The sequence below is a fragment of the Eleginops maclovinus genome, chromosome 9, assembly GCF_036324505.1.
Source record: "Eleginops maclovinus isolate JMC-PN-2008 ecotype Puerto Natales chromosome 9, JC_Emac_rtc_rv5, whole genome shotgun sequence".
In the NCBI taxonomy this organism is placed as follows: domain Eukaryota; kingdom Metazoa; phylum Chordata; class Actinopteri; order Perciformes; family Eleginopidae; genus Eleginops; species Eleginops maclovinus.
In genome coordinates this window covers 5,141,542-5,285,720 of record NC_086357.1, presented here as the reverse complement: position 1 = coordinate 5,285,720, position 144,179 = coordinate 5,141,542, and the positions used below count along the sequence as shown (strand labels likewise).

Genomic DNA, 144,179 nt, shown 5'->3' with positions numbered 1-144,179 from the left:
GAAACAACAGCAAATGTAAATCATATTATTGAGCTATAAGATCATGATGGAAAGTTTTGACAAAAACTGAACTGTGAAGTATATCGTGTGTTAGATGTTCTGATATTCTATATTTGGGAGCAAGAATCATGAAGGCATGTAACCAGGTGTGTAAGTGCATGTTGCTTTACTTGCTCTATGAATGAGATTCTGATGATGATACTTTGCTTGTTTTATGGTACAAGGCATTTTTACATTGACATAAGAACATCTGTAAAATATATTTTTAAATATATATAAATATTCATAGATGCATAAATAAATGCATCAAAAAATGTATGTATGATTAAAATGTGATAGTAAATTAAAACAATAATAAGAATACTGAATGAAATAATAGAGTTCATTGAAATAAAGCTTCAATGGTAGTAAAACATAATCCAGGTATGAGTGCTTCTCGTGCAACTGTTTCGGAATTTGCCATGGAGCAGATTTGGTTGAAAGGAAAAACAACATCTGAGCTGAACACACACTGTTTAAATGACTTTCATCGTTTTGATTCTGCTAGAAACAGCAAAGGTTGCTATAGTGTTGCCAAGGAAACTCAGGATATGTCTGTTATTGGCTCAGCTGTATCCAGGCAGCCTGCATTAGCACAGACACACACATACAGAGACATTATGATGCCCTCCCTCTTACAAAACACTGTGCATAGGCTCTGGGGCTGCAGCAAAATCCACTCAATTTTACATCTTCAACTAGGCTCAATACATTTTACATAATGAAGAAGAAGACACACCTTGTTTTTTAATTGTCTAATTGCAGTGTTATATACGGATAATATTTAACATTTCCAAATTAAATCTTTTTGTTTTAATCTGAAGTTTTAACTGATTCTGATTGGTTTCTATATAACAAAACAAAAACAGCAATTTACAAAAAACAAATGTGGTTTGTGGCATTAAACTACTAACATAATTATATTTTAACATAATCATGATCTGAACTCAATTGTGCAATCGAATGAAATTCATGTTAAAAGCCTGATATGCACAAATGCGTGCTCTGTGGTTAAAAATAAAAAGCATGGGTGCCATTTATTGTACCCTGAGTCACATCTGTGGTAGTACAAGGAGTTGTGGAAGGGTTTCGTTTAAACAGGGATAAGGACACTAAATATTTAACCCATATAAATGGGTGGCCAAGAAAGTAAACCAGAATGGCTTGACATTAAACTTGAAATGAAAGCAATGACTTACAGGCCTACATTTGAATATAACAGGTTGAGCTCAAGAGATGCACCTAATATCTTCAAAAGAGATGAGTCAATGGCTGCCATCATCTGCTAAGTCGGCCCCTCGCAGTTTATTATCACAGTAGGAAAATGTATTGGAATTAATTAATTTTTACGTAAGCAGTTATTTTATTCAGAACCTCCAGTGTCCTCCTGTCCTTTGGAATACCTTTTACATTCGCTGTATACTGCTGTGGATGACATCATTTGTAGTAGCTAATAACACAAAACAAAACTGGCATAACTGGATGTTACTTTTTGAAGCCTTGAACACATATTTCCCTTTAGAAGCAAAATAGGAACGTTAATAATCCACTCCAGTGCATCCTGGTAGAGATGATGTTACCTGCGTCTTTCTGTCAAGAGCAAAGGCCAATCAAACTGAAAAAAAAACGGATGAAAGGAGCAGAATACATTTCCTGCCTTCCTTTCTCTATCTGCTTTTCTGCTATTAGCTGTTTTGTAGCGCTCATATCATAATTATTACAGGGTTTAGTTGAATACTAGATTCTGATTGGTCAATTTGGGCATTACAGAAGGGAATTAATACTCGCTAATCGTTGCTAAAGAAGATTAAAGGGACCATTTATAGTCATATAAATCAGAAAGAAGAAAGAAGTCTTGTCGATTTAACGTCAGCTGTGGACCTCAAAGCGTTGTCATCCAAGTTCAATACTAAATTAATTTCATCCTTGTAATAGAAAGGTTGACCTACATTTTGAAATGTAGAATACAAACATAAGCTTTTAAATATGATTAAGATAGGGACGTCTATGAATGAATATGTAATAAACATATTATTTGAAGATTGAGCTAGCATGTAACCCCATCAAAATCATACAGTATGTCTTCCTCCCCTTCTCATGATAACACCCCATGCCAACACTACTCTATTCATTCTAACAGTGGTCTGTCCCTGAACACATGATTATGTTAGAAAAAAAAAACAGATTTATTTGCAAACAGAGGAATCATTAACTCCCCTTCCTGGGCTCCAAGCATCACAGACACTCCCATTCCAGTGCCAAAGCCTAACTCTCTTTATTACTGGCTTCAGAGTCTGTGTCCTCATCTCCCCAGTTTAAGATGATCAGCTGTTATGTAAAAGAAGATGGAGCTCTCTGGAGATCCTGGGGTTGGCGTTGCAGGTTTTGTGCGGATAATCTCGCCCCCCTTGTATTAATGTTCCGATGCTGCAGAAGGGTGAGAGGCCTAGCAGGGAGACAAAGAGACAGAGGGAGAGAAATGAAAGAGGGCAGGGTGGATGGCATGGAGGAAAATGTTAATTTGGTAAAAGATAAAAATCAGGCATACAGGGCATGTCGGGCATCTTTGTCAGTCACACGTTTTCAACCTGCACACACACACACACACACACACACACACACACACACACACACACACACACACACACACACACACACACACACACACACACACACACACACACACACATACACACTACGAAAAGATGTCATTGCATACAAAGGCTTTCTATTGTCAAAGAGAAGGGAGTTGTTCAAACACCCGTCGAGATTTCTCCTAATTCGCCCTTACAGATTTCAAGTGTGTGTGTGTGTGTGTGTGTGTGTGTGTGTGTGTGTGTGTGTGTGTGTGTGTGTGTGTGTGTGTGTGTGTGTGTGTGTGTGTGTGTGTGTGTGTGTAAATACTTTGATCTCTCAGTTCCCTAGAGCTGAGCTCTTCTCTGCCTTTAATCAAACAGAGAGAGAGGAGCGGGTGGTTTGATAGCGATACAGTATAGAAAGGGCGGGGGAGGGGGGGGTTGGTTCGTCCTGCCAAACCAGATTTTACACTCGTGGTGACAGTGAGAGTGGGAATAAAAGTGGGGAAGGAAAATGAAGCATGGCAGGTCAGCCATAATGTCTAGATTAGGCAACAGTTCACTGTGTTTGAACTTCACCAAAGCTTCACCTGTATCACCCTCAGAGGTCTATTTATGACGTTCACATGCAAATTAAATCAGTTTGTGGTAGGTAATAAGGATCCATACTGTGCTGACCCAACTCTTTATCTATTGTTTCTGTCATGTTACACTAATCATTGGTCATTCTGTTCTTGAAAAAGTGCAAACTCTTACCTGTTTTCTTCATAGATAAAAAGAAATACAAATACACATAAGCTTTTAAGGATTACTTAAATCTAAATATAAATTTAATGTAGGTCATTTTAATGAGGACACAAAGCCCAACATACATCATGTTCATACACATGTCCAAAGACTACACATGGTACTACCCAACAGTAAAAAGTTAAACCCCCTCGACTAACTTAACCAGAAATATTCTAGAGTATTCTTCTATAAAGCTCTTCATTTTGTAGACATAAGCAACAACTACTCTTAGTGATTATCAAATAAGTGTTTAACAGGGAATAACTAAAAACACTGAAGATGGCTCCTTTTGTCCTCTATGAACTAAGGCCTTGAAACTGAAGCAGCTGAATTATATTCTGCCATCATTTTTTTTTTTACTCACGCATGTGCTTTTCCTACTGTATCCAACACTCATACAATCTGTTGTACTGTGCGATGTACTGAGCGAGGCGTTTGATGCTTTTAATTTACTGGATGTTTGTTATTCACTCACTTTTCAAGGTTCAGCTAACGCAATGCTTTTCCGAGGTATGCTTGGAGTTCTAACTCCCACATTTTTCAGAACCAAGCCTTTTGACTGAGAGTGTGTTTACAGCAAGCATGTTGGAGCAGTTTGGTTTCCCCAAGCAGGAACAATGCCAGATGAACTTATGCGGCACCATGGACTGCTAGATGGAGGATAATTCTATCTGTTCAATGGCAACATGGTTTGTCGAAAGTGTGAGGAGGAGTTTGGGTGAAATTAAACCAATTTATAAGAGCGTAGGGGTATCAGAAGACTGTTGTTGATGCCGTCTGAGTTAGGGTTGTGTTGTTCTTGGAAAGCCTGGCATAAAAAACAACTGAGGGCAGATCAGTTTGGAAATATGATGATTTTCAGCTGTTTTTATTATCTTCTTACCTTTTAATATAAGAGGGGAAATCCCAGCAAAACAACAGACAAGTCATTCAAAGTTCCAATGACTGGAGGCCAACCAAAACAACCTGGCAGGATAACAGGAAAAAACAATCTCTTAGTCCCTGTAATTTATGTTTACCAGGTCGTTCGGTTTGAATCTAATTGGAAAGTGTGAAGCCTACTGAAGTAAATTAGATTTTTCCACCCGCGCAAAAAAAAAAGGTGGGTGGGGCATGTTGTACTCTCAGATTGTCCCATTAAGCTAGAACTGGGACACGGCCTTCTTGAGGTGGACCCAAATAAACGTTCTGATGAGGGCCTTGGTTTTGAAAAAGCTCCAGAATACCATGTACTGTAAAAATGAGGCTCTACTCTCTTCCCAGTTTCCACCAATCAAAAACAGCCCTCACATTGTGTGCTGAAAGAAGGAAAGCAAGTTGAAAAGAAGAAAATCAATGTGCAGGAGCCCACAAGAACCACAAATCATAATGCCTGAAAAGAAGCAGCTGACATTTGTTTCCCCCAAATGAGCCACTTCTTTTCAAAGCCTGGCTTCTCTTGCAATTCCATCCAATCCTGATTAAGTACAAGGTGCTCGCTAAGGAGAACCATCTGTGGCAAAAGAATGTGAGGCTTGGCTAACAGGACGACTTTTTTTTTTTTTCCTTGAGAGGATTTTATGGCGGTTTGTGTTCTGCCAAACATTCCTTGCCTGCATGATTTCAACAAAAGCATTTCCCCCGGCCTGCATGCATTTAAAGTCACCTCTGTCTCTAAGTGTTTTGACTTTTTCATCGAAATCTTTAAATATCTTCAATGAGTTTGTGGGAATAATCAAAGGTACAGCAGACATTGCATGACAAAACTTGTGAATCATGTTGTAGGTAACCTTTCACACACCACACCCTTCCTTTATACCAAATTGGAGTCAAGGATGTCAAGCTCTACTGGAGAACAATGGATCAACAAAATGTAGTCACTCTTACCCCTATTTCTCAGAAAAGGTGTTGTGTTTCTATTTTTCGGTGATTGTGAAGTTTTCTTTTTCCACCAACTGTAGACCTTTAGGGTTAATGTTAGGGTTAGGGTTGGTTTTTCGAGATGTTTCAATATATAATATTAACTCTTTTCTTAAAGGTCTCCTATTATGCTATATTTGAACAATATATTGTAGGGCAATATCTATACAATGCATACATATGTGAAGTCTTTTGCTCAAAATACAAACAGATCTCCCATTGTAGCATGCCTCACCCCCTTCTATTTCAGCCCTGTTCCTGAAGTGCTGATTCTGTGACTGTTGCTTCACATTTGAGCTGAGCTGAAGCTGGCCGCGCCCCTTTGGAGCGTCATGCAGCTCTCTCTCTGAAGAGAGAAGTTTCTAAAGGAGAAACTCAGCTAAACGCTGCCGTGATTAAACGCCATATGATGTTACAAACCACATCCAGCATTATTTCTGAAACTTCTCAGTGTTTACCACTAGAACAGAGACATTATATGTATTATATACAACAACTCTAAGTCCCTCCTGCAGTAATCCTGCTGAACACACAGACACACAGAGGTGCTGCGGAGGGGATTCAGCTCGCGAATGTATATTGGGGACGATCGGTTGGGACGTGTCACGTTGGTGGGATGCTGCCAGGAGTTCAATGTAAAGCCAGCCCACATTTCGGTTATGTCGTCAGAACAGAAGCAAATCTGGATCAGCTCGTTTGTACCCCCGTTTTTAGAGATGTGGGTAAGGAGGAAAAGAGAGAGGGTTGTATTTTCTAACACTTTGTGAGTCTCCTTACACACCGGGGACACATTTATGTATAAAAGACAGCAAAAAGTGCATTTTGCATAATAGGGGACCTTTAATCTCGACATACCGTACCATGACATTTTTCAACATGCTATACTATTACTTGTTTATATTCTTTCAAGGTACCTTACTATCACTTTTTGCGACATACTGTACTAAACTAGGTGGTTTTTTTCAGATTTTTTGACTTACCATAATATGGCCTCGACATACCTTATAATAACACAACAACTGTGTGTGGTCACGTTCTAGACACTATGCGTTCTTGTTGCTACTGTTCTATAAATGTTCTATTATACACTACTGGTTTTTATGCCGAAGTCCAAAGAACATGATTCTGCGTTCTTGGTGCTGGCAAAAAGATAGTTGGTGCCAAAGTTGTCGGGGCCAGGAGCCACTGCCGAACCATCCCATAAACCACCTCAGTGTACAAGACGTGTGAGTGTACCAATGTAAAAGTCCCCAACAATTGTTCAACAATATCTGTTTACTTCTTCATTGTGTACAAACATGACAGCTTTTTTTGGGGGGGGAAATCTGAGTTAGCTGTAACAAGGTTATTTAACAAGGTGAACTTGATATGGGAGACTCTCAAGAAAACTTTTATTATTTTGTATTATTGGAAAAGTTTATATTGCCTTTTTACTACCGTGACTTTGAACTGCACCTTACATGTGTTTTTTATAATTACAAATATTTCCCAGTGAGTTTGTCACATTATTCATATTGCCCCGTCTCCACTGCATGGTAAGGCTCAAAGGGAATCAACTCACTTTTACTAGAAATTATTAATAAAATTATCCGATCCTGGAGGACGCATCTCAGAGGATATTTCAATAAACTGAGGGCTGATTATACAACCAAGGGGTTAAAGGGGGAAGTGGTAACATATTTGAGTTTGGTTGTCTCATAGCAAAGGGACACAAAAAATCTAATTATCATGCAATGAATGCAAATTAGGACTATTAGCTGATGATGTGTTTCAGAGAGTCATTGTAACTCTCCTTGTTACCTAACAATTCTAATTCATGCTGAATAGGCTATTAAAACAAAACATGACAGTTTTAAATATTCAGTTTAATTGTGTCATTCATTTGTCCTCCAGAAAAACACACACACACACACACACACACACACACACACACACACACACACACACACACACACACACACACACACACATCCTGTTTGTTGCTCACAGTTGGTCTTTCTGGGGCCATCTGGGCTTTCACTGCCCTGGCTGAGGAATCGGTTACTTGGCACATTTACTGTATACAGTATGTGTGTGTGTTTGTGTGTCTGAAAGATGCTACACTTTTAAATAGCTGTATTACTGTGACAGAATACGGTAGTACTTCATGCAGTTTGGTCTGGATGACTCTTATACTGTCGTCTAATATTGTCACAGATCATTATTTTCTCATTAAGGCTGCTTTATCACATTGTAATTAAGACCATATTCAGACGTGATCACTTCATAAAAAATGCCCTAACATGGAGGGCTCAGACAAAAAAATATCATGACTTGTGCAATATAGTCAAATCTGGCTAAACATGGGAAGCAACGTAGAGAGACTGATGGAGTACCATGACGCAATATTTTTGAGCATACATTCCTTATTGTTTGTTCTGAGCAGTGTGCTTCTTTTTTGACCTGCCATTTGTCAAGGTGGGGATTGTCAGCGTGACTTTTGGTAAACCTGTTTTGAGTGGTGAAGGAATTAATCCTAAAACCCGGAAATTAGTTAGCATTTTAGCACTTGGGGTTCCCTCATCTCGAAGTCTACGTTTTTTTAATAGGTTTGTGGTCAGATTTCCAAAATAAGGTCTGTGGTTAACATAATCTTAAGGTTTTTAAGTTTTGTTCTATGACGTAAAATACCTCAGTAGATACACAACAAGGGAATAATGCAGAATCTTCTATGTAAAAACGTGTCATAATGAGACCACTAAATGTCATCATGCCGAACATTAATCACCTTTAGCTTAGCAGTGGTGATGTGAAGCCATGTGACTGTGAAGTAGTTCATTTATACTCCTTATTTTCTTTTTAAGTAATGGTATGCATTTTACTTCTGGTGAGGGCAATTAAGCTTAAAAAATGGTGTTGTTGTTATGTGGAGATTATCCAGCTGAACAAAATGTGTAAGTATCATAAATGTGTTACTTATTTTCTGCAATATTCTGGGTCGGCATACAAGACCACGCAATCACTGCACCACTCTATTGACCCATTGCTAAGCTCCACCCCTCTCAGTTACAGTTGTTAGGCCTATCAGGCCTTTCCTACTGCTGGTGAACATGATCACATGTGTATACCTCGTCTCACACACCATGCAAACGGATCCTCAGCCAGAAAGTGTTTATATGTTCTCTTCATAGTGTGACAGTTGGAGAGATCTTCATTTCACAGCCTAGAGATAACAGCGAGGACTCTAAAACGTGAGACTTGTGTGTGAAACATGAGACTTGACAGGTGGAGGAGGTGAACATAGCCACAGTAAAAATGTGTGCTCTCACAAGGAGTTTGTTCAGGTTTGTGCTGATTAAAAGAGGCTGATCCTGGTTCTTGTTTTTATGATTATAATATCTTTCCTGTTAGTGTCCTCTGATTCTGGCAGGATTTTTATCTATTTGGATTGATTACACACTCTATTTGTTGCCGCATAAAAAACCTAAAACTAATGTGTCTTCAAATCAAATTCTGTATGCATTATCATTTTAATCAGCAGAGGTAAAAGTAGTATCACCATTAATCTTATTCAGAGGTTTTAGTGTCTTCTTGCTGACTAAAATGAATTCAGACATGCTTTTATTTGTAATTCAGCTGAATGACACTCAAACAGCCTTATTACAATACATCTAAAAATATTTTCCGGTATCCCAGAAATATCATTATTGGCCCTTTATATCTGCTATGCAAACTGCTTACTGTTTTCATGTTGTGGTTTCTGCAGCAGCCTCTGCCACTCACATCAACTGTAACATTTCACTGGCTGTACTGCAGCAGGAAAGCAAACAGCTACAAGTCAGCTTCACTTGGCTGGGAGATTACCTTGATTTTGTCCACTGTGCAGCCACAAAAAAACACACACACATACAGACACGTCATTAAGCTCAGAGCCCAAGGCTGAACACAAACACTTCCCTTTGTCAGTATCCAGGAGTGTTGATATGTAGACACATGACTTAATATGTGGGTTTGCAGTAATGAAATAGTTTAGTAGAATTGTGTCTGTGTGTATTACTAAAATCATGGCATGGGTTGTTCTTTACCTTTCATTGTAAACACTGCTCACTTAACAGCCACTGTTTCGGCTAGTGCGGTATTTCCCTGTGAGCAAACATCAGTGTAATGTAATGCAGAGGCAGCCCTGCATCATCTCACTATGAATGTTGGGAAACTTGTTTGCCATGTGAAGCATCTAAATTGACAAAAGTCATAAATAATTTGCATGATTAGAGCACTTACAAATGTTATCTATTAATTTCTAAGTCACTTGGGAATATATATTGCTGTGAGTTTAGACAATGCTTATTTGTCATCATTCAAATGGCAGTTAACTGATAAGTGTATGGTGTCGATCGCTAGTTTAAAGTATTATTAAATACAGTATGATACTTATTTTGAATGATTGTCCGGTTCACATACAATAGATGATAAAGCAGGCTTTGCTTCAGGGTGTAGCTACGCTGTGACTGATCAGTCGCTAGCACAACCTGTTGGTCACTACCTTAGCTGCCAAAGCGCACTTTGACACTGTAAAATGCTGACTATTTAAGTGCCTCAAAAACAAGCCTGTTATTTGCTAGCCTACATGAATATTACAGTAAATGCAAATCACTCAAAGAACAAGCTAGATAACTAGCACTAGCATTGGCTAGTAGAGTTTGTTATGCTAATACTACCCTGCTGGGCCTCACTTTGAGTTGACTGTGTTCACTTCTTTCATAAAGTCTATGGGTGAATTATTCTTCATTTTCCAGTCTACAAGATACCATGTTTGTGTGCTGTGGCCTAAATAAGTGTTGAACGATAATTAAAGTAATTTTTATAGAGGACAATTTTGGACCAGACAGAAGGTCACTCCTATTATATTCACAATAACAAACTAGGCTCCCACACAGTGAACACTTCCTCTACATTTATTTCAGGGGTTATGACTATACCAGCCACACCACCAGCCACCAAACATATCCCTAAGTAAATGTACAGACAGTGTTGACAGTTTGTGGGAGCTTAAGTTATTTTTTTCTTTCCTACATATTCTCTGATGCTTGTTGTTTTGTTTTCAAGGGGTTATGATCTGCTGCTTATTTTCTCCTGATATTACATCATCATACTTAAGGAGCTGAGGACCTTAGACTTTTTTTGATACTATTATAATGAACCAGTGTTGATCGTGTTTTCTAACGCAGATGTATAGCAAACCTGTGGCTACTGCCCCCTGTTGGTGAAGGTGTAACAAGCAGACTTTAGATTGCAGTTAGAGAACGGCAGAGGAGAGTGTTGCAGCCACAGATTAGCAGCGGAGCTCAGGGCAGCTGATCTGACAGAGAAAGCCTTTCACTGGGCGCCCCTGAAGCTTTTTACACACACACACACACACACACACACACACACACACACACACACACACACACACACACACACACACACACACACACACACACACACACACACACACACACACACACACACAATTTCCTGTGTGCAGTGGGACGAAAGCAACACCAGGCTGGAATGCTGAACCCGAGTGTGGAAAATTGATTGGAATGTTGTGTAGGCTGAGTGTGTGACTGTGTGTTCAACTAGGTCAGGGTGTGTGAGTGTGTGTGTGTGTGTGTGTGTGTGTGTGTGTGTGTGTGTGTGTGTGTGTGTGTGTGTGTGTGTGTGTGTGTGTGTGTGTGTGTGTGTGTGTGTGTGTGTGTGTGTGTGTGTGTGTGTCTAATGGGGGAAGGGAGTTATGGCTGAGAGACTGATTGTGTATGTGTCTGTGTCTGCGTTCAACATATTGGGAAATGGGCTCATTTGCTTCATTGCGAGAGTAAGAGGAGAAAATATATCAGTCTCAGTTCTATATTTAAAACATATGGATGTGGTAGGACTAGTTTACAATAAAAAACAAAAAGAAACAAACAGCTTACCTCTGTCTAAAGTCAATCTAAAGCTGCCTGCTGATTTTATTGTTCCTTTCATCTTTACATAAACACACTGTTTCCAGTCTTTATGCTGAAAGCTAATCAGTGTCAAGCTCAATACTTTCCAAGTTTTGTTGCTAACTAAAAAATAAGTTTGGTATTTTATACCAAATGTTGTTGTACCATCCTTGAGGGTCAACATGCTGAATGCATTGCCTTGCTCTATAAATATTTTTAGCAATTTTTTTTGCTTGCAATTTATCCTTCAACTACTTTTATTTACATTTCTTGGCACATAAGCACCAACCATAAATGAGTGGAATGGTGAGATTAAAACTGCAGGAATGTGTTTACCATTACAAACAAAGAGTATTTTTGGGCACAATGCTCACTTTCAGGGGGCTTGGGATATCCAGGCCAAGATTGTTCCTCTTCTGGGCACCCATTATTGATTACAGTCCAGTTCGCAACTTCAATGTTCAGACTACATTTTGGCGCATCTCCAAATCTGCATACTAACCTAGATGGACCATTTACCTGCATGCAACCAAAGCCATCCGTAACATGATTGGTCAACACTGCTCACACTAAAGTTTTAAAGAAAACCAAGTCCTCTCGTTCCGTACTTCACACAAAGACATGAGATTGAAACCAACCGTCCCATCTTACGATTTGAAAGAAAGTGAAAAATAACCATATTTCCAAAAATGTTTGAAAATGATGTGTCTGATTCAGATCTTGTATCATAACAGTGTGTATATCAGCATGTGTACATACTGGGGTGGTCCATGTATATGTGTGTGTGATATACATCTTGGATGGTGTCACTGATACAGCCAGACATGTAAACCAATGGTGCTGCTCTTCCCCTCCCCCACCCCACCTATCTCTCTCTCTCTCTCTCTCCCTATCCTCTGTCCACCTATCTCTCGCTCTGCTCTCTGACCTGCATCCTGTAACTCGGCCTCATCTGTGGCACGGAGGATGCTGCTCTCACTCTCTCTCTCTCTCTCTCTCTCTCGCTCTCATATGGCTGCTATAATAAAGGCAGCACTGTATCCTCCAAAACGAATGATGATGTCAGCTTGTTATTGACTCTCCCAGGTCTGAATGACTGAGCAGAGGATAGGGGGTGGGGTGGAATCTATCTATTGCAGTGAGTTGACCAGACAGGCAAAAATGAGCTCTAGTGTTTGTGTGTGTGTGTGTGTGTGTGTGTGTGTGTGTGTGTGTGTGTGTGTGTGTGTGTGTGTGTGTGTGTGTGTGTGTGTGTGTGTGTGTGTGGTGTGGGGGATGGGTGGGATCCTGCAGTCCTCGTTTCCGCAGACATAATCTGTCCCAGTTGCTGCACACCTCTTACAGTTTACAATAAGCTCTCCCTCTCCCTCTCTCTTCCCCTCCCCCACTCCCCCGTGCCTCTTGTGTGGAGATGGATGATTCCATTTGAGTAGCGAGGCAGAGAGATGGACATCTTGGGCATTAAGACAAGGGAAGAAAAACTGAAAGGGACAACAATAACTAGGCTAAGATAACACTTTCTGGTAAAATGGCCTCCAAGTCAACATCACACTGCTTACTATTTGTTTGACTTTTTCTACTTTGCTTTATCTTGATCTATTTCTAGATAAGCAGAAGGAAGTAGTATAAGGCACAGCAACCCACACTAAAAATAGAGGAGGATTAAACAGTTTAAAGGGCCATATCAGTAGCTTTGAATGCTTAGTAAATTGTAAACCATTGTGTACCATTGGTTAACATGTGGTTATGTAAAAACGTATAACATCTACCAGTGCACTATTTCAATAGTAATTTGTAACAGTATATATAAAGTTACACAGTTATTATACAGTATTTAAAAATAAATCATAATTGTGGGAAAAACACCAACCCACACATACACACATTTAAAGAGAGACAGAACACAATACCTCCAGCTAAAAACAACAGAGAGTTATGGGGTTAACCTGTTTATCTGAACATTTTAATTTTGTTTTAATCAACATGATCAACACTACTGTGTCCTTGTTTGTGTCTCTTGCCTGTAAGGGGAAAAAAAGGAAAAAATTAAGGGTTACAAAAACAAACCAACCGAGAAAAACACAAGCGCAATACAAGCAAGGAATTCATGCCAATTTGACCCAAAATGCGGAAAAACACAACATTCTTATCAAAAGCATTTAAAATGGTCCTGAAAGCATTGTACCCTGATGTTGCTGAATCAGAAATGGAGGTCACAATTGTTGAAGCGGTCTGTTTCCGACCTTTCATTAATAACAAACATCTTGGTGGCAGTGGCTCAGTCTGAAGGGACTCAGGCTTTAAACCGAAAGGGTCGCCTGTTCACGTCCTAATCGGGCCAAAAGAATAAGGAGTGTGGACTGGTAGCTGGAGAGTTGCCAGTTCCTCTCCTGGGCCCTGCCAAGGTGCCCTTGAGCAAGGCATCAAACCCCCAACTTTCTCCCTGGCGCCGGCGAGACGGGCAGCCTCTTAGCTCTGGCACCTCTCCAGATGCATGTGCATGTCTGTAAAACTGTAAAGTGTGTCAAACTGTGTGTACTAAAAATGCATGTGCATGTGTGCACCTAACTGTATGGATAATGAATGTATGCGTGTAGAAACAGAGTGAACATTCTTCTTTTTCTTCTTCTTGAACATGAATCTGAAAGGTCAGTTTATGATTTTAAAGTTGGCCTACTCAATAAGAGTAGAAATCTTTGAGTACAAAAAATACAGTTGCTGCCATATTTATGCCTGATGGAGATGAGGCTGCAACAATGTTAGCAATGATCAAGCCAAGTTCAAATGAGAATATAAACTTTTTACAGGTTTTTTCTTGCTGTAGTGACAAACCTGACACATAATAAATTCCGACTTTTTCCAAATCAGAATCCCAATATCCAATCACAACAATCTGTTTATTTTAGTTTTGTGGTTAACCAGGTTAATTTAGCCGAAAAGAATAAACACAGTTGATCCACAAATTAAAAAAAACAAAGATTGCACGTTGGATAGATGGTTAGAAATGTGGTGATGTAAATGTGTTGACAATTTTATATGTATATTCAGTAGCTGCCTTTAATATTTGGGATTATAAATATCATGTGAGCATTCTGGCTCTCTTACAGTCCTCAATTGAAAGTAAAAAAGCTATTACTTGGCTACCTACATAAACAGCATGGCTACATCTTCCATGTTTTCTGTGTGTTGGTTAGATGGCCTGAGATACACAGTATTTGATATTCAACACAAGCTTGTTGGTCATGTCTTCTCTGCCTGTGATTCTGTGTGCTCTCTGTTCTAAGGGCTTTTCACCTTTATGTGTTTCAGTGGAGATTCTGCCGTTACTCAAACAGCAACAACAGCTCTGTTTTGTTTTGGTCGGCCGTGAGCAAATATTTGCCTTGGGATGTGAGGACATAAAACTGAAATACAGCATGAAGACTATGACTACTTGTTTAAAATCAATGAAAGACCTTGTATTGAAAACAGTTTGTTAAGATAAAGATAAAGAATTCTTCCAGAGATGGTTCAATACTAGTTGATGGAATGAGACTGTAAGATTGAAACATAGGCACACACAATATCAAATTTTGTTTACTGTTCCAGGAAAAGGAGTAACCAAGGGGAGAAGATGTGACTCTTCAGTTAAACACAAGCAGCATCACATTCTCGTTAACTGAGAGTACAAATCCCAGCAAGCACCGAGATAATTGAAAATTGGCAAGTATAAGCATGCCTGAATGTTGAGCTTGAACTTGTTTCAACTGTTGTTTCAAATGGTTTTGTAGCTTTGACACCACAATGTTACATTCACTGTTGTTTTACATACTGCTCACAAATTCCATTGTATTTGTGGATCAAAATGATTCATCAACTAAATTCCTTAAAGGGGCCCTATTATGCTTTTTAGGGTTTTCCCTTTCCCGCCTGAAACGCCTCCATGGAACTCCTTTGTTTACTTCAGTACACACGTGCTTGTATTGGCTAGCACTCGACCATTGTACTTGATATTGTAAGATATTGTAAAGGTCAACCGATGACAGCAGAGCTGGCCAGCTAACCAATCAAAACAGACTGGGCTCTGGTTTGGAGGGTGAAAAGAGGTGCTGTAGCCCAGGCAGTCTGAGAAAAATAAAGAGCTTTTTGAATATTAAAGCATGGACACTTGTCACAGTAGATGCTCAAAATACAAATATGTACCTGGAAATGTTTAGTATAGCAGCAGGGCTAAATTGAATGTAATGGTATTACAATTATTGTTATAAGTTCCATCAAATGATATTACCACTCCATGATTGAAATGTTCATGTGCTGTTGGTTTGGTTGTTTCCTGCATTTAAAAAAACCCTCATATGGCACAAAAAGCATTGTAACCATTTAAAAAAGGAATTGTTTTACCTGACCAGGTATAGCTGGCAAGACACTGAGTAGATTGGATTTAAAAGGGTGAGGTTTATAGCTCATAAATGTAAAAAATCCATTAGTAAGAGGACACATTAATAATTTCTGAATTACACAGTCCCCCGTTAAGGATCTGAGGTCCGACTTACATTCATATGTCAGATTTATATGACATCAGTGTCAAGATGTAAAGGATTATTATCAATTTGTGACTGTCACGAGGGGCTGTTGACTATGATTGATCGAAACAATACAATCCTGCTTTAAGTAGCATTCAACATTATAAAAAGAAGGTTTTGTATTGTATATGTATTATCTTAGGTATATAAAAGAGCTGGGTATATATTTAAACTTTAATATGAAAACACTGACTGCAGGCTGCTCCTGCAGAGTTTTCATGAGGAGATACAGTGTGATGTTATATGAGCAGTCACACACAGCCTCTCACTCCATTTTGTCAAAGTGTTCTCTACAGAGCAGCCCTATTTATGGAAGTCAATCATAATCTGTCATATGTCATGACTTACACATCTCAGCTGCTGCCCGAAGCTTGTGCTGAAGATTATTAGACTATTTTAGGATACAGGAGACAGAAGTTTTGATCATTTTTTATTGTTTAAGTCATTTATTAAATAAGACTATATCGTCATGAATGAACATTTTTTAGACGGTTGGTTAAACAAAGCAAGCGATTTGGTGATGTCACCACTGGGAAATTGTGGGTAAGTAATTAGGAATATAAACGGCAAATTAATCAATTTGTCTGAGGTTGGGGTACTTCTTTCTGCATTAGATTCCAGAATTGGACATTTGTGTCAGGTCTCTTGATTTGAGCTCAATGTCATTATTTAGTGTGAGGATCTCATTCTCAATAGCACCGCTATCCAGGTGAAAAGTGATGCCACTTTGGACGTTATACAATCCACATCTTTATTTTCCCCAAATGAAAAACTGAGAAAACTGACAACAGGCTCAATGGATGCAAAGTCAGTAAAGCGCCTGTCAAATTCTGACAAGATGCTTTGCACTTGATCATCATATCATCATCGTGCACTCTCAAGCTCCGCACAGTCTTTGCCCTGACGCTTAAGTTCTGTGTCCATGTGTGGAAAGTTCCGCAGATCACACTGTTGCAACCTGCTTGATAGCAGCTGTAACTTGCTTTTAAAGGTGTTCAAGGAGCTGATCATGTTGATGATGTTTGTTCTTACCCTACAGCTCTAGATTCAAGTTATTGAGCTTGTCAGTCAGATCAGTAAGAAAGGCGAAATCCAAGAGCCACTGACTGTCTTCTAGCTGTGCATATTCAGCATGGTTTGAATGTTTCAGAAATTCTTTAATTGAAGAGACACACAACAGAAACTTGCTCTTACTAATGAATTCCATAAAAACCTGAAAAATATCTGTGCCTCTTGTGTGCCCTTTCAAAGGCAAAATGGTCAGCAGCTCTTCTTTCTTTTACACTCACATTGTCGAAAACCATTCTAATGAACACACATAGCTGAGCCACATCCACAGCATCAGTGGGATTCATCGAATTGCAGAGAAAAACACTCATGTGTCAATATCATTCCTCAATTGCTGTTCAACATCCTCCGCCATTCCCTCGCATCGCCGTGTAACAGAATTTCTTGATATCTGCACATCCTGAATAGCAGACACAATCTCCTTTCAGATTTTAAAATCGGCAAAAAGCGCATCTGTGGCTTCCATGAACGCTTCTTTCACAATCTCACCATCCTTGAAAGATTCCTTTCCTTTTGCAAGAACACGACAGACACGATAAGAAGCTATGGTTGCAGCCTTACTCGTGGTATTGGGCCTGGTAAAAATGGACTGTTGTGCTGCTAGCTGACTTTTCAATTCCTTGACTTTTCGGGCGCGCAGTGGTGATTTAGCTGGGAAGTTTGTATCGTAGCTCTTGTGGACCGTCTTGAAATGCCGCTCCAAATTCCCTTTCTTTGGTAAAGCCACATTTGCATTGCAGATAAGACAGATGGACTTGGCATTGGAATACACGAAAAAATAATCCTCCTCCCACTCTGAATGAAAATGATAAGTTTTAGATGTTTTAGCTTCTGCCACCATGGTAGTATCCACTCGCTCTAGTCAAGCTTCCGCGCCCTTCTGAGTCCTTAGTTAGAACCTAGCAACCATACCATGCGCGCGCAGATAGAAAGAAGCGCGTGAGATTTTTTCTGTGATTATGCCTGATCTACCTTACTATAGCTGTACAAATCTACACACTGCTTCACGCGATCAGCAGTTCATTGTGCCTATTTAAGATGTTTTAAGTTGGAAGTTTTAATGTAGGCCTATTTTACACAACAGTTGGAGGATAGCCTACTCACATTTTCTCACGATCGACTGGAACTCAGCCCGCGATCGACTGGTAGACCGCGATCGACTGGTTGGGCACCCCTGCTCTAAAGCAAAGGGCCTTAATTTACAAAATGACAACTTGCTGAATTGATGAAGACTTGAAACTAGCTATTTAGACCATAGGCTTGCTGGAAAAATGTTTTATAATAAATCAGGTGACAAGTATGATGATTTTCTTATAGTCTTCTATACAATCTGACTTCTTCATTCAACCAGTGGAGTTTCCGTCTGATGTCCTTTATAAAGAATGATGTGTTTAGGCTCTTCCGTGTTGGCCCTGCAGAGATAACAGATTTCTACAGCTTAGATCAGCATGGAACATTCCCACTCAAAATATACATACAACAGATAAGAAACTGTGTCAGAAAATGTGGTCATTTGGTAGACAGTCATTGTCCCCCACAGAGCTTTGCTGTTAGCATGGCTTGATTTTTTTTTTGCACACTTATATATTTATTCACCTCAGCCTGCAGGTAGCATATCCTCAAGGTTTTAGTATCTCCTTTATCTGTCATCGTGAATTATTGGCATTTGAAGTTTCTACTAAAGACGACTCCTCAGTTTAAGAAGCTGCAGTTCTAGGTAGATTTAATAACTGAGGTTTGTTTGCATGTTTATTATGGTTGTTTTCTTCTCCTTCTAAGATTACTCCTTCCTTTTCATCGTCCTATCCTACAGGAGAGTCTTTAACGGTCTGATATCCTAGTTGTAAATGTTAATGTGTAGCATGGAGAAATTTTATCGATGAGGTATATTAAACTAGCTTTCTTCTCTTCGTCTTATCAGCCTGATGAGGAACACACTGTGCCTCTTTACTATATCCTCACAAACACACACACACACACACACACACACACACACACACACACACACACACACACACACACACACACACACACACACACACACACACACACACACACACACACACACACACACACACACACACACACACACACACACACACACACACACTTCATCTCTTTCACTTTTTCATTCTCTCCTTACACACCCACATACAAACCCTCACACATCCATGCAATATCTGTTTGTCTCCGTCTGCATTGCTAAGTCATTTAATCACTTAACAGCGATCACCAACAATGCAGAGTAAATTATAGCTCCGTAGGTAGAGCTCAGCCATTACTGTAAGGCCTTATGAAGACGTATTATGGAGCCATGCTTTGCAGAGACCTTGTCATTGTCAGAGCACTAAATATGCCAGAGGTGGAGTGAAGTATGACGCTGTGTGCTCTAGAATGGATATAGTACAATGCTGGTATGAGTTTTTCTAAATGTTGGAAGTGCAATGACTAAAAAACATGGCCCAAAATAAGTGTCTGTGTTTGTAGATAGATTTGAGGGAAAGCATAAATAAAGGGTGAACAGTTCTTCCCTAAAAATGATACACGTTGGGAAAACAGCTTATATAGGATCAAAAATGATATGTATTGGTATGCAACAAATTTGAGTGGTTGTGGTAATTATGAAGTAAGCGCAGGAGGGTGTCATGATGAAATTCGAATATAATCAATGTCCAGGTGCGGGGGTGTTTCGGTCACACGTGAAAATAAAAGTCAACAAAATACACAGAGCAGACTGGGCTCTGGTTTCAGACAGAGGGTGAAAAGAGGTGCTGCAGCACAGGCAGTATGAGAGAAATAAAGAGCTTTTGAACATTAAAGCATGGAGACAGTAGAGACACTAAATACTGATACGAACCAGAAAATGAGTATAATATGTTCTCTTTAACTATTAAAGGGAGCTACTGATGTACCCACGTTATTTTACATAACATACTTAATTTACATCACATAATTAAATGTCAAACCTAAGCAAGCAGTTACTAAGCAGGTAACTGAGTAGGTTTGTGCAACTGTCCTGTTTGCATTTCTAGTATTATAAAGTAATTATAGGGCTCTCGGAACTTAAAGTCAGCTGACTTCATTTTACATGGCAGGTTTTATTACTTTGTCTTGCCTTATATGCAAATAAAGTTTCACATAACATGTGTCAATACCTTGCCAATAAAGAATTCCAGTGTTACAAGTTGTTACTCATACTGCTTCACTCCAGGTGGAACAGTATGAGTAACAACTTGTAACACTGGAATTCAACAAAAGTAAAGTAAAAAGGCAATATAATTTCCTTTTTTGCTGAACTGTCAAGTCCTACAACAGATACTTCCCGGCTCAATCAGGTAACAAATGTTTGTAAGTTTGGACGGATGAGACGATTGTTAAATGGCATGGTGTCATTCCTTTCTAACTCGTTTTGTCGCATTCCGTTCAGTCATTACAACAAAGATTGTGCGAAGAGATATACAGGGTAAGTACTCTGAATAAATATTGTCATGCATAATCGTGCCTGATGGTTCAGGATTACATCTCTTTTTATTATTACCTCCAAATCCCATTTTAATGTTTTGTATATGGATTTTATCCCCTACATTCTCAGATTCATATGCGAATATCTGTTTTATAGAGATTAAAAGATAGCGTGTTTTGCTTGTGGATTGTTGCTTTGAAACCCAGACATGTTTATAATGTGTGCAAATACAGCAATAATATTGTATGCTAGTATTGTTCCTTTTCGTACAGTTGCAGAAAAGCAATTACTTTACGATTTCGAAATTCATTCCTGTTTGAGTCCCAGGTCACAACATACTCTGTGAAAGTAAAACCTCATTAGCAGCACAACTGGAGGTGGTGTGTTTGCTGCATAGTGAACAGAGGAGAAGCAAACTCTAAGGCTGAGTGCTGCATATAGATGGTGTGTGGTGGTTTCCCAGAAAACTCATTACCCTGGCTTTGCTTTGAGGTGCTTCACTTTGCAATTTGCCACACTGGAGCTATTTCCACATCATTGTTTTTCTCTTCTTTCATTCAGCAGTGATGGGACAAGGAAACAAGTTACCTTATAGCTGCATTTCCTCCCAAAACAAAACAGGCGAAAAAGAGAGAACAATGTTAAACGACTGACACCGTCACCAGTGTAGGGCCTTACTGTACTACAAACCTCCCCAGGCACGTGGAAGTACTGGCTGGGGAAACACGCTGACCCCCCTCCTCCTCTCTCATTACCCATCCTCCACTCTCCTGTTACAGCCACGCTAAAGCTCACACTACACACCACCCTGGGGCTTTCTGTGTGTGTGTTTGTTTGTCTCAGCTGGGCCTTATCAGCGGCCTGTTTGTCTGAGTTGATGATCATATGCTTTCAGTTAATGCATACATGCATGCCTGAGCAGCTATCTATTTTTCATTGTTTATGTCTGCAGGATGTGCATCTGCATGACTTATGAATCAGTGTAGCAATGGTGTGGTTTAAACTGAAGATATGCACCACTTCCAACCGCTTTTCTTCCACAATACCACTCAGGTGTTTTTTTGTTTTACTACTCACAAGTTTTTTTTCAAAGAGGACAATAATGCTAATTTTCAGGTTCATATTTTCAGTTTTGAACCTGTACTGTGACATGTCTCCATACTTTAATGTTCAAAAAGCTCTTTATTTTTCTCATACTGCCTGTGCTGCAGCTCCTCTTTTCACCATCTGTCTGAAACCAGAGTCCAGTCTGCTCTGATTGGTTAGCTGGCCGGCTCTGTTGTGATTGATCAACTGCTAAGAGATGTCCTGCCCCTTAGCCACGAACAATGTGTACGCTAGCCAATAGAAGCGTGAGTGTTACATAGTGTTGTCATTATATTAAGGAAGAAAACAAAGGACTCAAAGGTTTTTCGGGTGGGGGGGGGGGGGGGGGGGGGGGGGGGGTTTGCGGGAGAGAAACTCCCTCTGGAGGTAACATAGGGATTTTAGCCTTTGCAGACCATTTACATACACCCAGATCTATATAATATACTACAGACTCCAAAATAAGGGTCTCTTTAATTATAAGTGAGAATTGAATACGGTGTTTTAAATCACATTTTTCAAACCAGAAAATCAGCTGTAATATATTTAAAGGTGCCATAGAATGGAAAACTGTATTTACCTTGGCATAGTTGAATAAGGAGAGTTCGGTACATTGAACTGTGTACCGTGAACCTCAAACACCATTGTTCCTCCTTCACGTGCAAATCATGAACATGCATATCACAGCGGTAAAACGGGCAAATTACAACAACCCCTGTGTGTTATGTCACACACGTAGTCAAGCCCCAACATCTGCATACACCAGCTGCTGGAAACACTAACACCAGCACTAAGCACTCCGTAAAGTTGGTCTCCAACCTCCGACCAACTGGCTGTTCTTCAAGTTCATCGGTTTCTTCCTCCGATAAAGGCTCAAACATGTACGGTTGGATGCCAATAGCCTCCATGGTTCATCTCTCACAGTTTCGCAAACTTCACTTACTTCTGTGGGCTCTGAGGCAGCACATGGATTGCTCCTTGTAAACCAGCCATCAGAGCAGAGCTCATCATAATTATTTAAATGAGCCCCAAATAAGTCCATTCAGCTTGTTTCATTCTAGGACCAAATCATAGCTTTGTAAATGGGTCTGTAAAACCACATCTGGACATTTTTTTGGACCAACCAAAGTTATATACCTTCTTTGTAGAGATCAGAGAACAATTTTTAATACCAGATAGATGCTTTCTATGGCACCTTTAAAATACTTAAGTCGATTTTGCACACAATTGTTGTCCTCATTGTATAAACAGCGGACTGTGAAAGCAGCTAATTATTACACTTTTGTTGTTAGACAGCGACATCTAGTGGTTGTATTATTATGACGGGTGCAAAGAAGGCAGTCAGCTAGAAATTAAAAAGAACAAAAAATGGCGCAATAGGAGGAGGTTGGGGAGGGCAGAGCAAACAAACACAGTAGGCTAGGCTACTTGTATCCGGTGTGAAACTAAGTCACCGGGACTTAAATGAATTTACATCAGAAAAATTATACTAGGTTAGTGAATAACAACATGATGTACTTTTTTACAAATGTAAAAAACGTACATAAAATGCGTGTGTATTTTAACCCAACTGATATTTTGCTCACCAAGTAGTTTTGCTGCATAAACATAATTAAATAGTTCCATTCACAACATTGAATAGATTGTTGTTTAACAGTCATGTGTTTAAAACTGCCACTGTGCTACAATTGTAATACTTCAAAGAGAACGGTCATATTTAGAGAGGTTGGGGGAGAAAATATTCTTTTTGTGGGGGAGGGGTGCTGCATTCCACAATACACTACCACTGAACATAAACCATTACATAAACTAATTTGGTGTAACACTTAAAACATTTAAATACAAATGTGGTTTACACTGTAGGTTTATTTTTATTTTTCTGTTACGTATAACAACATAACTAGCATGCATACAACAACACTCCAAAATAGCTTTCTCTTTATCACAACAATGGTCTTATACAAAAAAACACATCGGTCTAAAATGTTTTTGAATTTAGTGTGTATTTTGTAATTATAGATTTGCCGCCAATCTCACCCCTCCACACTACCCTTTTCCATACTGCGACACCCATTTTGATGTTTATGTGACTGGAGTGTGCTTCCTGCAGCGAGGAGCTCAGGCCTACCTCATTTTTGCCTGGCAGGTCAGCCGCTCTGTGTTTCAGTCTGAAGCCGTTGGCTGCTACTGAACCGTTTGGCTCTTTTCTCTACTAGCGAGCAACCTACAATCTAGACCCAACTGTCCTTTCAGCTCATTTTTAAGGGGATTTATCTTCATATATGCCCGTGTATCCAAAACACATCGGTCATTGGGGATTCCTAGCACCGGTTGGCCGGGTCTGAAGGCCGTTATAACGCTTTTTTGAGGTTTAATTAGAGCTAGAAAACAACGGTGGTGGAGGAGGAGATTCCATATTAGGAGCACAGAGGAAAAGGCACCCCCCTTGTGTGATTTGGAGCTTTCGGTGAGTGTTTATCTTCATTTTATGCTATTACTGCTGTTATAAGTTGTACTACCGTGTAGCAGGAGCACGTATGACTGTATATACGAGGTTTGGGCAGGTTATTGCGCTGTTTTGAACGTTTATTTTTATATTTTCTCTTGTGATGGGGGATGGGCAGCGTCAGTGCGTGAGTAGGCGCGCGCACCGTGCATGTATTCGTAGGGTAGCTCGTGGTTGGTTTGTGTTTGTGAGCGCGCGCTTCCTTCCTGCAACTACTGCTAGCTTTGAATTAAAACCACTTTAGTGTTTTAAAAAAAAAAATTAAATCTCAACCATAACGTTATCTTTATATCATGTGTGTTATTTTACAATATTTAACATTGGGAATAAATTATTTTTTGTTAATAATCTAACTTTTTACTTAACTAATTAATTTTAGTTAATACATTTTTCTGGAATGTATTAAAGGTGTTATTTCTTACTTACTTTAATTACACTTTAAATGCACTTTCTAACAGTTTATCATAACTCAAATATCAGTTAGTATTGTTAAAAACAACAACAACAACAGTTTTTGAATAGTAATGAATCAAAACTGAAACTGTAGTTTTACAGTGGCATATTGTCCCATAATTGTAGGCTACTTACCCTAAAGATAGTTTGGCTTTGCTTTGGTTATTACCACAGTTAAAGATAAGGTTGCTGTTTAACATTGATTGTCTGCAACCAACAGTAAATACATACACATGCCACAATACACAGTTTTTAATTCTACTATGTATTATTTTATTACCTTTTGTGTCATTTTTATTCAAAGCTTTCTACAGTTCTTTGCAGCTGGTTGTTCCAAAGCCATGGGTGGTGTGGGGGAGGGGTGGAGACACACACACACACACACACACACACACACACACACACACACACACACACACACACACACACACACACACACACACCCACACACCCACCCAGGAGGGCCACTTGCCAACCTTGTGAAGCTCAACTCAATGACACAATGTACCAGTCCCAGATAAGCCTTCAGTATCTGTGCTAGCAAGGAAAAGGCTGCTAATTCAGGTTCTGTGTAACCACACTCACAATTAACAGACTAATTAGGTTAATGTATTTTGGGCGGGAATTGAAATTTTAAATCAAAATTGGTTATTTAATACATTTTGATTGATACTGTTGCTCACTTGAGTTATTTTCAGAGTTTATATAACAAAAGCACAACATCCTAGTCAATGGTTGCCTTTAGTTATTGTAAGAATGTCGGACATCTTTTACTTCTGTTTGTCTTTGTTATTAGGTATCTAGCTGGTTGAACTTCTTGAATAATGTAATTTATTAGCATTTTTTTCTGATTTCATATGAAATAGTTAACCTTGACTCTTTTTAAAAAAAACAAGAACACTGACTACTGTGTAATTGTTTTCTCTCACATAAAGGCACAACATATGTGCCTATCGGCTGCCTGTCAGTCTTTGTCTTGTATTTACATGTTATGTATTACAGAGGCTGTGAGTCTACACATCCTCAATCTTATTGTGAGCTTGCTTTGAGGTGGGACACCTGCCAGTCTCACAGTTAGTTTCGTGGTCACTGATGTATGTGATGGGGAAATAAACACTTTGAATAAACTTATATTGCAGAATAGAAAGTAATAGAACTGAAGCTATGAACGTCTTTTTATTTTGTTAGTACATGAGCCTGGTGTGAATTTATCTGTGTATCCTGGTGTCATTAAGCTTGAAACTAAATCCAGTTCATTGAGACTGCTGGGGATAAGCATCCCTAGATATTTGCTCTGTTTTGTTTTTATGTTGTCAACATTACATTTTCACTTATTTTGTGGTTATCATGTACTAGGATTATTATTGGTTATGTACCAAGTTATATCTGTTGAGTTCACTAGTATTAATTGGTATGAGCAGATTCTGCAAATGCAGAATCTGTTGGAAACGGTAATTTGCAGTTGTTAATCGGAGTATGAACAATGACCTGTGCATATACTGTAAGAGTAAATATTGTCCCCAGATATCCAAGTAAGTTACTGGAACTTCAAAAAATTGCTTGTTGTCGCCAGAGACTACATTTTCATCAGACTGAAATCCAAGGGGTTCTGAGATTTCCGAGAACTGTTGGTAACCGTACAAGAAACAGACTCCAAACAATATGTTAGCTGAGCTAGAACTAGTGTAAAGAAGTTGTCCTATTTTCTTCATAGATGACCCACATTAAGACAAGGGTCACACCTGAACATGCAATGTATGTTTTTAGCTATTAATAAAATGGTTGGGGCAGTTAATTGGTTGAATATTTAGAGGAGATATTGGGCTTTTTCGTCTCATTGGCTTTGTTAATGTTGATTATAACAAACTATGTCTCTACTACTTTTTCCGTCATCCATTAGACAACTTCCAAACAGCAGATTTAAGCAAAAATATTTTCCAACCAAAAACACTTCTTTTTTTGGATATAGTCCTTCAATCTGCCTTACCTGGCTACAGCGATACATACAACAGTACCACGTATTGTTTATTATCATTGACACCATCTTATACATATTATTTATTTAGGAATTCATTTTGTGAAATCACCAATTTTCAACCCTACAAGATCGTCGCTTTATAGATTAGAAATGTGATTGTGATATTTGGTTTTGTCCATATTGCCTAGCCCTATTTCGAATGGCTTTATTAAAAACATGTACACTGATTGATAATTATCAGCTTAGCTCTGTTGCCACCTTTTACTTATTGACCATTATTCGTCAGTTTTGCACATTTTCCCTGACTGTACTTTAAGCTGTGTTTCAATGACCATGCTGTATCAGACACCAGAATGCGAAAAGGGGCAGTAAGAGTTATCTGCGGTTTCTTTTGCAGCCTCACTGGGCAATTCAGACAGGGAATAAAGCTATACATTTAAATATTCTGTGGCATAGCTAAGCCGTGACCACAAAGGTCTTTGAAATATAATGTGAACTGGATTTGCTTATTTATCCTCAACGTTGCTGTCCCACAGCAAATGTCGAGCACAGGACACAATAATACAAAGCAGGCAGCTGAGTCATGTTATCTACACAGGACACATTGATTAGTTGGCCTTATTAAATCACAGAGGGAGGACGAGTGGTGGAGTAGTACAGTTATGTAACCAGTGCTCGACAGTGTTGTGAATTGAACAGGGAAAGACAAAATGGACAAAGAAGAGCTGTGAAAATGTATCTGTTAGGTAATAGTGTGACATGAGATGGAGGGACGTACAAAAACAGAACAGCCCCGGATACTGTACATGTTCAGAGATAAGGATGATCAACTGAAAAATATTATAAAAACCAAGCTATGAAATCCACTGCAGTACGATAACGCTTCAGTACAACCTCAAAGATGATTACCGAGTAAAGTTACACCCTGCTTACACATTTCTGTAAAATACATGGTCAAACAAATCGCATGAAACCAGCTTTTCAGTTATATTTCAATGGGTAAAGAGCAGCTAGTAATATCAAGGGTGTCACGATTCTCCTGTAAGCCTTGCTCTGTTCAAGTTGAAATGCAAGCTCAAAGTGTGTGTGTGTGTGTGTGTGTGTGTGTGTGTGTGTGTGTGTGTGTGTGTGTGTGTGTGTGTGTGTGTGTGTGTGTGTGTGTGTGTGTGTGTGTGTGTGTGTGTGTGTGTGTGTGTGTGTGTGTGAGAATAGTTTTGTTTGTTTTTTACAGTAATGCAAAATGAGGTTATGCTAGAGAGGAAATGTATTGTGAGAATGGATGCTTGTTGTTTGGATTTCGAAGGCTACTTTGGAACGATTATCCCCAAGTTTATATGCTGCAGCTAACAGACTACAAGGATACCTTTTATGTTTGTATTTATTAAAACACACAAGCTACAGTACTTGTTATAACCTACGTAACAAACCATGAAATCGTACCACTTCTTAAGGGGTGAATGTTTTTATTTTGTATTGAGATATGAAAATGCAGCCCAGTACCGCAGTTCAACTTTTAACTTAACTGTTTAAAGATGAGATGAGATGTTTGGAGCTTCAACTTAATCCAGCAGCTTCAGTATGAGGCTGTCAGCTCTGTCAGATATTGATTCGTCCTTAGCTTCAACAATGTCTTTGTCAGTCACAACCATGGATGAACCTAAAAAATCCCCAGATCATTCACACCTGGGCCCATAGAGCATTATGCACTTGCAATTTCCTTAAGCCCCGCCTCCAATCCACTGGATCAACTTTTAGACCCTACATCTGCGCTCCTATGATTGGCGGTAAATCGGTTGTATTTCTATGGCGAGAGCGGTGCCGCCCTACTAGGCTGAAGTGAAACCGTTGGCACTGACCTTTTGATTGACAACCAATCAGATTTCAGCTGTGCAAAGTGTGGCAAGCTAGTAGGGGCTGTAACCATAGACGCGATACCTCTAGGGCTGTTTGAGCTCATCTTAGCGGTGAGCAAAGAGCCATTCACGTATCATTTGAAGGCAATTCAATAATTCAAAAAAAGGATGATTGGGGTGTACTTACTGCAAGGTTGGTTTATGTTTAAAAAAATGACGAGGTGACGCATAGTTGCCCCTTTCCCAACCATTTTAAAGCCACGCAGGTCTATGCAGTCATGCAGATGCTGACAGTAGAAATTAGACTTTAGAACCAGATGGTTGTTGGTTTTGCCTTTTTGTCAACCATTACAACCCAAACACTTTGTTCTTCTGTTCTGCAGAAGGTAGTTTGGAAATGAAATGGGTCATAATGGTATTTAAAGAGTAAATTAATTGAATATACATTTGTTTCTTAAATAAATAAGAAATAATATGCTTTATGAAACTCATATAGGATTGCCTCATATTTCTGTCTTTTTTAGTTTTCCAAGAAAAAGCATTAGAGCTCAATGATTAAAGGTTTAAGCGCTCCAACAGCTTTGGAGTAGCTGAAACTAGAAGCCCACACATCCGTGTACCGCACACACACTCAGGCGTGCTCACAAGCGCACACACACATCGTTGACAGCAGTCACATGGTGTGTGTGGCAACCCCAGGGGTCAAGTTCAACATTGTGAAGAATGCGTCTGTGCTCAGTGGCCCTCCCCCTCTTTACCCACAAGGCTTTGAAGTTTACAGGCCTGCAGCCCCTATGCTGCACAGAGACCCGGGTCGTTATGGGTACTCCAGCTTCTGTACCGACCTCTGGAAAATCACTCTTTGATTGGCTGTAAAAATGAAAGATGCTTGACCATCTGATATAAGATCTGAAATATCATTAAAAAAACACGCCTTCTCCATTTCCTATTATGTAGCTCTTGGTGTAAGTAGGTTAGCATATTTTATGAAGTTGATCATTTTTGCTCCCACATGAATAAATCCACTGAATGGAAGTCGCTATGGATAAGATTGGCTAAAAAAAGTGTACTCTATTAGAATACATCACATTTTGTATTGGTTCTGATTATGGCCAAAGATGAGAACTGAGTTACTGCTTGTGATTTATTACAATCTGTGATATTGTCTGCTTTTATTTGAATCATGAATGACCCGCTCTTTAACTGTAAAGTCGTTCTACAGTGACGAGAAGGAGTTTCATCTTGTCTTTTTATGGCTTGATTGAATTTTTGTGCTGCATGTACTAGCATCTAAAAAGCCCATTGTTAGCCTGCTAAAGTCATACAAATCAGTTTCACATTTAGGATGCATTCAGACCAACAACAGTGCCGTGTCAATTGAATTTTATTGCTTAAGTCCTTGATATTTTTCAGAAATGTTGGGTTCCCACTTGAGGTCAATTCAGTAGAGTTGTGTGATAAAAGATTCCACCCTTCTATAAAACAAGGTGGTCTAAATATAGCTGTTGGTGTAGAGTACCTTCGTTGGATGACTAACATGCAACCTGCCCGGTTTCCCTGCACCCTGTGTCCTGATCTCACATTGACTTAAGCTCCCTGACATGTCGACATATCAATCATTCTAGGTTTCTGCGATGTGAGACTCTTGGCCTGCGTCATTGAGCAGTTATGACAAACTTGCGATCATGTTTGTTTGGAGGCATAGGGAAGCCCTGCTCTGTGAAGCAGCAAATGACAAAAACTAAACAAAGCGGTATTGTTTTTCACATTCCTTAGATTAATGGCTGTTAAAAACAAAAGAAAAATTCAGATAAAATAAAAAATTATCCACATTTTGGCAATATCCAATGGTCCATTCCAGTATACATTTACAAAATTCTGTGTGGGATCAACAAGTCGAACCCTTTTTTAAATCTTCCGGTAAAAGACTGTTGGCCAGTCAGCTCCGGTTGCCTCTAATGGGGAGCAAAGTTAACATTACCAATAAATGAGATGCACTCTGTACTCATTTTCCCAACTTAAAATGAAAGCAAAAATAATGTTTCTATTTGAAATGCAACCATCCACCATGACCAGGCATAAATAAGACACAAGTTAAGTTGGTAAGTTAATGTGTTGGCACTATGGTTATTATTATTACTATTATTATTATTATTATTATTACTATTATTATTATTATTATTATTATTATTATTATTATTACTATTATTATTATTATTATTATTATTATTATTATTATTATTATTATTATTATTATTATTATTATTATTATTATTATTACTATTATTATTATTATTATTATTACTATTACTATTATTATTATTACTATTATTATTATTATTATTATTATTATTATTATTATTATTATTATTATTATTATTATTATTATTATGATGCAGTAATACAACAAATAATCTGACCTTTCACTGTTACTACACAGATGCTCTTATGCAGTCTGTGTTGGGGCAGCTCTCCAATCTCCTCATTATTTGCTTAATGGATAGAATTGTTCCTAAACCTAATGTTTAACGTTCAAAATTGTTTAATAATGAGGGTTTAGTTCTCCCAGCGGAATCCTTCTAACCACTCATTTCGTTCAGGACTCCCTTAAAGACCAGAGCCTTTTGAGCCTTATCTTTATCAGTAGTCATTTACTTAATAACCCCAGTTCCTCTGATTGCCCCACAGTAAACTTTAGAGTAACCTGGGATGGCATCATATTGCTCATTGGCTGGTGATGAAAACGCCCAAATCCAGCTGGTGTCCCTGTGCTGCCAGAACAGACAAAAGGGGGACAGTGGGCATTCAGCAGCTTCCAGTGCAGTTGACCCGCCAACACAGGGAGCTCTGTGGGTGCAGCAGATCTTATCTGAACTGCTGAACTGCCCGCCGACTGCTGACTCAATGCTGTTTTTGTCAAACATGTTCCATTTGTCCAGTCGATTGTCATTGTGGCTGTTGAGTGTGACTGAAACCTGAGAATGCTGCTGGACTGAGCCAACGGAAGTCTAGCGGACATTTAAAATGACAATTCAAAAAGCTTTATTAGCATGACCTTAACGACATACAGTATTGCCAAAGTTGTACATGTAAATAGATTTGAAATGTACTGTTTAAAATAAGTTCATCAATACAAATTCAAGAATATGTTTTCTTTACAAGGCCCACAATATACATTTTGAGCATAAACTAAAACAATTCATTTACATAATACAAATACAAAACATGCAAAAACCCATTATAGAAAAAGGTTATGGTAATTTCAATATGACACAGTGCTGTCTCTGATGTTGCAATTTAAAGCTGTTTTTCAATGTGGCAAATTACATTATCGTAAGTGAGTTTTAAGAATTAAGATCATTGATTTAAAGAGCAAAAAGTATTTTCTTACCCAAGAAAATAGTGGAAGAAATGGGCTGTAGTAAACATTAAATGGTTTAAAATGAAACCAGAATTTGCATTGGCGGCATAATAGAGTTAACTGTATTTGATTGTATGTCAAACGGTGTGTCTGTGGGATCAGTGGACTTTGAAGTTGCATTAACACTTTTCAGCCAGAACATTACCATTGTTCAGCGTCATGAGGGGCCACCACTCTTGCTCAAAATATAAACAATTTAGTTCTAGGGATGGAAATTCGTACAGATTCAAACACAAGCTTTGTCAGTGTTGACGCATAAAGCACCAGTAATGTGAAATTGGTAGCGTGTGCTTCTAAAAGCAACCTTGTGTTCCCATTAGTCTTCTGCCGGTACGGTGGGAGATGGTGCACGGATACCTGAAGATATGACAGCTGGCCTGCTGTTATCTGTGCAGCTCTGCTACCGCTCTTCCTGCTCAATTCTCCGTATGCTGATTTTTCTGCTTCATGAGTAACTTCAATTGATCATACTGCTAAGCACGTCAACCTTTCCGATCTTATGTGACACATAAGTAGTGATTGAGATTAGGCAAACGCAAAACTGATAACTGTTAATTACTTGCTTTACATTTCAAAATAATCAATCATTTTACATTTTGTATGTGAAGATATAGAGAGAAAGGTGGAGGATTTATTTTTCCATAGCTTTGACCTAACCAGGACATCTTTATTGCAATTCTGATGATGTTCATTTATTCTTTCTCATAAAGTACATAAAAAATAATAATATAAAAGCCAAATATCTAGGCTTTCATATAGCTAGCATGTTGCAGAAAAAAGGAAATGCTTTGACTTTAAAATACTAAATACTCAATAGAGGCTTTTATTGAACTCCTTTAGTGTATAGAACGATAGACTTTTATTATTTGTTTGCCTAATAAAGGAATAGTAGAAAAGTCTTATTGATGTTATTTTTATTGCATGAGGTGGTTTTTAGTTCCTTTTATCTTATGTAAGGTAATAATGAAATATCAATCAAACCTATTGACTTTATATGGCAAATCAGACATGTCAAAGAATTCAACACAAGAAAATTGGCTTCGTATTATTAGATTTATTCATCAGCTATAACTTCATTTTCGGGTGGATGACATTTTTTGCTGGTAGAAATTGTTCAAATTGTACTTCTGATTTCTAATAATGTAACGCAAATGTAAAAAGGTCTCCGGACTACATGGCTACATTAGTAATATCCATAAACACCTAGACTAAAGCCGAATACATGTGTTTTCTTGAAGCTCTCCTTTTATGCAAAAGCCTATTTTTCATGTCTTTATACGTTTATATGTGTCCCCTCTGTGTTAAGAGATTCGGAAGGATTCAGGAAAAATGACTTTTGTCTCTGTTTTTGTCCTGATCCATTTACTGTATATAGTAACCTGTCTGAAAATGAGCTGATCAGAATTAGGCCACTTTGTGACGTCCCAATGTTTTTAAAAGAGTTATGCAACCATTAGCCAATAACTCGCCTACCTCATCACCTGATATCCCTCTACAAGCACCTTTTATTTTCTGTGGAGGGGCGTGGACAACTTCATTTCCACAGGGGGGCTTTGGCGCAGAGGACTAGTGCGTTGTTAGTTAGATCAGGGGAGCACAGGTTCAATCCCCACTAGAGTCAGCATGTCAAATGTTTCAACAGAAATGAGTGTATGAAATTAACAATTAACAAGTAACGTAATAACAGAGTATTATTATCTGTTTGACATTTCAGGCCTGTACTATCTGAGACCTATACTATATGGTTGAAAGAGTATGATAAGGGACATTTACATTGTTGCAGAGTAGTTGTAGTTCCCTAATGGTGGTTTCAACATCATGTTAGCAGTAAACTCAAAAATAGTAGCATCTAGGGCCAGCCTCCACACAGTGGAATGTTTTTTTTATTATTATATAAAAAACTATTGCAAATAATATCTCCAAAAAATAATGTAGTTAACGCATAATGATTCTGTGGTTTTGTAAGAAGCAATAGGTTACTATTTAAAATAGAATCTAATTAGCCAGGCATGCTAACCTTTGTAGCTTACATTACATCATATAAACACACTCGCATGATCCATTCCTTACATTTTTCATTATGCGACTCAAACTTTATCCGGGAGCATGGGCTCCTACCAACCCATGTACCGCTGATGTAAAAAATATACCAATGAGCTAATTACGAAAACCACATCCGAAGGTTGCCAGCTTACATGCTTCAGCATTACTGCAAATGAAAGAGCTAAAGCCCATAATGTCCCAGAGGCTATCTCAGCCACTAACAGGCTCCCTGTGACTTTGATTTAGTATTTACTCGACAGGGCTTCTCCCTTTGATGAGGTGACACTGCAGCTTGTCTACGTCCTGAGACGGGGAGAGACAAGGTGTATTTAACTCAAGCTAAATGTCATGGGATCCTCGCAGTGCTGTGGCTTTTGTTGCATTATTATCAGGCAAAGCCGGGCCTGAGCACTGCTTCAAAGGATAAAGAAGATAAAGCTTGTATGAGAATAGGACTGAGCTCATCATAGATGTGGTGTTAACATGTACTCAGTTATATGACCAATGTTTATGATGTGGAATCTTTCGTTGAGTTAAAGGCCTGTGGTCCAAACGCTCTGCGTATACACAAGGAAGCAGAGGTTTGATGTCTTCTGGAAGGTGTCACGTTACAGTGGAGGCTGGTTGTTATGTCTGACATGGATTACACTGTCTGTTATATGAGACAGGAGAGATGTAAGGGGCTGCCAAATAACCTCTTTAATGCCAAGGGAGAGGGTGAAAAGGAATGGGTGGCAGAAGCTCGTCCCGCAGAACCTTGTTCAGTGGAATGGTTCCTAGAGAGGTGCCAGTTCGCCTCCAAGAACAGGAATTTAAGAGAAAACCAAAAGTGTTGTGTGATGCTGTATTTTGCACTTGTGGTTTTGTTTTTTTGTCGGCAACCCTGCTGTGTCCGGTTACTTTCCCATATGCACCAGTGCTAGAGAAGAGCTGATGGCCTTAATGTTAAGTGTTTTAGTCTTTTTAAATCAAGCTTTAAGTTTAGTGTGACGTTATACAACTATTTATTTACAAAGTTGACAACCATGCCTGTCTGTATTACATGTTGACAGTAATATTTTTGTGGAAGAAAATATCCTGGTAAAGTTTTTAAAAATATTTACAAGATATTCCTGAATGGTACCAATCAACAATTGTAAAAAGGCTTTCCCTTAAGAAACACACTCTAACACATTCATGTTGCACAGTTTACTCAGAGTTAATATGATTGCTTTGTCTGTGTCTCTTAGGTGTGTTTGTGTATTGGTGGGGGGCACTATACAATATCCGTTTAAGCCTTCACATTTTACAATGGACACGGAGGAAATTAAGTTTCAAAAATGGAAAAAGTCAGCAATAACTCATTCACACACATTTGTGCACTGATGGCAGAGGAGCCCTGCAACCGCTCATCAGGAGCGATACACATTCATACACACCATTGGGTATGCCTTGTGGAGCAACTTGGGGTTTAGTATCTCGCCTAAGGGCACTTCTACTTCTTCTACTTCTAGGGCCCGGGGATCGAACTAGAATATTGTGCTAAGCAACAGCTCAAAGAAACGTTTTAATCGCCTACAGGTGTTTTGTGATTGTGTATCTGACATTGGATTTATTCTTTCAAACCGCGTAAGATCCTACAATGCCTATGTGATCACTTGCTTCACAACACAGTACAGTTCCTCAGGGTTTACCCACTAGAGCTACAGCTCCACAGACTGCTGTTGTTGTTCTGCCACTGTTAGAACAGGAACACACAAAGCAATGTGCCACTGCTAATACTGAGAGCAGCTTTGGGTTGTGTTCACTGTGCACCATTACATTTACAATAGGTGTGGTAGTGACAGTTGTGTAAATAGTTGGCAGTGTAGTCACCATCAGTATGTTGTATAGTCCTGATATGCCATGGTGTGAAAAACACACGTTTCATCAAGATAATAATAAAAATAATATATAAATTACTTAGACAATACAATATTTATCAATATCCTCCAGCACGCTACAAGTTCGCAAAGGATATGAGACTATATGCCCATTTAACACATCAGTTATGAGCTCATGAAAAGTAACCAACTATAATCTGACTATTGCAACGTGCAATGCAAATTTCAAGACGTATCATAAGGTATGATTGTTTTCTCATTCCATCGTTGATTTTAAATTGTTGCATCCCTTACATGTGCGCAACCTTTCAGCATCAGAAGGAAACAACAGCATTTACAATATTTTACAGCTACATAAACTTGTTGATCAATATTTTGGGCGTATACTCAACATCTCTCTGCCGACCAGTATATCGGGTACATTACAAGTCCTCAAAATAATATTGGAGTTGACCTTCTGAATCTGAAATGATACCTCAATATTGACTTATACAGCCAAGATAAATATAGACTGATCTCTAGTGTCAGTGTGTGAGCTTATCAATATATTTTAAATGGATCTGTATTGACTCGGGCAAAGGATACAGCTGAGGTCATTTCTGAACCTTTTCTGATTATAAAACATTGTGCTCTGGGTATCGCACAATTGAGAATTGTTCTTGTTAAAACTATTCCAATGTCGATACATACATGAGCCGTGCTTGGTTAAAATGAATCTGGCTGGTGTTCCTGTCCTCTAATCTCTAAATCAAAGGATTTCATTTACTTCTGGAGCCTCTTCATAGAGTGGTGCAGGATTAAGTCCTACAACCACAGCACTTCCAATCCCCTCGTCTCAATTTCAACAACTTTTTGAACATTTAGAAGTGTAAAATAAGTTGTGGTTTTAACAAGTTAAAGACATTCCACGTTTTGTTCTACGACATATAATACTTCACTTGTGAATGTCAGAAGCTAACTAACTAAATCAGGCTCTTAAACGTCATCACGCCAAACATTAGCCGCCTTTAGCTTAGCGATCTTGATGCGCAGCCATTAAACTGTGATGTAGTTTGTAGCCTAACCTTAGCCAAATTAGCTAGATTGTTAAGTGATTTTGAAATGTAATGAAATTTGCCATTGCTATTTGTCGTGGGGCCTCTGCGACTCTTAACTCCCTGGCCAGCCTATAACATTTCGTCACCACAGGACCACTTTATCTACCTAGTTAGTTATTCTGTGCGTTCCTAAAGAGCTGCAGTGCATCAATGTTTCACGTTGAGCTTTCTATGTAGCAGAAGCAGTTGGGCATAGGTTGCACATTAGCCTATATTTAATAACCTCATTGCATGTAATGAATAAATACTTGTGTGGCATGCCCACTCTCAGCTCCCCCCCTGAGTGGTGCTGTATATAATATTATATCAGATATTTCCCTGTTAAAGTAGTTACTTATGAAGGCAGATAAACGAAACGCGTGTTTCATATTTCATGTCCGATTTAGGATAACTACCTGCTTACAAGCCTCATTCCTGTCATGCCACTGACGTGTTCTCCAGCAAGCCCTCGGCAACCCTAAACACTCGAGCACTTCTCTGGCCACACCCAACTACTCCTGCTCTCTTTGTGGGAACATTATCTGTGCACTAAGGCTGCTAGAGAGGAAAAAAGCAGCCGAAAGGACGAGTAAAAGGAATCAAAGTCAGGAAATAGCTCTTCTCAGCGTTATGCAATCACCACTGTAACGCCGCCTCAGTCTGCAGCCTTAATAATCACCACATAATTGATCACCAAAAATAGGACATTGTAGGCTTCACAAAGTGTTGATTGCAAGGTTTTTGCAGCGTATTGCTCTACATTACACAAGGACATCTGCTGTGAATGTCCACAGTGATCATGGTTTAATAGTTTGCTGTGGTCTCCCTCTGTCCTCACACTGAAGAGGTGAACCATTGTTCACGTTTCTCAATGAGTGTCAGTCACATGGTTAGACCATTCAGTCCCCATGTGCTGCTGGCTGGCGCTGCATGGGGATTACGTTACATTTTGATGATTTTGATAAGCCCTTAAGTCACCTAAGCAAGTGACAAATGCATTAAAATCAGCCTGTTTCGCGTGTCTCACAATAAAGCATCTTTCTTCCTCTTTTCCAAAGCTTATTTTAAGACAACCATCATTGTTTCCGTCTGATTCCACTATCAGAGCCCTATTCTTCCATGCCTTTAGCTGCAATATTGTTACCTCTTATTAACACATTATCATCAAAAACTCTGAATGAATGAAATGGTATGAGAGGGTCAATAGGGATCTGCCACGCTTTGTATATGTTTTATTCATACAAATATTTTCTCAATTGATTAACTTTCTTGCAAAGGTGTACGGTGATGCTCCATAGCACCCACTTACATTTGGAGATCAGGAGAAAGCTTTACGTTTTTAAGTTTTGAATATTCTTTTAATTTACTCCTCTTGTACAGTCACATTGCTCAGAAACCTGGAAAATGTGTTTTAGATTAGATTTGGGTACATGATAGTTGTTTTTGAAACATGACCTCGGATATTATGCAGGAGATTTCCCACAAGTTTATCAAAAATAGTTGATAAATCCTCTAACCGTCCACTCTGTTGTTGCTGCAGGTTCTGAGCCCATGGTACAAGGCCCTGACTGAACATACTGGTGGGGCATACAGACCTGCTACTGTGGTGAGTGATCCCTCTGTCACATACTTTCACCTGCCTATTCACACCAGAGGTTTATTTTCTAAGCCCTGACAACACAAATGACGTTCATTTCCAAATGATGTCTGTAGTTTTTAACTGATATGATTTGATCTTTGTATTTCTAAAGTTGTTGTTTGCTCTTGGTAAAATTAACATCTCCCTTTTACGAAACAATTCTGATACTTGAATCTATATAGATCACATTAACATTTGAAATAGCTTTTATGTTATTTGTGAGGTGCTTCATTGTCCCTTTGTCACACCTTACTTATAAAGTTGCAGAATCTTTAGAAACATGTTGCTTTTGTTTCATATGCATGTTGTTCTGTGGAAAGAAGAAAGAAGTCTTTGTTCTAAAATGATTCAGCCCACAGTATTGATTCACTTCAGCTTGTACGCTGCTCCTCTTCCAGATTGTGCCCCCATTCGGAAAACACATCACAAATATTTTAGACATTTCTCTAGTGTGTACAAAAGAAAGTGTAACATTTGTCCCTGCTTAACCCTGATGCTCAGAGCATCTTTAGTCCCTCCGAGCTGAAGAATCAGAGGAATGAATATGCAGAAAGTGAGCTATTTAAATAGAGAAAAGAAATGAGTGACAAAGCCTGAGTTTACATTTTCTACGGCTGTGTTTTCAATTGTCCACACTTCTATCAGAGATACAGATAAATCTATCTCTATCCATTTAGTTTTCAGTTGAGTTTTGAATCGCTTTTGTCATGTTATTTGTGAGGTGCTTCTTTGAGGTACTGGGCAGTTAATGGCTTATACATACTAGGTTTCCTTTTGGCTTAAACCCTGTATAAAGCAATTAAAACCCTATACAATACATATTTAGCATTTGAGACATGATGTCATGTTGGATATTCAACAAAAATGCACAGGATCTCAGGATGTTGAACATCTCCACATATAATGCATTTCAGTACCGATGTTTTACCAACAACAGAAGACGGAAAGAAACACGTTGTTGTCTAAAGGCTTTCAAACCTGTGGTTGATTTGGTCTGATCCCTACTGATGGTTGAGTTGGTAAAGTTGTTGTTTCAGCGTTGGTGTGGTTTGTTTTAAGAGATACATGTACAATCAGGTTAAATATTGCAATGCTGGCATTATTTGCGATAACTGAGCAGGTATTAAAATATACCTAGCTCTGCTTTTTCTGTTGCTGGCAGGATTTTGCCATGTTGTTCCTCAAACAAGTTGACATTGTGATTGCAATGAAAATGAATGTGTTGTGCATGTTATGTGTGTTATACACAAGAAAGTAAACAGTGACATGGTTTGCCACTGCTACTCTAGTCAGACACATTCATTCCCTGTTAGCTGCTAGCAACGGTTGGTCCCAGTACGTAGGCTGCACCTGGCTAATTGATAGAATGCACTGTGTAGTCGGGTCAGATCAAGGTTAAAGTCTCTATCACACAAAGTGTCATTGTTGGGGCCATTCGGACCAAATTTCCCATTAACCCTGTTGCTTCCTGTAACCCTGTATTTCTTTTTTGCTTTTGTACCCGTCCGTGATTGCGAGAAAGTTTGAAAGCCTCAGTTTGATTCTCATTAGAAGAGCAGCGCACACTTCCTGTTTTCAACTGTTAAAGGATCCAACAGACTTCCTGTGAACTCTGCACAGCAGTTCACAATGTACAATGCAGGAAAGCCCCCACAGAAGCTACCAGTCTCCATGGTGATGCTCATGTTTATTTACACTTGGACAACCAAGGTCTTTCTGCCTGACTTCTGGTGACATTGTTCACTTGCTTCTCTGGTTGAAGCAAGATGTTTTTCTGTGACACAGACACTGTCCCCCCCCCCTCCCATTTTGGCAACACGCTGTGTTAATGTCAGCCGTATGGAAGGCTTTGTTCTCCTCGCTCTACGGCTTCAGCTCTGCTTGTTTAATTCATTCATAAGTCAGCCCTGTTCTCACTCACCCAGTGTGTACTTCACATAAATAGCCTATACGCACTAGTCTCACTTTCATAACAGAAAAGAAACCAAGAATGGAGTCATTTTTGCATAAAGCGCAGGAAATTAATACTGAAGAATTACTTCAGTTTCTAATTGCAGTTATATTTCTGATAATGTGATACGATCCACAATATTGGATGGATAGACCATTTAAGCATCTTTTATTCTCATTGTCACTGAAAAATATTTCTATAAACTATCATGATGAAATGTTTTTGTATCAAAGACTTTTTGTATGGTAATACAGTACACAAAAGTGAGTACACCCCTCACATTTTTGTAAATATGTTATTATATCTTTTCATGGGACAACACTGAAGATATGACACTTTGATACAATGTTAAGTAGTCAGTGTACAGCTTGTATAACTGTGTACATTTGCTGTGCCCTCAACACACAGCCATTAATGTCTAAACTGCTGGCAACAAAAGTGAGTACACCCCTAAGTGAAAATGGCCAAATTGTGCCCAATTAGCACTTTTCCCTCCCCGGTGTCATGTGACTTGTTAGTGTTACAAGGTCTCAGGTGTGAATGGGGAGCAGGTGTGTTACATTTGGTGTTATCGCTCTCATACTGGTCACTGGAAGTTCAACATGGCACCTCATGGCAAAGAACTCTCTGAGGATCTAAAAGAACTGTTGCTCTACATAAAGATGACCTAGGCTATAAGAAGATTGCCAACACCCTGAAACTGAGCTGCAGCACGGTGGCCAAGACCATACAGCGGTTTAACACGACAGGTTCCACTCAGAACAGGCCTCGTCATGGTCCACCAAAGAAGTTGAGTGCACGTACTCAGCGTCATATCCAGAGGTTGTCTCTTGAACATAGACGTATGACTGCTGCCAGCATTGCTGCAGAGGATAATGGGGTGGGGGGTCAGTCTGTCAGTGCTGAGACCATACGCCGCACACTGTATCAAATTGGTCTGCATGGCTGCTGTCCCAGAAAGAAGAATCTTCTAAAGAAAGCCCGCAACCAGTTTGCTGAAGACAAGCACACTAAGGACATGGATTACTGGAACCATGTCCTGTGGTCTGATGAGACCAAGGTAAACTGATTTGGTTCAGATGGTGTCAAGCGTGTGTGGCGGCGACCAGGTGAGGAGTACAAAGACAATAGTGTCTTGCCTACAGTCAAGCATGCTGGTGGGGGTGTCATGGTTTGGGGCTGCATGAGTGCTACTGGTTGTGGGGAGCTACAGTTCATTGAGGGAACCATGAGTGCCAGCATGTACTGTGACATACTGAAGCAGAGCATGATCCCCTCCTTCCAAGATGACCACTGCCTTGCTAAAGAAACTGAGGATAAAGGTGATGGACTGGCCAAGCATGCCTCCAGACCTAAACCCTATTGAGCATCTGTGGGGCATCCTCAAACGGAAGGTGGAGGGGCGCAAGGTCTCTAACATCCACCAGCTCCGTGATCTCGTCATGGAGGAGTGGAAGAGGATTCCAGTGGCAACCTGTGAAGATCTAGTGAACTCTATGCCCAGGAGAGTTAAGGCAGTTAAAATAATGGTGGCCACACAAAATATTGACACTTTGGGCACAATTTGGCCATTTTCTCTTAGGGGTGTACTCACTTTTGTTGCCAGCAGTTTAGACATTAATGGCTGTGTGTTGAATTATTTTTAGGGCACAGCAAATGTACACTGCTGTACAAGCTGTACACTGACTACTCTACATTGTATCAAAGTGTCATATCTTCAGTGTTGTCCCATGAAAAGATATAATAACATATTTACAAAAATGTGAGGGGTGTACTCACTTTTGTGAGTATGTGGAATCAGGATTTGAAGGCTTGATTGCAGTCACAATACATTATTCAGTATGGTATTTTGAATAATTCATTGTACAATCCTGATACAATTCCAAAGAATTCTGGTCTTACAGGAATAAATTATCTTCTGTGATAATAATCTTTAACACACAGATAAACAAAAATGAACACGTGATGTCACAGGAGCATTTTGGTCTGTTGCCGTGTGATTTTATCCTAAATGTTTTGTGCTTGCTTTTTTTTATTGCAGTATCTTCAAACGGAATTTAAATCAGTGATCTTTAGGGTAGGAGTTAAAGATAAACAACACACCGGTTTGTTTGTGCCCTGCAGAAACCTTTCTCCCCCAAAACAACTCACACTGACTCATTCTATTATCTTGCACATGTAAAATGATTTTCATGACCTTGGGAGCGAGACAGAATGACACAAATGACTACACTTTCTTGCTGGTTTTACAAAAGAGTGTGCAGGGATCACATTTATGTTGAAATGCATCTTTAGAAACATATTGCTTGATTTTAGGATATCTTTTTGTGTTTTATTCCTGTTGATGTGTGAAAAATAGAGAAGAAAGAAGTTCTAAAATGATTCAGCCCACAGTTTTGATTCACTTCAGCTTGTACGCTGCTCCTCTTCCAGATAGTGCCCCCATTCAGAAAACACACCAGAAATATTTTAGACATTTCTCTAGTGTGTCCAAAAGAACCGTAATATTTGTCCCTGCTTAACCCTGATGCTCGGAGCGTGTTTAGTCCCTCAGAGCTGAAAAATCAGAGGAATGAAATGAAGCTATTTAAATACAGAGCACACATGGGTGACACAGCGTGAGTTTACATTTGCTATCGTTCCATTTTCATTTATCTGCATTTCTATTAAAGATGCATCATTTTGCACATTGGAAAGTTATCAGTGCCCTGCACTCAATCTCCTACCATCTGAAATATGGCAAACACTTTTTGTCAGACTTTTAAATGCATTTCTTGAATTAACTGCGTAATAAATCGTCAGTATCAGGTTATGAAGGCTGTGTGTGAGAAACAGCCTTGTGAGTTCATAAAATGACATTACTTTATTGTAATGCAGCTTTTAAAACCGGGTAAAGTAACCAATATGACATATTACAATTATGATTGCCCAGCCCAAAAACAGGGTAAATGGCACAGATAAGATTGAGATATATAAAGACTAACTAAGGCTAGCGTTTTTCTAGTACACTATGAAATTAACAGTTAACTCGCCAGCTACCTTGATAACCCTGTGAATAGTCCCCATCCCCCGTTCTAGACAACTTTATAAAGTTGTGTGGATCACCATAGCTTAATACTAAGACGTAAAACTTGTCTTCTTAATGTGGTCGTCTTTTTGTTGGATATTATTGTTCATCAGGAAGAGCTGATCATGGGACTGCAGCTTCAGTTTCTCTTTCTGTACACCCCCCACATGCACCAACGGAGCTCTGTTTTATCAAGCAGTCATTTGACAGTTCTTGTACATGACTTTGTTTTTATACAAACACTGATTTAAGTAAGCAATGTGTCTTCTCCTCTTTCTGGAAGTCGTGTGCTGTACAGGTGATGGAGTAAACCGCATCCTATTCTAACCCCAGTCTCCAGCCTCGCTCATGAAGTCACCTAATACGTCCAGCTGTCAATAAATCGGCTCAACCTGTCTGTGGCCCTCCCTGTGCTTACACCGTCTGTTACTGGAAATAGAAACTCATCGGGTTCTTAGAGGCTATGTGGATTACAAGCTTACTACAATAAAACCACTCTCAATAACTGAAAACAAGAACTAATCTGGGACGTCATCAAAGAGTAAAGACTTTCTGCGGAATCAATTCATTAGCTTCTGTTTGGTGATGTGAGATGTTGCTCTTGTATATCAGTCAAAGACTACCTGAAACATGTCAAGTCGGACATATTAGGATAAGTGTCATGAAGGATAATGACCTTGTTGTCTGTCAACTGATTCTTAGGCTGCTAATGTCATTACGTCCATGCTGAAGCTAACTGTTTTGTCCGCAGAGGCTCCCTTTTCAATAAATATGTTGATGGCATGAGTTAACCTCGCTGTAGTTTCCATTTGAGAGAACCATTTATATGTTTTAGAATCAATCAGCGATTTAAACCGTTCATTATTATAATTGCTAGTTTCGTGATTACATTACAGGCAATGCGCTCAAACCTGATTGGTCTAACAGAAACCAGACCACCTGCAATACCAACATGTTACCCCATTGCCTACCATTTTGCAATAATATACCTAAAGCTCACAGACGCCGTATAGGGAAATGTCAGGTAGAATCTAATTGCAGTGAGGCAGTTCTTTTGGGTCTTTTTGACAGCATTGAATCTGCCTTTCGACCATGGAAACACGATCCAGTTATCAAACATCTTGATGTCACCAAGTGTTCCCCCTGTACCATAATGATTTAACCTGGTAAAACAGCTCCACCTGGATCTGCTGGGCTGTATTCAGAGTCATATCCAGCCCCACTATGTGAATTACAAAGCAACCAGTAACCATGTCTTGTTCCTGATCATGCACCAGACTTCACCTTGTAAAGAGATTCTTTAAGTGATTGGACTTCTGATTGGGGGGATGTCTGCTCGCAGTGAGATAACCACTGCTGATGGAGCGTCCCTCACTGACCTGCTGTCTTCAGATGCACACGCGCTGCCTACAGCAGGTTTAGCTGCTCGTCAAGCGGAGCTAGCTGGCTCTGCCTACATGCTACCATCTGTCACTGACAGACAGCTAGCCTCACTGACCCAACACAGGCCATGTGAGGCAGAGCTACGCCTGCCAATGCAATCTCTCTAAGAGAGCAGTAACCATGGAGAGGGGGAGGGGAGACACAATTCCCTTGTCACTGCACCTCACACAACTTCACTGTGGAATAAAATAAAATGTAATGGGGTTTACAGTTCAGCAACAAAGCTTAATACGTAATTCAATACAGATATCTGTTTATGAATGCAGAATATGTTGGAAAGGATTTAGGCATCAGAAAGGTTTTGGTTACTGTTTCTGGTCTGAGTATTATCACCAGTCATGTTTGTGCATGTGTTTGTGGAATGCTGGTACAGACATTAATCCTTGTGGAGGGCAAAAGAGGCAAAACACATAGGCCAAAATGCAATCATGATACATAAAACAATCTGTCTCATACGTCCTCTCTAATCTCTGTTCCAGTCTTGTGTTACAGACAGAAAACAATGACTGGTGCACAACAGCAAAAGTCTTGCTATGTTCCAAGATTGTTAAACTTAAACAACTTAATATTAATGTATGTATGTACGAGTAAGAAGCAAAACATTTCCTCACTTTGAAAGTAACAAAAGAAGTGCTAGCTAACAACCAGATTGCTAATGCTCCTTTTCCACCAAACCGGATCCGGTTCAAGATCCAATCTTTTGCTGTTCTGGCGCTTTTCTGGTTCTGTCCTGTAGCACCCCTTGTGTTTCCACCGCTCAGAGGCCGATTGGAGCTCAAGTGGAGCTGCGTCATTGCCTCATCGTTTGCGTCATGACGTAACCGTTTACGTGCCTCTTATGACTGATTCATATTCACTGTCTGACTGTCGCACGAGCAGCTGATGCATACCCCCCTTCCCCATAAGTGAATGCGTTTCCGTCTGAAGTGACGCTGTTTGGCATCACAACGCTGTTATGAAAGTGTCTCTGGCATTGGACAGGTGATGTTAGCATAGCAAGCGAGGCTACTCTGACTATCTTGACTACTCTGCTATCCTGTTGTTGCATAAGCTGTTTTCTACAAGCATATTTTACCGGCGTAGTTTTCGTTAGGATTGTTTTTCTGATGGCAACCTGTGTAGCCCATGTATTGATTCCATCCGATAGCTGTAATAATACAAAACAACAGGAGAACGTCTGCCTGCTGTTCCCAATGATCAATAACAGTGAACGGATGGTGATTACAGTAAGGTTTAATAAACAGCATCACACTGAGCCTGGTTAGTGCTGCCTGACTTTATAAAGTGTGTTTTTTATAAGTGTGCGGTCGCTAAAAAGAAAACAGATCTTTATCGGCTCCAGCTCCGGCTCCAGGTTGGTGGAAAAGCGGCATAAGAGTTAAACTGCTTTTATCAAATGGTCTTCTGCCACACCAACAAAAGTACACAATCAGAAATGTAACAAAGACTTATCAAGCCTGACTCGAGTGGCACCTCTTGAGGACATTTCTCAGACTGCACACAGCTCCCTTTAGAGACACTAAAGGCTTTATAGTAAGTATAGTATAGCAAGGAGACTACGGGAGCCCCCCTGTGACATCAACATCAAACACACCACCTTCTTTAAGGAGTGATGGGCTGTCACCACATGTATATTTTCATAGTACAAGTTTTGCACATTTGCAGTACTTTTTTTAAATGTATACCCACAGCTCTGGGTTGCTGCGATCTTACAGTTAACCATATCTATTTTCTATTCACATTTTTGTCGTATTTTGCCAGGTACAGCAACAGTTTCTATGTGTGACTTAATCCAGGACTGTTGGATGTGTTTTAATGTAAGAGACTGCGAAAAATATTGCCTTAAATCATCCCACCCCCCTATGCCTGAATTTCTTTTCTGAGAACATGCTCACCATCCGGTCTCAGACGGATTCTTTAAATAGGAATGAGCCCCATTTCTCCACCTGCGAAGTAGAATGAGAGCAGCAGCAGCCACAGCTTGGGTCTTCCTTATGTATTGATGCAGCACAAGCTTCAAAGAACATGAAACCAACACGGAGGATATTTTTATCACAGAGAGGGGACACACACACACACACAAGAACACACACACACACACAACACACACACACACACACACACACACACACACACACACACACACACACGCACACACACACAGAACACACATGGTGCAGTGAGACGCAGCACTGTGTGGCAGTTTCCTCTTCAGGGTTTATTATAGGGTTTTATTTTCCCGGTTGCCATTTAACACATATGTCTGTAACATTACAACAATGAAGTGTTCTTCAACAATGAAGTGTTCTTCAGTGTTGTGCATACATATATTATATTCATTTTAAAAAATGGCCATACACATAATACCATAAATATAAACAATTAGTGTCATAAAATACAATAACTTATAGCTCACATGATAGTGTCCCCGGGCACTGCACGATAGCTGCATGCTCCTAGTACTAGGATGGGTTAAATGCAGAGGACCAATTTCACTGTGTGTGCTCTGCTGTGTGCATGTATGTGACTAATAAAGAGGGTTTCATCCTCCGACTCTTCTAGTGTCATAAGCATTGTATTGCAGAATTGTGTCCATGAGAAGGCTAAGCAGATAAATACAGTATGATATTTTGTATTCTGTGTTCCTAATAAACCTACATTTGGTGTACATAAGGCATGTACAGGCAGTTAAATCAAGCGCTCCTTGTCCCCTCCCTTAATGTGTTCATATCAGTGGTGCATGTCATTAATGAGTTGCTAAGAGGAACCCTTGATTGATACAAAGTGGAATGTGTTGCGACAGCAGGTAGCGCATTGCCGCATATTGATGAGGTGTAATATTTTCCTCACACCTCTTTGAGTGAGATGAAGCCTTTGATTGGACGTTTCATTAGCCGGTGTTTGGGTTAATGAATTATGTAGGCCAGCTGATTACCCAGCAAAGATGATCTACTTAGTGATATTGATTTCGTATTGTGAGGGATAGCACCCCCCTCTCTCATTAGGAATTCAATGGTCACAATAATACAGGATATTTTAAGCATATGTTTAGTTTTTGTATGCCTCTGTCTCCTTTTCTTTCTGGTTGAGCTGATTTTTAGATTTACTGTAAAGGCCAGTTTGCCACCGGCAGCAGTCACAAGGGGAGAGAAAGAGAGGGAAGAAATGCAGACAGAGATTCCCTTCTCCTCTCCCATCCCCCCTCTGTAAACACAGAGGCTCTCGCTGCAGATGGTGGCTCCACAGCGCCACTGCAGTGGGATGGTGGAGGAGGGAACTGCAGCTCACTGTTTACACAGCGCTGGTCCTCCAGGGCACTGCTGCTGTCAGATGGGATCCAAGTAGAGGGGCTCTGATCTATGACTCAACAGTCTGCAGGTTTCAGGCAAACACAACAGCAGGATTTTACTCAGACTCCCGTCTTAGTTTAACTTGGTCGATTATATAATTTCTTCAATTCTCTAAAGCCTATATGTAGTCTGAACACATAAACAAATCAATACAATTTATTATAGGACATTTCCTTCACCAATGTGTTAGATTCAGCCTTTATTAGTATTTTTCTAAATACAAGAACATTTTCTTATTTTTTTGCAAGGCAATGTCACGTGTAATCTTATCACTGTTTTTTAGTTTAGAGTTTCTCTCACACACTCTCTCTCTCCCCCTCCACCTGAAACGCCTCCAATTGAGTCCTTTTAAAAAAAAACTTCTGTAACATATATTGTCTAGCGCCACAACACATCGTACGTGTTATACTAAGGGGTGGGACATTTCCCACACATCTCTAAGCAGTTGACCGATCACAACAGAGCCGACCAGCTAACCAATCAGAGCAGACCGTGCTCTGGTTTCAGACAGAGGGTGAAAAGAGGTGCTGCAGCACAGGCAGGTTGAGAGAAATAAAGAGCTTTTTGAACATTAAAGCATGGAGACATGTCACATTAGAAGCACAAAATACAAATATGAACCTGAAAATAAGTACAATGTGTCCTCTTTAACATCCATACTAGGGCTGAACGATTAATTGCATTTGGGATAATATCGCGATATGACAAAACGAGATTTTCCAACCGCAAAGGCTGCGATTTGACTTGCGAGCGAGCCGAGCAAAGCAGAGCAGGCAGGGAAAGAAGTCAACGCTGCGCTTGAACCTGTTGCACAATGGCCTCAGGCTCGTCAGAAGAGTGCACGGCTGGAAGTTTGGTACCAAAGAGGGGCGGCTCGTCAGTTGTGTGGAATTATTTTGGCTTTAAAAAGGAAGATGCTGCAACGTCAGGTATTGTGCAGAACGTGCCTCGCTACTGTTGCTACCTCACGAGGTTCACGATTGTAATCACTATTGATTTATTGCTTGTGTTTGTTGAAAAATACATGAGAAGAGGACCTTGATAAAATAATCGCATATTAAATTGTAATATTGAGGAAAAAAATCGCAATTAGATTATTTTACAAAATCGTTCAGCCCTACTCCATACGGATATGTGTGTCAAAAAGTTGTTTTACGTAAGTTACTTCATTTACATCACATACTTAAATGCCAGACCTTACACACCAAACATACTTAATTTGACAGCAAAATATGGCTTATACATAAATAAATACATTCATGTATCTTATGAACCTGAAACAAGATATAAAACCCCGTAGTACTCAGAAGAAAGCATGTTGGTAGTTTACAATGCACGCTGTTTCACTCACTACTGTGCATCCGGCAGCTGTGGCTGTAAATCAATGAGCCTAAAAGTTGCATGTCAGTGTAGTGTGTCTTCATTTGCTTAGAATAACAATACATTTATGGGTTGATTTATGCCCGTAATAAGCTACAGGCACGTTGTACTGCCGCGTATTGATCTTGTCTTCCTTAGAGCCGGTTATCTGACACCCCTGTTAGGTAGATACATACCTAGAGGTCGGCGGTCTGTGGGAGAATGTGAGCTTGCACCTTGTTTTGTCTTCTTAGGATTTTCTTTTTTGTTAAAAATGTATTGACAAAGCAATCCTTCCATTAGCCAACAATGACTTTTTGGCCAGTTTTTTCCTTAAACAGTGATAGTAAACTATACAGTTTAGATCAGGTTATTGTGGTTAATAAGGTCTCTCCCTCCAGCTGCTGCAATAATAGTAGTTTTGTAATTTTCAGTGGCGAGTATCTGCATCCGGAACAAATTCTGAGACAGTTAATTTTACATCCTGCGGAGGTATTTTCATTGGTGCTTGTCATAAACACGGTTACTAAATCGAGGCACGTCTTTAAAGTGAACAGTGTTTGTCGTAAGGAACAGTTAAACTGAAATTGAAAGCAGCCGGACAGCTGTTTATGATTTAATAACCGGTCCAATATAAAGCACAGTAAGTCTGCTATGCCTGTGGTTCATTTCATCATCAACAAATGTAGCCCACTGAGCTTCCTTTTGAGTGGTGTTTCCTAATTTGATTAAGTTACTCCTGAGCTGAAATCGTCCTCTGCAGTTGTTTGTATATTGTTGTCCGCTTGCTGTGTACATGAGAGCAACTAATCAGGGTACTTTCCCTCCCTCTGGCACGGCCACGCCCCTTTTTGGATGAAAACCTTCACGGTCATTAACTGGCAGTAAATACAGATTCTGATATTTTTGCCAACCCGATCCAAAAAGTTACTGTGTATTTTTTATCTGCAAGAAGCCCAATTACGATAGCCAGTCAGGCAAACAATTACATAATGACATCAGTGATCGATTAGAGCCGTCGGTTTAATAAAATGAAATAAGGGATCGATGTCCTGTCAGTCTGTTGGTGGATGAGAAGCAGACACAGGCAAAATGTACACAGGGATTTTCTTGGCTTGTCAGTGTTTTTATATTTTAATAAAGAATCTACATCTCATACTTCGACTTTTAAAACTACTGGTTTAATTTTTACATTATGCTCATTGTACAGACGTACACGTTGGTTATGATTATCTTCCTCTCTGTGGAGGCTGAAGCCCCACATCCTTTCTTTCACTGCTTTTTTCCATGAAAAAGTAAATTAAATCTTCAGTTTGGATCTTTTTTGTTGTTTTATGTGCAAAGCATGACATAGCAGCTTAAGGCATGATAAAACTATATTTTTCGCCTCTTCCCGATTTGAATTTTACTGGAAAGGGGGTGGGACCGTTATTTCACCAGGCAGTGACTTGGCCAGGCACTGATAAGTGTCGCTGAACCAACATGGCGGAGAACAACATGAGCTCTCCTCCTGCGGTCTCCTGGGTCAGGGAAATGTCCCCAAAGAGCTATGCCGGGGCTCCATTATTCTCTGTGGAGCTGATGTAAGCGGCTCCAGCTCTAGCGTGGAGTTGTTGTTGTTGTAGCTCGACTAGATTATAGTGCCTACGATGATAGCATCACCGTGTCACAGTCTGTTGAACAGGAAATGCTTGTTACCAGTTTGACATTGAATACGCCCCCACCCCCTGCCCTCCTGGGTTAGACATTCTGGCAAAGGCCAGAGTTCACAAGGTCATGCTAAGTGTTTTGCTTGGCCAGACCAAGAAAATCTAACATCCTGGGAAATAAATTTTAAGCTATAGTTCCCCGTACCCATGAAAGCCCTTCATCCACTTAAATGCCATTAAATGCTCCGAAAGTCTCTATCTACAGATTCAGAGCTCAAGGCATGATGTTCTCATGGGAGAATAATCAGCTGGTCCTTATTTGGGATCAGCTCTCTTGCTCTCAGTAAGGCTTTAAAGTTGTAGTTCATGAAAACACAGCCAAAGCAAAGTCATAGCACAGGAAGTGTTACCTTTCTGCTGATTTATCACCCGTTTCATTTGTTTAGTTGATGGATTGCTACTTTAATTAGTTAATTATCTGATTTATTATAATATCTGTATTTAATTGTCAAAACAATTCCTTTCTATCTGACTTTTCAGCAGAATACACATACTGTACTACATTTATATATTTTCAGAAGAACAACCTAACTGAAATAAACCTTAACTAGACATAACTGGGATATTTTTGTAGTGAAATTAAATTGTAATTATCAGAAATGATGTATATGTTTTCAAAAGGCCTTATTCTAGGTGCTGCTCCGAGATCCACATGCATTTTAACTGTCTTATTGGCAGTCTCATGTATTGTGTGTGTTACGTGAATAGAGCAGAGTGTAAATGACTGACTGAATCTCTCTCTGTGTTCCAGGCTGTGTGTGCGTGCTGACCTCATGGTGTAACAGGAGTAAAGATGAGCATTAGCAGTGATGAGGTCAACTTCCTGGTCTACAGATACCTACAGGAGTCAGGTACTTATCATAATCAGTCCTCAAATGTCATTACATGTTGCTGATTAATTATGAAACAACTTTCATTAGTGGTTAGCTTTCTTTCTAATCAGATGTTACATCCGATGTCAATCTGATCTTCATTATTTCTAAATGTAGTGTTTGCTTTGATACCTTGTCACACATAATGGAATGATTAAATGTCAAAATAATCAGCACGCATTAGCGTGATTAGCCCGGAAACTTCTGTTCCCAATTCCAAGCTGGTCTACTACGCCTGCCATCATTTTCACACAGTTACGCATCTCTGTGTTCTTCACTGTGTTTGTGGAAAAGGGCTCTGTGCTGGTTTGAGGTTCTGTGCATGTACGGTGGTTCTGAATGGTCAACAACTCTGTTAAAGGCTTTTTATTTGAATGATTATGAGGTCCTAATTGTTTGTAAAGAACAATATGAACTTGGTTTGACCTTTGGTAATCTAACATTTGTTTCACCGAAGTGATGAGAAGCAATTCCTGACTTTTAGTAAAAAACAACCAAACCGTAAAGATAATATGCTGGGAACATGACTTTAGATTGTTCATTAAACCAGACTAAATATTTTTCTAGTAGTGCTATTCCACATATTTTATTAAAACAAAAGTTTATTTGTATTTGTATTGTACCACACATTATTTCATCAAGCTGCATGTTGATTATTAGGCAACTTGGTGGCACAACACAGTGTGTGCGGGTCAGCTTGGTGTATGAAAGGATCATGTAGAGTGAAGAGAGAACAGCGCTACACACACCACTGTCTGTCTGCAGTGTGTGTACAGTGGGATATAGTGAGGGGGTTATCCACTACTTACTTAATCATAAATGCATAGACTGCATTTACACTAAGAGCTGTGGTAAAGACAGTAATGAGAAACACTGACCTTGGTGACCTGATGGGGCTTTTCTGACAGATGGAAAAACTTGAGTCTGTTAAATGTGTCACTGGTCACTAATAAATCCCGACTTCCTGCCCTTTGTGACTCTGACCCTTTATCAACTGAGCTGAGCTCTGTAACTCTGTATCATTGCAGAGGAGCTGCCACTCTCACGTGTGTCGATGAAAGTTTACTGTGTGAAACTTAACGTCCCTTGCCTCGTATCATTTATTACATCATACAGTTTTGGCATAGACGACTTGCATAAATCAAAAACACCCTGTCACGTTTACATTCTTGTTTCATCTTTTATTGTAACACAGAAGTGGTGTGTAAAATAATCACAGGCCTTTTCATTTAACACAAAGATCCTGTTTGTTTATTATAAATATTTGAATAGTCGCATCAATAATGAACACGATTACTATATGTTGGTGAACTTCTGGAATGTGTTTTTACATGAACAAATACTTCGGCTGTCATGAGTAATAATACAGCAGACTTTTTTCATTTGTACAGCACAAAGAGCCAAAGACAGCTTAATATTACACCCAAGTTCCAAAAAAAAAAAAAAACAATCACACAATTTACAAAATATATTGTAGGGCCATATCTGTACAGAATATGTGTGTGAAGTGTTTTGCTCAAAATACAAACAGATCTCCCGTTGCAGCATGCCTCATCCCCCTCTATTTCAGCCCTGTTCCTGAAGTGCTGAATCTGTGACTGTAGCTTTAAATTTGAGCTTAGCTGAATGTGGCCATGCCCCTTTGGAGCGTCATGCAGCTCTCTCTCCTCTGTGAAGGTTTATTTGTTTCTCAAACCCTTCTCAGTGTTTACAACTAGAACAGTGACATTATATATATTATATAAACAACAACTCTTAAGTCCCTCCTGCAGCTCGCGACTGTATATGGGGGACGATAGGTTGGGACGTTTCACGTGGGCGGGACGTTGCTAGGAGTTCAATGTAAAGCCAGCCCACATTTCGGTTATGACATCATAACCGCAGCAAATCCGTATCAGCTTGTTTGCACCCCCGTTTTTATAGTGGTGGGTAGTGTAGTCTATACCAGGGGGGAAATATAAACCTCTGACATGTACAAGGAGAGTATGAATAGAAAAAAAAGGTTGGTAGGGTTGGTGTGCAAGGATCAAGATGGCAGTGGATAAAACTTAAAGTATAGTCCCTAAATAACTCATGAGGGAAATGCTATTTACTGTTTGGTACAGTATGAGATGAAATACCTCCTCTCCTCTCCAGGGTTCTCCCACTCGGCGTTCACTTTTGGTATAGAGAGTCACATCAGCCAGTCCAACATCAATGGAGCTCTGGTTCCCCCTGCTGCCCTCATCAGCATCATCCAGAAGGGCCTGCAGTACGTGGAGGCTGAAGTCAGCATCAATGAGGTGAGACAGCACCACGGGAACACTCCGCTTCCTTCTCCTCTACACTCCCTATCCCCTCTCCGTGTCTCCTCTTATCCCTTCCCATCCTTTCCCATTCATCCTTTCTCCTCCCTTCTCGTCTCCTTGAATTTATCCCTCCTATCTCGTCTCCTCTTCTCCTAATATCCTCTCCCCTCCTTGCTCTTCCGTACTTGTCTCTTATACTGTCCTTTTCTCCTCTTCTCTTGTCCACTTTCCTTGCCACTTTTCCTCTCCCATATGTTCTCTTCCTCCTCCTCCTCTCCTTGTCTCGTTCCCTATATTTTCAACTCTTCACCGTCTCTCCTCTTCTCACTTTATTACATTATTGTCACCTTTTCTCTCCTTATCTCCTTTCACCTCCCCTTTCTTCTCTTCTTCTCCCTCCTTCATTCCTTGTGTCCTCGTCTTCTCTCCTTGTGTCCTTTCTCTTCCTTGTTTCTGATACTGTCTCCCTTTTCATCTCCTTGTCTTTTATCCCTTGCCATCCCCTATCCTACCCTCCCATATTTTCCCATTCCTCCTTTTCTATCCTTTCCTTTCCGTCTTTCTTTTCTTTCTTTCTGTCTCCTTTCCCCTCTGCTCTCTCTTCTACTTGTCACCTCTCCTCCTTAACTTTTTATTCCCCCTCTCTGTAGGACGGCACATTATTTGACGGGCGGCCCATAGAGTCTCTGTCTCTGATTGACGCCGTGATGCCGGACGTTGTTCAGACGCGGCAGCAGGCCTACAGGGATAAGATGGCGCAGCAGCAGGCAGCCGCTTCAGCCCCGACCTCGGCCACCGGAGGCAGCATCGCCGGCAACGCCAAGAACGGAGAGAATACTGCCAACGGGGAGGAGAACGGAGCCCATGCCTTAGCTAGTGAGTGCAATGTTTACAAAGAGATGAAGGATGTGGCGAGTGATGTCATCTTGGTTTGATGTGTATTCTCTAAACATTCATGTGTCTCTGTGCTTAGATAACCATGCAGACCTGATGGAGGTGGACGGAGATGTGGAGATCCCTCAGAACAAGGCCATGGTCTTGAGGGGCCACGAGTCAGAGGTCTTCATCTGTGCCTGGAACCCCGTCAGCGACCTGCTGGCCTCAGGGTGAGTCACCTCCTCTCAATGACACTCACTCTGTATCAACATCAACAGGTCCTTTCCCTCCCTTCATTATACAGCACAGGACGTGATGTTACAACGGCTCTAGAGTTTATTTGCTGTTAACTAACCAGATTTCAGAGAATCTTGGTATGATAATATCATCTTTTAGAGTCTTTTGCAGTTGTCTTAATGTATGATTTTGAAGTAATTGTTATTCAAAGCTAATAAAAGGAGCTACTTCTGTACACATTTGAAGTTTGCTAAAGTAATGCATTAAAGTTGAACACAGTTAACTTTGAGAGACATCTGTTAGATTGTTCTGTAAATCATGATGAAATATGTGTAATCGACATTGTGAGGATGATTTCCGCCTGTGCCCAGCTTCCGTGTGATATCTCAATTTTCTGTGTGTGTGTGTGTGTGTGTGTGTGCCAGGTCTGGGGACTCGACGGCTCGCATCTGGAACCTGAGTGAGAACAGTACGAGCAGCTCCACACAGCTGGTGCTGAGACACTGCATACGAGAGGGGGGGCAGGACGTCCCCAGCAACAAAGACGTCACCTCGCTAGACTGGAATGTAAGCGTGCTGACACACACAGTGTAACATGTGGGTCACCATGCGGGGGTGCAGTTGCAATCATGGCAGAAGTGTTTTTTTAAATGCGATTTCCTATGTTGTCATGCTGCTCCAAAGCCATTATGCAAGTTTCTATTTGCTTAATTTCTACTTGTGTTAAACATTTGAACACTTAGGAAATATAAAGACAAACACTGCCTTAATGTTAGGGCATGTACAGTCCTGTCAGCAGCAGACAGGCAAATTTAACCCAGAGCCTCCTCCCATAGGGACTCCCTGAGCTCCTTTACTGTTGATGAGCTCTAACAGCGGGAGATGATCAGAGAGGAATTTTCCTTCAGTTCTGCCAGTGGATTGTAAAAGTGAGCCAAGGGCAGAGACAAATATTTCCTGGAAAGCGTCCAGCTGATGGAAAACACAGACCTCCCCTTAAATTCTTCAGACAGCCTGAAAAAAATTAAGGAGAGGAGCTGTTTCTGCAACTGTAAAACACAGTTCAGACAGCTGTATGAAACAAACTTAGACACACACAGTCACACACACACACACACACACACACACACACACACACACACACACACACACACACACACACACACACACACACACACACACACACACATACACACATACACACACATACACACACACTCACTCTGACACACACTTTAACTTAGCTTTCTCTCTCTGCAGAGCGAGGGCACGCTGTTAGCAACAGGCTCCTATGACGGTTTTGCCAGAATATGGACGAAGGATGGTGAGATGACTTTCCTTTATTCACTATTATCTCAGAAAAAGAGCAAAAGCAGATGTTTGGGCCAAAATGTAATCAAGAGTTTAAGTGTGTGATGCAGCCCGAGTGCTCCATGGCTCTGTTTATTGAACAATGCTGCCACCTAGAGGCAGGTTTGCATATTGCCAATAATTTAGACTTAACCCTTGGGACATTTTTGCCTTTTCAGTTAGTTTGATCATTTTGGATGTGCATATTGAATACATTATGGTGGGGCTGTTTGTTTTTATTTTGGAAAATTCAATTTCAGCTCCAAAAAATAGGGGTTTAATAACCTATGTAGCCAAAAAACAGACAACCAGGGCCTCAAAGACATTCTGCATTGTTGTATTACACATACAGTTCCCCTACTGATAGACCTCTGTCACTGGATGAGCATTTTCAAAGTGCCAACAGTTTTCAGAATGTCACTGTAATAATATTCATAATCACAGCTCTCTACCTCGCGCCCTTCGGCATATGGGAAGGGACTCTTTTCTCTCTTCATAATGGAGCACCGCCTCAAATACTGTCTGATCACATATCCACCAGAGCGGTGCTGTTATGTTTGCACTATGGGCCATTTACAGGCATTTTCCCCCTGGTTTCCTGCACAAAAAATAAACATGCATGAAATGCAATGTTGTTGCTTATCATTAAAACATCCAGTGCTGTGAACAATAGTATTCATCAAAACAACCTGGCATTTAATGGATAGCAATTCTGAAAATGTATGTTGATGTGGTGGTGAAGATTAGGACTACAGTTGCTTAAAAGAGTAAACAGCAAAGCTTATAGAATAATAATGGTATATATTTTTCTAGCTGATTTTTTGGCGCAGACAATTTTGTCACAGCTTGTCTTAAATGAGGCTTTTGGATTAAATGTCTTGTTGTTCCACACGTGATACTAACTGTTTCCTCCCCTCCTGTGTTGCTCCACAGGGAACCTGGCCAGCACACTGGGCCAGCACAAAGGTCCCATCTTTGCCCTAAAGTGGAATAAAAAAGGCAATTTTATCCTGAGTGCAGGAGTAGACAAGGTAAAGCAGGACGTGTTGAGTAAATATTTAACTTGCAGCCTTATTTCTCATGTGTGTGTGTGCTGTGTAGTCCCTGTTAGCTCTAACTGAACATGTGCATGTGTCCTGCCAGACAACAATCATATGGGATGCCCACACAGGAGAAGCCAAACAACAGTTTCCCTTCCATTCAGGTACAGCAGCCTCACTTCCTGTCACTCACAATGTTCCCGCTGTGTTTGGACCTCGCTAACGTCCGTCCTCTAACTCTCACAGCTCCGGCACTAGACGTGGACTGGCAGAGCAACAACACGTTCGCCTCCTGCAGCACAGACATGTGCATCCACGTGTGTAAACTGGGACAGGACAGGCCCATCAAAACATTCCAGGGACACACAGTGAGTGCTGTGTGTGTGTGTGTGTGCGCGCGTGCATCCTATGAAAGGTCTTTGTTCACTTAACTATAAAAACTGAAACGTTGACTTAGATTAAATGTATTATGTCAAGAGATTCCACATAATTGTAATACTATAGGTTAGTTAAAAGTAATAATATTAAGTTTAAATATAAAATACCACAACTAACTTAATGAAAGGATGTGGAACATTGACTTAATGCATTTAAGTCAACGCTTGGTTTGTTTTTTCCAGTGTGGAGTACTCGGTCTCTGCTGTCTTGATCATATTCTTCAGCATTAAATAGCATCTTAAGTTAACATAAATCACTTGTTTTGTATAAACAGTTACGTGTTCATTTCTGATGGTGTCCCTGGAGACACAAACACACCACACACACATCTCAAACCCACTCTCTTCTCTCTGCAGAATGAAGTAAATGCAATCAAGTGGGATCCCACAGGTAACCTGCTGGCCTCCTGCTCAGACGACATGACGTTGAAGGTGAGCGCTGAAGCCATGGTGAAATATTGAACTTCTGGTGTGATCAAAATCACTCTCTGCCTCTGACCTGAAAGTGCTGAGTCATAAAGAAAGTAATGATGTGTTCATGATGACTGGGGATTCTGGGAAGGGCATCCGTCTCGCCTGCTGTTTAACATGTCGTTCCTAAATGTCTGTTCAGATGTGAGTGACAGGTTTCACAATGAGCTATAAATCAATGTAATTTCAGTGAATATGAAAGTGAATTTGAATTCTTTGCGGAGTTTAACCACACCATGCACAGCTTGTTGAGAAATGTCTTTCATACCACAGATTTCTTTCTTCTCTGCATACATTTATAATTATGTTGTATACGTCTTTCTAACGTTCAGCTGGAGTAACCAAGAACCTAGCCTCTCCATGTAATATGATATACCATTTCATTACACAACAACACAAATGTATTTTGACAAGTATCTGTAAGTTCTTTTTAAAGTAATTTCCCTGGCCCCACTTTTTGATAAATGAATAGTGTCATTTAATGATCAATTCAAGTGAATGATATATTTATTAATGTGTTTTTCCTCTCTTCCAGATCTGGAGTATGAAGCAGGACTCGTGTGTCCATGACCTGCAGGCCCACAGTAAAGAGATCTACACCATCAAGTGGAGTCCAACCGGGCCTGGAACCAACAACCCCAGCGCTAACCTCATGCTAGCCAGGTGAGAGTCACAGCGTCAGGATGCCAAGCTGGTTAGTTAGCCACTCAGCAGAGGTGTAACTGTAGTTATTCATGCCCCTGTCTGCTTTACTGAAAGTAAGGAGTATAAGAAACGTCTACATTTAAATCGAGTTATTATTTTCCAATATTTTATTAACGTTTAATAAAATATTGGAAAAAGAAAGAACAAAAAAAGGATGCATTCAGTGGTCAGTGTTCTTGTTGAATTGTATATTAATATGTTTATCTCTTATTTCTTTTTTGAAGCCAGGTACATACTATGTAAACAAACATCCAATAAAAAGGCATTTCAAATAGCAATATTAATGTTCTGGTTCAAACATTGCAGATAATCAAAAGGTCTCAGTGAAACCCAGTGACCTAAAACATGTTTGAAAGCGTGTCCTGAGCTCTCCCCCCCCCCCCCTTATGTCCACAGTGCATCGTTTGACTCCACGGTCCGTCTTTGGGACGTGGAGAGAGGCATCTGCATTCACACGCTGACTAAGCACCAGGAGCCCGTCTACAGCGTGGCCTTCAGCCCTGACGGGCGCCATCTGGCCAGCGGCTCCTTCGACAAATGCGTGCACATCTGGAATACACAGGTACAGAGGAGGAGGGCCCAGCTGTGCAGCTTCAACAGCAATAATGCACTTCCATTGAAAGTCATGGGGAACGTTACCTATAGGTCTGCCTGCAGCTGCTGATGGAAGGTGTTTCTATAGTGACATCCCACTGTACGGGCAAACATGGCACACTTTTAACTGAAAACCCTTAAACAGGTTCGGCTTTATAAGATGCACTCAACACTTCTATAGATGGACATTCAGTCATTAAAGAGCCAGCAGTATACTATTACTGTTTGGGTTGTGGAAACAAAAACGAGTTATTCACTGTCCCCTCTCTTTTGATTCAATTTAAATTGTCTTTATTTATGAATTTGGCCAAATATGCAGCTTTACGTAGAGGAACCCAAATATATAAACACTAATTAAAAGTAAATGAAAATGAAATTCAATTTTTTATTATTCAAACTAAAATAAATGCCATAGATAAAATGCAAAAAATCAAATCCAGTGGCTACATCATGTTTTTATATCCACTAGATACAAATATATACTTAAAAGCTGCACCTATGAAATCCTTTTTCTTTTTTTACAACAATGGCTTGAATGTGTAACTCATTGAGAGGTTGTGGAGTTCCCTCAGCTCTGTTCAGCTTTTCACCATCAACTGTTGACATTGCTGCTGGGACTCAGCTGTCATCCATCCTGAATCCATCAATCCATAGTCAGCATTTTCTTAATTACACATTTCTGAGTGAGTGTTGGCTTTCAGTTACACATACGATTGCTGCCCCCTAGTGGGCGAACACCTGAATTCTGCAGTCCTAAGCCTCCAGCTGCGTTTGTTATTCTTGTCTTTAAAAGATTCAGAGTCCAGGTTTTATTCGGTCGTTATGGCAATGAAAAACTGTCCCAGGCTCCTCCAACAATGCAACATAAATGTATATATATATATATAAATATATAAAACAGTAAAAATATTGCCAATAGAAACAGCATATAAATAAAATAGTGCAAGAATATGTGTAACTATATATATGTAATATAGAATAACATGAGCTAAAAACAGAATGCAATTAAATCCTGCACAGGATGATAAATACAAATGCAAACGGATGAATGCTTAACATCTTCATTAAAACAACACACTGATTTTTTTCCGTACAGTATTTCATTTGACATTCTCTGAAATGGAATACTGTACATCATTGTGTTCAAAATACAACAATAAGAGTAAAATAAAAAGGCAGTTCTATTAAATCATGTCTGTTTGTCTGTTTGTGCAGACGGGCGCTTTAGTCCACAGCTACAGAGGGACGGGGGGGATCTTTGAGGTTTGCTGGAACGCAGCGGGAGACAAAGTGGGAGCCAGCGCATCAGACGGATCTGTGAGTATACTCCCTCCAGCATTTAATCTGAAAGTTCTGATCTGTCCCGCGCTCTGACCCCTGTCCTCCTGTCTCCCAGGTGTGTGTACTAGACCTTCGGAAATAGCGCCGCTGTTTGTTGGAAGCCATGGACCGACCATGAATGTGTACATAGCCAAATGACTGTCCCTGCCCTCGCCCTGTCAACTGCTCTCGCTTACGGCCCCGCCCACCGACAGACAGGAAGCAGGAAACGGGAACAGGAAGCAGCCCCACACAGCAGGTCCAGACAGGGATGAGCAGACGGACAGACAGACGGAGGGACACGGGCGGACAGACAGACGGGCCCCCTCTCTTATCTGTGCGGACTCTCACAGAGATGCAGAAGGGACGCAGTGAAAAAAGAAAAAAAACTGATAGACAAAAAAAAGTTACAGATCCGTATATGTACCAAAATTTGGAAGCTATTTTGCTTTTTTTGATCTTAAACCATCGCTCATCGTCATCAAAATGAAAAACAATGAAAAAAGTGTTGATCTTTGTTACTCGTTGGATCTCATCGTGCAGACATATCAAACTCCTCCACCATAAAATAGGATGGCACTTAGTTTTTTTAAATTTCAGATCTCTTGTTTCAATGTTTTTATATTTTTTATCTTCGGGGTGGGGGTGGGGGGGGACAGGCTGGTCAGCTCAGAGGTTCCTGAATTGGAGAAGGACACGCACACACCAAACAGTTTACTTTTACACACACACACACACACACACACGGGTCATACGGTTGAATCAGAATGCAGTAGCTCATGTGTTCCTCCCTCTAGAAGCTTTAAGAACAGCTCCTCTGTGCACGCTCTGATCTAGATGCTTCTCTCTGGACTCACACGTTTGAATTGGAAGCTCACCTCCACTCATCTCAATGTTTTTGCAACCGTATGTCACCTACCGTCCTCAGCCAGTAGGATTCCAGCTGATCTTTTTACCTAATTGGATTCAGGCCTCAAATCATGTTTACCCTGATGTTTGCTGGGAAGGGAGGATGTTTTTGCAGATTCTCAAACCACAGAGGGTAGAGCCAAAGAATAGTGAGTAAAAGAAGCTGGACTCAAGCTCAGCTCTTTATCCGATTGGCAGCGTTCACACACTTTGTATCGTAGTGTGAAAACAAAGGCTCCCAAATGGTTCATAGTTTCTACTTTAATTATCTGATGCCTTACACCTCAAGTTAACGTTGAAATTAACTTTGGATTGGCAGAAAGGGCGAGTTTTCGCGATTATTTTTGGTGACAAGTTTGACGGTTTTCTGACAGTTTTTAGTGGTGGTCATCATTATTTCAGATATGAATTACAAGCAAGGGGGATACATCAACCGTGTTATACCGTTGGCTGGTAAATATCGGTCAAATCACTCTGAACATCTCTGTGTGAACGCAGCAAAAATACTCAAGATACTATGACAGACGTTGCAGCAGCAGTGTCTCAGAAATGTTTATTATCCAATCAAATGTGACTTATTGTGTGGGTTTTCAGCTCTGAAGAGAATACTATCTAGACGTGGCTATGAACTCTGGGAAAAGTGTTCCTTGGCTCTGCCCTGTTGAAGGTTTTAGTGGAACAGCTCTGCCTCCAAGACTTGTATAACTACATTAAACTGTTTTATTAACACAACCACGCACACCCATGGAGGGGAGGGGGGCTTCAGTGTGACTGAGCTGCCTTCACACTCAAACATTCAAAATGACTTCCTGAGATTCGCACCGGCACGAGGTTGCTTTCCACAATCAAGCTCAGAAGCAGATCCCAGCAATATTTGGACATTATATTTTTCGATATACAGCTACTTGTTAAACTGTGGGGGAATAACGGCACTGCATTCACGTTGGAGGACATTAAAGATGTAAACAAATTCAAACCAGACCATGTGGAGCGGTGCATTCAATGTATATGCCTCACTCTGCCCTCACACTCTCGGCTCTGCTCACGGTTCTCTCCGAGGTTCCTTACTGACAACACATTTTATACTCTTTTAAAGACAAATTTAAAGTTACATTTTTGTAATTTCTTTGTAGATTTGAAAACAAAATGTGAACTGATGATTTATTGGCGGTGTTAATTTTCATGTTCTATACGTTTTTTTGGTTTTGTTTACTTTGATGCTATTTCAAATAGTAAACCCTGAGCGGTCCCTCTGAAGGCACCTTGCTGCGGAACACGTGTCCCGGGAGCAGATTACCACTAAATGTGTCTATGTTTAATAAAGAAATGTTTTACTTTTCTTTTTTGCTTGGACATTTTTCTGAAGAAGCTCTGTCCCAGAAAACGACGGCCTACAGAGAAGACAATTCAGAAAAAAAGTTACTCTTTAAATTGAATAAAATTGTAATTTTTCAATCAAGCAAAGACTCTAGGGACATTTTCTGGTTCCCCTTTTATTTTCGCTACTGTCACTGAGAGGGTCGCTCTGGAAGCAGATGTAATTCCATTGGTTGAATATGGACTTTCGTATGTGTCTTATTTGATCAAGTAAACTTTTATGTTGAAACTATTTTTCTGTGCAATTTTAAAGGGAAATTTCTAATTGGCTTTTTGTCTCCAGATCCGATTATTAGAAATATATTTTTCCTGTACTAAAATGTCCTAAACCTCTGGCAGAGCCGAACAATATTTATTCTCTGGTGATATTTCACCGAAAAAACCATCTCAAATCCTCCAGAATCATCATGAAATGTTGAAGTAATCTTACATTTGAATCGGATTTGAACCTACAATGTAATTCAATTTGAGCTTTAGTGACAGAAGTTTTAATTACACCTAACACATACAATTCTGCCACTAGGATGTGCTTCTGAAACTCATTTGGACAACAATTCAAGTCATTTTAAATTGGACATTTCTCGTAATGTGTTCATACTCAGAGTCCTGTACTACATCGTTTGTCCTCCCCTTAGAGCACTTGAGCCAACAGTTCTGAAAATATCTCCTCCGGTCTGTGCCACAGTTAAGTCGGGTGGCCAAAGTTGCTGTGTCAGCCTTTATCATAGCCGCGTCAGCAGAACATCAGTGGCCAGCGTCTCCCCCATGTTTCCATCACATCCATCTGTTATCATTTTAACTCAGATCAGTGGAACAAAAGTCCAGAATAAAGTATATTTTGATAAGAGTTGTGTGTTTTTATTGTGTGTGTACAAATGCTGAACCAACAACGTGTAGTCAGTGTTTTATTCATGTAAAAACACAAAGAATATGACCAATAAAACATTGAATGACAGCTTGAACGTCCCTCATGCTAGTGACACAATGAAACTAAAGAGGCATGCTTTATTCTCAATGAGTTCCTAAAACTCCAGGAATATTGTTGCTCTTCATTTTGTAATGCAAACGGAAGTTGCAACAATCTGGGCTTTCTCTCCTAACTGAAACATCCCTGTGTGTACTGTAAGCAGAGTGGACTGCAGACCGTAATCTAATATGTTTGATTATTAATTAGAATGATAAATGATTTATTATTATCAATTCACTTTATGTAACCCTGCTTCATCACCCACCTCAGGTTCAAACACTTAGATCTTAGTTGTTCCGGTGGGTCCTAATGTAAGCTCTCCTAATTCAAATTAGAATGATTATTTAACACCCTATGGACTTTCAGCGCAGACCTGTCTACCGTTCAGGCTGTGAGAGTAATTCTATGACGTATAAATAGTTATTTTCTCTGAACAACTGTTATAACTGAATACAAGTTCATTCAAAAGCTTGAAAAAAGGTTATTGGGCAAGTAAAGGAAGAGCTGGTGACGCTATGCAACGTAATAGCAATTACACTTTACCCGGAAATACTGGCTATGTGTAATCGCTCTAGAGCTGAGAAGCATAAAGTGAAGAGGCTGCAGATGAAAACCAAAATGAAACTGGACTTTATGTTGCTGGATGACCATTCCACAGAATACACTGTACGCTGTATTACGTTAGTTCAAAGCAACAATATTAAGTTTGAATAAAAACATTATTTTTTAATTTACAAAATTATTGCTTTGAACTAAACTAATACAATAAGGTGTATATAAATAATGTATTTAATTACAGTTAACGTTTCAGTTTTGTCAGTGCAGTTACCCAGAGCACAGGTTCCCAAACCCTATTGGCTCACAACCGTTATTGGCCTGGGAACATTTGCTATAGCCGGAATAAAAAAACCTCCTTTTGCAGTAAAAAATAATTATGTCACTTTTATAGATCACCTGGTTTTCTTACTTGATATCAAGGCGTGTTGAGGGGTGAGAGGGGAGGATAAATAGAGAGAAATAATAACTTTATTCCTCAGTGTAACTCATGTGGAGTGTAGAACAATCGCAGTGACTGCCAGTATAAAAATGGTGCATTGTGCAGGAAAGTTTAGGAATACTGTCGCTAAAACTTTTTTTGTGACGAATGCCACTTTCCCACTACATACGGCTCCAATCCACAAACGTTAGTGGTTTTCCTACACTGAGGCGGTATTATCTGCAGTGCAAAATTCTGCAATGCATGTCGATTCAAGCCGTACCATGTGGTTTAAGCATAAAAGATGAGCGTGATTCAAAACGCTAAATATCTAATATATATATATATATATATATAGTGGTTGAATTGAATAGTTTCATATGAATAAATAAACTAAGCATTGTAACATTCATTTGCGTTTAAATAAATGCTTTTTTATTCTCTCTTCTGCCAATGATTCAACCTACAGTGTAATATAACTTCATTAAAACACATGTCATATTTACAAATGTGTAAAACTCACTCTGCTTTGTCATCATATATAAAGCATGTTTGAAAAGTTACTATGGGATAGTGCAAAAACACAAAATATGGCCCCAAAGACGCCGTCAAAAACAAGAAATTGTATATCATATCATATCATATAAAAGCACTTGTTGCGAAGCTTCAGATTTTTTGGCACTTCACCATCTCCTCCATCATCTCTTCCATCATCTCCTCCTCCTCAGAGCAGGATGGAGGCGTTGGCTGCTGTCAGCCCCCCCGTCACATTGTGTGGGGGGGTGTCCTGACTGTGGCTGTACACAGCGATGTAGTGAGCAACGTCCGCCACCGTCTGCAGGACGTCGTAGGTTACCGCAAACAGGAAGTAGGTGGGTAGCAGCCAGCTGAGGCTGAACACACACTCACCCACTGGCAGGGGGACTGCCAGGTGTCTGAGGGGGGAGAAGGGGGTGGGAGAGAGAGCTAAGCATCATATGAAATCATTGTTTTGATTTATTTTAAGTATAAGGTTTTATTATAGAAAGTCTTACAGCTGCATTATTTCTTGGTATCCTGAAAAAAATATGACTCCATTTCTTTTATATTGACTTATTTGGAAGCTCCATTTAGATGAAATGTATTCAGCTTTGATTGCTGCTAACTTTTTGTTTGCTTTCTACAGTTTAACTTTACTGGAATTAATTTATTGGAAGGGACATATAAACACTTCTCTATTTTCCCTAACATGATTTTATTTCCTTACAATTAATACCAAAACATTTTAGCAATACATTGAGCTGTCAAAGGAAGTTTACCTACTTAAAGAGATATATAAGCCTTCAGTGAAACGTTAAAGTTATGAAGAATAAAGAGTTGTTTTTAAGGAATAGCAGCAAAGTATATTTGAAAAGAAGAACACATAACGTCTCAATAAAACTCCAGCAAAACACAGCAACACAATAATGAAACCTAAATGGATGTGTGCATGTTTGTCTTCCCTCAGCAGGAGCTGTTGATGTACATTGTTAAAATGATGTTTTATATACTATACTATATATAAGTATGTAATGAAGCAGAATATTTGTTTGTAAAAAACACCTTTTGGAAATGATTACATCTACCTTTTTTATTTTTATAAATATTGAATTTTACAACCCTCTGCATTTATGAAAATGTTTGGGTCACACAAGCCTGAACGTGCGATCTAATTCTACAGAGCATAGTAAGTAAAGATAACAGCGTACAGGAGCTACATTTTGTATCTGAAGCTGTGCACCAATACACAATAAATTAGAAAGCTGCGTGGCAGTGTTGAAGAAGAATTGAAATGCTAACATTAAAACAAGCTTCACACTATTTGCTACAGTTTCAAAAATAATAAAATAAAATAAATATGTGTGTGTGTTTTCTGCAACAATAAATAAATATGTGTGTGTGTGTTTTCTGCAACAATAAATAAATATATGTGTGTGTGTTTTCTGCAACAATAAATAAACAGCTACACCAAAAGCTAAACTATACGAATATCAGCTATCATTCATCTCTCACATGACATGAGATGCTTATTTTCAGGTTCATAGCAGTATGTTGTGCCTCTACTGTGACATGTCTCCATGCTTTAATGTTCAAACAGCTCTTTATTTTTCTCATACTGTCTGTGCTGCAGCACCTCTTTTCACCCTCTGTCTGAAACCAGAGCCCAGTCTGCTCTGATTGGTTAGCTGGCTCTGTCAAGATTGGTTAATTGCTTAGAGATGTCTCGCCCCTTAGCCTATCACATGCAATATAAAGGAGCGCTAGCCAATAGAAGCGCTAGTGTTAGATATGTGAGGTCACTATGTTACGGAAGTAAATAAAGGAGACAATGGAGGCGTTTCAGGGAAGGGGGGAGAAACTCCCTCTGGGGGAACACAGGGATTTCAGCCTTTGCAGACAATAACTACAGAAATGTATAACCCCAAAAAGCATAATAGGGCCTTTTTAAAAGACTGAGTCCCTCACTTGAACTTGTCCTCTCTGGACTCTCTGAGCATGATGAAGATGAACAGTCCCACCTCAGTGTTCAGGGAGAATGAGACCACTTTGTCCAACATGACGACAAAACCCTGAAGAGAGGAGGAAGGAACACAGTGAGCACTTCATCTTCATCTCCAATCACTTCTGTCTGTGTGTGTGCATCATTTACCTGGGGGTCACACACTGACACGATGAAGATGGCCAGGAATGCGAGCAGTGACAAGAATCCTTTAGCCATGCTGGAGGATAAACAGAGGAGGAATCATTTTAATTAGTCAAAGAAAGGATGTGAAAAAGTCAGAAAAAAAATCGCTGCATCTTCCACTCTGTGAAGGGAGACGGGAAATACAGTGCAGGTGGAAAAATACTGATGAATTTTAGAAATGATGAACCGCTGAAGCTGTGCGGGACAGCCGCTCCACAACTTCAAAAATAAATGTCCTCTTTTAGATATTTATTTGTGTCTCTGTAGCTTTAATACAATAAAGATGCCCAAAGTCTTTCCGTTTTGAGTCACAAGATTTTGTGGAGGTAAGTGAACACACCTCTTTGCTGAGCACAGGGTCTGTTTGTTGGCCAGGCTTCTCTCCCAGGACTTAGACAGCTCCTCCATCCTGTTGCTCCACAGCGAGCTCACCACTCCGTCAACTGAAACACAAACACAATGTCCGTACAAAACATGATCTCTTGAGCAAAACTTCCACATTTAGAAAAATACAGAACAGCTCCCATAGATCAATCATTCACTCAAACGTTATTCCCACCACTCACACATCTTGTGGGTAAAAGCAGTAAAATGTTAAAAATAGAACAGAATTAAACAATTCATAATGATCAACAGTAAAGTGTAACACATAGAAAATATATGAGTATAAAAAATAAATCCATAGAATTATAAAACATAAAGGCCAGATTAATAAAATGGCTTTTAGTCAAAGTCAACTTTATGTCAATTCTCTGTGTGTGAGATACAGACAGGAAATGCTGTTTCTCACAATCCTGACAAAAACATACAGTGGGGCAAAAAAGTATTTAGTCAGCCACCAATTGTGCAAGTTCTCCCATTTAAAAAGATGAGAGAGGCCTGTAATTTTTATCATAGGTATACCTCAACTATGAGAGACAGAATGAGAAAAAAAAATCCAGAAAATCACATTGTAGGATTTTTAATGAATTAATTGGTAAATTCCTCGGTAAAATAAGTATTTGGTCAATAACAAAAGTTCATCTCAATACTTTGTTATATACCCTTTGTTGGCAATGACAGAGGTCAAACGTTTTCTGTAAGTCTTCACAAGGTTTTCACACACTGTTGCTGGTATTTTGGCCCATTCCTCCATGCAGATCTCCTCTAAAGCAGTGATGTTTTGGGGCTGTCGCTGGGCAACACGGACTTTCAACTCCCTCCAAAGATTTTCTATGGGGTTGAGATCTGGAGACTGGCTAGGCCACTCCAGGACCTTGAAATGCTTCTTACGAAGCCACTCCTTCGTTGCCCTGGCGGTGTGTTTGGGATCACTGTCATGCTGAAAGACCCAGCCACGCTTCATCTTCAGTGCCCTTGCTGATGGAAGGAGGTTTTCACTCAAAATCTCACGATACATGGCCCCATTCATTCTTTCCTTTACACGGATCAGTCGTCCTGGTCCCTTTGCAGAAAAACAGCCCCAAAGCATGATGTTTCCACCCCCATGCTTCACAGTAGGTATGGTGTTCTTTGGATGCAACTCTGCATTCTTTCTCCTCCAAACACGACGAGTTGAGTTTTTACCAAAAAGTTCTATTTTGGTTTCATCTGACCATATGACATTCTCCCAATCCTCTTCTGGATCATCCAAATGCCCTCTAGCAAACTTCAGACGGGCCTGGACATGTACTGGCTTAAGCAGGGGGACACGTCTGGAACTGCAGGATTTAAGTCCCTGGCGGCGTAGTGTGTTACTGATGGTAGCCTCTGTTACTTTGGTCCCAGCTCTCTGCAGGTCATTCACTAGGTCCCCCCGTGTGGTTCTGGGATTTTTGCTCACCGTTCTTGTGATCATTTTGACCCCACGGGGTGAGATCTTGCGTGGAGCCCCAGATGGAGGGAGATTAGCAGTGGTCTTGTATGTCTTCCATTTTCTAATAATTGCTCCCACAGTTGATTTCTTCACACCAAGCTGCTTACCTATTGCAGATTCAGTTTTCCCAGCCTGGTGCAGGTCTACAATTTTGTCTCTGGTCTCCTTTGACAGCTCTTTGGTCTTGGCCATAGTGGAGTTTGGAGTATGACTGTTTGAGGTTGTGGACAGGTGTCTTTTATACTGATAACGAGTTCAAAAAGGTGCCATTAATACAGGTAACGAGTGGAGGACAGAGGAGCCTCTTAAAGAAGAAGTTACAGGTCTGTGAGAGCCAGAAATCTTGCTTGTTTGTAGGTGACCAAATACTTATTTTACCGAGGAATTTACCAATTAATTCATTAAAAATCCTACAATGTGATTTCCTGGATTTTTTTCCCCCCTTTCTGTCTCTCATAGTTGAAGTGTACCTATGATAAAAATTACAGGCCTCTCTCATCTTTTTAAATGGGAGAACTTGCACAATTGGTGGCTGACTAAATACTTTTTTGCCCCACTGTATACAGTATGTACACACACACACACACACACACACACACACACACACACACACACACACACACACACACACACACACACACACACACACACACACACACACACACACACACACACACACACACACACACACACACACACACACACACACACACACTCCTGTACACCATACAAATACCCACATTAAGTAAGTAGCTAAATAAAACTTACTGGTGTGTTTCATGGCCGACCCCATGACCAGGAAGGACACAGTGACACTGATGGCTATAAACACCTGGATGAGATCAGCCACCCAGGAGTACGTCTTGTAACGCTCATTGATGATCTACACGGGGGTGGGGGTGGGGGGGTGATGATGGGAGTTGAACATGAAGACACAACAAGTAGGGAAAAAGCGAGGCATCTGTTTGTAGTTTAGAACATCTTCCATTTAGCTCTGAAATATACCGTGCTTTTAACTAGGACACCAGTACCACATGTTCTTATTTTTCAGGTGACTTTAAGGCATTACAGTCAATCACATAACTGGTTAACAAGAAATAAAGTACACAGATCTTTCCAATCAGAGCAAAGCTGTTTCTTTTTAAAAAACTTCAAACGATTATCCTGCCAAAACCTTTCCACAGAGAAAATATTTACATAAGACCTAAACCAGTTTGCTTATCAAGGATTCTGTGTTTTTGAATGTGGGAATACGTTTTATGTTTAGGGATGTGTTGAGCACCTGCTGTCACCACTCTCTGAGTCCTCACCAATTGGCTTGATGTAAGCCTGCTCCTCCATTTTGATAAAGTTTCATGTAATGAGGGATACAGTAAACCTGGGTTTCATTATAATTCGTAGCAGTGAGTCAGTGCGTCCTGACTCCTCTCTGTTAGCCTGACAAGATCTTTACCTGGTACATTTCATTCTTTGAGTTATATTCTCTTTAATGGCTCTGTGTCCCTCCTCTGACGACCAATTAGTTTGTCAGCTGGCCTGTGCAGCTAATTGCTGCGTGCTTCCATTAGCGGCATGCTATCTCTGCTTGTGTGTGTGAGAGCATGTAAAGGCCTTTAGCACACATATGAAAGACACTGCGTCATGGCTTCAATGAGTACTTGCATTGTTACAGAAAACTAAGACCAGCAAAGAAAGCGTCAACAAAGACACACAAGATTACCAATGCCATCAGCTACTGTTGGTGTTTAATGGGTAATTATATTATTCAGTTTGAAGTTTTTGAGAAGTGAGTGTAAATCAGAAAGTGGGGCCTGTGCTACTCTGCCAGACTATGCCCATCATTTTCTATAAATAATACCATTGTGCTGTAAAATAATAAATGCATATCTACAGAGGGGGATCATGTATGCTCATATAAAACTCTTGTTTTCATTGTGTCAATTTCCTCCATCCACGTTAGCTTTGGGCTAATAGACACTGACGTATTGGTCACATCACTAAGGGAAAAATAGCTAGCTAGGAAGGAGAGCATGATTTTTGAAAATTTCAGACCTCCTTTATCATCAAGTGATGCTAAACCCAAACTAGCTTAATTCAGACAATATAAAGAAGGTTATTCAGCCAACTCGGAACATTAGGAACACAAGACAAAGTTGATTTAAACTAAACTAAAATGGGCTTCTTTTTATGACCATGGAGCAGGATTGTATTTAGGTTGAAACGTTTGGGCATACAACAAGTTCCAATGCTCAAGTGTACAAATGGTCTTGAAGATATGCTGAATCAAAACCCTAGATCCCAACAGCAGTTATATGTTTGATGACACTATGTGACATTAACTTATCAAGACAATCCTACTTAAAGGCTTCAGTAGATTTAACTAGCAGAATTTCTGCAAAACCAACTCAACAAATTTCAGATCAGACATCAGCACTGTGTGAGTGGTTCATCTTCTGAGAGGTTAATAACACTAGGTGGTCGGTACCAGGATCATCTCTAAACATATATCGATAAGCATCAATATTGGAAGTATTGGACCATTGGTGCTCTGGTTTGTATTTGTAATTTGATTAGAATTAACCAATCACGTTGAGCAGGTTTTGGTTGCAGGAAGGTAAACAGTTTGTTCGGAGGTCAAAAAGGCAAGACACATTGTCCACAGTGCAATCTAACAACCCATTGGCTGTAGAAATACAACAATTAAACATTCTATTAGTTTCAACTGAATACTTCTATAACTATCTGGCCGTCAACAATGTATCTCCATTCCAACTCCGTTATCATGTCCCAATTTGCACATCATGCAAGGAACTCCTGACCCTGATACCTGCTGGCCTTACTGCAACCATGGATGTAATGTACTGCTTTCAAGTAGGCTGCATGAGAAGTTCAGGAAGTGAACAGCAGTTACAGAAGCGGCTGTGGACGGAAGAAGGTATATCAATTGATGTCTCCCACCCTCCACGGGGTTGGTATATGGACTTGGTGAAAGTAATAATTATATTGTTAACAGAACATATACACAGTGTGATTTAAATGTCTCCCTCCCTGATGAGGCACATCTCTCAGATTCCGTGCTGATTGGGACATTTGAAAACAGAAACACTGAGATTGCCTCTAACAAGACACAAATATGACATAAATTACGAGTTGACAGACATCATGTAAATCACTCCCCGACACAAACACAAAGAGTGTGCAGTCTTACCTTAGTCAGGGGGATGGTGGCTATCTCTCCCGCTCTCTCCGACCTGAGGGGACAATAACAAGTAGAGTCAGATTATCCGTAAAATGCTCAGGTTTATTTAAATGTTTTATCCACCATTATCAACGTGTGCTGATGTGTCTTTGAGCAACACACATCTCTTACATACATTTAAAAAACTAAAAATCGGTCCAAATATGTTTTCATAAGGTCTCATTACTTTAAATTTGATTCACGTCACTTCATTTTTTGAACTGCTGACACTACATTTCTTTGGCCATGGTTGCGTACTTATTTGTCTTATTTTTTTAAAATCTGAATACTGATGTGTGCTTTTGTTTTTTGTCATTGTGTGCCTTTTCTATAGGCTATGCCACTTTTTCAGTAAATCTCCCACTGTGGGACAAATACATGTTAATGATTCTGATTATGCACTTTCAAAAGGAACCTGATGTCCACCAGTTCATGGCTCACATTTGTAATGTCATATTTTTACTTTACTTGTTTATTTCTATTTTATGCAAATCTTTTTCTTTGTTTTTTAATTTGTAATAAGAGTACTTAAAATACTTTTTAGTTTTTGCTTTTTTTTCTCTACAGTTTATTCCTAATTGGGATTGAATACATTTCTGATTCTGACCTGCTCATGGTCTTGAGAGTCAATTAAAACAAGAAATGTAAAACAACAATACAACCATTGATGGTTTCCAGCATGTTTGTAAATTCATGATGTTTGTCATTTAATATGATTCATTTAAAGGCCATTGTAAGTTACAAGTGTAAATTGTACAGTGTGAGTACATTCTATATATTTCTAGAATGCTTTACATTTTTATATTAGGAATTTTCTGGGCTTTTACTAATCAATTCATCTCCTTAACACCCACATATATTGTCCAGAAAAGAATTAGTTTTTTTTCTACTACTGTTATGCAGTTATTAGAAGTTGTTTTTTGGAGATACTACAGAGTATGATGATATTTTATATGAATGAACCTCAAGCTATTGAACAAACCACCCACTAAGCACTCAACATGACTGCCACTGAGTCACTTCCTGACTCTAAATGCATTTTGTGTGCGTACTGTGGCTGACTATACTGTATATTGTGCTGTGTATGGTGAGTGTTGCTTTATTTGCCAGTGTATTGGTTAGCGCTCCTACACATTGTACGTGATATGCTAACAGGAGGGAGCGATTGACCAATAAAAACAGAGCCAGCCAGCTAATCAATCAGAGCAGACTGGGCTCTGGTTTCAGACAGAGGGTGAAAAGAGGTGCTGCAGCACAGGCAGTATGAGAAAAGTAAAGAGCTTTTGAACATTAAAGCATGGTCCAGTAGAGGCACAAAATACAATCATGAACCTGAAATGAGCAGAATATTTCTTCTTTAATGGACAATAAAGTAAACAGGACCTGATAAGCAGTAACTGGGGCCAATTTGTCAATCAGAAAATTGTAGAAAATGGGAAGGAAATGAGAAGTATAGTGATACATTGAGCATTTTTTAACCTATAGAAGATACCAAAGGTAAATGCTTTTAAACTTATGTCACTTACATCTGTTGTTCATTGATGAAGTCACTCCTGGTATATGTATATGAGGGTATAGTGTGTTGTTTGTCAATCACTTTTCGATGTAAATGTCCATAATGCTATAGGTTGGAGGATATACGAGAGAATAGTGTTGCAACTGTAAAGTCCACTAATATAACATTTGTGATATTGGGCTATGCAAAATAACTTTGATTGATTGAATGATTGATGTGTGACTTTGTCGAGTTCCTTCAACAGTTAAGAAACTCTCCAAAATCACACAAAACCAACCTTAGCTTACAAACTTGAAACATGCCATGACTTTGTACTGACACTTCCTGTGTGCTCAGACGCATCCCAAAGCTGACGTTAAGAGTTATACTAAACTGTTCAGTTTGTACCTTTACTCTAATAATAGTAGTCATAACTCATAAAGGGCTGCCCTCTGTATGAATTCATCTTCATTAGGACTCATCTAAACAGAGCCTGGCTCTCTGTATCTGGCCAGCGCCCGCTCTGTTCTCCTGGGGAGAATATTATTGTCCTAAATATGAAATGAGTCACAAATGGTTGTAAAACATGTGGTGGGCCAGGGTTAAAGCTATGAATCAGTGTTTCCATTTTAAACTCTAATTTTGGCCATTTGTCTCCTGCTGCGGTAACGTGCTGTAGCTTTCTTTCCCTTTGCTTTCAGTTGCAGCCTAACTAACAGAAGCGGAAACTCTGAGGACTAGTTGTAACAATACAATCATTTGAAAAAAGATGAATTTATGGAGCAAATAGCACAGGTCCTAGTAAACAGTACTTCATAACAGTATAATATTCATTTTAAGTGTTTGCAAAGATTAGTAAGTGCTGTATAAATGCAGTCCATTGAATACCAATGCCTAATAGAAGAGCTCACATTCAATACGAGATCTAGCTATACACCTGCCAAGAGTGAAGTCAATTGGATAAACAGCACTCGATAAAGTGGAAGGACAGACTCCTTTTAGTTAGATATGCATGGAAACGGGCCGGGAAGTGTCCCACCTGTTGCTGTGCGGGATGGCAGCTGGCTGTCCTGGGGCAAGGTGCTTGTTTGACTTCTGAGAAGAACTGTTGTGCCTCATGCCAAGCTGGCACACCCAACACCTGTACTCTGAATGCTCTGAATAAAAGGCATGCTGCACTGCTGCTCATCCATCCCAATGAAGCAGGATAAAGTTACAGCTCTCACAGGAGTGGTGTGTTTTCACGGTGTAACCTTGGTGCTGATGGTATAATGCATAGCTCACATGTATATTAAGATTGGATGTTCTCCAGGTTATACAGCTTATACACAGACTGAGTGATGTGCCCAAAGACACTTCCCGGAAAGCCTTTTTTGTGGTTCTAAATTGTGTAAATCATAATATGAAACTTTCTCGGGGTTTGTACATTTAAATTGATAATAGTGCTCTGGGAGCACATGCCCCCCCCCCTCCTGTGTGTAGGTAAGTGAAGTATTTCCTTTCATCTGCCGCAGCCTTGATCAACTGATCATACTACATTCAATGACGTCTCTTGCCGCAAATTAAATGATATGACTTTGTCTTCATTTTTGTAAAGATTTTTCCTGTGTTAAATATTAAAAGATAGGAAAGATATACAGGGAAGAGGGAGGGGACAACATGCAACAAAGGGACACAAATCTGATCTGAAGCACTGGCTGCGGCGATAAGAAAGGTCATGTTATTATGTTTCTAAATAATGAACAAATCATGAATATTCCAATTGTTTGTTGAAATGTACGCATTCTTTTCGTTCATGATTCATTGTATTTTCCTTTATTAAGGGTTATCACAGCTTTTTCATACAAACTACTTGAAGAGTGAATTACCAAGAGTGATTCAAATGTCCCTGAACAGTTCCCACAGTAGTTTCAAAATGTAAAGAGGCCCTACTAGGGAGTTTTCCCTTTCCTGTAGTGTGAGATATAGCTTTTTTTGTATGTATGTAAACGGTCTGCAAAAGCTAAAGATCCCAAAGTCCCCTCCTGAGGGAGTTTCTCTCCCACACTCTCCCCCACTGCCTGAAACGCCTCCATTGGACTCCTTTATTAACTTCGATAACATAGTGACATCACTGTGCTTCTTTTGGCTAGTGCTCCAACACATTGTACATGATAGGCCTAGGGGCAGGAAATCTCAGGGCCCGTTTGAAGGACAATTAAGTAATTTGAATCTGATTTTGATAAGGACTAGGTCGTGCCGATTTGCCAGTCGAAGAAATGTATAAATTGTTTATTAGCAGCCATCTTATCTCTGAATCACTCTCCCTACCAAGGTCAGTTTTTTATTTAACGCCCAAAGTACCTGTTGCACCTGTCCCTCCGTCATGCTCCTTCACACTGTATGACATCAGAACGATCAGGTCCTACCTGACCCAGTAAAGCCTCTGTAACAGTCTGAAATGCAGCAGCAAGCCTGATCTTCAGCCAGCCAGACGCAGCTCATGCCAATCAACTTTTCATTACCGCCCATGAGCTCCCTGTTGCTGCTCACATTGATGTCGAGGCACAAATGCTCGCTGAGTGGCTACAAGCACAGCGGCGAGGTACCTGAACTCCCTCGTTCAGCCTTCTGATTCACTACCATCTGCAAATGAACAACCACTGCGAGGCCAGAAATCTCCTTCAAAACTCTACTGCACTCGAGTCATGTGGAACGTGGAAGTGAGTAATGAGGGAGTTATATCAAAGGCTTCTGCTTGATCCACTGCGGAAGGGATTGTGATTCATCCCTACATGCTTTTGAACAAAAGTGTCTGCCAAAGGAACCATTACAGAAACACACTCAACTCTACTGTCAATGTAGGGAAAATAGATCTTCAACTATGGTACCCTTCTTTTATTGTGGAATTCTTTTTTCCTTTGAAATAACACCATTACAGAGAAGTGCAGTGGTGATGCATTTTTGTTGTCCGACCTGGAAGTAATCATAACAAAGGCTCCCTCTAAAAAAAAAAGCAATGGGATTTTTTTCATTGAATTTCTGAAAATAACATTTCAAAACACACATTTTGATACTTACACGTTTTGTTCAGCAGGATTATCTCCACATATGAACACAACTTTAAGGTTTTGGACGCATAAATGCAATCTCCAGAACTGAACAGTAACATTAGCCTATAAACAAATGACATCATTGTCACTTGAATGGTTGTCACCACCGCTAAGCTAAAGGTGGCTAATATTCGACATGCTGAAGCTCAGTTGTTTAAACAGTCACTTGTTAGCAAGCAGTGTTTTAATGACACATAGAAGCTTTGAACATTTGTGATTCCAGATGTTTTTTTATGTCATATAAAAAATAGTAGAACCTTTAAACGTGTGTTAACCAAAGATCCTATTTCAGGCTTCTAACTAGAAACACATTCAGAAACGTGGACTTCCAGACAAAGGAACAGGAAGTGGTAAAATGCTAACTCATTTCTGGGTTTTAGGACTCATCCCTGCACCACTGCATTGCCTCTTTTCTGGAGTGCTGCATCACAGGGCACCATATGAATGATCCAGAATAATCTAATAATGACATTTATTTATCTGTCTCCATCTTTTCATTAACTTCTTTAACTACCAAATAACCTCTCCAACGTTTGAAAAAAATCTTTTGATCACTTTCATTGAATAATTTAACTTGTATTACTCATAGTAAAATGGGCAGTGGAGTTGAAGTTAATTGTATGGATGCTTAAAGATCATTATCATTGTAACAAAGAGTATACTATTATATTTAAGTCCTGTTTGATTCATTTAACTAAGAAAAGGGAAATGTTGTGTACATTGAAACGTTGTCATTGTCCCCTTAATTGTTACTTTGCATGTAAATCACAGTGCTGCTTTAAAAGCTGCATCAGATGAGCACTCTGAGCTGCTTTTAAAGAATGATACAGAACCACTGGGGGGCACTGTGGTTCTGTCAGGGAGCAGAGCACCTGTCGCTGAGATTGTCTCAGCCATGTGGGTCACAGGAGCTCTGCTTTTTAAAGAGACGAACGATGAAAAGTGATGGGTATGGGCGGGAAGAATAACACAGAAATAAAAATTCATACCGAGCAATCACAATGAAATACGGTTGTTCTGCAAATCAGTGGAATGAAGAAGGATTTAATGGAAAGGGACGGCCTGAGCCAGGGAGCTATTACCACTCAAAGATGCTTTGAATTAATTACACATTCAGTACAAGAGCTGCTAATTGTGCACATTCACACATTCTCTGCTGATATATCATCACTGTCACCTTTTCCACGGCAACGGAATGGCAGACTGTACAATTCTGATGACAAAAAGCAAAGTCATTATCAGAAATCTGGCACTGTTCTGTTATCTCCGAATGGGAGAGGACAATGAAACGATACAAAAAGAGCTCCATACCTGCCAAATTATTTAAGGGATGAGCTCATGTCTATGGATGGTGTTTTTCAATATGTCTTTCTATCTCAGATAATAGACGACTTTTTGGGTTCCATTTTTTTAATAGCACTATCTATTTGTCCAGTTTCCGTGTTTTTGAATCTGCAATGTTTGTGGCAGCTGCTGTTTCCAAGGTCAAGAATAAAATGTCAAACATCAACCTGAAGGAAACCATTAAATTACCAAATCTACAACAACTGAGCAAACTACATCACTGTAAAATGTAAAATAACCCACTTAAAGAGGCCCTTTTAGGCTCATTTCCAGGTCCATATTTGTATTTTGTGTCTCTCCTGTGACATGTCTCCATGCTTTAATGTTCAAAAAGCTCTTTATTTTTCTCATACTGTCTTCTCATACCTCTTTTCACCCTCTGTCTTAAACCAGAGCCTAGTCCGCTCTGATTAATTAGCTTCCCGGCTCTGTTGCGATTGGTCAACAGTTTTCGGAGGTCCTGTTTTTTATTAACTTAGGACACCATTGAAAATGAGAGAGAGTTTATCCATAGAAGTTTATCCCAACCTTTGTGTAACCCCTAACCTCTGTGTCAGTCAGACTTTTTCCCATTGACTCACATTGAAAAGCAGATGTCTAATAAATAAATAAACATAAATGATCATTTATTTTGAGCTAAATAAACTACCGAGAATGAACCCTCCCCTGAAGACATGTTGTTTGAATCAGTAGAATCCAGATCTCTTTATACACTTTTGGTTTATCCTAGCAAATAAACTTCTATCCACCTCTGCTCATGTATAATATGCTAAATGGACTTTAAGGTCAGAATGTCTGTCTGCATTTGTTTTACAAGGACAAGAATAAACTTTGAATGAGTTTCAAAGGTAGATTTTCACTGAGGTCAGCCTGGAACTTTGTGAAAGAAAATACCAACAATTGTAATGCTGAAGACCGAAAGAAGCTTAATACTTTTACAGTTGAGAAAAAACCCTCATTCCTTTACAGCTGCACTACCTAATATCAATGCCTTGGCTTGGTCCCAACATCATGTAAGGGCTTGTTCCCATCAGCCACAGAGTGACCTCTGCAGCATTTACTGCTTTATTTTGGTACATTTGATCAGGTAATAGCAATGCCCTCTACTGCACTGCGACATTTACTGTAAAATCTTGGCCTTCAATCAGTACTGTGCCAGGGCTCATTACAGTAAGTAAAAATGTCATCCGGGCTACCCCAAAAAACTACTATGCAGAGATGGAGATGGATAAAGCAGTTCATTGCCTGAAGAAAATAATCGAGACGAATGCTCATATAAATTTCCTAATATGTATTCTGACAAGAACATTTAGCAATTTCCCTTTGGATTTGACCAATCTTTCTATTATATCAAAGCTCACAGACAGGGCTGCCTTGCTCTAGTTAAATCATTTTTTTTTTAGACTCAAACAAGTTCAGACAAGCCACTTAGAAGTGATAAACCCTGGTTCATCTAAGGTCTGCAGAAACATAATTGAATCAACTGTAAAAAATGTCTTCCCTGACCCTAATGACGGATAATATGTTTAGCAGCAATAGCTAACAGGCTACAGAAGTAGGTCTGTGGCTTAATGACGGTTGGATCTAATGAAAGGCACAAAACAGGAGAAGAGATCACTGAGACTCACTCTTCCAGAGAGATGTTGGAGTACAGCAGAGGGGTGATGGAGGAGGGTGGAGCCCCCCCGGCTGCTAGCTGCCTCTCTGGTATCGACGTCTGAGGCACGATTTCCAGCACTGCCCAGCACCTGAACAAACACAGGCAGATATACATTAGTAATACAATTAATAACAACATTAATTTGAGCACAAATACATTTATTCATGTCACGCCATTGTCAATATGCAAGAAAATCCAGCACACCAATTGTTACAAATCAGCATATTTTCCATACAACAGAAAAAAACATAATGTTGAATAAATTCTCAGCACTTTAAAAAGAAAAAACATTTTTGGGGGGTTTTTGCCGTTAATTGGATAGGACAGTGGAGAGTGACAGGAAAGTGGGAGAGAGAGTCGGGGTGGGATCCGGAAAGGACCACGGGTCGGGAATCGAACCCGGGTCGCCGGCGTACGGTGCAGGTGCCCCAGCCAGTTGCGCCACAGCCGGGGCCAACACTTTTTAACAATTTGCCTCACATTTTCAAAGCAGATACCACAACTTGTAACTACCACAACAAACCAATATGGTGTTCCTAAACAAATATGGTCTTTGGATATGTATAGTTTACTAGAAAGATGAGCATATAGAAGGTCTTTAGAGGCTATTGGTTACTTTTGGGGTTAAAAGGAAAGTACAACACGGAATATTTAGTTTTCTGGTTTTCTATTAAACAAATGATTTGTTAAGAGCATGTTTTAAAATGACAGTGTGATGTCCAATCCCATTACAAAGGGCGGTTATGACTGTTCTGTGAAAATAACGCGAACCAATGGAGCTAATGCAACAACATGTCATCCCATAAAATGTACAAGATGTGCTGATGGATGATGATGTTATTTTGAAAAAACCTTATTGATATGAAAAAGTAAGATCAAATAATGTTTACAGAGCACAGAGACAAGAATACAATCACATGACGGGTGATTTCTGATCTATGCAAATGGAGAGGTGTCTTGTAGTTGTCCTGTCCTGAACAAGGACACACCAGCTTCACCTAAGACCTAGGCTGGGCCTCAAAACCAGTTATCAAACTGCAAAATTACAAATTCAGCAACCTTCATATGATCCCATAATGGTCCAAAAATATCTGTTCCCATAGATTGACAATGGGAAAGACTATTCTGCAAATCAACGCATAACTTTTTCTTAGGTAAATCAACTTCTAGGTGCGGACACTTAACTAAACCTTATTTGATTCATTATTTCCCAAAAGGTAGAAAATGCAATAAAAGCCAAATCTAGATTTACTCGACCTTATGATTTCTGCATGCAGGCGTTGTGGTAGGAGTTTTATACCAGGCAGTAATATAGGGCCCTGCTTCCAACACTATATCAAGTTCTCTTTATACATCCATCTTCCAAATACACCACACACAAGCAGGTGTTTTCAGTTGGAAAGCTTCATAAAGTCTGAGTGCATACACAGCATCGGACAAACAAAGTTAGAGGCTATCAACAAAGTGGAGCATTTAACGGCTAAAGAGACAGATATATTTGAGTTAGGAGGAGACCAAAAACAGAGCTAAAAGAACAGAGTGAATATTTGACTTTGTACCTTATTTGTACAGATGCAAAATCAAAATTATTGCTTATGTTGCTCTGTGTCTGCTGGATGTGTAAACAAGCAACTATGTGCTAATACGTTAGCAATATCAAGAGCAGTTTAACATTAGCTGACATTAAAGCGACTGCGTTGTTTGGTAGGCTGAACTAAAACAAATGTTTTCTAATAATTATTGACAATAATGTCAAGATGTTGTGTATAAAATGTGACATGACATTGTTTCAAATGATTTCCTCTCCTTTGCCTCACCTGATAATCTCCTTGTTTCAACCGAATAAACTGTAAAACCAGACTGAGCTAATTTGGGCTCTTTTTATGGAGGTGTGCCGGTGGAACGTACCAAGAGTGGGAGAGGTGGAGGGGGGTCATCTTGGAAAAATGCTCCAAAGACAGTAGTTAGTCAATTTGAGTATTCTTTGTTGAAGTTGCTTAATTTAACATAGGGAACGGTATCTAATCAGAAACATAAAGAAACTGTGCAAGGAACCTGATTTATGTATTCATGATGAGAGGAGTTTGGTGATCATAAGGCAATTTCCATTTGACCAAGAATCATTATTTAATTCTGAGAGTTTCCAAGAAACTTCATATCATTGAGGCATAGCAACAGAGCAATCTCCAAGCCTGGTTTCACTAATTCCCCTTTTGGAAATTGATAGAAAGCCTGGCATGGAAACAGAGACTTAGTACTTCTAAAGCCTCACAAGGACACCATGTATTAATTATAAATGTATCAGCAACAATGAGCCATACTTAGCTGAATGAAGCATGACCTTGGTTCTTCTCCATCAGGAAAATTAGACAATTTTTAGAAACTGACAACACTCTTTCTGTATAACATTGGCATCTATTCCAATGAGTGTAATATGAATTGGATCACTTGTTTTTGCTGCGTTGTATACTGTACAAGGTGTATTGTTCTTCCTGCTGACTGTTCAACTGATATAATCTAAAGGAACTAGTTCAAGACCCATTCATTTAGCTTTAACCATTTATAAACATTTTCTTAACCTCAATTTACAATGTGGGAAGGTGCGTGTGGTTCCCAGGTTCATTTCCACATATGTGACTGTAGGGTCTAATGGATCTAAACATATCTGAACAGCCAAATTTGAGCACTATATGTTTTCTTCTAAAGGAAATTCATGGCTGACCAGCAGTCCTTAATAAGCCTCCAACATGGATTCCCATTTGGATTTTAGTACAGTTGAAATCAGCCTGATAATCCTTTGGGTCGCAGAGAGTTTTTGAAGGTATTCTAAAAACAAAAACCGGCCGATCCGGGAACCAGAGGATGAATCACAACTTCTTTGTTTGAAAGCAAAGGCCATAAAGTTAGGCTGCCGGGAGAAAGAGAAAGAGAAAGCAAGTCATGGACAAGTACGCTTTCTGGTCTCTCTGCGGCACCGGCTGTTGGTCTCTTTGAATCGGCGGTACAGCTCTGAGAGATTTATCCATTCATTTGTTGTGGCTACGCTCGAATGCACCCAACAACACACCATTTCTATTTTATTCTACTAGTCTTTCACTCTGCCAGGCGGCTCAACAGAATTATGTCCCCGGCGATAATTATCAATCAAAATTATGGTTTAAAAAATGGAGGCAGAGGAAATTGCTTACCAGGACATCAAGAAGGAGCAGGACCCCAAAAAGAAAAGGTAGTGTGATAAGAGAGGGAGAGGATGAGAGAAAGTAAGGCTGGAGAGAGGATATGTGTCTGTGCAGTCTTAGCCGCAGTGATGCGCTAATAGATTATATACAAAGTTCTAGACTCCTGGTAGTCTCTAGAAATCAAGCTATGATGGAAGGATGTGTGAGAGAAAGACAGCAATAGGTTTTATTCATAAAGAACAGAATGCTTTTCACTTTTTATTATCAATTTCTAGACTTATACTCGTGCAAATACCTTCCTCAAAGTGTGAGGTTGCAATCTACCCATTTGTCATTAATGTTTATGAAATGAAGGGAAAATACAAAGGTGAAACAGAAAAGCAGGTGCGTCATGAGCAATAAGTGGGGATATGTTCAGACACAGCATGATAAATAAATAGACAACAAGCATAACACATCCAATTCAAACTGTGTTAACGCTCTGATAGCTCTCCAGGCCTTTGCAGACAGGTGGAAGGATTTAATTACAACCATGTCTGTAAGTGAAATGAACGACTGAGAAACATGTCTGCTGTGTAGAAGCGATGCTAATGTGCCCCATTGTAGAGTTTAAGTACTGTCAGACATTGTTCAACACTTATCCAACCAACTGTTGCAACATCACTGACTACATTCAATATGACACAATGGGCAAAGCCACTTATCAGTACTATTCGAATTAAACGATTTCAAGAGGTCTACATTTTTATTGTTATAAAGATGTTTGGGCAAAGTAAGGACTAACAGACTAAAATCTCAAGTCCTCATCATAAGATGATCTGGCTGAGAGCAGTAGAAGCATACTTAGTAAAAGGTTGATGTACACTGGCTGACTTTCCACCATTTAGTTAACACCACGATCCACCCACATGGATGAAAAGTCAGACTTATTAGGGAGTGAAATCCATCTAAAACAGAGCACTTAGGTGAAGGATCATGTAACCATGCATTGATTGAACTAAAAGTAAAAGTGTAATTTTTTTTTTTTGCTGTGCATGTGTTGACCTAAGGGCTTAGTATACGCAGTGAGAGAAAATAAAGGCTGTTTACCGGGCACTGAAATAACTCTGAATTGTTATCATGAATCGATAAATGGGGCTCCCATGTGAAAAACCCTGCCATTATGGAGCATTGCCTCGCCACGGAACACTGCTTTCAGAATCCGGAGTGTAGGTTGGACACAAAAGGGAAAAAAAGCGCAGCCTGAAGCTCATAAATCTCGGAGAAGTATCCCAGAGGAGAGAGACTTATTGTGTGGAACTGCTGTAAGTTGTTTTGCCAGAAGCTGATCAGTAAAGTACAGCAAAGGTCAGATACAGACAATTGTTGGGTCTAGCTCAGTGAAATTTGTCATCGTTGTGTATCTGGTGCAGCGCTGCAATGATATATTCCTTCTCCTGCTTGCCATTTTGTATTTTAGGACTTTTTAAGATGATTTATTGGCCTATTAGCCTTTATAAGACAGACAGAAAGGGTGAGAGAAATGCAGCAAAGGGGCTTGGGTACGAAAGGCACTGGACTGTTAGGACTGCAGGGTACAACCTTTTAAAAATAAGCTTAGGAAGGTTCCTAATGGAGCAAAATGACCCGGAAGTACCTCAGTGTCAGCCATGATAAGAGCTGTTTGAATTCTCTAGATGATAGGAAAGGAGCTCTGAAACTTCCTTTATAACCTCCTTTAGCTTAGGAACACTGGAAACATATACCGTAACTTGCTCAAGTGCTTTGTTTTGAACGTGCAGCTCTATATTATTGAAAAGGAGAAATATGAACGTTACTTTATAACTGAAATGATAAAATATAGTCCACATTTCAGTGTTTACTGAGCTGTGTGGGGTTTCTGAAACGTTTCAAAACATGTTTGAATTGTGATATTCAAAGTGATAGGTTAAGGCATAGTTTATTATAAACACATTTGTATTTATTTTAAAATATTTCATATAATCGTACATATTGGGATTCATTTGGATTAATACGTGTGGACCGGAGGGTGAGGGTGACAAGCATAAGTTTCACTTTCCTTTTTTATTTCAATTCCGACCTTTGTAATGAAGAATAACTGTCTCTCTGTTGTCCTCGGTCATAAAGCATAAAACAACACCATCAGAGAGCACGGTGCCGACTCTCCAGATGCGCATACAGTAGTTTGCTTTGTAGAAAACTGTAGTTCCCCCACAGCAGATGCACATTAATAACATTCGCTGGCGCATCATAAATACGTGGGATACTGTAAGTGCAGTCGGATTCTCAAAGCACAGCAGTCTCTTTTCCTAAGTCCTTCTGAATTTTTTTTAATCATTCTCCAAAAATAATGTTTCCTTCATGTACCATAACACAACTACACATCATCATCACTACACATGAGGTGACTTTTAAACTCCACGCGTAAAGTCAGTAATGTAGGCTCTATTTACACTTTAAATCCCAAGCCAGGGAGATGTTACCTGAGTTACTCTTTCAGACATCTCAAAACAACATAGGACACAACAAATCTCAACTCTTAATCGTTAGTAAATCAACTGTCATTTCTTTATCTCTCCCATGAAACTCGCTGCTTGCTCTCTGATACTTCAGAAACAAACAAATCCACAAAGGAAGCTAAAAGTTATCTTGCAGAGTTGGATAACATTTCTTGTTGTGTATGATTCATTTATCAGCATTAAAAGAAATATGCAGACAGTTTATGGAATGTAAATGAAAACTCCAGGAAGATTCAAACACATTCTGCATAGCCCAAAAAACTTTTTGGCAGCCCACACTATCGACACATTTGTTATGTTAATATGGCTGCTGTTTAGGATTGCTTAGCGTATTTACTGAAGAGAAACATTTGAATACCACTGTAAAGAAATGCAGTCTGATTGAAAAACTCCATGCCCCCGAGGCTTGTTTTCTATGTCAACAGCAAGAAATACTTTTAACTGTTCACCTGAAATGCTTCAGTTATATGCTCTTCATCTGTAAAAAAAAGAAAAACAGCTTTCAAGAGATTCTAGATGTCTGTTTGGCACGCTGCATATGGGCTCTTCGGTTGATGGTTGTTATGCCAGTTGGGTGATGTTACCCGCTCTCCTCAAACCTCAGCTGAGGGTTTCAGAGGGTCCCGACTCTTTATTTAGTTTCAAAGGTTTCAGTTACTCATATGGTCCTGTAGTGATCAATCATGGTCCATCACTTATAAAAGCAGTTAACTGATTTTGTTGTTGTTGTTGGAATTGTACTTTTAAAACCCAAACAACCTTTTTTGTCAGCTTTCAGCCTTGAATTCCACCAAGCAGTTTTGAATCAGCTAATCCAGTGAATGCACTAGTAGCGTTACAGCAGCGTATACAGCAGCAATACAATTGTTTTATACCACATCTATCCTCTGTTAGTGGCTGACAGGATGACAAATTAAAAAGACTATTTTTGGTAACTTTCTTATCTTTTTGTGAAGATGGCATGCTATGAAGAACTACGAAAAGTACCGAAGCACACCGATCTACCGTACTCAACAATAAAGCACATGTCCACAATTAGTAATAACTCTCACTGCCAGAAGGTTACAGTACAGTGTTAAAAAGTATAAAAACAAGTTAACCAACAGGCTTATATTAATTATCCTGTCAGTGTGCTGGTTATATAGCAGATGTCTAGCCATATTACAAACAAGCTAGCAGACATTAGCTGTCTACTGCACTAGCTAGCTAACATTCACTATCTGTATAGCTTACTATTAGCTTGCGAACGTTGGCTAGCTTGGCCTGTTAAGTTCATAGTTCACTATCTACCAAGATGGCCATTGCCAAATTGGTGGCTCTCATAATTTAAATTATAGTTTTTATATATTTACCTATGGTTAAACTTACTGTGCAGACAGGTGAACCCTTCCAGTAGTGAAATAAATTATAAAAACATAATCGACATGCCTATTGTACGTCGATCCCCCCTTTACACAGCCAGCAGCTCCTCACAGCTCCAAAAATCTGAGTAAATGACCAAATATGCGTTATTTGGGTGAACTTCATCCCATATTAATTATATAAATGGTTACTTTCTCGCCTGAAAGAACAATGAATGTTGATGAAGCCGGCTATGCTAACACTTGCACGTGAGAATAATGTGAATAAGATTGTACGATCTCATTGCACAAGATTGTTATTGCTTACAGACTCAATAAATGAAACCCACCAATTACCAAAAGTGTGATCTTTTTTCTTTGCAACACATTAAAACCTCCCTGTGATGTCTGAAACATATCATTAATGATTACTGTTCCTAAAACAAAGCAACTCTTAATTTCCTGCCTCCATAATCCATAACCCTCTGCAGTTATTTACAGAAATAGCCCAGTGTCCTGTGGTGCTCCTCCTGGGAGACAATGCACCAGACGCTGTCCTGGGGAGAAAGTCTGTGCCATTGCACAAGTAGAGTCAGAGGGGAGCTTTTTTTCAGCTGCAATTTCCATAGAACTGGGCGGATTTTTTGGGATAGAAATAAAGGATAACGACATGTGAAAATGCGTATAAGCCCATAACCATGCATTGTCTGGGGGTAAATTATTATTAAGGTGCTAAGGAGCAAGGCTGTAAGAATATATTGTGCTTACCAGAGGATGTTGAGCACGGTGCAAGTTGTCAGACCAGCTAGCACTGCTCTCCGAAACCACATGATCTGAACGAAAAGAAAATACAGTAACCAACGTCAAGCAGAATTGTGTGTAACAGATGTGCTCTTATTCATCTGAAGAGAACTCTTAAAGGCATGTCAGGGATGGTGACACACTGTGGGATTGTCCCCTTGTGTATAGATGTTATGCCAAATTTACATCTCTAAAGACAAACATACAACTCATGTTGGGAATTGTTAGGCGCCAACTTGCAATTTTTGCAGCTTTCTTTCTGAGTTCAGTTTATGCATTTTCACATGGTGTGGCTGGCCACACCATGTTCTTTTTGGCCAGTCCTCCAGACATTTAAGTGACTGTTCTTTGAAAGTTTTCAATAAAATCATGTGGTTGTTGTAAACTCTATCGAGGTTTCACGTTTTGAATATATGATGGGGTCACAACGTGAGCCACAAATGTTGTAATCCTGTGGCCATATTGTGTTTATCAGCACTTGGCAATGGCTTTTTTTTTCTTTTAAATGCATATTGTAGAACAACAATATCAACATTTCATGTCATTTCTGTCTTAGTTGCAAATAATTGTTATTCACGATGTTTTCATGACAATCATCAAAAATATTGCTTCAATTCTTTTCCCTTAATCATACTGAATTTATTTATCTTACACAAAAAAACCTGGAATTTGAAATGCATCAGCTGCAGCTCATTTGTCGACAACATATATATATATATATATATATATATATGCTGTTTTATAACGATTATTGGATAAAAATATATACTGTATGTATGAATAAATGTATGCTCTTACATGCATTATTCAGACATTAAGTCTGTCAAATAAGAACTGGAGTATGTGAATAAGAGAGAGCAGAGCCCTGACCAGCACCATTTCTGACCCGAACCAAACACTAAGCAGCAGGCGGGTGAGACGGAGCCACCACAACCAGCATGCTGACCAAATGTGCTGCTCAGACCTCGTGTTTAAATGATATAGCAAGCACTAAATTCAAAGTATGTATTTAGCACACAGAGGAGAATTAGATTTACCTGAGTTCTGCTGTGAGAGATTCTTGAGTAGAGCAGCGGCATCACGTTTACAATCCCTCCTGTTGGGACAAAAACACAACTGCAGGTCAATGTGATACTTAAAACAGAAGACAGGTTGAATGCAGCACAATAAGCATTTAATTTCAGAAATCTTAGTTCTCGTAATCGTTCAGCCTGCATTGTAGTTGAGAATAAAGTCTGATTTATCACCAAAAGAGAATACAAAATGAACTAATGTAATCAAGAAAATTGTTAATTTGGCATTTTATATCAAATAAGACAAACTATAGGAGTACAGATTGTAAGTTTTCCCACAACAATGGGTATCTAGATACAGCTTTACTATAGTTTAGAGAAGATTGGTATGTGATGATTTACATTATATATGTATAAAGCTTATGTGGGATACACTAATACATATCACCCAATCGATGTTAACTACATCTCATCACATTTAACTCCCCAGCTTCAGAGAAGGAACATTGCATCAGACTGGGTTTCAATCAACCCCACCGCCTTTAAATCCTGAAGAAAACAACATTTTTATATAAAAACAATCCTCTTTTTTAAATTTTAAAACAGTTAATTGAATGTGTTCTATTTACTTTCCTCACAACTAGCCATGGCAAACAGTACAGCAGCTGTCAGCATGTTCAAAAGCACCATATGCTGCCACTGCACATGTAATGCAGTGACTTCCAGAAGTGGTGGTGTTAATGAAGATCTTTGAAGTAGATGACACACACAAACACCACACAGCCGACCTGTTGATTGGTAAAATAGTGAGAGAACTGCGTAGTGCGTCAGCCTCGTGCATTTGCACCCCCCTGCAGGAGATCCACACATAGACAACATCACAAAAGAGGTCAAAAACTCCACAAGGACCATTTCAATCGACACAATAAGTACACATTTGCCACAAAAAACCCTCTATAGGGTTAGGGTTGAATAGATAAACCAAGAAAATTGTCACAGCTATATAGCAAGGTGACATGTCGAGTGGTTAAAGCTCATTCCTAAACAAGAATCTTGGGTTGGCTTTCACCCACTGGCAACCACTCCTAAACTTCCTTAAAACGGGGAGGAGGGGAACACTTTGCCCCTAATGCTGTTTGAGCAGGCAGACCCTGTAGTGTATGTGAACTTCTGTTTGAATCCATTTTTGAATATTTCACCTCTTCTTTAATGTTTTTATGCAAAGAGATAATAACATATCATGTAGGGATCATTCATAATGTGCATTTCTAATACAAGAATTGTAAAGGGCCTTGTTGACTTGCGAACGTTTAGCATTACAAAGGAAATAGGAAACAGAGTAATATTCCACAGACATCTGAATTCCAGCCACTGTCCCTCTCTACCAGTGTCTGTCCAGCAGTGGAGAAAGCATTGAATCATTTCTAATGGGATTTGAATAAATGCATATTCTGCATTATCTCATCTCTGCTGGGAAGGAGCTGCGACAGGTGGCTTGATATTTCTGATATCAATATTTACAATTCATATATTTTCAAGAAGAGAAATGCTATTCGATCCAAAACATTGTTTTGATTTGAACAATATTAAGGATATTATGTATTTATTTTGGTTTGTCCTGATGTTTCTTAGCTATCTACCTGACTATGTGTCCTACACACAATAATACCTGGTGCCTTAAAATAGAGGAAAAAAAGGTTTGATCATCAGCTTTATATTTGTTATGCACGCAACGTTTTAGAGGGCTTGATTCCAGATTACTGAAGTTAAATGATTTTGATAGGAAATCATTTCAATTGTTTTTTTTTCTTATATAAATTAGACCTAAATATGGGAATTGTATATGTTGTTTATTTTCTCTGAACTTCCTAGCAGAGAGAAAGTACTGCAGAAAGAAGGAGCATTTACTGGAAAAAGAAAATCAAAGGTCAGAAAGCTGAAAAGATGAAGACAGAAACAAACAATGAAAGAGAGTAATATTTATTTTAGAAAGTGGATCCTCACCCAGAGCCACCGTGCCCATTAGGAAAGGTTTTCCCATCTGACTGAAGTCACTGCTGCTCTGCAGGCCCACCTCTGACCCCACTGCGAAGGTCACCGCCACCTGAGACACACACACACACACACACACACACACACACACACACACACACACACACACACACACACACACACACACACACACACACACACACACACACACACACACACACACACACACATAGTACAAAGATGTTCTCTCAAAATTGAGATAAAACTTGATACACATCACAGTATTTTTCACAAAGGGTGGAAATTAAATCCTCTAAAGCATCAGAAGCAACAACAACATCAAACAAAATGTTTTGTTGTTTGCAGACAGGGACAGTGTTGATGATTTATTGAACGATGTGGGCACACATTTGTTTTAAATGTAAATCCATAAAACAATCTAAATTGGATCATTCATGTTAGAGGGAGAAATGCACTAATATTGATGCACAGAAAGTAAAAGTATGGCTTAATTATAGTAAGTTTAGTGTCTGTCTTATAATTCACACAGTGTAAGCCTTTTATAAAGTCATACTAAACCTCTGGAGAGTACATTTCAAATATTTAAATATGTGTAGTTCTCCTCTTATACCGTTGCAAAAGTTTGAATCAATATGACTTAATAAAAATTAAAAGTACAAATTAAATAAATAAATGTAAGTGAATTATTCTTCTTGGAGGGAGAAATGCACAAATACTGATATTCAGTACAGAAAATAAAGATGGTGCCTGCAGACAGTCATAATCCACACACAGTGTTAGACATTTATAAAATAAAAAGCCCCTATTCTTCTTTTTCAGGTTTTCTCTTTCCTGTAATGTGTTCTATATGTTTCTGTGTATGCAAATGGTGAAAAGACTCCCTGGATTTTCGTCCTTTTTTTTCAGTTATCTTTCTAATATTAGGAATACTGCACAACTTGAATCCCTCTTCCACTGCCAACTAATGGTACTGGAACTATTAAATATCTGCTCCTTTAGTTCATGCCTTTGACTCCTGCAGCACATCAATTTACCCTGTGTCCTGATTCTCCTCCACAGTATCTTTGAGTTGCGTATCTTCTCCACATACGAGAGTTGTTTATTTCATTGCTATTGTACCCTGTGTAGTTTTTGGTCCAGTCATGGAAGTCCCTTGTGCAGATCAGAGCCATGGGGATATTTGTTTTTGGGGTCTGTGTTGTTATTTGTGTTTGTTGTGTATGTGCAGTATCCACATTGATGATGGAGATTCCTTTCCTTTATCCTCCACCTTGCTGAATTGCACTTTGGATTCTTTTTTCTTCTGTTCTTGATTGACCACCGTTATTAATGAGTACTGAATTCTTAGCCACAGCAGCACACGCAAAAAACCAACAAAGGAAAGAAATGAGGTTCTGCATAAAGCTGCCTACTTTCCTCATGCAACCAAACGTCTTTGTTTGCCAGAAAAGTAGAACCTGCTTATTCTCCCACACTCATCTCCCCGAGCCAAAAACCATAAAGGTTTTTCATGCCTTCGAGCGAATATGATGAGGATACCAAAGCACACGTTTGCTGCTCCCAAAGTTGATTGCAAGCTGCCACAAGCTAGGACCGAAGTTAGGCGACGTAATTCCTGAACCTCAGAATACGGGATGGTTTCATCCAACCTACCTCTTAGCCCACGCGATCTGAGGAAACACTCTCAGGGCAGCCCAAATGCATACCCTTAACGGAAGAAACTCGTCTGCCGCCTTACCATCCAAGAAACAGGCTGTGAATTAAGCGGCATCACATAAAACCTGTATCATAGTGAGCAAAAAACATAGGGCCTGAAAGAGTGAGTAGGTGACTAAGATGGACAAAGTCTGTTGCCGCTTGAGAAGACACAGAATGTAGATTACTCCTCAGACTAATGTCCATCTTGGCATCAAGCTGCTCTTCAACCCCTCCACCACTCCCGCCCCTTCCCCTGTCCCGCCTGCACAATAGTGCCCGCTCCACAGATGCTACAGAGGCCATCACTGTGTTCTCGCTGTATGATGTATGTGACCTAAGAGATCCTGATGAAACGCTTAGGTGCACACAAAGTCGCAATTCTCCCGGGCCGTCTCTACTTCAGCTGCCAGTTATCTTGTGGAAGCCATCCCGAAGTTCCCATGACCAAAGGGAGATACAACAAGTCCCAAACAAGGCGGCCTGGTCAGAGAGAGGAGAAAACGAGAATGCAGGAGAACGCGCAGATGAGAGAACAAAGCTATAGCATAAAGGCAAGGAACATGTAAGGAGAGCACAAAATATGAAGGAAATAGAATATGTGTATGCACAGTCATCTTACACTCTGACCGGTCAACTGCGTAAAAGGTGAAATCTGATGAGAGACAATAATGAGGCTCTGTATATCACATTCTACACTGGGGATGAGGATGAGTACACAAACTAAACACGACGCAGCTTTTGTTCTTAAGTGACCCAACCAACTTTCTCCTTTTCCCTATCCAGAGTGTGAAAGCAGAATGAATGCGAATCTTTTCCGACAGCAGCAAAGGGACCCCTGAGGTTCTAGATACAACATCGTGCCTATCAGAAAGTCCAGTGAGTGAACAATCTCTTTCGTACCACCACTTACCTCAGCTGTGAGTCTACCTGTAGATGCTGTGAGTCAAGCAGCAACTTCTGATCCTACTGCTGAGAGTCACACATTACTTCAGACTTCCAGTCCCGAGCATGCGGCTCCATCACCTCCTTTGTTTCACCACATAGCGCTGACCGCACCTCGTCCGGCCAGGAGTCAGAGGCCTTCAGATCCGGTTCGTGAGAAACCTGCACCTCTTTCCTTGCCTAACCCCATTGAGAGGGTATCAGAGGGCGCTAGTATACTGGAGCTTTTAGTAGCGACTGCCTTTGGCATCCCGAAGCCAAGATTGCCTTATTTTGAGAGCGGAAAGGAAAGTGACTTTGTTCTGCTTACCATGGCGTTGGAGAATCTCTTAGATATCCACGCTCACCTTTCTGAACAGTACAAGTTTCAGGTCCTTATGGATCACTTGAGGCTGCCAAGTGCATACAAACTGGCAAAGTCCTATATGCACGCCTCAACTCCCTACACTTCCGCTCTTGCTGCCCTTAAGGCAAAGTATGGCCAGCCACGGCAGTTGGTCCAAAGTGAAATAGCTAGCATCCTCAATTCACCACCTGTCAGACTTGGTGACAGCAACGCTTTCCAGGACTTCGCTCTTTCTGTACATTCATTGATTGGCATGCTGAGGTCAGTGGAAGGTGCAGACGGAAGTGAGTTACGGTGTGGCTCTCACGTAGACAGGCTTCTTGCCAAGCTCCCCATTCAAAACCGAGACAGTTTCATTGAGCACTGTTTGCTTCGTGGCATCTTGAAAGAGGGTTCAGAACAATCATACACCTTGGAAGATTTTTCAGCATGGCTCAAGGTTAAAGCCCGGGCCAAGAGTATTGCCCAACAAGTCTCGGGACCTGCGTCAGTGGAGCGACGAGAGCCAGTCCAGAAGAACCTGGGGAGAAGGGCGACGCCGACCACGATGTACCTGAGCAACACCGCCACTGTGGAGAGCCAGCCTGATGTTCAACCAAGCCATGGAAGGGGGATGACAATCCATGGGAAACCCAAGTTCCAACCTTTTTGTCCATACTGTAACAACAAGGAACACTTCCTGGGAACTTGCCCGAAAGTTAAAGAATTTAGCCCGTCACAACTGAGAACCTGGATAGAGAGGAATGATCGTTGCTACAGATGTGCCCGCTGTCATAAGCCAGATAATTGCACCCTCAAAAAGCCTTGCAATGTCTGCAAAGAGTTGCATCTCACCATCCTGCATAACATCATACCTCAACCGTCAACATCTAAAGGCCCCCATGGCTCAGAGAAATCAGCAACGGGAAACACCCTCAATCTGCTCGTCCGTGCACCTTGTTCTGCAGACACTCTGTACATGGATCAGCCAAACAGATCTCCCCGTGTGATGTTGAAGGTAGTCCCAATTTTCTTGATCAATGGCCGGCAGAGGCTGAAGACATATGCCATACTTGACGATGGTTCAGAAAGAACGATCATCCTAACCTCTGCAGTGTCCCAGCTGCAACTAAAAGGACCAGAAGAGGTCCTGAATCTCAGAACTGTGCGTCATGAGGTGATTCCCATAAGTGGTGAGACAATCTCCTGTTCAATCTCCCCAGTGAGCCAGAAGAAAATCAAATTCCTTATAGCCAATGCCTTTACTGCTCCTGTCCTCAACTTGGCTGAGCATTCCTGTCCCGCCTCTGACCTGCAGAGGGAGTATTCCCACTTACGAGGCCTACCCTTACCGGACTTTGTCCAAGCCCGGCCGCTGATCCTGATAGGCTCAGATCATTCCCACTTGTTGGTGCCCAAAGAGCCTGTCCACATGGGACCTTATGGGGGACCCATCGCCGTCCATACTGCCTTGGGTTGGGCTGTTCAGGGCCCAGCCAATGCCTTACCTCGACTTCAGACTTCTGATGTACAAGCCTTGTTCACACTCTGCAACACTGTATCCTGCCCAGCTACTGCTGAGTTGATGGAGAATGTGGAGAGACTGTGGAGACTCGATTCCTTTCCACACCGTAAGGAGAAGGAAGTAACCCGCTCTAAGCAGGATCATTATTGCCTGGAGCTGCTCGAGACGAAAACTGCAGTGAAAGAAGCAGGTGGAGTGTCTCGATATGCTACCCCATTGCTCAGAGCACCGAACAGTCCACGGCTAACCTCTTCAACCCATAACTTGTTGCCATGGCTGCGAGGAACTGAACGCAGGTTGAAGAAGGACCCTGAGCTCATTGAGATCTGCAACCAGGAGATCCTGAAACTGGTCGAGATGGAGTATGTGAAGGAGGTGGATCCCAAAGATGATCAGCCAGGTTCAGAATCTTGGTATGTTCCACATCACATCATCAGACAAGCGAGTGGAAAACACCGGCTGGTGTTCAACTGCTCTTTCCAGCTTCATGGCCTGAATCTGAATCGCAGCCTTCTTCCTGGTCCAACTCTGGGTCCCTCTCTTCTTGGCGTGCTCCTCCGTTTCCGTGAGCACAGCGTGGCCATCAGTGGTGACATAAAATCTATGTTCCACCAAGTTCATCTACTCCCTGCTGACAGGCCACTGCTAAGATTCCTCTGGCGAGCTATGGCTCAAGATACCTACCCAAAGACCTATGAGTGGCAGGTGTTACCTTTCGGTACAACTTGTAGTCCTTGTTGCGCCATTTATGCCCTGCAGCGTCAAGCCAAAGAGCACCCAGAGAGTGATGAGGGAGTGATGAACTCAGTGTTGAGGGCATTCTATGTTGACAACTGCCTGCAAAGCTTCCCTTCTTCGGCCACAGCCAAAGCACTTCTGGACGAACTTCGTTCCACACTGTCTCGCGGGGGATTCGAAATTCGCCAATGGGCGAGTAATGACTCCCGCGTTGTCGAACATCTCCCTCCAGAGGCAAGATCTGCTAGCACGGACTTGTGGCTCTCTCAAGCTGGCATTGACCCCCAGGAATCCACCTTAGGTTTGCGCTGGAGCTGCCTTCCTGATAGCCTGGGATACAAACACCGTGTGACACCCATCAAGATTCCCACACTCCGCCTAATCTATCGCACTCTGGCCAGTCAATACGACCCCTTAGGGTATATCTTACCTTATACCACCAGGGCCAAAGTGCTGGTTCAGGACTTGTGGAAGACCAAACGAGGCTGGGATGACCCCATCATTCCATCTGAACTGGTTGACCGATGGCTGAAGTGGGAACAGGAACTGGCTGACCTCTCAAGCATCAGACTGCCTCGCTGCTATGTGCCCTCTTGTGCTGACCAGTCAGGTGTACACAGAGAGCTGCATGTTTTCTGTGATGCCTCAGAAAGGGCCTATGGCACTGTGGTCTACTTACGTGTCCATGACAGCCAAGATCATGTTCATGTGGCATTCGTCATGGCCCGCTCCAGGGTGTCACCAAAGAGACAGTTGTCAATGCCTCGACTTGAACTGAGCGCGGCCTTGGTAGGGGCGCAGTTGGCCACTACCTTGAAGTCTGAACTTACCTTGTCATTGGCCCGAACCATCCTTTGGAGTGACTCCACCACAGTGCTGACCTGGTTGAAGTCAGAGTCGTGCCACTACAAGGTCTTTGTTGGCACTCGAATCGCAGAGATCCAAGAACTCACAGACTCAGATGACTGGAGGTATGTGGACAGTCCAAACAACCCAGCTGATGACCTGACCCGAGGCAAGACACTGCGTGACCTGGCGCAACCTAGCTGCTGGACGGACGGACCTGCCTTCCTTCAGCACCCTGAGACTTGCTGGCCTGTTGCTCCAGGTGTTTCCCACACCTCATCCCTCACAGACAGCACAGAACTGAGGAAGGCTGCTACGTGCCTGAATGTTTCTGCTGCCCCCAGTGTATTGCCGAATGCCTCTAAGCATCAAAGCTGGAGTGACCTCATCACCGCTACTGACCAAACATTGACTCAATCCGACAAAGTGACCGAAGGTGCAGCAGCGGAAACCTTCATTCTACAGCAAGCCCAGGAGTCATGCTTCCCTGAAGAACTCAGCGCTCTCCGTAAAGGAAAGCCTCTCTCTAGGCAAAGTAGTCTACTTCAACTCTCTCCTGAGCTTGATCCAGATGTTGGGCTGATGCGGGTAGGAGGAAGACTACGCAGGTCCCAGGACCTAGACCCAGACATCATCCACCCAATCATTCTGGACCCAAAGCATCCCACTACGCAGCTCATCATTAAGCACTATGACGAGTCCCTGCTGCATCCGGGGCCAGAGAGGGTCTTTGGAGAGTTGAGACGCAAGTATTGGATCCTGGGAGGAAGACCAGCCATCCGTAAACATCAGCACAGTTGCAGAGAGTGTCAGAGGTGGAAATCCTCTCCTGAAGTGCCCAAGATGGCTGATCTGCCCCCGGCAAGGCTGCGTCTCTTCAAACCACCATTCTGGTCCACTGGTGTAGACTGTTTTGGACCCTTTATCATTCACCATGGCCGTAGAACAGAGAAGCGATGGGGAATTATCTTTAAATGCTTAACCACTCGTTGCTTACATCTGGATTTGCTTGGAAGCATGGATGTCGATGCCTTTCTCCTAGCACTCCGTCGTTTCATCTCCCGTCGTGGCAAGCCCTTTGAGATCTGGGCGGACAGGGGAACAAACTTCCGTGCTGGGGACAGGGAGTTGAATCAATGTTTCCAGGCCATGGAACCCAAGCTTCAGGAACACTTGGCCAATCAGCAGATTTCCTTCAACTTCAATCCGCCATGTTCTCCACACTTTGGAGGAGTCTGGGAGCGCGAAATCAGATCAGTCAAGAACGCCCTACGAGTGATCCTCGGGAATCAGACCACTTCTGAAGCTGTCCTTCACACTGTCCTGGTTGAGGTAGAAGGCATTATGAATTCAAAGCCTTTAGGCTATCTTTCATCTTCTGCCAGTGATCCTGATCCGGTCACTCCCAACTTGCTGCTGATGGGGCGGCGGGACGCCTCCCTGCCACAAGCCATCTTTGCCAACAGCAAGCTCCTTGGGCGAAGGAAGTGGCGTCATAGCCAGATGTTGGCGGACCATTTCTGGACACGGTTCATTCGTGACTACTTGCCTAACCTACAACCCAGAGGAAAGTGGCTGAGGGAAGTCCAGAATCTGGAAGTAGGGAAGACTGTTCTGATCCTTGACCCCCAACTGCCGCGGGCCTCTTGGCCAACAGGTCGAGTAACAGCTGTCATGGCCGGTAGAGACGGACGTGTTCGGTCCGTTGACGTCCAGGTCGGCCGTCAAACCTACACCAGACCAGTGTGTCGTCTGATGGTGCTTCCAGAGTTGGAAGAAGAGTGAGTCTTTCTTTCAGGAGGAATTGATCCCAATTCCGGGGCGGCTATGAAAAGACTCCCTGGATTTTCGTCCTTTTTTTTCAGTTATCTTTCTAATATGGTGAATCTGCCAAACTGAATCCCACTCCACCTGCCAGCTAAGGGGCGGAGACTATAAATAGCCTGCTCACCCTTTAGTTCATCCTTTGCACTCCCTGCCAGCACACCAATTTAACCCTGTGTCCTGAGTTTCCTCCACATATCCTGAAGTGTGCGTCTTCAAGTTAACGTGAGTGGTCAATTCATTGTTTATTGTTTCATTTGTATGCCTTTGTGGTAGTTTTGCTGATCCCTTTGTTCTCAGACATGTGCTAGGAGCCATGTGGGAATTGTTTGTTGTACATGATAGGCTAAGTGTTGGGGAATATTTTTGCTTAGGTGCTAGCCTTTGACCTAGATCATCATTCTTTACTCTCTGTCTGTCTTTCCTCCTGGCTCAGGCAGGTAGCTTTGGGGAGTTGCTGTTATCTCTCTCTCACATAGAGGCAGGTTTTTCTCTTTCTATTGCTAGTCTACGGTCAGCACAAGCTTACACAAGATAGTTTTTTGTCCAGGGATCAGATGGGGAAGTCCCTCTGGCAGACAACCTTAAAGGGGCCATATTATGCTTTTTGGGGTCTGTAGTGTGTTATTTGTGTTTGTGTGCATGTAATAGGTCTGCAAAAGATAAGATCCCCAAGTTCAGGATAGAGGGAGATTCTCTCCCATATCCCTCCCCCCTGCCTGAAACGCCTTGATGGGATTCCTTTATTTACTTCCTGGTTCAGTTCGGTATCACACTGACCTCACCGTTATACGGAACTGAATTCTAGCCAACAGCAGTGCGAGCCGCTCCAACACCACTAAGGTAAAGCCGACCCCAGTGGAGGAACCATGGCGAGGAGAAGCTGCCACTTTCACTGCGAACCAAAACGTTCTTTGTTTGCCAGAAGGAAGAAGATGTGAAGAACAAGTGGCTTGCATTTATTTTTAACACTATTCCCCCGGAGCAAAAATCCAAATTATGGTTGTGTTCTCGACATTTCACTGAATTGTGGAGAGGAGTTGAGCCGCAAACACACAGCTTGCCTGCTTGCCTCGGCAAAGTTGCAAGCTGACGCTATCAACGCTATGCTACTAAGCTTTTAGGCTGTATGCCCACTAACTTTACCTGAACTGTGCAGAAATACGGCGATGGTTTTTCATCACAACACGTTAACCTCTTAAGCCCAGACGCAGCCAACTTGTAAGAAACAGCGTCTCAGGGCATGTTTAACAACTTATTAATGTGGCATACCAACTTAACGGGAAGAAACTCAGCTGCCAGACCATATTAACCATTTTTACCTAAATGAAACAGGCAGTGTGAGGAAAATAAAGCGCTTTTTCAACATTAAAGCCTGTAAACATGTCATAGTGGAGCAACAAAATACATATATGGACCTGAAAAGTAGCATAGTAGGTGACCTTTAAGGTATGGACAAAGTTCTGTTGCCCTGCTTGTTTAGTCTTAAACACAGAATGTTGATTATTCTCTCAGAACCAGCTAAATTCGTCCATCAGTGGCTCAGTCAGTAGGGGCTTGGACTGGGAATCGTAGCTACTTGGAGAGGTCACCTCCACACACCTCCAATCCCCCTTCCCCATTGCTCCCCGGGCGCTGCACAATAGCTGCCCACTGCTCCTAGCACTAGGATGGGTTAAATGCAGAGGACCAATTTCACTGTGTGTGCTCTGCTGTATGCATGTATGTGACTAATAAAGAGGGTTTCATCCTCTGATGTAACCTGTGGTTGCAGCACATGTCTTGTCAATTCTCCGGCCGTAACATCGAATAAACGTTCAGCTGTTTGCGATCAAGTTCAAGCTCTCCTGTGTTCCGACTCCATTGCTCCAGAAGTTTTCCATTACACTAAAGGGACCGATCACAACAGAGGTAACCAATCAGAGCGGACTGGGCTCTGGTTTCAGACAGAGGGTGAAAAGAGTTGCAACAGCATGCGCAGTAAGAGAAAAATCAAGAGCTTTTTGAGCATTAAAGCATGGAGACATGTCACAGGAGAGACACTATACAAATATGAACGTGAAAAATAGCATAATATGTCCGATTTAATGCAACATGTATCATATATTCACAACCTTTTCTGACCCAAAGTGTCAACTGGCTGTTAAAAAGGGTGAATATCTGAATTGAGAAGCACAGAATTCACACTGGAGGCTTTTTTCTGTATCATCATCATGTGCAACACTGAGGCAGAGACTGAGTGCAGTATGTATGCAAACTAAACACAGAAGAGTAACCTTTGTTTTTAAGTGCAACAAAAAACACACACTGCCCTGTTTCCTAATGGACAGAGAGATGTGAAAAGCGTAGAAATTCAGATGGCGGCAGATCATTTCACAGCCACAGGTACGAAACAAAGGTGAAGGAGGAACCGACGAGCGAGTAGGCGAGGGAATAAAGTTAATGATACCCAGACACAAGTGTGATCAGAAACAGAAAGCAGGGAGAGTGCAGAGGAAAGAACACACATGATTTAGCAAGCGGGATGAAAAGGAGTGAGAGAAAGTGGTGAAGAGGAGGAGTGTTGAGTGAGAGGACAGGATGATTGATTCTAATGACTTTCAAGTGAGATACCTGTCTGCCAACTAATGCTTTTTAAATGGACTGAAACATCTGAGAGGCTTCTTTAAAAAATCTTTAAGAAGGTGTCTCATCATCCCACGACGGGCAGGTTTCATTAGTGCTCGGACGGGGAATGGGCTGCGTTCTACTTAACTACTCAGCGCACACAAACACACACGCACCATAAACCTGGCTGCATTATCCTCTTTTTAAATTATTTGACCACCGTGCACCGTGGCTGCAATATACCCCTGCTGTCATGGGAGCAGGCAGCATTAAAGGTTCAATGACAACTTTATTAGGAGGTGAGAGTCCGGGGTCTTAACCAATTATAAAGCCTGAATAAACGTCACGCTAATTATTTCCAGAAAGCTGTGAAATTGTAGTCGATTCGCCGTGAATAATCTACCTTCCAACACAATTCCACAGCTCACTGAATAAGATTCATTTAAAAAGTGTGTGTGTGTGTGTGTGTGTGTGTGTGTGTTTTTGACAGTACATCCAAAGCATCATTCAGGCCTATTTCACAATGACTGAATGGAGCTCTAATCACGCTGTATCAACTTCATTAAAGCATCACTGTTATTCTATTTCATGGCACGTTTCTGTGAGGAGCAATCGGTCAGAAGTCCGAGAGGAAGAGGAGAACAAGAGAAGAGGAGACGCAGTGAGGAAGAGACGTGTTGGAGAAGCAGGTGAGATTTTAGCTTTACTAAGCGTGTGTATGCCAACTATAATTACCATTTACGGTTGTTAACATCTATATCCATGAAAAAAACATAATCATTTCACCATTTCTTCCCTTAAGACATATGAATTCTTGAGTTATGGCCCAGACAAATTGTTTTGTAATGTCATAGAGACTCTGAACTCACAGCCATGGTCACCAAAATTAATACAATACCAAAAAGATACCTGATACTTTCTGATGGATTATTTAGTAATGCGTGATGTGATCTTTGCCTTATTCTTTTTTTAATTCAATTCATTTTGAGTCCTGAATATTGTTTGCCAGTACTCTCTTTTCAGGGCTGTGAGCTCAGCATAATAACTTAGAACAATAAGAGAACATTATACCCAAAGAAATTTCTGTCTGAATAGAAACCTTAAATAATAAAAGAGGACATATTGTGCTCACTTTCAGGTTCATATTTGTATCTACTGTGACATATTTTCGTCTTTATTTTTCTCATACTGTCTGTGCTGCAGCACCTCTTTTCACCCTCTGTCTGAAACCGAGCCCAGTCTGCTCTGATTGGTTAGCTGGCCGGCTCTGTTGTGATTGGTCAACTGCTTATAGATGTGTCGGAATGTTCCGCCTTTAAGCCAATCACGTGTTGGAGGTTAGCCAAAAGACAGGTGTTGTAATAGTGGGAGAGAAACTCCCTCTGGAGGCAACTTTGGGATTTTAGCCTTTGCAGACCATTTACATACACAAAAACCTATAACACATTACAGGAAAGGAAAACCTTCAAAGGCATAATAGAGCCTCTTTAAAAACTGTGGAGTTGATGAAAGAAAAATGCCTTGGCTTGATTTATATCCATACTGTGCTGCACTTCTCTCAGATGGAAAGATTAATTCTACTCTTGTGTCCATTAGGTATGGAACCAGAGCCAGGAAGTAATTACAGCAGCTTAGCTTAGCATAAGGACAGGAAGCAGGGGACCAACCAACCTTGTTCTGTCCAGACTATACAAATGAGCCAGATATGCAGTGTTCATCGGTGAGCTTTAACATATTCGACTTACTCTTTAAATAGTATGCAAGGCAGCTGTTTCTCAATGCATCAGGTCTTTATGCTAAACCTCGCTACTCCCAGCTGCATACCTAATGGACGGATATTAGCTTGCTGGATGGATGGATATGTGGGTGGACTGGTGGTTGGGTGAGTGGATGGATGGATGGATGGATGAGTGGATAGACAGCAGCATTGGCATTACACATGAGTTAAAACTTGTTTTTAAATAGAATAAAACATAAATAAAAATTTAACAAACATCGACGATATACATATCAGTAGCAGTAGAGTATGTAATGTGAATACACAATTTACTACAGGAACAGAAACACTAAAACACAGAGTTCCTGTACATTACAAGTTGTGAAACATAGCTGTTTTTTAAAATAATATTTGAATTTTGATCCCGTGAAGTAATTCAAGTACAATATGTGGACATTGTTAAGGGTTATAGAACAAAATCAATCATCTAATTTAACGCTTCTTCCCAGAACAATGCTTTCCACATCGTTTATTAAATAGGAAATACAAAGAAACTGCTAATAACTCTGGAATGAGTAATTACTTTTTGGAAATAATAAATAATGCATACTCATCGTTATTTCATGAGATAAAGAGGGGGGAGCTGCTGGGATTTTAGACAAAACATAGGTTTCAGTCAAGTCAGAAGTTCAGGTGGGGCTTTATGTTTATTCACTCCCAAAGGCCCTGCACACCCATTGGCGACCCACACTCAGCTCTATTCAACCATCCTGTTTTCTAAGAACCATCGGCAACCCATCGGGACAATGATTATTATTATTTTTCAATATTTCTTAGTTTTTCAGTTTCAATTGTTTTTTTAAATCATTTTTAGAAACCGTTTTTTAATAATGGATAGTATGTTGTACTTTGTTCTGTACAACTGCGGTTGCAGTTCCATGTAAGCTCAGCTGATACTAGACATTTAGTTAAAGCCTTGTGACCACTGATTGGTCAGAGAGATACGTCCTGCACCAATGCGCCATTTTTAAATAGCCACACTACCGTCAATAGGAACAGCAATCTTTTTATTCACCAATCAACAAAGCTTTATCATGCACCAGGGATAATAAGCTAAATGTTCCAGAGGCCCAGGGTCAGTAAGGAATCAAGAAAAAGTGAAAGTGGCACTAAAATGTTTTACTATGTTTGATGTTCTTAATGCACATTTTTTTACATTAAAGTACGATTGTAAATCCATCTAAGAACATTCTAAATAACTGGCATGTCCGTGCAGTGGTGTTACGTCAATAATGGTGGCTACGGCTCTGGAAGTGGAGTGATCAATACCAGTCACCGGGTCGTTGGTCCAATCCCCAGCCTCTGCAGTCAACATGTCCATGTGTCCTTGGGCAAAATGCTCAACCCAAATTGTTTCTGATGGCATGGTGGGTCAGTGTGTGTGAAAGTTGGTTTACTTGAGCAGGTAGCCTCTTGTATGCGTTGGTATGAATGTGTGTGAACAGGTGAATGATGACTTAAACAAGCGGACGAAAGACAGGAAAGTTTGAAATAATTGGTATATCATTGCATTCAATTTACCATTTGCCCTCAGCTAAGAACCCCACCTACTGATCGCAATGAAATATAAAAAAAACCTGGTAACACAAGTGAATAAAGTCAAATAAAGCAGAACTATGCAGCAGGAATGAAGCATTAGAGTCCTAGAAGACAACACAATGCTGTCTGAAGTCATCCAGTTCCTCACAATGGCCTTCCTTTCAGAATCAATCCTAATCAAAAAGATGCCGGGGGGGCTGCTTACATGTCTCCCGCTCTGTCTCTCCACAAAACCTCTCAAAACTCTTATTCAAAATCCTGCTCAAATCATCAGTTAGCTTCATAAGTTGTTTACTGCCAAGGTTTCACGTTCACTTTTCATAAAGTGGACTTAAAAGGGTCTGGATGCACCAATCTAACTTTGGCATTTATAAAGTGTTTTTTTCTTTTCTTGCAGCGGGGAAACATCTCCCGGAGGCCAGTGTTTGGAGATTGGAATAAATTATGGACTGCTTCATTTAGGAATGTACAGCATTGAAGAGAGGCAACCATAAAGACGCCAGTATTGATTTTGCTTTGAGAATGTTCAAAAATACTGGTAAATGCTGTTAAGGCTATTTTTAAACTATTTCTGACAAGTGGAGTACTAAAAGAGCCACACAAGTATACAGCATCTTCTGGTAATTGAAAAAGCGATAATGTTGTATTTAAATAATAAGAAAACAGCAGCAGAAACTTCTGAAATCAATCATAACTTTGTGTTAATGAGCCCAAACCTATCCACCACACCCAGACGTCTCATCTGCAGTATTTAAGATAAAATGAGAGGCAGTGTTTCAACAAGCAGCCAGCCTACGCATCGGAGCTCTTTGATGACCATCAGACAGCCGCAGTGTGTAGGAAGCTCCCTCAGTATTCCCATCCTCATGCCACAGGGTTCACACACCCTGCAATACTGAGCAAAATCCACTTTATTTCAAGCGGGGCAACAAAGACAACTTTGAAGGTGTTTTTTATTCTTCATTTGTTAGAAGTTTGTCCCCTACCCCCTCCCGGGTTCAGGGGACTATTAAGGGGCCAATACCACCTGTCATATTAGAGAGAAAGACAGCACACCTCTCAAAAGCTTCTCTGGCTGTCTGTGAGTGAATCAGTAAAGAACTGTAGAGTAAAACTAAATCAAAACTGTGTACAGGAAAGCAGAGAACATTTTTAAAATCCAAAGCCAGAACACTAAACAAATATGTAGCATATACGTATATATATGTATATATATATATATATATATATATATATATATATATACATATATATATATATATATATATATATATATATATATATACATATATACATATACATATATATATATGTATATGTATATATATATATGTATATGTATTTAGCCAGCATATCATATATGACTGCAACAATCTCCCAGATACAGCAATTGCCTTCAAAACTAAATAGTTTTAAATCTAATATTGACCAAATCTGGCAATCCGAGCGCTAGAGATTACAAATCAATGCAGAGATCGGAACAACTCACAGGCTATGCCTATCTACATTCTGAATATATGGTATCAATGTATCAAGGACCAGTCAAATCATGGTCCATTCCAGAATACTTTAGATACTGGCTGTTTGGATTAGTATATAACCAACAATTTATGTGAGTGTTAACATTATTTTATGCCAAAGAAGATTGGCTCATATCAATAACAGATTGACATGTTCTTCATCCAGCGTGGTAAACATGACTTTTTACATTTGTATATTGGGAATATGGACAGCATGTTAGAGATAGTGTTTCAAATTCAAGAATAGGTTGATATCATTTTAAAAAAAAATTATAGTTATTATAGAATTATTTGGAGGAATAATTAATGCCCAATTCCTAGTGGTAATTATAGTGGTAAAATCTGATTAGCTGGTCTTTGTGTCTGGCAAGGTGGCTGCAAGTTGGCAAAGCAGCTAATTAACTGAACTATCAAAGTCCTCCAATCGTAACAACAACAACATTATTACGGAAAAGTGTACTAGCTCTAAGCTTTCAGACTGTTAGAGGAGCAGCCACAATTAGGACTAAAAATGGCATCTCGTTTTTACCTCTCTTGAAAAGTCTGAGACAATGGGTCGCCATCAGGGTGGAGGGATTTGTGTCCTTTGTTCCGCTAATGGAATCTCTTGCTCTTACACAAATAATCACATTTTCCAGCTAGAAGGGCACTTGGAGAGCTCTGACCTCGCCAAGGCTGTTAGTAAAAAATAATATGTGTATCAGCCTGGTGATAGATCCACTCTAAAGTTGAATGGGCTCATGCTTCCACAACTCTCGTAAGAAATCAGGCCGGTGGTCTTTTTTTAATCCTGCTGTAAACAGACAAACAAACTGAACCGAAAACATACTACTTAGTGCTGGTAGTGATGTAAGTCATAAATACATCAATGGTTGATCTTCTAGTAAAAATGGGATTTAAATAATCTTCGTCTATAACATTGGCAGTGATGCTTTTCAGTGGTCTTGACTGAACTCGTACTTTACCAACCTTTTTATTTGCCATGACATCACCTATTAAATTGCCCTGTCTCTTTCTTACTGCCCTATCTATCTTGGCAGCTGAGGGCAAAGGAAACTGCTGTTTTCTTTCTAAGTATACCAAGATAGAAACATTAATATTTCAGCCATAGAAAGAAAAATCACATTAACTGGGCCGTAGATGGCTGGTGCTTGGCGATAGTGTGTTTTATTCCGGTGCAGTTGGCCTTGCCTTCCCGGCTCTTTCTCATATTGATGCAGAGTACAGCAAATGGCTCTCAGTGCCCTGCTTCACAGCTCAACCTCTAAATCTTAACACCTCCCCCTGTGTGCGACTTAAAGCTCTTGGACATATTTCTCTTACATTGTGTGTGTATGTGTGGAAACAAATGAAGGAGTCTGTGTAAATGTCTCCATCCACAGGCACGGTTAAAACAACCTCCCAAAAAACAATACCAGTCAGTAAGTTGTGGCGAAAGGATTATTTGTCAACCTCCTTCGCAAACTGAAGTTCAGAAAATGATTATAGCATTGAACCAATGTAGCATTTGCAGTGTTTTGTTGGTGCATGGGCTATCAATGCCATCTAAAATCAATTTGTCCAGTTTCGCCATTGTTCTTGAAGGACAGAAGATCCTTTAGGGAGTCATAAAGGTTCCACTGGCTGCCTCCCACCCTGAAGGGATGAAGCCATTGATCTGATGTTGCTGTTTGGAAAGCTGTACAGCTCTAATTCATTCATCTCCACTAAGGCACTGACCTTAACAATGTACACTTCACTTTAAGCTTCCAAGGGTTTGAATCGTACATTTTGAGCAGACTTATAAAACTAATCTTGAGACGGATGTTTTTTTTTGGTTAGATTACTTAAAAAAGGTATGTGATCCACACAAGCTAAAGCGATATACATGTTTAGTTCTACGACATTATACATTAGTGCATACTGAATCTTCTATGTTGTTTTTAAAACGGTGGTTGCTAACAAGGGGCGTAAATGAGCCTACTATACGTCATGATGCCGGAGACAATTTAGCCTTTAGCCTAGCAAAGGTGAAGTCACTATATAGCCTTAAAAGTTAGCTTTAACTTTTAGATGTTGCATTTACGCTTGGAAACTCTAAAAGTTGCTTAAGTGGAGATGATCCTGCAAAACGTGTAAATGTCATAAACGCGTGTTTGCCAGAAACAAATGTCCTTTGTATATGTCCTATGTCCTCTGTATAGGATTGAATTAGCCCTGCTATTGTTGAACTAAGTATTTGTTTTACATGTTTTTTTGCTGTTAAGAAAATGACAGCATAGCTAGCTATGCTGTCATTTTGTGTGATGCTGCCTTTTAGACAGAGCATGCACTTGAAGTTCAGACAGACGACCTTTGACCTATGTTGTTTGTCCTAAATGACGGTAAGACTTGCTGTTACCATCCTGACGAGCTCCAGGTTTTTCATTATACAGCAAGATACACCTTACAAAGGTCACAATCATTTAAGCTCATTAAGTTAGTTCATCAATAAGAAATGCACTGATTATGGAATTCTGGCACGATACCAATATTTCAATAACAATTTTAACAATTGCAGATGATGTTTTATGTTGCCAAATCTCTTAAAATGACAATCCTTTCCCTTTAAATGCATGTGACTGTTAGCGCTGATCTTTGGACTATTTTTGCAATGAGCTAATTTGCATTGAACGGTAATTTTACACCAATTGTTCACATATTAACTAATTTAAATATGTAAAAAAAGCGGAGGAGCACTGACACGCTGTTTGCTTGGCAGCAGAGAGAGGGGTGTTTTTAACCCTTTGCTTTAAGAATTTAACAGTTTTTTTGTGATTTTACTTGTGCAGGTTTAGCAGTCGCAAAGGCCGTATAATCTTGAGAAAGCCATTTTTTTTAGCTTGGATGTTCCTCTCAAAAAGCACAACATGATATATTATTAAGAAACACACCAATGGCTGCCTCCCCTGCTGCGAATGGGATATGACTAAATAACACTGACATCGATCTCTTTCAGTACTAATCCAGCATCTGCTCACCTTCCAATATGATTAAGCGGAACTAACACGGTGCATTTTATCAGATAACAAAAAGTTATGGGCATAAAGAAAAGAGGAATCTCTGTCCTTCAGGATATACTTATGTAATAAAATAACTGTGACAAATTCTAGGCTTCAGCAGCAGAACTCAAAGAACAGCATGCCCAGTAGAAAACGCTGCATAAGACTGTCCTTTAGGGAGTTTATTTAGAAGTTAAGAAAAAGTGTTTTAAGAAGATTGAGAGAATTACAGTATAATACAGTTACTATACTGAAACACAAAGAAAACGATGCGCTCCTTTGAATAAATGGCTGCAATTGTTTAAATGTATTGTTCATAAAGAGGCACAGAGGATATTGCACTTCAAAACTTAACGTTGAAGTAGAAGACATTTGATCTTATCTAAAGTTGTTTTTTGCGTTCTAGACCGAGCTAACCCTTGATATTATTACATCTTTGAATGCTGATTTTCTTACAAAATGACTTTAGATTATCCTAGGCATTGCAGGCATTATAGTACAAAACATAGGCTTTGCACAGTTTGTTACAATACAATACAATACGATCATTTGACCAGGGGGTTATTTTTAATATTGACTGGTGTGCAAAGGAGTGCTTCAGTCCAACCATATTAAAACACAGGACCCTGTATCTCTGATTTGATGGTAACAATTCATGTTTACTGTTCAGAACATGGTCGGTGTCAGACACATTGTCGTCGGCCAGCCTCAATACGTTGTTTTGGTAGGTTGATACCACACCTACTAAATAGGTTTGAAAGGGGAAAAAGGACGTCATTATGTTGAAATTGCTAAAAACAGATGCTTTCAAATCTGTCTCTGTTAGTTCCCAGTCTCTAAAAGAGTTGAACTACAATCTTTGAGCAGATTTTGAATGGGTTTAGCAGTTATGACTTAGTGGTGGACAAGCAGTTGTACAATGTGTTACAATACTGTAGAACACCCAGAATTATTTGTTGTACTTGCTATGAAAGACCCAATGCGTCAGAGAAAATACATTGGTTTTGTCCTTTGATATAAACTGATATAAAACTAAATTGAAATTGTTGCTTTAATACACACATTCATATGTTCCTGTCCAGAAGTAAGATGATGGGTTATTAATCATAAAGTAGGACTAGTACTTCTGTAGTAGGGTACTGCTACAGCTCTCAATGGTCTGTCTCGCACTTCATATCCATTTATTATTTCTCTTGTTAGTATTGGCTTTAAAGTGATATATACTTAAGAAATTAAATTTAAAAGACCTGTTCTCTCTCTCAAGATATTGAAGATTGACATGTTATACATTTATTAACTTAGACTTGAAAATGAAAATGGAACATGACCTTTAATTTCTTTTTGTGATGAAATATTGTGTATGTTGTGGCAGAAAGAGGGCGTCAATCAAAGAGTTGGCACAGCAGAATACTGCGAAGCGGTGTAACCTTGTAGAATGTGATGCTGTTAAATGTACTCTGTCTGGTCTAAGCTGAAACACTTCCATCGAGAGCCCCCGCTGAGCTGCTGACACCCCCTGGTGCTGGCGAGCACTGACCTGAAAAAAGTCCAAAACCACCACCCACAGTGGGGGCTCAATGAGCACCAAAGCCTCTGTGTGAGGTGACCAGACCACAATGCCACTTCCATCCATTCTGCCAGCATGACCTGGCACGACAACAAGGCAGTCATAACGACATGACATCCATCAGAAATGGCCGAAGGATATACACTTTTAGCGAGTGAATAAAGATGAAGCTGAGAAGCCTATAAAGTGTGAAGGTTACAGAGAACACTGCTGAACGATTTCCATTTAGTTTACTTTAGAAGATAGAGGGCCTTGAGTCTGCAACAATTTGGTACATCCCTAAAACTATCCTTTAATAAGATGTTGTATATTCTGTTTACTGATCATGTTGCTGTTTATTCCCGGGGAGTGTTGATGTTGCCGTGTCAGATTCTGCTTATGGGACCACAGAAGCTGTGGAGTGTTTCTGCCTAAGAGCCTTACTTCATTACTTCCATAATATTTTGAATTTCCCCCTGCCTACAGTATATTTAACTAAGGAGTGGGAGCTGTGTGTGAAACCTCTATAGGGTATGCCACATCTTACTATCTGAATAAAGTACTTTTTAAATAGCAGGAAAATACTGTGCCATTAACATTAAACCAGACTTTCTGCTGCCTCTAGATATTAATGTGCAAACCATGCTGTGTTGATACTGTGGAATGTAAAAGGCAGTATAGAGGGTTAGCAAGATATGTTGACCCTTTGATCTGGCTTGATCGTAATGGAAATTTATGCTGCTACATTCTAGGTTATGTTCAGATTGTAAGTTTGTAATCAGCAACTACCGATGTTCAGTTCCTTTGGAAATGGCGCAATTTTATAGTCAAACAATGATCACTACAGATTCTCGCCTGTGTGAATACTTTCTACATGTAAAGTTGCTTTGCATTAAATTTTCCACTGAAGAATGCCTTGCAGTTACAGTGGCAGAAACGGTATGTGCAGCATTATTTCCCCCCCCCCCTCCCCCCCCACGGAAACCTAAATCACTGATGCAGAACTTCAGGACAAGAGAATATTGTTGTGTGTTGTTATTTTAAAAGGAGGGCATCAATGTAAATTTGTTTTTGATCTTTCTCTTTTTAGTATTATCTCGCCATTTGCTCGCACTGCAGTTGGACAGAATAAGGGTGGGGGTGAAAAAATCAAAAAAGGCGGGAAAACACAAAGAAAGGAAGTCAAGCAAGACGAGACAGAAGGAACGTGTCATAGCAAAATACAACAGGATCATGACAAATGTGCCTGACCACCACCACCAATGGGTACAAATTGTCGCACGTACACATGCTACTGACACTACATGGGCGCTGGGCTTGACCATGACAACTAAGTCAGAACCGGCCTAGCAATGACAATGTGCGATATTCTGTATGTGTTGAGATTCTAAATGATTACATTTTTATTTATATATTTGAATTATGTTATCGATGGAAACATCAGCCACAAATCATAAGATGTGAATTTCCCACTAGTAAAAGTAAATTGCCACTACAAGTTCCTCATTGGGAGTTTGAGCATTTTTTCTCAACCTTATTTCCTGACAGGATGTTAAAATCATGGCAACACTGTCAAGGGTAAATAACACGTTAAGCTGGAAAGGGAAGACCGATGTGAGTTTGGTTCAGGAAAATGTATAGAAAACCCTAAAAATCTCAAACACGCCTGACCACTCAAGGCCTTTGGTGAAGGTCAGCCCAGTAAACAACCCAATATTCTGCTCAGATGGGCCAGTAGCAAAAACCACATTATTAAAAATAAAAACAGAGTGAAAAAAAGATCTTGTAGTTTTTGAGACTTGCTCAAAAAAATAGAACTCAGAAATTATTAATTACTGCAGAAATTGCAAGAACTTGACTCTAAAGACGGTCAAAGAAGACAATTTAGTGCAATTAATGTATGCAAATAAAAATGTAAGGGCAAAGAATTGGGTGTTTTAAGAAGTGGATGATTATAACTACATATGCAACACCTAACAGCCTTGTGGGTAAATGACTCATGAGCAATAAAGAATAATTAAACACAATAGAATAAAGGTTACCGTGACAATGAGCAGGATGCCTTTCAGTAGGGTGAGTAGCGAGGTGATTGGCTGGATGACCGTGTGGGCGAGTATGATAGCGAGAGTCAGAATCCAGGTGAAGGCCGGGATCACGTAGATGTGGCTGTGGATACAACACACAAGCAGTCACACACCTGAATGTTCTAATTCGTGTCCACATTTAATAACAACTGAACGACACACACACACCTACACACAGGTGTCTGTAGCAGAGGCTCATTTGAAAGGGCTGAATGTCGAGAGTTGAGACACACCTACCTACCTACCTACCTAAACACCCACCCACCCACCGACCGACCTACCTACCTACCTAAGCACCCACCTATTTCCCACAATTACACTATCAATTTACTTCTTTTTTTTATGTACATTTCTGGATTTTCTTTTTTTTAATGTTTTTTTTTCTGTCTCTCACTGTTAAAATAAACCTACCATAAAAATGACAGACTGCTTGGATCTTTGTAAGTGGGCAAACTAACAAAATTGGGGATCAAATACTTATTTCATCCACTGTAGCTAGCTACCTTGATGCTTTGCCTCCCTGTCTACATACCTACCTAAAATCCAATCACATTTTTTGTCAAAGACACAAGACTAATACAATGAAACATAATAAGTTACTGAAATATGATCAGTAGGAGTTTTCATGTTCAGATTTTGACATTAGACATTAACAACACGCAAAATGCATCCATGGCAGTGTGCTGGGACCAGCACTATAGGTCAGGTGAGATAACACATTTTCATTCTTTACCATTCACATCTACACAACAAAGTTGGTTTTCAAGAGCTTCTAAGATCCAGCCTCTTCATTGTGTTCTCAAAGTTTACACGATTAATATGTTTAAACTTTTTTTAAATGTCTTCTCGATGGAGCATCCAGCCATGTCTCACAGAATCCTGTGGGAGAACAGCTCCCTCTAAACCCATTCAGACTGGATGGGGCATGGTAAGTTCAGCTCGAGCCAAGATAACGCAGAGAGCCTTATAAGAATTATATAAATAATTAAGACAGAAGTTCAAGAAAATCCACTGTTAAAAAGTTTTCTGGACAAGTATGACTGCTCTAACCTGTGTAGTATGACAGAAGCATCTCCATATTGCATTTTATTACCAATTTGCCATATTCATTTGTTAGACATTTCACTTGTTTTTTTACCAAGCTAAAGTTTGAGGATGCCTGCCCTCAAACTTTAAGTTTTCACTGCTCAAGCTGACAGCTGTAAAGAGGGGAGGATGATCCTTGGGAGAAATTATCTAGGGCGATAAAAGTGTAAACTTATACTCCACCATGGTGAAAAGGCAAATATTGAGGAGTTTTACATCTTGGTTTTGTTGCCTGTATATAAATAAATAATCTATATACTTTTATATATATAAATATATATATATATATAAATATATATATTTATATATATATATAATATATATAAATATATATATATATATATATAAATATATATAAATATATATATATATATAATATATATATATATATATATATATTTATATATATATATATATATATATATATATATATATATATACTCCACGAAGAAAACATGGTTTGGAGGCCAAACACTGCACAAGCACTTTTATATTAAATGTTTGTTTTTTTCTTTGCTGTTGCTTTTGTTTTGTTCCAACACTTGTACGTGAAATGCTAAGGGGTGGGGTGTCTCTAAACGGTTGACCAATCACATCAGAGCTGCCCAGCCAACCTAACCGGGGCAGACTGGGCTCTGGTTTCAGACAGAGGGTCAAAAGAGGTGCTGCAGCACAGGCTGTATGAGAAAAATAAAGAGCTTTTTGAACATAAAAGCATGGAGACATGTCCCAGTAGAGGCACTAAATATAAATATGACGCTGAAGATAGTAGTATATACAGTATCTTCTTTAATATTTATAACAATTTAAGGAGTGTTCTTCCATTTGAGTATGTATTCTTAATGAAAATCAGGGGTGCCATATTGGACACCTCCATTTAAATGAAAACCTGAAGTAATTCATGTGACGGATTGCAGTTTCTGATTAACATGATGGTCTCTAAGATATTATTTTAATTATTCAATATTTATAAAAATGAGTTCTTCCTTACCAGCAGCCTCTGTTGCAGGCATATTAAGACAGTTATCTGGTCCCTGGGTTGTAATTGGATCTCATTAAAGCTTTACACCCTGAAGAGCTCAGAGTTTGTTTCAAACACACCCACTATCTGCAGCAGTGGGACTGAGAGCAGTTTTTGTGCAGAAACCTGCACTAACCTGTTGATTGCTGCCTCTGGGGAGGGGGAATAAGGTGGTTTATCCAAAGAAGGCTGCCCAAGGTTTTTTCACTCCAGTAACCCTGCCTTCCCACTCCCACAACGCATCGCAGCGTCTCCCTCGGCACCGATAATGAAGCGCCCAGGCGTGCCAACGAAGCGCTCCCACCGACCAGAGTTTGAAAATATTATTCGCGTTAAGTATTTACTGGGGCATGACAAAATAAATTAGTCCTGTTAACTGATAAAGGTAATTATAGGCCTGGGAGAGAGGAAGAGGAGGTGTTGGTGGGGTGGGGGCTGGATTTGATCACTTGAAAAGTAGGCTAATAGTGCTGCATTGATTCTTACTTCAGTGACTGGAGAGTGTTGTAGTCAACGACTCCAGTATGATAACTGATAATGCTATTCAGTTTGAAAAGAATAACACATAACAGAATCATGCAAACGAGTGTCATGATTTAAAATGGCTAAAATTTCACCTTAAAATGAAAGATAACATTTTATAGCTTCCGAAACCTCACTAAAAAGGTTTCATTTGGAAGTAGATTCTTGCGGATTTTTGCTTAAAGGATCTGAGTAATATCAGAACTGGAAGTCCTGAATTTGATTTATTTCAGGTTTTGATTCAAAGATAGTCCGATATGTAAGGTGTCAGATAAAGCAAACCCTTATTATCATCATAGGCTAAGAGAATGGAAATAAATGCAAATGAAGAAAATAGTAAAACATTTTTTTTAGGAAGACATATTATTCTCATTTTTATGTTCATATTTGTATTTTGTGCTTCTACTGTGACATGTTTACATGCTTTAATGTTAAAAAAAAGCTCTTTTTTTTCTCATACTGCCTTTTGTCACCCTCTGTCTGAAACCAGAGCCCAGTCTGCTCTGATTGGTTAGCTTAGAGCACCAGCCAATAGCACACAAATGTTAAATAGTGATGTCACTTTGCTGAACATTTACATGCACAAAAGCCTGTATAACACAATACAGGAAAGGGAAAACCCCCAAAAGCAGGATAGGGCCTCTTTAAATGTTTAACAGAAACATTTCATTGCTTATTAAGCATGAAAAACAGCTGCCTTTCAATAACACCAGAATTCCTTAGTCGATTTACTCTGATATTTTTTTTATACAAGGTGTGTCTTTGGGATTAATTGGACAACTACACATTGTTCCTAAAGAAAGGCAGCTCCAGAAACAAAATCATTTGATCCATTTAAAAATAATGACTCATGACGGCCAATTAGGCCAGTTTACCCTTTTGAATTCTGTTGCCGCAGTTTCAAGTGAAGGCTCTCACCTAATTAGTTATTTAGTATTCATTAGTAGATAATTACTTGTTGTACTAGGGTCAGACATCTAACAAAACTCAAATAAAATAAAGAAATACATCCTCTGACTGTGATAATGGGAGAGTTTCGCCTGAGGAAACATTTCTGCTGTTTGTTTGCTCTAATTAAAGCCAATGCTGTAACTTCATGCAGCGCTTTCCGAGCCTCCCACTCGGGTGGGCAGCTATCAGCTCTCAGGGTTGCATCAGTTTATAAAGAATTCAATTTCAATAAAAAAATATTTTATCGTGTAGCCTTGAGCAACACTTCCCCAAACTGACAAATTACTTTCAACTTTTGAGTGTTGAGAAAATGAAAGTGGGATTGATAGAGGGTCAAACTGTTTTTGCTAATAATCATTTTTTCCATCTCTGATAGGAAGAACTAAAAACAGCAAGAGGTTGAAAAATATTTTTGGGGTAATTATTTGTTTGAACATTCAAATATACAAAAGAGTTTGAATAACTCTCTGAATCACACACTGTTAAGAGCTGCTAACCCTGAGAACAACATCAGTGGCTTATATGTAGGAGGAAAAGCAAACTAACAATAAAACTGACTCATGTTTTAATCTAAAGCCAATCCCACACATCTCCTCCTATGGTCCTGTACACGGGAAAGTTAGGACAAGTTAGCTTAATACTAGTACTGTTAAGAATTTACTTACACATTTTCAGGGGGGATAAAACAAATACATTTCTGGTGTGATGAGGAAATGCATGAACAACTGGTCAGAGAATACAGAGGGTTTACTTTATTATAAAATACACCAACTTCTGAATTATTGACTAATGGAGTCCAACACCTAGCTAAAGCATTGTAATAGATGTTGTCACAGAGACTTGTTGTGATTGCCCTCTGTATAATGTGTGCCAGACAGGACTTATTATCTCTGCTGCTATCATACTGTGAGCATCTGTTCCTACAGTGGTGTGTACAGTGTGTCCACTATCTCACACTGCTGTGAAACTGAAGCATAATTGGGAAAAAAAATGATTTCCTCCGTTTTCACTACACCTAAAGCAATCGATTACAGATGTTTCTCATGGATTAGGTGGGCCGTTAGTATACTGCTCAACAGTTATCTTTACTTCCATCTGGATGGCTCAATAACAATAATGCTGCTGTTTGGGATCCCAAGGAAATAAGATGTTCATCATCAAAAATGTGACGATTGGTATTGGCTAGCTAACACATTTGGGGTCAGTTTCAGTGTCTCTGTAGTCAGCTAACATGGCTAACCTTTCTAGTGTCAACTCAGCAGAGATGGCAAAAGTACACACACCTTTCACTCAAGTAGGAGTACAGATACGTTGAAAAAACTCTTCTGACTCCTTTACTAAGTAAAAGAAAGATGGAATGGGCTTTGAAATATACTTAAGTAAAAAGTAGCCAAACTGAGTTAAATGGACCTGACTTTACATTAATTGAACATTAAAGATGATCATACACTACTATTTTTTTCTATTTGACATTAGGTTTAAAAAGGAGCTCAATGACTAAATAATAATGATCGCGATCCCAAATGGAGATTAAAACTAAAGTTACGAGTCTGTTTTGAAAAAGTAGGGAGAAAGTGTATATATTTATGTTAAATGTAAGGAGTAACAGTAAAGTACTGATACCAGAAAAATCTACTGAAGTACAGTAACAAATTATTTGTACTTCAATACTTCCCACCTCTGCAACTCAGTTATATTTTAGTTAGGTAACACATCTTGTGACAGATGTGAGATAAACCATCTTCCATTGACCAATCCTACAGTTTTCATGAACCAACATTGACAACTTGCGTTGCCATGGAGATGGAGGGATTGGTGTGGGTTTTGGAGAAGTGTGAAGGCCAGGGGTGGATACAAGTCTAATTGCAAATATGAGATATGATTCTGTCGAAACACAGCCCACGCCGGCCTCCTCTTCGGTTTGTCTATCCAATTAGACAACTATCTGGCCTTTTCGCAGTGTGATAGTGTGGTAAGAATAGCTTTCAAATCGAACTTCAAATTCTGTATGTACTTTGACGTTGTCAGTGACTTTACTGTTACCAATCTAAGTGAATCAGATAAAGTGAAATGAATGGACTGGCATTGACTAGCATCTATTCATCCCAGGCTCCATTTGTGTCATTTTAGTGAATCATTTCATCACTATCCAGTACAGCGTGAGGTTAAGGAACATCAACACGGTTTCCAAAAGAGAGTTCTGTGCTGGACTAGGTGTCACGTTGATTGAAGAGCAGAAGAAACAAGAAGAATCCACTTTATTAAAATTCAGGAAATTCATGGTCCTATGATATTGGTTCTGAGGTTAGGTTTAACCAGTGATTTGAACCGATTTGCACTGGTAGGACTTGGCTTTGGTTCCCATGCCGAATCCCCACAGCCTGAGCTACTGCCTCCCCCATGTTCCTAGTTAAAATCCCTGCTTTCGGCAAAACAGCCTTCCCATTGTTGCCATTCATTGACTTTATGAGGTTTGAATGACAAATATCGCTGGTGAGAGATATGTAACTAATTATCTTTAATATCATAGTTCACATCAACATCACTATCGTCATCAGAGCATCAACTGTTACAGAGCTGGGTACAAGTCTTCATGTTAAAAGAACATGACCATGCTGCCATCTCTCCCTCTCCCTCTCTCCTCTCTCCCTCTCCCCCCACTATCACGGAGTTTAAACCTTTGTTTACATGTTGTGGTGGATCATGATAATCAATGATGTACCGTTTGACAAAATAAAATGCACTTAAATCAATTAATGGTTCATTAGATGTGGAGGAGAATTCATGAATGAGATCCATTTAATTGGGATTATTCAATAGAGTTATTAGTTAGTTAACCACCCTGTGCCAAAATGTTAACTTTTTGATTAATATATCAATATTTGAAGCTGGAGCACAAATATTGAAGCTTAATTTAAATAGTTTTTGTTAATATTTTAGGGACTTTAATGCAAATCAAGAACATTTGATCCTGGAATCAGATTTCATTCAACTGTACTGAACACCAGCATATGTAACCTATGGGATGTTAGGCAACAACATATCAATTTCGGTAATATTTCTTTGGCTCTTTGCGTGTGTGAATGACTTACCTGACATTAAGAAGAGCAGCGTACGCCTCACTGCCAGCTAACACATAACTGATCCCAATAGAAATACTGGAGAGAGACAGAAGAACAGAGAAAAAGGAATAGGGGAGAGAAAGAGTGTGTTAGGTGCTGATTGGTCATCAACTCCTGCTTCTCTCTAAAAACAAAGTTGAACAAGCTTTAATAACTCATTGAATTAAACATTAGGATGTTACCCCATCATAACACCTGAGGCTATGAACGCATTTAAAAAATAGATATTTTTTGCAGCTCAGCGCCTTGATCCTACACAACTTCTCTATTTGAGTTTTGCTCCTAATAGTAGCTTCCTTTGGGGGCTACTAAAGGAACATTTTCTGGTTGCATACATTGCATATGTACTTCCTTAGAGCATAGCACACATATCAAGCCAGGAATCTGTTTGCTGCACCTTCATATAGTAACTGAGGATAAGAAATTTGTATTTTCTTTATAGAAAAGTTTTTGCAGCTCAAAATCTGTTCTGTTCTTCATCATTTTAAGCCTCTGTAATCTCTCAATATTCGGCTTTTGGGGGTGCAAATTCATTAGCAGCAGAGTGTTATTTTGGAGAGCCGAGTGACACCCACTCCTTTAAGTCCGCTTCCTTTTGAATCTTTAAAGGAAATACAGACAGATTAAGGAGGTTTCGTGCACACTAGTCCGCCACAGAAGTGTATTGAACTAATTTACCAAAGCAAGGGAAGGAGAACTTGAGATATTGACTTCACACGTGTAAATATAAGTAACATCATCAGAGACGAGCGGCATGTTTTCTGATAATCACTTATTGTGAAATAAACCAAAAAAAACACCCGTTAAATGAAATGAAATGTAATGTAAAGTGGTATACAATTCAGTATAGACTAGGTTTTTTAAGCTCACCGTTATTATGTTCACAGATACATTTGCTTAAAACATGTTGAACCTCAAGTGCTGGTGCATTAGCTTCAATTGGGCTAAACTCTTTAGAGAGGACATATTCTGCTCATTTTCAGGTCCATATTTGTATTTTGTGCCTCTACTGTGACATGTCTCCATGCTTTAATTTTCAAAAAGCTCTTTATTTTTCTCATACTGCCTGTAATGCAGCACCTCTTTTCACCCTCTGTCTGAAACCAGAGCCCAGTCTGCTCTGATTGGTTTAGCTTAACAGCTCTGTTGTGAATGATCAACAGCTTAGAGATGTCTCGCCCCTAAGCCTATCATCTTCAATGTGTTGGAGCAGTAGCCAGTGATAGCACTATGTTCCAGATGGAGTCCAATGGAGGAGTTTCAGGCAGGGGGGGAGTGTGTGGGAGAGAAACTCCCTCAGGAGGGGACTTTGTGGTTTTAATCTTTGAAGACCATTTATATGCAAAAAGAACCTGTATAACACACCACAGGAAAGGGAAAACCCTGCATGATGGTTCTTCTTTAAACCTGTGAACAAAAGCCTGATACTAAATCTAAAGCATCTGAAAGTGATTGATACACACTTTGATTTCATGACAAAACCTGCATGTGTGTGTAGGTGAACATTAAGGTCATTTGCAGGTTTGTGCAAGACTCAAAAATGAATTCCAAATAATCCATCAATGCACTACATACAGATGGGTGACAGATAGAAAAAAGGTTGGTGTTGAACCTACAGAAGGACGTTCTCCTTAGTAGATATTCTCCGAGTTCAGAGAGAGAATTATATCAACAAAGTGACTTCTACAGCAATTGGTTAGACTTGTTGAAAAAGGCTCTGCTCTTTGGGGTAGCTCTCACAGCATCTGAGAATTCTTTTGAGAACTAATCTTCTTTTAATGTTCGTCAAAATGAAAGGAAGCTTTGATGAAACTTCAGTCAGTAGGATATATATTTAGTTTCTTCTTTGGGTATGATTCTGCTCATTCAGAGAAGATATATCCTTCAAACTCAAATGTTTTGCAATATAAAAAATATATAGTTATATTATGAATTGAGTGTGCACTATTACATTTAAAGGTTTTTTTCTATCTGCAACCTTGAATGTTGTGCATTTATCGAGTTGTCAGTGTGTGTTGCATGTCTCAGTGTACAGTGTGAGTGTGTCATTATGTGTGTTCTACAAAGGCTGCACCGTGTAGGGCAGTTCATAAAGAACAAGGAGCGGCAAGGGTAAAAGCTGCAGGTCGTGTTTTGTGCGGAGGGTGTGCATGCGGTCGAGCCTCGGCATTGATCGACCACTAAGCCCCCTTGAAAACAATGAGGGAACGATCGATCGGCCAGGTGTTACAGAGCTGCTCGCACACTGATAACAAGACCCTCCAGCGGCCACGCTTAACGCCCTATCCCCTTCCTCTGCGCCCGACAGGACCAAAAATACACTCCAGTCCTGTCAGTGCAGCAAGGTAAACATACAAACGTTAAAGGACTGTACCTGTTCTTGCTACATAAGTGTACCGTTGTGAAAAATAACAAGATATGATAATGCTACAGATAAAATGGCGGCGAAGCGCCTGTCCACCATTGGTGTGCAAAGATAATTGGGTAGAGAGTTGGAGGCGGGGGGCTCGAGGTAGTTTCTATGACAGTTGCTAAGTGGTCCATTAAACCAACAAGATAAAAAATACTTATAATCCGCAGATCTGCATGCTATCAACACTTCTATCTAATGCATCTTACATACACTTGAACACAATACCATACCAAGCGGTTTTCAGGTGATAAAATTAAATTAAATTAGATGGAACAAATGAATTCTGCACATTAGATGATGATTTTCTTTTGTATATTGTTTTGTCTTAATTCTTTTTGGTTGTTACTCTTAATTGTTACTAAACATATTTAGTTAGGTTTTGGCCATGTGCGGGTAGAGGAGGGAGGGAGTGTGGAATATAGAGAGTGAACTGATACACTAAATTGTACATCATCCTCCTTGATCTGACTGCAGCCTTTGACACCATCTCACATCACATCCTCCTTGACAGATTATCTTCCATTGGTATCACTGGCACATCCCTCACCTGGTTTAGATCTTTCCTCTCCGGCCGTACTCGCTTTGTCCAACTCAAACACTTCAAATCACAGTCCAATCCAGTCTGCACTGGTGTTCCTCAGGGTTCTGTCTTGGGCCCCCTCCTATTTATCATCTACCTCCTACCTCTCAGCCATATCTTCAGAAAATGCAATATCCAATTTCACTGTTACGCGGATCAAACCCACTTCCACTCCCCCCCCCCCCCCCCCCACTACCCTGTCCGACTGCTTAATGGAAATCAAATCCTGGTTCTCATCCAACTTTCTTAAACTAAACAGTGATAAAACCCAGGTTCTTTTAGTTGGCTCCAAGTCCACTCTGGCCAAAACTGACAAATTCTTCCTTACCATTGACAACTCAAGTTAAGAGTCTGGGTGTCTTCCTCAACTTCCTTTTGAAGCTCACATCAACAACATTACTCGATCTGTCTATATCCACCTCCGCAATATTAACCGTCTCCACCTGTCACTCACACCCAACAGCACCGCCATTCTCATCCACGCCCTCGTTACATCCCGTATTGATTATTGCAACTCCATCCTCTCTGGTCTTCCTCAAAAATCTCTGCGTAAGCTCCAACTGGTCCAAAACTCAGCAGCCCGCATCATCATCAGAACTCTTTCCATGGATCATATCAATCCAGTTCTTCAACAACTCTATTGGTTCCCCGTTAAATACCACATCGACTTTAACATTTTGCTCCTCACCTTCAAGGCCCTTCACACTCTTGCACCTCCATATCTCTCTTAACTCATCCACCTCAGGTCGTTAGAGGAACATTGGAGACTCAGTGACACTTTATTTCATGGCAATGCTGTCATTTCACTTTACTTTCACTATCACATGTCACTTTATTCACATGTCACTTTATTCACATGTCACTTTATTTAGTATTTAGTATTCAGCTTAGTTTTATTAGTTATCTTATTACTGTACTGCCATTTGCAATATACGTATTGTTGTATATTGTATATACCTACGTAGTTACTGTAAGTATTTCACTATTTCATATTTGCAAAGCTGCTCTTATTGTTGATACATTTAGTTTATATTTAGTTAAACTTAGTTTATACTTAGTTATTTCAGTTTATATTTAGTACTATTTGATGTATATTTAGTGTATATTTAGTAGTTTAGTTATATTGAGTGTATATTTCTCCTTCCTCCTTTGTATTGAACTGTTGCACCTCAATTTCCCTCGGGATAAATAAAGCTTCTTGAATCTTGAATCTTGAATCTTCACACCTACACTCCCTCTCGTGCTCTCTGATCCTCCTCTGCCTTCCAACTCACTGTGCGTTCTGACCATCCGCTTGACCATCATGGGGTCAAGAGCCTTCAGCCACTTTGCCCCCCATCTCTGGAACTCTCTCCCACAAGAAATCTGCAATATGGACTCACTCTCAACCTTCAAATCCTGCCTGAAAACCCACCTTTTTAAACTGGCCTACTCTGTGCCATAATTACTATAAACTGATTGTTGTTTTTAAGTCTTTGTTTTTTTTAAGTCTCAAATTACTGTTTGACCTTCTTTGTTGCTTTTTTAAATTATGCTCTGTAAGGTGTCCTTGAGAGCTTTGAAAGGCGCCCATAAATAACATGAATTATTATTATCAAATTGTGGCTGTTATTGTACACCATTTTGAAATAAAAGAAGCATATAATAAGAAAATAATGACAAACCACCAGCCTTTAAGATATTAAAATTAGCCTCATAACTGCCTTCAATTACGTTTTTGTATTTATATTTGGGCATGAATAATATCTTCATTCCCACAAAAATGTACTATAAGCAACACAATACAGCAAGTTAACAAAAACCCTCAAATGGAATTAAAGTCGTAAATTATAGTATGTTTATAATTTAAAACCAAGTAAATGGGGAGCCATTGTGTATCCTTAGATATCCAGTTTTTAGAATGCAATGCAAAGTATAATTTTAATATGACATTTTGATTAAGGTCTGAAAACAGCGACTGAAAATAGGTTCATCTTGAAAAGTATGAGCGCTGCAGATGCAGCAACAATGACCATATTTTACCTGTTTTTGGCCCAGACACATAACTCTATATCTCAACACTGTGCTGCAGCAGCCAAACATTAAATCTGAACCTCAAGGACAGTTTTTATGTGAGTCTCTGGCTCACAAACCGTAATGCAACATGCTAGTTGTTAACATGCTGGGATGTGGGGTTTCAGTTGAGGCAGAATTATAGAGGTCAGGGGTCAGTATTGGTCTCAGTACAGTGTTTTTCACATGCTATTTCCAATTTCTATACTGAATGTATTTTTCTTACAATTATGATTCAGGATGAGAAAATTAGGATTGTGATGCTGAATATCTTTTAGGTCTTAACACATGCATAAACAATGAGCAGAGTAAGGCTATTATAAAAGGACTAATCTCACCCAGGTCACACACTGTTCTCTCTTCTGCTTTCCGGTAGGGGATACGGGAGTTTCAAAACACGGACAAAAAGGCTGAACCTATAGTCCTAAGTGCAATATTATTTAATTAACCAACTCATATCATGCACAGCTTTTCATAGCTTCTTGCCTTTAACTATTTATTACCCCTCATGTTTTTATTATTTGTCTGTTTTTTGTCGTTAGCACACTGTGACAGAGTTGCACTGCAAAATCTCATTGTATATTTTAGTATAATGACAATAAAGGCTTTATATTCTATTCAATAGGCACATATTCATGTGTATGGATGTATTTATTTATCTGTCAGTATTGATTATAGCATCAACAAATTATTTTGTGCAAAGTGTTTTTGGTTATTCTTCAGGCCTTTGCAATTTGATGATGTTTTTAAACCGTCTGCCCTAGATGCACTCAAGTGTTTTATGCAAGCTAAGTATCTCTTAAGGTCGACAATAACTTTGTAAATCATAATAAATATCAAAAGCAACCTTGAATGACAAATAAATATTGGTTTCAGTATTCAGTATCATCATCCAAACATTTTGAAACACCTGACCCTCCCAAAGACCTCTTGATGTCTCCACATCCCACACTGAGGACTAGATATTTAAATTTGAAGAGGTGGATATGAACTGAGGGTGAAAAGGTTTAAACGAGTTTGGAGAAAATTGCTATCAACCCTGTTTATAGATGCACATCTAAATAGGAGCTGCTTCTTTGTGAGACCGCTCACAGCGTCATGACTAAGTTGAACTTAACACAAATGGACAGCAGTGAGGGGAACATCACCCCCGCCCACTGGCTGACTCCTACACTTAATGTTGTAAATTTGGTTAATCTTGCATCATCACCATGGTAACTTACAACTGGAAGAGAAGGATGAAGTTGAAGGCATGGCTCATTGGCCGGGAGAGGAAGAGGTAGCCGAGCAGATGGAGGTTGGGCTCCAGGCTCTCTGATTGGTCGTGCAGAGACACAGCATCCGGCTGCAGTAAACCTGTATCTGAGGCACAGAGAGAGAAGTACAAGGCTGAAAATCAGAGGCTGCAACCATGGTAACCATTCCTTGTCGCCAACAAAAGCTCCGCCTCCATTAATTTGTTGTGTGTGTTTCCTTTTATTAACCCGTTTAGGCCTAAAACGCCTGGAAAAAATGCCTGGAAAACCTATGGGTGATTTTAGAACCTGAAGTGTTTCTGGAAATTCAGCAATTGTGTCAACGCCTACTAAATAAATGATTTCTCAGCCTCTGTAGCAGATAGAACCAAACTTCAAAAAGTATTTGAGAGCTTACAGCTGTGGCTTTCATGAGTGGCCTCTGCAGGTAAATCGACTTTCACCCCTGGGGTGCGGTTGCAAAAACTCTGTGGATTAGAGTAGTAATTCTCCGTCCTCCACTCAGTCATCATCGTCGCCGTCTTCAAACATATGTCTTAACCATAAATCCCTGGTCGATTGGTTCGACGGGTTCAAAGTCGTCAGCAATAATGTCATCAGCGCTGTGCAGATCGTCAATATCACTACTTTCACTAACTTCAGAATTCCCTCCGCAATAGACTAGGTCTGCCATGATTGCACAAAAAAAATCCAAACAATTCCACGTGTATATTCTGATGCATTTCATTGGGCTAAGAGGCCGATAATTAATGCAAAAAAATATACCACAGAGCTCTTGTACCAGAAAACGACGTATCCGCTTTCCCGGCTTCAATGGTAGAATGACGCAACAGCGCTCCTGGTTTTAATAGTAGAAAAGCGGCAACGCTTTCCCGGCTTAAATGGGTTGAGTCAAGTTTATTCCCTCTGTGTCTGTCTGTTTCAATTTCCTGTCTTTGCATTTTCCCGCCTCTTGTGATCGTCTGTCCCGCCCTGGTTCTGTCCATGCTTGTGTAATCAAATGGATGCCCTTGTGTGTTTTTCTGCCCTCCCCAGCTGTGTATTGCTGATCACTTTCTGTCTTTCCAGTATATAACCCTGCTTTGTCCATGTTTCCTGTCTCTGTAACTGGATTACTCCTTATGTCCCTTTGTTACCTCATTGATTTTTCTACCTGTGTTTCTCATGCCATCCCAGTTTGTCAGTCAAAGGGTATAGAAAGCATCCAGGATCCAGGTCAAAATGACAAAAATAAAGCTTTATTGGAGCTAAAACTAATTCAATAACACTGGGAAACGAAACTAAGAGAAGCAGGCAGGGGCAAAAAATCACTACAGCTGGGAAAACTAAAAAACAGGAAGTAAAAACACGAAAAACAAGATCACAACACCACAATGTCAAATAAACGTTTTTATATTCTGCTTTAACTAGGAATACCTTGCGCCAAGGATGTTGTGCTTTACACTCAGCTCGTCTCGTTGTCAGCAAGAAAACAGAAAAGCTATAGGCCAGATTTTTATGAAACTTTATAGAAGGGTTAAGCATGGGCCAAGGAAGAACCTATTACATGTTGGAGAGGTTTCTAATCACAGGAAATGTTGTTTCACTTTTGTTAACATTGCGATATACAGTAAGGTATTTGTGCTTCACTCATGTAGTGTTTGAGTAATCAAAGGAAATTGAGTTCCTGAGACTGGGATAAAAAACAGAATCCACTCTCTAACGTCCATGTTGTTTCCTCATTACGGCCTAATGCTCATGAACACACCCAAGTCAGAAAAAAACTTTTTGAACTTTTGAATTGGGACCACCTAAAGAGTAAGTGAATGCACCACTAGCCTTGGTGGAAGTCTGAGCTCTCAGAGTTCTTGTCTGAAAGTCTATTGCTGCTTTTTTTCATTTTGAGATACAGTGCATGCTTCACGAACAGAAACACACATCCCATCATTATTATACCGCCTGTTTATGGTGCAATAACTTTGATGTGAGTGGTCCTGGCAGAGTGTTCATTATTAAACACGATAGTCAAAGCAAGCATGTTAAATTAATGGCAATGCAGAAGTCTGTGATAGAAGAGTGGTGCATTGACACACCATCTGTGCCGCTGTTGAGTTTAAATAACGTAGGCGCCACTCCTCTAGCCCAGACACTGCTCAGCATTTACATGCAGCTTTTATAGGTAAGGAGTGTTGTTGTCTCATAAGATTAGACAACGCTAGCTTCTTTTACTACACAAAAAATCCCATTTATAATGAATGTAAAAGCATTGGGGGGAGTCATATTCAGATATTTTACTCCATTATAATTCTACTAAGTAAAAACGTGGTATCAGAAAGTTGTATTTCTAAGAAAAGTTAAAATATATTGGTACATTTGGGATTTATTGATGCGTATGTTTATTTTTTAATCCTGATCATCTGTTTCATTTATAAAACATATATAAATCTACAAAAACACTAATGAAGGATTAGTTGTTTGATAAATGTAGTGTAATAAAAAATACAATACAATGACGGCTAACCTGTCCCCAGTATAAAAAAAAGAAACAGAGCGCAAGAGAAGAAAAGAGGATAAAAGACAGAGCGCTGGATGTCAGAAAAAATCCACCGAAGAAGATAGACAGAAAGTAAACACTAAAGGGAACAGCAAAAGTAGAAAGACAGGAAGTAAACACTAAAGGGAGCAGCAAAAGTAGAAAGACAGGAAGTAAAAATGTACAGGAATAGCAGAAGAAGACTGTGACTATCCGATTTGCATGCCTGCCTGATTTGCACTGCGCAAGTGCGAGTTGGTCCGCCATATTGGACAGCTACGTACAGAAACCCAAATAGGACATTTGACACAGAGGCGTTCCGCAAAGAAAAGAAAAACTAGAAAAAAATCACAACATTAATATATACAAGAGAGATGATTTATTATTATTAAACCAGAATTTCCCAATTATGTGATTAGAACGCCTTTTAGTTGGTGAAGTACATTGTAAGAATAAGTGAGAAGAGGATTTAACTTCTGTTTGTCAGTTATCATAGTGAATTACTGTAAATGTAAGCAATACATTATAGCATTAATATTTTATATTTAACTCTTAACTGTGAAATGTCCATTTATGTAAAATTACAGATGTATATATATAGTTATATACACGTTTATGACTCGCACATGGGAATCGGGCAGCCGTTTGGATGTCAAGTGTCCTATTTGGGTTGTCGTACATAGCTGTCCAATATGGCGGACCATCTTTTTGGTTTATTAGTTAGTAGCCGTGTAATAAGAGGTATAATGTGCAGCGAGGTCGTCTACATAAAAAAGCAACTCCGACTCCGAATTATGACTCAGGATCCCCCCACTTTGGATTAAGATCCTTCTCACCCTGTCGGAGTTATTTTTTCATGAATGACTACCATGCTGCACATTATCCTTGGTGCTACATTTTATATTACAGAACATTTTCCGCAGATTTCTCATGTTTAGACAACACATGGTAAAAAAGTGATTCCATTCATAGCAGACACAAAATTGTAAAGAAGTTGGGATTGGATATACGAGTGTAGTATAGTAGTGACAATGACATCACTATTGTTCTGCTGACATTTTCCTGAATATATCGGGACAAGCATTTACAAAAGTAAACATGGTAAAAATATTGCTTTCATGCTACAATGAAGAATACAGAGGCCTCTTACTCAATAATATACCAGACAATAGGAGTAACTTTTGCCATCACCCTCATTATTCTGTTCCGGCTACTGTTTCAAAAAGATGCTGGTGAAGTAGACTTTTATAAATGCGGCTTTAGGTGGTGTGTGTATCAGAGGCCTATGTGATTAATGTCTCACGATGCAATCAGTGATCCGAAACAGCCAGTTAACAGATCGATATAATTCAAATCAGCCTGGGCCTGATGCAGCAGCTTATGGTGCAATATGATGCTGCAGTTCGATACAGTGTTAGTCGTGTGGACATTTGCATTAGACGTTGATTCATGATAATTGCTTTGGAACTGCTTGCTAGAAATAAAGTCGAACACCCTTTATCTTCTTAGACACAACTATAGGAAAAAAATGATGTAAACATATGATTTGTAATCTCACAGTAAACATATTCGACAGCTGGACAAGGTTTTGGTTTGGGATGGACTTTAAATGCAGAGTGACAGGAAGTAGGCTCTGATGAGACAACTAAGTTTCATTCAAAATACGAAACTTAGAATAAGATAAACAGAATTCTGTAAGACTAATTCCATGAGCCAATTAATGAAATGAAATACTTTATTTATCCTGAGGTAAATTTAGTTTTGTGACAGTTGCTCCATTTTAGAATTAAACAAATAAAAGATGAATAAGAAAAATAAATATATATATTTATATAAACAAAAGTGTAAGTAGGGATGTGTAAAAGAAAGATAAAATCTAATAACAATTAAAATATTTTATAGAAACATTTGAAACATTTATGAAATATTTAACAACAACATTTATTTTACCTGCTTGTGCATTTTCACTATCATCGTCGTCCTCTTCCTCTGTGGTGGCTGCTTCCTCCACCCCCACCTGATCCATCACAATACACTCTGCTACACCTGTCTGAGAGACAGACACACATTCAGCCAACTGAAAAATTGTTCTTACTGTTGTCTGTCAACATATGACTAATATTCATTAGACATTAGAATGTTTAGGTTGAGTATAAGAAGTACAAGGAAGAACGATTTCAGCTGTAAATGGCATGCATTGTAAATTTAATCCAAACTAAAATCTATTATTTTTTTCTGAGAAGTCTTGCAGTCTGAGTTTAGCACACATGTTTTGCTGTACCTATTGACACAGATTCTGTAGAAGAACAAACTGAGCATGACGATAAAAGTTAAAGAGGACATATTATGCTCTGCTTCAGTTCCATATTTGTATTCTGTTGTGATTGGTCAATCACTTATAGATTTCCCGGCCCTTAACATATCACAAACAATATTTTTAGAATAGAAGCGCACGTGTTGTATAGTGACACCTACAGTATATCACAAACTACAGGAAAGACACAACCCCAAGGCATGACAGGGCCTCTTTAAATGCAGATGTGAGTTTTGTTCAGCTGCCTACCTTTAGAGCCTCGAGCTGCACCACCTGACATTTCTGAAGCAGTTCCACAAACAGGTAGATTAGCAATGCCTGCATGAAAGAGAATAGAACATATATATTATTCATTGAAAATGTGTTCAAGTTTGAAACACTCACATCCCAATTCAAGATGTTATCAGATTAATGTATTCAGTCTAAACTCAGCCTCTCTTTCCTGCGATGACAGGGAAGCTTATTAAAATACTAATTATGTTATCTGTGATCATCACATATGGTTAAATTTGCTCTATTATCTTACATAAAAAGATAATTCAGCTAGATTGCAAATGGACATGTCATAACATGCCTTGTGTATTAATAAGAAGGGCAGATTGTATGTCTGGACATGTCACTCATAAGCTGAACTTTTTTTAGTTAATTTTGGATTGATTTCAGTCATTACTGCAACACCCTCTGCAATTTGCAACTATTGTATTTTAATATTAAAATAAACCTGAAATGTTTTTTTAACACTGTGAAAAATCACCCAGAAGTCAAAATACAGTTGGAATACACGGGGTAGGAGAATAGAAAAAAAACCAATTAAAATATTTTAATTATACTAATACTTCATGACTGCCAATAAAATAACCTTTATTTTTTTATTTTGGGGGATATTAAAACGTATTTACAACAAAGGTAATTAATACTAACACATACAAAGGGAAATAAATTAACTGAAATAACAGTGAGGAAAAAAAAGCGAAAAAGAAGATTTGAGAATAACGTATATTTTACTATTATTTCACTTAAAAGTGTTCTGTTGTTGTGACGTCTGGCCAAGATGGTGTAAAGAGGAATAAGCTGTAAATGAACTGTAGAAAAGGCGATCAGAACATCAGAAGATAATATAATAAGAACATAGAACAAATTCTATGTTTTGTTTTCCTACAAATTAAGTCACGTTAAGATTGTGTGAGTGCCTTGAAGTTTTGCAGCTCCAGAAATGGCAAGTGGGGAGAAATGTAACCGCCATATATTGTGTCTCATTGTGATTAGTGGTGATGGCAAACACCTGTCCCATTACACATATAAGATCCCTCAGAAATGCAGAGTATAAAACACATTACATGACACAAAACAGAAGGAATATCAATAAATACAGCTTATGTTATTAGCTTTGGCTGTCAGGAAATAAAACACTAATGTTAAAAATCCTCATTCCAACCATGTCATTTATGGCTCTAACAAAGCCTTCTGTCACTATAATTTCCCATAAATGTCAGGGAAGATAGAACGAGTTGGAAGCCTTTGACACAAAGGAAAATAAATTGGATGTGAATATCTATAATTCCAACTGCAATAGGAGAGTTTGAATCTGAACCAATGTGCTGTTTGAGAGTGTGTTGTTTTGCCAATGCAAAAAATATTTCATGCACATTTAAGAGGACAATCACATATTTGCACGGCAGGTAATAGCTCCCTTTATAGAAATCATTTATCTTTTCCTAGTTAAGTTAGAGCAGGGAACATTTTCTTGTTTAAGTGTGGCATGGAGCATTTGAAGAGCTTATGTTCAGCAATGAATTGGCTCTAACAAATGTACTATGTTCCCATTTATTTAAAAAAGAGGATAACATATTGTATTTGGGGCAATAATTGGATCTTTGGCCAAGGTATGCCATTATTTCAGATTAGTATTACGTATGTATTTTGGATTTTCTTCTAAAACAGGTTCATATTTGTATTTAGTGCCTGTGGAAAGTTTTCTATGCTTTAATGTTCATAAAGCTCTTTATTTTTCTCATACTACCTGTGCTGCAGCACCTCTTTTCCCCCTCTGTCTGAAACCAAAGTCTGCTCTGATTGGTTAGCTGGCCAGCTCTGTTGTGATTGGTTTAACTGGAGTCCCACCCCTAGCCTATCACTTACAATGTGTTGGAGCGCTAGCCAATAAATGCAAAAGTGTTACATAGTGATGTCACTGTTACAAACGTAAACAAAGGAGTCAAATGGAAGCGTGTCAGGCAGGGGGGGGGAAGGCGGGGGTGTAGAAAAACTCCCTCTCGAGGTAACACAGGGATTTTAGCCTTTGCAGACCATTGACGGGCACACAAACCTATATAAAACACTACAGGGAAGGGAAAACCCCAAAAGCATGATAGAGAATCTCTAAAGGGGAACGTCACTTAAATTAAGAAAAGCTCCAGTTTTTTTTGTTTTCACGGCGTAGGAAAGTTCAATCAATAATCATGAATATGAGCTTATGAATAAAGGAAATGAAAAAGCTCTGTTATTGTTAGATTTGACTTAATCTATAAACCCGTAAAGTCAAGAATTTACGAGCTAAACTGCAGTACGTATCCAAACCTGCAACTCTCTCCATATTTCTCCCATCTTAAACCAATATTTGAACATCTCATGTGTGCCTACTCTACTTGTCAATGCATTAAGAGTTCTAGTAGTATCAGTTTCTAAAAGTAAGTGGGTTGTATTCATTACAACAGATACTACCTATGATAATCCTCATCCAGGGTCTCCTTTTGAAACTGGTACGACTCATTTGTGTCGGTATCTTACATTTCATTGACAATGCCAGTCTTCTAAGAAAATAAGAGTCCATTGAGCTCATGTATTACTTACCTGAACAAAGAAGCCAACCAGAAAAGAGAAAATGAAAGGCACCAGTCCAGCATGGGATATTGTTACCGGAAGACCTAGAAATTGAAGTAATATAGAACTGTTTTTGAATTTGACAACCACCTAAGTAGATTTAATGACGTCTACGTTTTGTCAGCCCATCTACTGTACCTGCCTGTGAGACAATTTAATGGCTCATCATTCTCTCTCATAGATGCTTCTTTCTGCTCTTGCTCAAACTTACCATAACATTTTATGGTAAGTACTGATTTCAATATGAGGTTTAAGTGTTTGAACAAGTATTAACTGGGGAGGTCTCCACCTTTGTGGAACTAGATGAAGACCCTGCTAAAAAACAAACTAGTTAAATGTAATGTGCCATGTAATTTCCACCTCTACTAAAAAAACTCTTGGATGTTAAATACACTTCATAAACCACCGTTAAATTTCCTCTGCCAATGAAAGCCAAGAGATGGACAGGGTCTTAATTACGTTCCAAATGAACTGATATGATAAAAAGGAAGTCTCATAGAAAGGAAATGTATCCCACAGACGTTTTTACTATCATAAGTTGAGTCATACATCCCAAGTGTCTGTGTGGAAGATGTTAAACCTATGTCAAAGGAAATGTTCAGGATGTACTGGGTGTTGATGGAGAAATTAGACTGAATTATTGGGGGTGTGTACCTGTTATTTGGTCCTACCCAACAGAAAAAGTGTGCCACAAGGTTTGGTTTCTCAATGTGTTATCTGTCTCTTGTCAAGAGCATGTTTCCAATATTCAACCGATTTGCACATTTACCAAACCTGGTCAAACGTATCTCCAATCCAATCATACTCATCAAGTACAGTGCCTGCATGGCATTTCAAAACATTCAAAATGGTTAGAAAATGCTTTCAAAGGCCTCCGGGATAAAGTTGTAGGAAGGCACAAGTAAGGTAAAGGCTACAAAAAGATTATGAAGGCATTAGCTATCCCCCTGACTACTGTTCAGAGCATCATTAAGAAGTGGGAAGCATATGGCACCACCAACACCTAGCCTAGATCAGGCCGTCAGTCCAAACTGGATGATCGAGACAGGAGGATGTTGATCAGAGAAGCTACCAAGAGGCCAAAGGTAACTTTGAAGTATCAAATCAGGGGACTGATGAATTTTCTAACTCTGTTATTCTAGTTTTTCATTTTTTGTTAATATTCAGAACTGTCACTCTTTCATTTCATTATTTTTGAAAGCTAAATTTGTAAATAAATCTGAAAAAATGGGGTTTTATTTCAGGCTGTAAGATAAATAAAGTCACTTTTTCAAAGGGGTATGATGATTTTCTATAGGAACTGTATTTGTTTTCAATCTTTGTGATCGAGTTTGATCAAATGTGTGTTCCCTTAATCAAATGAGGTAGGCTATGTTTTCCTGGAATTATAATTGGTATTCTCAATTAGGTGTAATTGGTGTTGTGCAAAGTACAAGTACAATCCAGAAGTTTAGTAGGCACAACTTTGATATCGAGGTTATTGGACTCATAGTGGATATTTGTTATATGTGTTTCTAAATTATGAAGATAGAATTACTCACCTAAGATTCCAGTTCCCAATATTGTTGCAATGGTCAAGAAATCTAGGTCAACAAAAAGAGTTTAGTCAGATCAATCGAACAAAGTCACAAAACGTTGATTTACTTGATATCACAAAGAGCTGTACAGAGAAAAAGGTATTTAGAAAAAGTACAAAGTATTTATTCCATTACATAACAAAAAAAGGTCTTATCCTCTGATAGCACTGCAAAGAAAAGGAAGGTTGAAAAGTGGTCCAATATGTCCAATGTCTGTGGGTGCACGTGGCCAATTGCAAAAGGTTTTACAATTTGATCTGTGCTGAGATTACGATCAACTGAAATCGTGTGCGTTATCAAGCAAATAAGGAAGAGGAGAATTAAATAAACCACAGTTCAAATTATGAAACCTTGTCAGAGTTTCAAATTTAACACATATTTTGACCGACGCCTTCATTTTCCAGTTCAGAGACATCTTGAAATACAAACCCACATGACCAACAAGCAACAGAAACTTAAATAAGTGTATTCGCAGCAGTGGTATCTCATCTGAGCGCTGGCTGTAACCGGTCTCCCTCTACTGCTCCATCTGCTTTTTCAATTTTTCTCAGTTGTAGAGCGAAATACGTTTCTCAAAACTGTGCACATCAGCTATCAGATCATTCATTCTCTCAGCACCAACGTGTCGTACCTCAGTGGGAGTGAAGTCTTGGAACCGAAGCCAACATTATAGAAAGAAGTCCTGACCACCCACTCTGCCTCGCCTACCTTAAAACCCTCCAGCTGCTGACATCAACATACAATTGGATATTAAAAAGCCGGACACACCATCAGCACCCATCATTAGCACAAACTCCACTGTTTATACTGTTCTCTGTGCTGCAGTCTGTAACAGTTGTTATCATTATTTATTACACAGCTTAGTTAAATACTCAATTCTGATTAGTCCATTCCGCGATTAGTGTTCTGCTCTTTTTTTTTAATAACATATCAGTGCCAAGGTCGCTCTGATTAGGGGCCAAGTGCAGTCATATTATTCCACAGAATAAAGTCCAATTAATTTAATGTCAGCCAAGGCCAAAAAACACATTTGTTGTCCCTCTTCATAATGGCTAAACCGATATGGACATGTGCAATATCCAAATCACAGTATGTGCAAAATGTGTTAAAGGCAAAATATGTGAAGGAAGTATTTAGGAGCTTTGTATTTGAGTTACCGTGGTCATAGGGTGAGGTTACTTCCCAGTTTGGCAAAAGGTGTGCCTTAGGGCCTTAGGACTCCTAAATACTGCAAGCAGCCAATAGGGTCAAATTGGGACAAACCATATGCTCCGTGTCAAGGGGGGGATTTGAGTTTTGCATTCTGTTAATCTTAATAACTGCTTGTTTTCTTTTTGGTTTGGCCAAGCCACCATCCAGTATATGTTCTAGGCGGGTTTGTTCAGTTAAAACCTGTTCAGTTTTTGTTATATGTAGTCGAGATATCTGTTTTCTTCTTTTATAGGCCTACTAATTAAAGTGTCTTGGTTTATAATGTTTTATTTTTATTTTAGGTAAATACAAGTGATATCAGAGGGAATTATCATTGTTTTGTATTCACATCATCATTACAGAATACATTAAAAGGATTATTGTGTGTGTTTTTGTTTTTTCTGTACCAAACAAAGATTATTGTATTCGGTCTCTAGAACACTGTCCGTAGGCCGGGTCTTCTCTGCAGCATAAATACTTCTTTCAGATATTTTCAGATATTTAGCTTTTAACCAATATCGCACTTATAGTGGGGCAAAAAAGTATTTAGTCAGCCACCAATTGTGCAAGTTCTCCCATTTAAAAAGATGAGAGATGCCTGTAATTTTATCATAGGTACACTTCAACTATGAGAGACAGAAAGGGGGAAACAATCCAGGAAATCACATTGTAGATTTTTAATGAATTCATTGGTAAATTCCTCGGTAAAATAAGTATTTGGTCACCTACAAACAAGCAAGATTTCTGGCTCTCACAGACCTGTAACTTCTTCTTTAAGAGGCTCCTCTGTCCTCCACTCGTTACCTGTATTAATGGCACCTTTTTGAACTCGTTATCAGTATAAAAGACACCTGTCCACAACCTCAAACAGTCATACTCCAAACTCCACTATGGCCAAGACCAAAGAGCTGTCAAAGGAGACCAGAGACTAAATTGTAGACCTGCACCAGGCTGGGAAACTGAATCTGCAATAGGTAAGCAGCTTGGTGTGAAGAATCAACTGTGGGAGCAATTATTAGAAAATGGAAGACATACAAGACCACTGCTAATCTCCCTCGATCTGGGGCTCCACGCAAGATCTCACCCCGTGGGGTCAAAATGATCACAAGAACGGTGAGCAAAAATCCCAGAACCACACGGGGGGACCTAATGAATGACCTGCAGAGAGCTGGGACCAAAGTAACAGAGGCTACCATCAGTAACACACTACGCCGCCAGGGACTTACATCCTGCAGTTCCAGACGTGTCCCCCTGCTTAAGCCAGTACATGTCCAGGCCCGTCTGAAGTTTGCTAGAGGGCATTTGGATGATCCAGAAGAGGATTGGGAGAATGTCATATGGTCAGATGAAACCAAAATAGAACTTTTTGGTAAAAACTCAACTCGTCGTGTTTGGAGGAGAAAGAATGCAGAGTTGCATCCAAAGAACACCATACCTACTGTGAAGCATGGGGGTGGAAACATCATGCTTTGGGGCTGTTTTTCTGCAAAGGGACCAGGACGACTGATCCGTGTAAAGGAAAGAATGAATGGGGCCATGTATCGTGAGATTTTGAGTGAAAACCTCCTTCCATCAGCAAGGGCACTGAAGATGAAGCGTGGCTGGGTCTTTCAGCATGACAATGATCCCAAACACACCGCCAGGGCAACGAAGGAGTGGCTTCGTAAGAAGCATTTCAAGGTCCTGGAGTGGCCTAGCCAGTCTCCAGATCTCAACCCCATAGAAAATCTTTGGAGGGAGTTGAAAGTCCGTGTTGCCCAGCGACAGCCCCAAAACATCACTGCTTTAGAGGAGATCTGCATGGAGGAATGGGCCAAAATACCAGCAACAGTGTGTGAAAACCTTGTGAAGACTTACAGTAAACGTTTGACCTCTGTCATTGCCAACAAAGGGTATATAACAAAGTATTGAGATGAACTTTTGTTACTGACCAAATACTTATTTTCCACAATAATTAGAAAATAAATTCATTAAAAATCCTACAATGTGATTTTCTGGATTTCTTTTGCTCATTCTGTCTCTCATAGTTGAGGTATACCTATGATGAAAATTACAGGCCTCTCTCATCTTTTTAAATGGGAGAACTTGCACAATTGGTGGCTGACTAAATACTTTTTTGCCCCACTCTACTTTGATTTGGATAAGGCATAACATCAGATTACTCTGCGATAGTGGCAGGACGGCAGAGGGAAACTTTGTCAAAAAATATGAGCAGAACCACCTGCAGCTTCAAAGCCTAAAGACATGATTGTGGACTTGATGAGAACCAAGGCACTGGGGGCGCCTGTTTAAATCCAAGGGTTAATGTAGGCATTATGGAGGAGTAATAGTACTTGTTTTTTTTAGACAATAAACTGGACTGGAGTTCAAACACTGAAGAAGATGCCTCTATTTCCTGAGGAGATTGAGGTCCTTTGTCACAAAATGCTGACGATCTTCTATGAGTCCATGTTTGCCAGTGCTATCCTGGTTGCTGATAACTCCACTCTCGGAGGCACTGTGACTCAAAATGCTGTCACAGTTCTTCTTATGTGGGATAACATTTTAATATTTTGATTTTATGCATCGTTTTATTGGACATTTTAATTTAATGTTGAAGTGTTTATATTTTATTTTATTGCACATTATTAATTATTATGTTTATATAATACATTCTGTATAGATAGATCGATAGATACATTAAAAATCAAGAACAATATATACTATATTCTCAGTAGAAAAATCAATATTCCAAAGATGAACTGCACACTGCAAAATATACAGAATAAATGTTATAATAACCTACAACTCTATACTATACTGTTGTATTATATTCTTCTTTATTTTCTTTGTCTTTATTCTTCTTAGTTTTCTGTTGTTGTCATGAAAACCAACTTCTTATTATTATTTAAGTATTTCAAATTATGATTATAATTATGTCAATGGTATCTCCATGCTATGCCTTAGTTTGGATACAGTTATACCTTAAACAGCAGAAAATAAATACAATATACATATTATTTTACTTTGATGGAACCCGTCAGCAGCCCGACCCCCTGTCCGCACATGTTGATGGATGTATTGATGAGACTTTTCTGTCGCATTCAAATCCATCACATCCACTCTACGGGCCGCCCATCATCACTAGAAATAAGCTTTCATTAGGAATCAGTCTGAGCATTTTCCCTGATTGTCTTATCAATCCTATTCTGTTCTCTCTTCCACCCCTCTAAAGATGGCTGAGGGTGGGACATATGGCGTCAGTCACCAGACATGTCATTATAATCTTTTACATATTGTCTGTGTTCTCACAGCTGCCGAGGAATGTGATATAATGGCTCAATAACTTGTGTTACAGACAGACCGACAGGATTATGGACAAAGTGACCTTAATGGACATTTAATGGCATTTTGATTGTGACGCCTCGTCATTTGTCTGATTTGTCTGCCAAAGTTTGACTGCATAACAGCTTTAAATATGTCAGAAAGTATCGGAAAAGTTGAGACACTTAAATGACTCACTTCTTAACTTGTTGCACAGGTTGAGACAAACCCACAACTTATTAGCTTTTTCCATTTTTTTCAGAATGTTGTTGCCACACGTCTCATCACCAGTTTGAAAGCTGAAGTGAAGCAGTGAGGGACCAGGAAGTGTAGTCTTTATTAGGTGAGGAATAGATATGAATACGATATTAATGATAATAATAATAATTTCAGCCACTTTTTAAGCACAAAATCCAAACATTTTCTGTGTCCTATCTTCTACAATTTAAGAAATGGCTATCAGGCTGAATATCTGGGTGTTGAACAAAACCAGAAACTTAATAAATGCGCTCAGGGAAATGTTGATTGGCATTGTTCCCTACGGTGTTACATTTTATTGTTGCAGCCCAGGGGCAAATATTGCACAAAGCATGCAACATGGTAATGGGGGCTCTTCTGGTGGGTGCTACCCAAACCACATGCATTTCTCACAGCAGACACCGTGACTTGTCATAGAGGTGGAAGCACATGTGATTGCTTAAGGGAATCTCAAAAGTATTCTAAAGGCTAAAGAGCTAGCTATATTTGTGTAGGATTGGAAAAATAATTGCAGCATATTAAAAAAGCGTATCTTTATTGAAGGAAGTTAAACATATAATATGTAACATTTACGCATGACCCTTTTATAGGTTGTGTCCCTACTAGCAGGGGTTAATTCGGCTGAATTGCTATAGTTGGAGAATCTATGTTGACATTTTCTGTAATTCTTCCTGTGACTTTTTTAAAGATTGCAATTCATATTGCAGTTAAATGTATTTTTGCAATGTCTGTTTTCCCAAATACGCACAGATGCAGCCATAATTTCTACATTAGCAGAGTGGACATAATTACAATGCGGTTCATTCAATTTTAAAAATGCAATTATCTATACTTTTTCACCAATGCCAATGAATAATAGAGATACAAAACCTCAATACTGATCCACAAAGAAATGTGGTATTCATTGTGGCCATAACCATGAAGAATAAGGACAAGTTATGTTAAAACAGTAATAGCATAATATGTCAAAAAATAAGAAAAAGATATCAAAGTATAGTATGAAGGAAATATCATGAAAAAAGTCACAGTATAGTAACACCAAAAATATATTTAAAAAAAACTTGTATCGCATGTACAAATAATGAACCTGATTTATCAAAAGTATTGTACGATGGAAAACAATTAATGTAGGAAGTCATAGTAGGCTATGTCAGACAATATGAAAAAAGTAATTCATGGTATCTAACAACATTGTAAAAACGTTATAGAACATAATATTGTAATATTGCAAGAAGTTAATTAATTCCAGATGAATGTAAGTAAAAACACTGTGATTCTTATAGTTGCTGAAACATATTGAGGCGTTTGGCCTGGGCATCCAACATAGCCTTAGATATCATACACCCAAAGGTACCCCCACCCCCCCCCCCCCCCCATCTAACTCCCATCACCTGCTCAAACCCCCTGTCGAGAGCCCCCCATATAACGAAACCCAAATATGATAGGAGTCCATGTATTCTGCTGTGCCAGACCAAATGTGGGTCATATCTTGTATTCTGGCGGTATACATGTCAGTGTGTGCTCGGGTCTGTGTGTGTAACGTCGTGTTGTGTGTCGGTACTCACAGCACTGCAGGTAAACGAAGCGTAAGCTCCACTGTCTGTCCTGCTGGTGCTTCCGCGTGAGTTTGACGGACAGAGGGCTGAGGCTGATGTCGGGGATGGGACATGGGCTTGTTTGGATTCGTATCTCCTCTGCAACGGTCGCCATCATTTTCACAACCCTATCTCTCTCTCCCCCCCCCCCCACCCCCCCTTCACCTCCTCTCCTCTCCTCTCCTCTGTATCGTTCTTTTCTCTTCTCCCGCCCCTTTCGCGACGCGTGAACGCGCACGGTCCTCCGGATGCTGCACGTCCCTGATGTTGCTTTCCGTGTGAGCAGCATAGGCTACTCTGGAACTCCGCGGTGTGTCCATAAACAAGAGAGAATATATGAGCCTAATTGTATATGTATTTTAAGTGTTTGTTGGGTACAGTGATGTCTTATTGCTACAATATATTATGTCCAGTGCCCAAATCTGAAGTTGCCTTCAGAGCCAAAGAGGTGCAGTTGAGTCTTGATCAGACAAAAAATACAGAGTGATCCAGACTTAATGAAAAAAAAAAAAAACTAAAAAAAAGCAAATCAATTCAGACCGAATGTCTTAGGTCCTTTGCATGTGTATATTATGTTTTACTGTAGGCCTATATGTATATGAATTAGGATGGTGAAAACCCACATTTCTTCTTGAGAATTAATAAAATTGCTTATTCTTCTTTAATGAAAACAAATGTATTCAAACAGCAAAACATAAGCGGGCTGCGGCCTACCTGACCTGCTCCCTGATTCATGACTTAGCAGGGACAAGTTTGGACGCTGTAGAAAACCATGAATAAACAACATTTTGGTTGCAGAAGTGTTCAGTGTTAAATATGTGAAAAATGAGTGTCCAGTTGTGTTGATTTTGAAATTGTCTGTGACACAAGCAAGAACATAGGCAAGTTTCTTAAATGGTCTTTACTGCATTGAAAATTACAGACTTGAACACTTAGAGTACAAGGGACAAAAAACATGCTAGAAAAATCCCTGCTTATTCTACTAAAGAAAATATGTCATGCATAGAGAGACTTAAATAATAATAACAGTGTTCAATGAGAGTCAAAGTCAGCTTATTTAAAAGTTACATTTGAGAGGGTTTGGTAGGTTTTCATGAAGACATTATTTTATTGTTAAGTTTGATTAAAAGTACAATTCAGAAAACTCGTAATATAATACAGACTGATTATTGGTTCCGGCTAAATGCAAAGATTTGGAGAATCTATTTAAAACAGAAACATCACAAGAAACATTAACATTTTAGTGCAAATTCCACAATAAAGCAGTTTCCAGTTTTGATCACTTCCATTGAAATGACATACAGTTGCATAATGTCAACTTAAGCCTCCAAATAAATACTGTTCACAGTAAAAACCTCATGGTACAAACAGGTGAAGGTGTTTACCTCCCAGGAGTTCTGAAAAGCTAGGGTGGAGGCCGTGGTTGCTTCTACGTTACTACTAGTTATTCATTAAGCCAACTCAAAAGACATGACAACCCATTTTAGAGTACTTTTATAAGTACAAACAAGCATAAAGTCATTGCACAATAATGAGTTAATAATGATAAAGTTGTATCATGCAAGTATAAAACAGAACAGATGCAGAACATTCATGCAGCGAGCAAGTGTGTTATTATGGCAGAGAATGTGCTACATATTTAGAAGCCACTGCTGTTGTTGTCATTGAGAAATGTGACACACTGTGGCAGGAACTAGCACAGAGGATGTGTGCAGTACTTTAGGTTGAGTTTGAATGGATGTG

The 144,179-nt window shown here is 39.7% G+C and overlaps 2 protein-coding genes across 5 annotated transcripts; one reads left to right on the top strand and one right to left on the bottom strand.

The window, feature by feature from the left end:
- Positions 1-23,592: 23,592 nt before the first annotated feature.
- On the top strand, positions 23,593-64,463 carry tbl1xr1a (TBL1X/Y related 1a). 3 transcript variants are annotated; one of them, XM_063891505.1, is made up of 16 exons: positions 23,595-23,897; positions 38,163-38,228; positions 51,892-51,991; positions 54,149-54,294; positions 54,951-55,176; positions 55,274-55,406; positions 55,839-55,980; positions 56,674-56,737; positions 57,697-57,794; positions 57,907-57,967; positions 58,050-58,171; positions 58,598-58,672; positions 59,247-59,374; positions 59,813-59,978; positions 61,226-61,327; positions 61,407-64,463. In XM_063891505.1, exons 3-16 carry the CDS (start codon positions 51,934-51,936, stop codon positions 61,431-61,433), a joined length of 1,548 nt encoding a protein of 515 aa, XP_063747575.1. In that variant the 5' UTR covers positions 23,595-23,897; positions 38,163-38,228; positions 51,892-51,933; the 3' UTR covers positions 61,434-64,463. The 3 variants fall into 3 exon arrangements, with proteins under 3 accessions (XP_063747577.1, XP_063747576.1, XP_063747575.1); XM_063891506.1 differs by lacking the exon at positions 38,163-38,228 and having other exon boundaries at positions 23,594-23,897; XM_063891507.1 differs by lacking the exons at positions 59,813-59,978; positions 61,226-61,327; positions 61,407-64,463 and having other exon boundaries at positions 23,593-23,897; positions 59,247-59,378.
- Positions 64,453-142,596, bottom strand: si:ch211-51h4.2 (uncharacterized). 2 transcript variants are annotated; one of them, XM_063891504.1, is made up of 18 exons: positions 142,407-142,596; positions 136,054-136,095; positions 134,483-134,556; positions 131,882-131,950; positions 131,269-131,364; positions 126,774-126,912; positions 120,476-120,541; positions 113,762-113,885; positions 91,804-91,903; positions 89,824-89,882; positions 88,754-88,818; positions 80,916-81,035; positions 73,327-73,369; positions 70,887-71,001; positions 68,604-68,706; positions 68,228-68,297; positions 68,044-68,147; positions 64,453-66,494 (listed from the first exon to the last, which is right to left on the bottom strand). In XM_063891504.1, exons 1-18 carry the CDS (start codon positions 142,508-142,510, stop codon positions 66,284-66,286), a joined length of 1,704 nt encoding a protein of 567 aa, XP_063747574.1. In that variant the 5' UTR covers positions 142,511-142,596; the 3' UTR covers positions 64,453-66,283. The 2 variants fall into 2 exon arrangements, with proteins under 2 accessions (XP_063747574.1, XP_063747573.1); XM_063891503.1 differs by having other exon boundaries at positions 64,454-66,494; positions 131,269-131,368; positions 142,407-142,590.
- Between the last annotated feature and the right edge of the window lie 1,583 nt (positions 142,597-144,179).

Bases quoted from the DNA above. Each gene is read 5' to 3' on its own strand.
- si:ch211-51h4.2 (XM_063891503.1), bottom strand. From the start codon at position 142,554: ATGATGGCGACCGTTGCAGAGGAGATACGAATCCAAACAAGCCCATGT. The intron at 81,036-88,753 runs GTAAGCACAATA...GTGTTTGTTCAG, and splicing joins ACCGTGCTCAACATCCTCTG to GTGCTGGGCAGTGCTGGAAA. The intron at 68,148-68,227 runs GTAAATGATGCA...TCCTCTCTTCAG, and splicing joins TGTCAGTGTGTGACCCCCAG to GGTTTTGTCGTCATGTTGGA.
- tbl1xr1a (XM_063891506.1), top strand. From the start codon at position 51,934: ATGAGCATTAGCAGTGATGAGGTCAACTTCCTGGTCTACAGATACCTA. The intron at 54,295-54,950 runs GTGAGACAGCAC...CCCTCTCTGTAG, and splicing joins CTGAAGTCAGCATCAATGAG to GACGGCACATTATTTGACGG. The intron at 59,375-59,812 runs GTGAGAGTCACA...TTATGTCCACAG, and splicing joins GCTAACCTCATGCTAGCCAG to TGCATCGTTTGACTCCACGG.